Source organism: Rhamphochromis sp. 'chilingali' (genome assembly GCF_963969265.1).
Source record: "Rhamphochromis sp. 'chilingali' genome assembly, chromosome: 2".
Taxonomy (NCBI): Eukaryota; Metazoa; Chordata; class Actinopteri; order Cichliformes; family Cichlidae; genus Rhamphochromis; species Rhamphochromis sp. 'chilingali'.
Genome location: NC_137930.1, coordinates 4694499 through 4811100, shown reverse-complemented (window position 1 = coordinate 4811100; position 116602 = coordinate 4694499). Strand labels below are relative to the sequence as shown.

General features: G+C 40.7%; 3 protein-coding genes across 7 annotated transcripts; 1 reads left to right on the top strand and 2 right to left on the bottom strand.

The window, feature by feature from the left end:
* Nucleotides 1-2737: 2737 nt before the first annotated feature.
* On the bottom strand, nt 2738-7830 carry LOC308392740 (olfactomedin). Its single transcript, XM_080875944.1, has 5 exons — nt 7742-7830; nt 7472-7630; nt 4840-5052; nt 4475-4607; nt 2738-3703 (listed from the first exon to the last, which is right to left on the bottom strand). Exons 1-5 carry the CDS (start codon nt 7775-7777, stop codon nt 2856-2858), a joined length of 1389 nt encoding a protein of 462 aa, XP_080732070.1. The 5' UTR covers nt 7778-7830; the 3' UTR covers nt 2738-2855.
* A 25223-nt stretch (nt 7831-33053) lies between these two features.
* Nucleotides 33054-40494, top strand: LOC308392321 (olfactomedin-4-like). The gene is made up of 7 exons (XM_080875301.1): nt 33054-33407; nt 33500-33622; nt 33715-33933; nt 34570-34723; nt 36634-36861; nt 38650-38818; nt 39076-40494. The coding sequence occupies exons 1-7, from the start codon at nt 33354-33356 to the stop codon at nt 39527-39529; spliced, it is 1401 nt and encodes a 466-aa protein (XP_080731427.1). The 5' UTR covers nt 33054-33353; the 3' UTR covers nt 39530-40494.
* A 1849-nt stretch (nt 40495-42343) lies between these two features.
* On the bottom strand, nt 42344-110499 carry ndrg4 (NDRG family member 4). 5 transcript variants are annotated; one of them, XM_080876701.1, is made up of 18 exons: nt 110371-110499; nt 74875-74965; nt 72385-72543; nt 66956-66994; nt 57404-57509; nt 54692-54812; nt 53990-54052; nt 53515-53575; nt 53337-53423; nt 53175-53231; nt 52507-52610; nt 52320-52376; nt 51895-51946; nt 47949-47996; nt 47228-47263; nt 47029-47080; nt 46806-46844; nt 42344-45478 (listed from the first exon to the last, which is right to left on the bottom strand). In XM_080876701.1, the coding sequence occupies exons 2-18, from the start codon at nt 74950-74952 to the stop codon at nt 45324-45326; spliced, it is 1314 nt and encodes a 437-aa protein (XP_080732827.1). In that variant the 5' UTR covers nt 74953-74965; nt 110371-110499; the 3' UTR covers nt 42344-45323. The 5 variants fall into 5 exon arrangements, with proteins under 5 accessions (XP_080732827.1, XP_080732828.1, XP_080732829.1 ...); XM_080876702.1 differs by lacking the exon at nt 46806-46844; XM_080876703.1 differs by lacking the exon at nt 72385-72543.
* Nucleotides 110500-116602: the final 6103 nt, after the last annotated feature.

Sequence of the window (116602 nt, the reverse complement as noted above, 5' to 3'; positions counted from 1 at the left end):
AAACATCACATCAGAATGCATTCTTGTGCTTTGTTTCAATCAATCAAAAGTCATTAATCACAGAAACAAACATTTCAAATACACAAACCTCGTGAGTTGGCATCCAGGAGGGGGTAACTAGCCTTTTATGGCCTTAATATATTCTTTTCTATCTTTTTTCTCACTTATTTCTTGTCTTTATCTAACTCTGAACATTACTTTATTCATATGTGGAGCTAACCGAGAGCTGCAGCGTCCAGACATTAGCTGTGTCCCAAAAGGTCGGCTGCATCCTTCGGAGGACCCGGCCTTCGCAGTCTACGTGGGCCAGGTCCTTCGAAGACCGAGAAGGCCGGAAGTGCGAGACTGTGAAATGAAACAGACGTCTCCGAAAACGTCGGCACACTTTTGCAAATATGCGATGTCTTGATAAACTAAGCAGATATTTGTAATTTACACAGCTACTTTCTCACCTGAACATATGCTAAAAGTTTATTTTGTGACCCAGAAAGATTAATAAGACTACTTTTAAAACTCAGTAGCGGCCGCCATTGTTGGCAACAGAAATTTGGCTGGGCCGCGCTATGAATTCTGGGATATGGTGGGCCACGAAGGACACACCCAACCCATCCTTCAAATTTGGGGAAATGAAGGACGCATTTGTCGGCCGCATTTGAAGGAGTCGACGAATTGGGACAGCCTTCGACGCCTGGCTGTGACGTAATCGGCCTTCAAATGCGGCCTCCGAAGGATGCAGCCAACGTTTTGGGACACAGCTACTATGTGCGCTAGCAAAAAGGTCACTGGGTGGAGACCCAAACTGCAAAGAACTGTACCCTCCATAGTTCACCACCAGATGGTACAAAAGAGCAAAATCTGGACATAAAGCTCAACAAACCATCATATGCAAAAGACCGTTACAATTTACTCTCTCTTTCCCATGACTACATTCGGAGTTGCTGCAGCACCATAACCCTTTCCTATGTCTAATATAAAAAGGAGAAACAATAAGTGAGGCACAAAAGTAGCAACTATGACCTGTGAATACTAGATGACTACTATATGAATGTTCTGTTGAAGTGTGGCTTGAACTTATGAAATGGACACATGAAGTTTTTTTGGTAAGTACATTTTCTTATCCTCTAAGGTCTGTGTCATCACTAGTGACACTAGCACTCACCCACCCTCACAAAACAAAACAAAAAAACGATTAAGTATTATAAAACTGGGATGACGAGGTCAATAAGACGATGTTAAGAAACAAAAGGATGATGCTAAGGGTGCCAGGGGGTCAAGGAGTCACATGGGAGGGTGTGAGTTTGTTATGTGAGTGTGTTCATGGAATCCCAGCATAATGTCACCATCTACAGGTGGCTTCTTAGGAACAATGACACTTCTGCAAATGTCACCTGACAATCGTGTTTCCACAGCAGAAATAGTATAGCAGTAAGAGCACAGAGGCCTTATGTGCATTTCTTAAAAATGAAAGGAAGACGCTATAAGGGGAAAGGAAAACAGCATCCAGTGCACCAGCGAAGGGTCTGAGAGTCGGTCCTAATGGTATGGCATGAAAATAGTGCCTAGCCTATAGTGGTCTTGAAAACTCTCTATAAATATGCCTACCGGACCATAGTTGACCCACCACCAAACCGGTCATGCTGAACAATGTTACAGGCAGCATAACATTCTCCACGGCTTCTCCAGACCTTTTCACATTTGTTATATGTGCTCAGGGTGAACATGCAGGGCCCCTATGGTGGACCATGGTGCAGGGCAGTGATCACAGGGCCTACCAGAGGATGTCAGCCTGTTCTAAATGTTCTAAAAATTGTGCTTATTTCAGAGGAATGACCAAATTTCTTATTCAAATATTATGATCTTATAAATGAAGGAGCCCTATCATCTTTACCTAAAGCTCCATATTATCATTATCATTATCAAGTCTATCTTTTCACGAGTCTCAGGTCTAAATAAGGTTGCTTTTTTTTGTTTGTTTTATACTGCACCTTGATTCAGATCATTTATGCCAATTTTGTACTGACTGTCTACACAACTTAAGGTTTTGAAGAGCACATACATGAGACATCTGCCCGTTTGCCATCTCCAATCATACATAGTGGTAGTTGAAAAGAAGCAGAAAACAACAGTTGAGGTGTATATAGCAATCCCACAGGACAACAACATGAGAGAGAAAAAGGAGCATGGGAAAAATGAGAATTACGAGAGGCTGAAGGAACAACAGGAACAGATGTGAAAGGTAAAGTCCAAAATGGTCCCATTGGTAGTAGGAACATTATGAGCTGTAACTCTTAAACTAGAAGAATGGCTCTACAGCACTGTAGGTCTCTGTCCAGAGTGCACTCCTAGGAACAACTAAGATAATGTGCAGAACCCTCAAAATCCCAGGAATCTGTTCGAGGACCGAAGCTTGAGGAACACAGACACAGAGAATAATAACAGAGAGTGAACAAAGCATTATGCAGACGAACAAGACTTTGATCTGTTTATCACCCTTTAAGTTGTTGCTGGAACCAAGCTTTTTTTGAAGTTTGTTGTTAATGATCAAAGAAGAAAGCAAAACTCACTATTCAAACGATGCAAGCTGTCAAGTAAAATCAATATATATGTGATTGTGTCACAAATAACAACAAAAACATTTTTTTGTGTGAAATAAGGCCAGCAAAAGATCAATCTAAGTTTATTGTTACCAAAGACTTTATTATGATCTCAGCTGATGTTTCCATTCAGTGTTACTAAAGTACATTATGTTAGAAGAACAATCTTAATAGTCTATATGATATAACTTTAGCATTTGCATCATAAATCATTGCTTTTTTGTTGCTGTATCATATTTCATTAACTGTTTGATCAGAAGATCAGAAGTGGGCCTGGTAGGCCAGCAAGTATCCATCGTTGTACATGTAGATCTGCTTGTTGGTGGGATTGTAGCTCAGACTAGCCACTCCTTTAGCTACCTTCTCCAGTCGTTTTGCTAGTGAGTTGTCTTCTTTGCCTGTGGCTGTGTCGAAGGCGTAGAACACCTCCTCCTGGTACTCATTAACATAACGAGTCGCGTACATAACACCGCACACCATGAAGGCGTTGCTCACTGCCTTCTTGAACAGCCTTGTTTCCCACGTCTGTGTCACGTTGAGAGTCTTGGTCTCACCATCCCAAACTAACCGGCTGATCACAAGGTTTCCATGGTTACCCAGAGTGGCATAGAGAGCCCACAGTCCTGTTTCATCTGCCTCTACATCAATATCACTATTGAGCCGGCAATCGTAGTAACAATAGGGGAACTTGTTGTTGAAACCCACACCGGTGCCTGGAAGAGTCACCCGTTTGACCTCGTTGGTCTCCAGGTCGTACCGGCAAACGTCTGCAGAGCGGTAGCAGTTATAGTACAGAGCCTTACCGTACAGCACAGCACTGGGACCCTCAATGGCGTTGGGATGGCTGTACGATGAGGCAAATGTAAAGTCTTTGTGGTTTGTTGAGGCCATGAAATCTTCATAATTTTGGTAAACACGTAGAGTGTTGCCCCAGATGTGGTTAGTTGCCAGAGGCTGAACCCAGTAGCTGTATTTCTGGTCCTCGTTCTCCATCTGGGCTTGTTTGCCCCATGAACCAGAGATGTAGCTCTTACCAAAAGGACTGAGCTTGGTTGTTACAGGGTCACTGATGCTGGTGATCAAGCCCTTAAGGCAGTTTCTGTCCTGGCCTGGAAACAGAGAAATCAGAAGGAATGCCAAGTGATGACATCAGAAATTTAAAAAAAGAAACATCCTCTATATAGACTGAATTATTTACTGGAAAACCAAATGCTTGGATGTCAATACATTTTTAGTATGTGTAAAACAGATAAAGAGGTGAATCACTCTATTAGGATTTTTTATTTCCACACAGTGTCAGATTGTTATCAAAAGGCTGGGTACATGCTTTGGAAACTTTTTTCTTCTCCCTCTACACAAGCATTGCAATATATTTGCAAAAAACACTGGAAAAACTGTCAGACTGAAAAACATATTTTTAATATCATCAGTTTTAAACCTGCATTCTCTTTAATGACCAGCAGGGGGTGTCTTCTGGTTTCAAAATGACTTGTAGGAACTCTGTGGTTGACAAGCTGGTGATGAGTGTGTGGTTTCATTCAACATTTAAACACAATATACAAAACAGTTAAGTTTGTATTCAATATGATTCAAAATTGGTGACTGAGCCCATAAACAGTAAAGTGTTAATAGAGGTTAAATAAGTTAAATAAAGTAGAACACCTTTTGGAGCCACAGCCTCACGATCTGGTGGCCTTCAGATAGAATCCAGGTTTTTCTGATATTTATATATACTGCTGTATTTGAGCAGTCACAGTGCTTTCTTATTACAAACCTCATTCAGCCATTCACACACATTCAACAAGTGATTTTTTTCTGTCCTTTATTAGAGACGATAGCTAACCACAGTATGCTTACAGTTGGTGTACGCACACACATACCTCTGAAGTCTTTGGGGATTGATTTGCAGGACTCCACATTATTCTTTAGGTAGCGCAGTTTCTCCTTTACAGCCTTCATGTTAACTAAGTCAGCTGTTTCTAACCTGTCCACATGTGTCCGCAGTTTAACCACCTGCCACACGGTCAGAAGGTTAATTCATGGGAACACCCATTACATTTCATTTTTAAACAGACTTACTTATTTTCATTTTATCATGACTAATCGAATGTAATACATTTTTTCTCATTCTTCATATTTTTTCTTGTTCTAGCTTGTGACTGATATATTGTAGCATATTTCTTGTATTACAGATTTGTTTTTGTTTTTTTAATGCATTGTGTTGCCACTTGCAGTTTCACAATACCTCTTTGGAGAGCTTCTTTGTCTGTGCATTGTTCAGCTGGCTGTGGACAACACCAACATCTGTCTCTAGCTGGCTGAGCTGCTGGCCCAGAAGGCGCAGAGACAGAGCAGAGTACAGGCCCTGGTTGTGCAGGTACTTGTAAGGCCCCAGCCTGGCTGTCAAGGAGGTAACCTGAGCCTGGATCTGAGGGAGACGCTGGCTGGATATCTTCAGCTGCAAGGAACAAAGAAGCATAAAAAAAACTTCTGTGTCACATCTTGATAACTGAATGACCAGAAAGACCGTGTGAGAGGCTGAACTCAAGCAATTTTGTGCGATCTCATAACTAGTGAAATAAAAATACAATTTGTTTTCACAACCTGCCTGGAAGCTTTGGTTGACTTGTTTATTGAGATTACAGATGTGTACCTTGAAAAGTGTTTAAGAAGTGCTGTTTGTGTTTTATCTGTTCTGAACATGTGAAAAATATCTTCCTGAATAAATTATATTTAATTAGCTAAATTAGCTAGGGTAAAAAAAAAAATAGCATATTGTACAACTAAAAAAAAACAAAACTGTGAAGCACAACAATGATAAAACCATTTTCACAGTAATAGTTACTTCATGCAGCAAATTTCAGGGTTAAAACTGAGGCCAGTGCTTAAGTGCCTAACTACAGTTCCTCTAATAAGATAAGATAAGATAGAACTTTATTAATCCCTCGGGTGGGTTCCTCTGGGAAATTCGACTTCCAAAAAGCACAGCAACGACCGAAGTTACAGTTACAGAATTGTTATATATATATATACACACACACACACACACACACACACACACACACACACACACACACACACACACACACACACACACACACACACACACACACACATATATAAATACAGAGACAAATATAAATAAAATATACAAAGGGGATAAATAGAATAAATAGGAATAAAAAATAAAAATACAAGTGAATTGCACATTTCAAGTATTGAGTCTATTGCACTGTTGACTATTTACAAAAAGTATTGCACAAGGTATTGTACAGTGAGGTGAAGAGGCACTACAGCTTAGTTGTTCCCCCCTCCTTTGTCCTCCTGTTTCCCCTCCCTCTCCCCTCCAGAGAGGAGTTAAACAGTTTGATGGCGTGTGGGACAAAGGAGTTTTTAAGTCTGTTAGTTCTTGTCTTGGGGAGAAGCAACCTGTCACTGAACAGACTCTTCTGGTTGTTAATGGCCGTGTGCAGAGGATGCCCAGCATTGTTCATAATGTCCAGCAGTTTCTTTAGTGACCACTTGAGGCTGACCATTAGAAAAAGATTGAACTAGCACGACTTGTTTGAAAGGGATGCCAGGAGAAAGCCTCTTCTCTCTAAAAATAACATGGCAGTGTGGCTTAGATTTACAAAGTTAAATCCAAATAATCTACAAGATTTCTGGAACATTTTCCATTTGACAGACCACAGTCCACAGCACCACAGTTAGAGAAAAACAAACACAGCATTGCGGTGTCAACCATGAACTTCTCTGTATAGCAGAGTAGTCTAAAGTCAGATGTGAGGACATTTGTCCAGCAGCTAAAGCTTGGCCCAAACTGGGGCATACAATGATCCTAAGCACAGCAGGAAACTATGCCTGGTTTGCTGCTTCGAGTTGCTGAAAGAGAAAAGAATCAATGTCTTGTAATCCACCAAAGTCCTGTCTTCAGCCTGATTGAAATGTTGTGGTGGGACCTCAAGAGATCTGTGCAGAAATAAATGTCTGAACTGAAGTAACGTTGTAGACAGAGTGGGACAAAATTCCTCCGCAATGAAGCTGATAAAGTCAAGGCATGTGCTTAGTTTTTGCGTTTTGACTTTGTTTTTGTTAAATAAATAATAAAATGATGTAATGTGACATGTTGCAGTTCATTTGATTTTTGTCTTAAAATAATTGGTTGAGGACCAGATTTCTTTTTTATTATGACAGAGGTTGTACTTTTTTTTTGAGACATGAGTCTCAGCAGTACACTCATACATTTTCTTGCTAATACAGCTTACTAGCATAAGCTATTAACATTCACAACTGTCATCCAAACAGAGTCACTTGTGGTTCCAAAAAGTTAACATGCCTGTGGCCAAAACGCTAACACTCAGGCTTCTTCCAAAGCCTGTGGAAGGCATCACGCTACTCACTTCCAACTTTTATGTACATTATTCCCTTAACTCCCCGCAATTCCTTGTCAATCAATCCTCCATGCACCACAGATACCGCAAAATGACACCTCTACACACACATACATGTATATATATACTTAGACATTCTATGCTATCCAGAAATACTCCCCTGCTCCTTCACACTCTCTTTCCACACTTTGATGCATTTACCTCCTCCTCTGTCCTGCCTTCCAGTGTCATATGTTTTTTATTACACTTTATTATTTTAATAAATAATAGAGGAAAGAATAAAGACAAAATATATATTATAAAGAATGCATCACTGATGTATATGGAAACTCTTGACATTGAACAGAATGGGGTCATTTTATTTATATTTTTGTTAGTCAGGGTGGAATAGATTGACATTTTCAGTCTGACATTCAAGAAATGTACCGACAACAATAATCTGAAATGGAAGTAGAAATGATGACACTAAAATAAACGAATTCCTACCTGTTCCGCCAGGCTGTTCATAGATCCTTCACAGGTATGAACCTGCTGTAACACAGTCTCATACTTCACAACAGGGAAAGACCACACGGTGGAGTTTACCTCACACACACATGAGTCGTCCTTCTTCAGGCCGAGCACCCGCTGAGCCTGGCCATCACTCTGCAGTCACACACAGTAACACTGATGTAATATACAATAGATATTCATAAAATAGTATACATTCCAACTTTATGTTCTGTTTTCAAGTGTAGGATGTCAGGTACAACTCACTGTGACCGTGAACAGCAGCAGAATCAGCAGCACCATGTTTACAGTTGGAGGAATGAAGCCAGAACTGATACCAGCAACTTTCTGCTTCTCTTTTTGCTAAAACAGCAGATCTGAATGGACACACCTACCAAGTTTGGTATTCGACACTACTTCAGAGCCTTCAAAACATCTGCACAGATGTGAAACTCTAAAGAGTCCAAACTCTAGAATTTCACAACAGCTATGGTCAACTCAGGAGTTTTCCACTTCCTCACTTCTTTTATGCAATATCTTTTTTTTTATTTTGCAATATCCTCTGCTTATACCTCTGTTTACAAACTCATTTAGGAAACTTCTCACGCAGTTCTCAATAATGCCAGAAAAAACTCGACACCTGGGCAAACAAACCCAAACATGTTTTATACTTTAGATTAGGTTGTTATTTGAACCTTCTGAGGTCTACTTGATGATTGGTGGTGACCGGTCATGCAAATGCAAATAATTTTTGTTGCATGTAGGAAAAAATAAAATAAAAAATTGTCAAAATTTGGGAGAACAATTTTGATAAAGAACAAAATTCAACTTTATTTATTTTTATTTGTTTATTTTTGTTAGTTTGTTGGTGGCAAATTTTGTTTTACTGTGTTTACGAGGCAGCAGCTTATATGAAGTGGGGGAGAAAAGGGGAAATTGTAAGGTAAGAATGCAGGGAGAACCAATTGAATTAATATCCTTCAATGTAAATGGAGTTCTAAATCCGGTCAAAAGTAGTAAGATTTTGTCTAAATTAAAAAGGGAAAAGGCACAGGTGGTTTTCCACCAGGAGACCCACCTGAGTCAATCAGAACATGATAAATTGAGAAGACAAGGTTTTAAAAACGTATTTTTGTCTTCATACAAGGGAGGACATAGGAGAGGAGTTGCTATACTTATTTCAAATACAATTACTTATGAACATATATCAGAACTACAGGATGGGGAGGGAAGGTTTATAAAAATTACGGGTAAAATTGAAGGTCAGGAAATGACGTTTATAAATGTGTATATTCCTCCGGGAAGTAACTGGACAATATATAAACAAATATTTGATTTAATGGTGAATTCAGAAGGTCTGGTAATCTGTGGAGGTGATTTTAATGTCTGTGAAGGTTCTCAGTCATCCAGGTCATTGTAGTCAAAGGAGCTTGCAAAGAAAAGCGTCTGGACTTCTTTAAGTTGCTTGAAGACATTTCACCTCTCATCCGAGAAGCTTCTTCAGTTCTAAGGTCAAATGGTGGGGAGTCCCAGATTTAAACCTAGTGGGAGTGAGGGACAAAAGGACCCCCTGATGATCCTCTAATCGCCTGAGCCAAGGTGTGAAACTCTGTCCAAAATGTGAACAACTTTTCGAGGATGCCAATGTTCACATTTTGGACAGAGAGGACAGATGGTTTGAAAGAGGAGTGAAAGAAGCATCTATGTCCACTGTGAGCGACCATCTTTGAACAGAGGCGGGGGTTTACGACACCAACTCTCTGCCATCTATAATCCAGTTTTGAGATCCCTTCCCAGACGCCTTAACGCCCACTCACATCCTGGGCCATCTGACCTCAGGAATTCGCATGATAAGGTGGGGCCAGGTTTCACAATGAACACACCCGAAACTCTGGCTGATTGGGACCCACGCCCAGTTTCACACCTTGGCTCAGGCGATTAGAGGATCATCAGGGGTCCTTTTGTCCCTCTGTGGGGGGGTCACTCCCACTAGGTTTATATCTGGGACTCTCCACCATTTGACCTTAGAACTGAAGAAGCTTCTCGGATGAGAGGTGAAACGTCTTCAAGCAACTTAAAGAAGTCCAGACGCTTTTCTTTGCAAGCTCCTTTGACAGGTGATTTTAATATTAGATTGAATCCTAAACTAGATGTGTCTGGAGCATCGATTAGCTCAAATGCTCTTACAAAAAAAATTTAATCAATTGATGGAGGAATTATCATGGCTGTCGGGGTGAGCCGTGTGGTGTAGGAGAAAAAGGACCCAAAATGCAGGCAGTGGACTGGTGATGAGAGTGATGTTTTATTTACAGAAGTGGAGCGACCGAACAGGCAGTGAGAAAAGACAAATGACTGAAAAAACCTAGACTGGAAAAACTAAATGACAAACCTAAGCATGAAACGTGGGCTGCAAATGCAGAGAGACGTCGTTACACCGAGAAACACAGACGATCCGACGATGAACAGAAGCCAACACACACTATAAATACACACTAGGTAATGAGGAGATGACATGCAGGGGTGGACACAGCTGACACTAATGGACATGATGAGAAGCAGACCTACAAAGTAAAACCGGAAACACAGACTGTTTTACAACAAAACACAGGGACCTGAACGGAGCACAGAAGGGAGACACAGGTAGGGATAATAAACACGACAACCAACCCAAAGAATTAATACAGAATCAGAAGAAACACCAAACACAAGATGAAACCAAAAAGAAACACAAAACGCTGGGTCAACGACCCAGGATCATGACAGGAATTGGGGATAATTGATGTTTGGAGAGAGTTGCATCCTAAAAGCAGGAACTATACCCACTACTCCTGTCCCCATAGGACTTATTCTAGAATAGACTATTTCTTTATGTTCAGTAATGATTGTACTAGAGTAAAGGGATGTCAAATTAAAACGATAGATCTTTCAGATCATAGCCCTATTTCACTGTCTTTGAGTTTAGAGAAGAAAGCAAGGAAGGTGCTGTGGAAACTGAATTCAACCATACTAAACGATCCCATACTAAAACAAAAGTTAAGAGAAGAAATAAAGGATTTTTCTTGAATTAAATGATACCGGGTAAGTGTCGCAAATCATATTATGGGATACCTTAAAGGCAGTAATGAGAGGAAAAATAATTTCAATGACCTCCCATCTGAAAAAGATAAAGCTTCAAAAATTAGTCAACCTTCAGATCAAATCAAATCAAATCACTTTTTATTGTCACATCACATGTGCAGGTACATTGGTACAGCACATGCGAGTGAAAATACAATAACATAAACAGGCAAAATATACGAATGGCTAAATCTGAAACTAATAAATATATGTACACTATATAATAGTATATGCAAAAAAAAAAAAAAAATTAAAAAATTTCTGGATGTGTATACTAAATGTTTTTCTACGTGTGTGTGTGTGTGTGTGTGTGTGTGTGTATACACATATTTTACAAATTAAATAGAGTCAATACATAAAATATATAAAATATACAGAGTGAGACATGTGCAAAACAGTGGCATTACTGTACAGTATGGAGTGCATAATGTTGAAGTTCCAGTAGTGAAGCTGAGGTGTCTATGAAGTGTTCAGCAGTCTGATGGCCTGATGGAAGAAGCTGTCTCTCAGTCTGCTGGTTCGGGACCGGATGCTGCAGAACCTCGTTCCTGATGGAAGTAGTCTGAACAGTTTATGGCTGGGGTGACTGGAGTCCTTGATGATCCTCCCCGCTTTCCTCAGGCACCGCTTCCTATAGATGTCTTGGAGGGAGGGAAGCTCTCCTCCAATTATCCGTTCAGAGCACCGCACTACTCGCTGGAGAGCTTTGCGGTTGTAGGCGGTGCTGTTGCCATACCAGGTGGTGATGCATCCAGTGAGGATGCTCTCAATGGCACAGTGATAGAAGGTCCTGAGGATGCGGGGGCTCATGCCGAATCTTTTCAGTCTCCTGAGAAAGAAGAGGCGCTGCTGCGCCTTCTTCACTGTTTTGTTTATGTGTACTGACCACGTAAGATCCTCAGCCAGATGGTGATGGGGGTGTGTACTTCTCTGCACCTCCGGAAGTCCACTATCAACTCCTTTGTCTTTGCGACGTTGAGGGTGAGATGGTTGTCTTGACACCAGTGGGTCAGGGCGCTGACCTCCTCCCTGTAAGCCGTCTCATCACCGTTGGTGATAAGACCCACCACTGTAGTGTCGTCCGCAAACTTCACAATGATGTTGGAGTTGTTAGTGGCTGTGCAGTCGTAGGTGTAGAGTGAGTACAGCAGAGGGCTCAGTACACACCCCTGTGGAGCACCAGTGTTCAGTGTGATGGGGGATGAGTTGATGCTGCCCAGTCTGACCACTTGGCGTCTGTCAGACAGGAAGCTAAGGATCCAGCTGCAGAGGGAGCTGCTCAGTCCCTCTGTCCAGTTTCCTGTCCAGCTTCGAGGGAACGATGGTATTGAATGCTGAGCTGTAATCTACAAACAGCATTCTCACATACGTGTCTCTCTTCTCCAGGTGTGACAGGGCAGTGTGTAGTGTCAGGGCTATGGCATCATCAGTGGACCTGTTGTGGCGGTATGCGAACTGTAGAGGGTCCAGTGAGTCGGGTAGTGCAGAGCAGATGAAGTCCCTGACCAGCTTCTCGAAGCATTTGCTCACGATGGGGGTCAGGGCTACAGGTCGCCAGTCGTTCAGGCAAAGTTAAAACAACTACAACGGGAAGATGGATACAAAGGTAATTCTGAGATTAAAAAAAAGAAATAAAAAAAATAAAGGTCGAAATTGATGAAATTTATACACAAGAAACTCAAAAGAAAATTCTTTTTTTAAAGCAGAAATATTATGAGATAGGAAGAAAATCCTCTAAAGTCTTAGCCTATAAACTGCGTAAACAGAGATTGGAAAACACAATTCTTAAAATAAAAAATCCTCAAACAAAGATAATGGAAAATCAATTAGAGAAAATTCAAGAGAGCTTAGAGTTGTTCTATAAAGAACTGTATACCCAACCACAAACAACGGATGAAATAAAACTTGATAATTTTTTGAACAAATTAAAACTACCAACTTTAACGAATCTCCAAAACGAAAGTTTACTCCAACCAATAACAACCAAAGAACTTCACCTGGCAATATCTAAATTAAAAGTAGGCAAGACCCCAGGTTCGGATGGGTACACTGCAGAGTGGTATAAAAACCTTAAAGAGGACTTGCTTCCTATTCTATTGAATACATTCAACTGGATTATGCAAAAGGGTAAATTACCCCCTTCGTGGAAGGAAGCAGTTATTTCCATCATTCCCAAAGAGGGTAAAGATAGGACAGAATGTAGCAGTTATCGACCGATTAGTGTATTAAATTTGGACTATAAACTATTTACAGCAATTCTGGCACGGAGGTTAGAAAAAATCTTACCTGACATAATAGACCTGGATCAGTGTGGTTTCATCCAACAAAGGCAAAGACTGGACAACATAAGGCGTTCCCTACATGTTATTGAACAAATGAACAGAGATGGGGTCCAGGCAATGTTGGTGGGACTGGACGCTGAGAAAGCCTTTGATTCAGTCAGATGGCTTTTTCTTTATAGGGTACTGAAGACTTTTGGTTTTCACAATAAATTTATTTTAATAATACAATCCCTTTACGATAAACCAAGGGCTCGCGTGAAAGTCAATGGAGATTTATCTGAATCATTTACTCTAGAAAGAGGGACCAGGCAGGGTTGTCCAGTCTCACCACTTTTATTTGCACTTTATATTGAGCCTCTTGGTCAGTTTATAAGAAACAATACCAAAATTAAAGGTATTGTAGTTGCTGGGGAAGAACAAAAAGTTGCAATGTTTGCAGATGATGTCTTGGTCTTTTTGAAGGAACCTGAAGAATCATTTGAGGAGTTGATGTCCTCTCTATCCGTTTTTGGGGAACTGTCAGGTTATAAATTAAACCTAAACAAAACACAGGTAATGACACTAAACTATACAGCATCTAACACTTTACGAGATAATTATAATATAAATTGGGAAGCTGAAACACTTAAATACTTGGGAATAATTCTAACTAAGAATATTTCTAATCTATCACAAGTAAATTATGGTCCCTTGTCACAGGCCATAAAATTTGATTTAGATAGGTGGAATCTGGTGCCTTTCTTAAATTTAAACTCAAGGATATTAGCAGTGAAAATTAATGTACTCCCAAGACTCCTCTATTTATTTAGAACTTTGCCTGTTGAAGTAAGTCAAACACAGTTTGGGGAATGGGACAAATGGATCTCACGCTTTATTTGGCATGGGAAAAAACCAAGAATTAAATTTAGATCTTTACTATTATGCATCTCAGGTCATCCCCCTGCTGCAATGGTGTAACCCGAATTTGAAAGCTAAGTGGAAATCCATAGAATTCAATACAACCCCTAAATTCCAACTACAAGCCTCAATTGCGGATAAAAAATTGGCAGACCGTTTAAAAGATAAAGGACCATGGATTAGCCACACTTTAAAAATATGGAATAAAGTGACTAAAATATGTGGTAGTGAACGAATACTAAAAGTATTTAGATGGTGTGCTTATGACACAGATTTTAAATCAAATGAAAGTGATAATAGATTTCAGTCCTGGATAGAGAGTGGACTAACAACATTCCATTCCTTCACACATAAAGGGACACTACAGAGTTTCCAGTCCTTACAAATAAGAAATGGCTTAAGACAAGTAGATTTCTTCATGTTTCTTCAAATGAGGGATTACTTTAATAAACACTGCAATATCCCAAACCCAAATATGGTTGAGTCAGAAATTTTTAAGATGGTTAAATTAGCATATGATAGTTCTCTGAGAAAGGCAATCTCCAAACTATATGATGTGCTCCTTCAAGCAAGGAAGGATACTACTCAAAATGTTAAGATTAAATGGGAATTGGAATCGGGGATGGGTATAACAAACGGGAACTGGGAGAGGATTTGTAATTTTCATTGGTACTCAACAAGTTCTTTATCTTGGAGAGACCACTGTTGGAAGAACATTATTAGATTTTTCAAAACCCCTCATCAAACTAAATATAAAAATGGGACAGCAGAATGCTGGAGAAGATGTGGATCAGAAGAGGCACATCATTATCTTTGGGACTGCCCTAACTTAAAAAATTACTGGCTGGGAATCCATAAAACTTTGTGTGAGGTTTTTAAGATAAAATTTGACATCAATTTTGTAAATTTGTACTTGGGCTTGGTTGCTGGCTCGGTCCGGGGAGGGGACACAAAACTCTTACAAGCGCTATTAGCGGCCAGCAAAAAATCAATAACCAGAAAGTGGTTAAATCCAACTCCACCAACACTTGAGGATTGGTTTAATGTGGTTTTCGAAATATTTAAAATGGAAAAATTGACATTCTTTTTAAAAATTTGGAAAGACAAATTCTACAAAATATGGAATAAATGGATTAGTTTTGTGTCCCCCATCCGCCCTGAATTTAGGTAAGACCAGCCCTGAATTGGTGTATCTTGGTGTATCTCCCATGTATCGTACAATGTCAGGTTGACCCTCAACTTCATAATATGTACCTAATGTAGTTTTTGTAAATAAGTTAAACATGCTGCATTATGTAACACATTGTCAAGCCAATGAGTTAATTTTATTTTTTTGCTATCAGAATGTAAAACAAAAGGACTAAGAAAAAGGGTTTTGTTTTTTGTTTTTTTTATTTTTCTTTTCTCTTTTTTTGACTAAATAATGTCAATGCACTTTATTGTAACAAGTCCCTTTTTTTTTCTTCAATAAAAATATAATTTAAAAAAAGAAAAAGATAAAGAACAAAATTCACGTCTTCTGACTACATAGATTTTGGTCATCAGTAATGATGACGTCAGGGGTGACAGTGTGGCAGGTGAGCTTGTCAAAGCTAGGAGGTAGAATTTCTTGTTTTCTTAGTGTATCGTGTTAAATTAGTGTTGATATGTAGCAAACTGTGATCTATATTACAGCAAGAGCTTTTCGACCAAACTAAAAGCAAATCCAGCATTACTTTAAGACATGAACATCATAAATTAGCTCATCTCATCTGGGACCCAACTGTCGACTCTATCCATCATTAAATTTCCAGTTAGAGATGTGCAAAATACTCCAAATACTGTAAGCATGGGAAACTAACTGTAACACTAAGTGTAAGGGTACCACAGTTAGAGAAGTTAAGCACCTATTTGTATTTAACAATGAACACTTTTGAGTGAAACTGGATGGCTGGACAAAGCAGTTAAGGTCAGTTCAAAGCAAAGACCAGAGCAGAGCAGATGGTGACGGTTGTTTTTCCTTCATGTTTCCCATTCCCTCGTCATCCCTCTGTGTAGATAGCCCTGTGTCTTTTTCTGCTTGTTGCTGGTTCGTCTACGTGTTCTCATGCATTTCTCCCGTGTATCACCTGCTGAGTTCTTCATGTTCCCCAGTCCCGTGTCTCTCATTGTTGGTCTGCACGTTTCCCCATTTCAGGTTTTTATGTTTCATTTCTAGGTTTCTAGTTCGAGGCTTTTTGTAGGTGCTTTCAGTTTAGGTTTTTGTGTTAGTCTAGTCGCTGCCAGCTGCCGTTTGTATTTTGCTTGGCCACTGTAAATAAAGCTCACTCTCAGTAAAGTCAGTGCCTGCACTTTGGGCCTTCTCGCATCTCTCCATACGTCTAACACCGCGGCCGTGACAAGTTTCCTTTGCAAGAGTTACCTGTCTGAGAAATTATAATTTAAAGCACCCATATCATGTCACTGGAGCCCATATGACTGTTTCTCTGACTGTGCAATCAGCAGTCATAGCTGTCTGAAGAAGACTGTGAATGTGGCCTTCATGGTGAAAAATCCATGACTCTGCAATGTTGTGTTTGCCCAAACAGCAGAGGAGTGGAGTACTGCAACAGATCATCAATCATTACAATCAGTGACCTAAACACAGCTGAGATGGTTTGGGATGAGCTAGAGCAGCGGTTCCCAAACTGTTTTTGCTAGGCCCCCCTTTTGTTTTACAAGACAAATCGTCACGGTGTGATTATTTTACATTTAGTTGTTTTTTTTCCTGTGTAATAATATTCAGCATTGCTATCAATACATTTTTCAAAAATACCTCTCTGAGCAAAATGGGTTCAAAATATAAACGACTGTGGGATACTGTTTGTCCGTGATTTGAACCGAGGGAACAAATCGTGACAGGACTCGTGACTCTCGTCAGTAATTAAGGAGATTTAAGCCCAGGGAAAGGTGAGCTCTGGGCCAGAGTGCCATTAGTGTGGTTACAGCTAGTGAGCTGAGTGTTTGCGGTGTTTGCAGCTAGTAAGCTGTGTTTTTGTGGTTTACAACTAGTGAGCTGCGTGTCTGTGTTTGCAGCTGGAGAGCTACACTCTTTTTGACTTACTTTGTACTTTATTGACTAACACTTAAGTTTTGTTTGTTTCTTTAAACGGTGATAGCGGCTTCTCCGTCTCTTTTAGTTAGTATTAATAGAAACTTCAATAAAACTCTTTGATTTAACCCTTTTGCCTCTGTCTCCTTTTCCTGACCCGGACACCTTTTGTTACTCCCCCCCCCTCATCGCCTGGACTCCTTTAGGGGAACGTAACAAGTGGGGGCTCGTCCGGGATTGTTGAAAAGGGAGTTTCAAGTTTGAATTGGTTTTTGATCATCTTGCCTTTTCTCACCTTTAGAGATTCAACTTCCCCAACTACCCAGTTAAGTTAGGTGAGTGTCCAGCTGAGCTTATTAAGTTCTTCCTTCTGGCACTCTTTTGTTGTTTTGCCTTTCTTATTTTCAGAGTAATCCTGGGCGGGGATAAGTTCCCTGTTGGGGGTAGGCAATTCTGGGCTCCGGTCGCTGAAGCTTTGCCTTTCAAGTTGCCTCGAGCCCAGCACGCTCCAGAAGATAGGAAGGTATAGTTTGGTGTGCTTAGGAACTGGGTAAGTTGTATTGATTGATTGATTGATTGAATCTTTATTTTGAACATGTTGAAAAAGTATAAAAAAAAAATAGAATTAAAAGAGACAAATGAACAAAGCAAACAAAAGGAAAACGAGCAACCACAACTCCAAATAACGTCCATGTTCAAAAAGGAGCAGGAAGAAGCATAAGCTTATTTAATCCCACCCCTTTTCCACTATCTAGTATCAATAGACTACAGAAATACCTCCTTGTAATTACATTATATGTTATGTGTAATTTTTTTTTTTTTTTTTTTTTTTTTAATATATACACATATATGTTTCTATCTATCCATACCTACGTATATACACACATACGCACATATACACATTTTCAATAACCCCATTAACACCTGAAGGATACACAACCTACAATTTTATATATATTTAATATACACATATATATATATATATATATATATATATATATATATATATATATATATATATACATATACACACATACATACACACACACACACATATATACATATATATATACACATATATATATATATATATATATATACACACATATACACATACATATACACATACATATACATATACACATACACATACATATACACATACATACATATACATACATACATACATACATATACACATACATATATACCCATACCAACAAACCCGTGCATGCGCACACACATGAAAATATTAGACAAGAACACCCTATCAAATCTCTACCTTTTCCCTGTACCCTGTAAAAACCATATCCTTAAACCGCTTTTTAAACTGCGCCATGCTTGGACATTGCTTCATATCTTTACTTAGTCTGTTCCACAGCTTCACTCCACACACAGAGATGCAAAAACTTTTTAATGTTGTACGGATACGAGGATGTTTTAAATTTAATTCCCCCCTCAAATTGTATCCCCGTTCCCTTTTAGAAAACATTTTTAGAATATTGTCAGGAAGCAGGTTATTTATTGCTTTATATATAATTTGTGCTGTGAGAAAATGAACCAGATCTGTGAATTTTAGAATTTTTGATTTTAAGAATAGTGGATTTGTATGATCTCTGTAACCAGTTTTATGGATTATCCTTATGGCCCTTTTTTGTAATATAAAGATTGATGATAGCGAACATTTGTAAGTATTGCCCCAAACCTCTGCACAGTAATTCAAATACGGTGCAATCAGGGAACAATAGAGAATGTGGAGTGATTTGTGGTCCAGAATGTGTTTTACTTTACTCAAGATTGAGACACTTCTTGAAATTTTGTTATGTATATGATTTATATGAGACTTCCAGTTTAATTTATCATCTATAATCACACCAAGAAACTTATGTTCAAATACTCTTTCAATTTCCACACCATCTACATGAATCTGCACTTGTGCATTTCTAAGGGAATTCCCAAATAAGATAATTTTAGTTTTACTTAGATTTAGCGATAGTTTGTTCCTGTTAAACCATTTTTTAATTTTGCACATTTCTGAAGTAATTGTATCCAGCAGCTCCTTTAGATTCCCCCCAGAACAAAAAATATTTGTGTCATCTGCAAATAATACTAATTTTAATATATCAGATGCCTTACAAATATCATTTATATAAATAATAAATAATTTTGGACCCAGTACAGAGCCTTGTGGAACACCACAAGCAATGTCCAAGCATGATGAGGAATGGACACCCAGCTTCACAAATTGTTTCCGGTCACTTAAATAATTTTTCACCCATTGCAGTACAACCCCCCTAATCCCATACCGTTCCAGTTTATTAATTAATATGTCATGATTGATTGTGTCGAATGCTTTCTTGAGATCCAGAAATACTCCAGCTGCATACTGTTTCTGATCTATAGCATTCGTAATCTCCTCAATTGATTCGATTAATGCCAGAGATGTTGATTTGTTAACGTGTGTGCAGAAAGAGGTAAGTTGGTCAGTTAAAGTAAGTTATGTAGATCTCCATTAATTGGTTACTTGTTCGATAGTTTCTGAGTGAGTTGGCAGAGAGGTGTGGTGGTATCCTAATTAGGGTGTGTTTGCTAAGCCTTCTCCGCCCCCGAAATGGATGATACAGCTATTAGTGCACAGGTGTTTAGAAGCTTGTTTGTAAGTAATAACATCCACCTGGTTCCCGTTTTCTGTGAATCCACTGTTGAGAGCTTCTTCAGGGAAGCTCACGAGACCTCTCGGGATTCAGGTTTTCGGTGGAAAAAACAAAAATTATGTTCTTTACCAAAAGAAAAGTGAGTGAGACTTTGACATTGAAACTGTATGAAAAGGTAATTGGGAAAGTGAGCTCTTTTAAGTACTTAGGTGTTGTGTTTGATTCGAGACTGACATGGAGGGAGCATATTGACCGGATTGAAACCAAATGCAAAAAAGTTATTAATGTTATGAGGTGTGTAGCTGGGAGGGGTTGGGGAGCGAGCTCTTCTGCTTTGAAAAGACTTTACCAGTCATTAATTAGGTCGGTCTTTGATTATGGGTGTGTGGCATATGGTTCAGCAGCTCCTTCTGTGTTGAGACGTTTGGATGTTCTGCAATTGGAAGCCCTTAGAGTGTGCTGTGGAGCTTTTAAAACATCTCCAGTCAGTGCCCTACAGGTGGAGATGGGAGAAATGCCCCTAGATCTTAGGAGGAAGCAGGTGTCGGTGAATTACTGGGTTCATCTTGGTGGTCATGGTGACGCACATTCCATACTCCCAGCATTCCAGAATGCTGGGAGTATGGAAGAAGTCAGAAGGATCATTTTGGAAAGGTGGGGAATCAGTGGGCTAAGGAATGTCAGGTGTATGAACTTAAAATATGTCCTGCAGTGGTGTTCTCTGTGGTTCCCCCATGGTTATTGGAGACCCCTCCTGTGGACTGGTACTTGCTGGATCTGAAGAGAAAATTGAAAGGCAGAGTCGATCTTGTTTCAGCATTTCATTTTCACAGCTTGACTGAATACCCTGAGTGTGTTCATGTGTTCACGGATGGTGCTAAAAGTCCAGTTACTGGAAGTACAGGGTTTGGAATAGCAGTCCCATCAAAAAATATTGGAATAAACGGACGCAGTTCGGATGGACTGGCAGTGTACACGGTTGAAATGGTAGCAATTTTGGTAGCATTGAAATGGGTAGAGTGTTCAAAAATCAGGCAAGTGGTAGTGTGTTCTGACTCGGCAGCTGTTCTTTCAAGTCTACAATCATTTTGTTCGAAGACAAGGCAGGGCATGCTGTCTGCCATTCTGGAGACTATAAGCAGGATAAGGTGTTGTGGTGGCAATATTCACTTTCTTTGGGTGCCAGCTCATGTAGGGATCAGTGGAAATGAAAAGGTTGGCAAAAAGAGCGTTGACTAAAAATAGGACTGAGATGGCAATTACAAGCAGTGGATCTGAAGCAAAAGGTATTGTTTGGAGGCAGGTTGTTCAGGAGTGGGAGAAGCGGTGGGATTCAGGGAGTAAGGGCAGACAATTGTATCATCTTAAGAAGGAGGTGGCAGAGAGTAGGTTGTATAGGGGTAATAGGAGAGATAAGGTGGTCATTACCAGGCTTAGACTGGGACATTGTGCATTAAATAAAACACTACAGATGATAGGAGAACATGAGACGGGGCTTTGTGGAGTGTGCCAGGAGGAGGTGGAGACAGTAGAGCATGTAATACTGCGGTGCAAGGGTTATGATGTGGAGAGGACAGTTCTGCAGAATAGGTTGATGGAGCGGGGAATTGGGGAATTTAATCTGAAGAGTGTGTTGGAGGGTAGTAGGGCACAGGTGAGGGAACTGGTGGGGTTTCTGAAGGATATAGGTGTTTATGAAAGAGTGTAGGTTTTTTTTTTTTTTAATCCAAATTGTAAACTCACTGTCTGACCCATACTCCGGAACAGTAGGAGGCGGTAATGCTCCTTTACGTTGGTTGCCAACCGCCGTTAAACATGAAGAAGAAGAAGAAGAAGAAGAAGAAGAAGAAGAAGAAGAGCTTCTTCAGTGTGTTTGAAAGCATAGCAACTGCATCACAGTGGCCTGAAGACGTGTGGGGGGTGATGTTGCTGTGTAAATTCACAGGTAGGGCTCAGGAAGCTTGTTCTGGTCTGTCTAGGGAGACTGCCTAGTTTATGAAAAGATTAAAAGTGCCGTCCTCCTAGCCTATGAACTTGTACCTGAGGCCTATAGGCAGCATTTTCGAGGTTTGGAGTTGGCACAGGGTCAGTCCTACCTTGACTTCGCTTGGGAGAAGGCAAAGCTTTTTGATAGGTGGTGCTCTGCAAGCCAGGTTAACAATTTGGGGTCGTTACGTGAGCGCATGCTTGTGGAGGATTTTAAAAACTGTGTTCCTGAGTGTATTGCTCTTTATTTAAGTGAACAAAGGGTTTCCACATTACAGCAGGCTGCCACACTGGCAGATGAGTTCACCCCAAGTCATAAAATGAATGCTATTGAATGTGATACCCCTCTATGCCATAGTACATCTTGGAGAGGTAAGAGTGGGCCAGCTAACAAGGGTGAAAAAGTTGGTGGTTTCAAGACCCAAAAGGAAGCTTTGTTTCTTCTGCCACAAACCTGGACACCTTGTTGCTAACTGTTTGAAGCTGAAACTCAAACAGAAAGCACACTCAAAGCAAAAAGTGACTGCTTTGATAAAAGTCAGTCGTGGTTCTCAAACTGACAAGGTTGCCAGGCCTACTAAAAGGCTAAACCTGGAGCACAATTGCTCAGTAGCACCCTGTAATCAGTGTAAGAGGTCAACTAGCCCTGAGGTGCTGCTGGTTGACAGTGTCCCAGTTCCTCAAGATTACCTGAAGGTGGACAGATCATGTATAACACCACCACTCAGACCTGCACCCCTTGCTAACAAACATGTCTGTGTTTCAGTAAAACCTGCTAGCTGCCTGCTGGGTTCTCCACGTGTGATGGTTCGAAGCCCTGGCTATCACATGGGACACTGTTTCGAGGGTCTGGGGCCACTCTCAGTCAATGTTGTGAACCCACTGAGATGGGGTTGGCAGCTTCCGCAGGAAATGCCTAACCGTTGCTATGGGGTTTGGTAGGTGGAAAGCCTACTGTTTTGGTGTTGAAACAGTTATGGATTTGATTAATTGTTTTGTTTATCATAATCATTTGACAAACCACAGGTTTGTATTTATGGGAGGGGGTGCCTTGTTACTTGCAAAGCAATTCATAGAAATATGTAAATGTGACAAATATACAAAAACTATGAACTCATCACTGCAAAATCTCCAGTGTTAAATTAACAATTTCGACACTGTTTTATTAACACTTTTGACAGTGTTATATTTCTACCAGTAACCTAGTCAGTGTTAAAGATTAACAATGACTAACATTAGCAGTGTTGTTTGTCTAACACTGAAATATTACTAGCATTTTTAGTTATTTTCCAGTGATGGAAAATCAGCACTGCTCAGTGACTAGCTTACTGTTGGAAATATAACACTGGCAAAAGTGTTAATTTAACACTCAAAAGAGCGGACACATAGAGACACTTTCTAGTGTCAATTTAACACTGGAGATTTTGCAGTGCATGAAGGGGGAAAATACTCAGAATAGTTCTTCCACTGCATTGCCTAAATCAGGTTTGCCTGTTCATTAATAACGTTTATATAATTGACAATAAAATGACACGAGTTCTGTGTAATTGACATGTATTCTCACGTTATAGGATTATTTGGAAATTTAAGCTACCGAAATTAAATGTTGTCAGCACTCTTAATGGATGTGATATTTCCTGAGTTCAGTGCCAAGTGGTCACTTTCTGTTCCTAACTTTTGTAACATGTTAAATACAGAAGCTGTTTGCATATCTTAGGAAATCTGAAAGGTTCAAATACATGTTAATCACACTTCCCTCACAGGATTTCCCAACAACATGCCACAGAACTGCATGTTGAAGGACCTCTGTCCTTTTGAGTGTATAAGTTGTGTTGCTATTAACCCTCTGAGGTCTGACCTTAACCAACAACAAGTGTTTGTGAACTAAAAATAAGGAATGTGGGATACTGTTTGTCCGTGATTTGAACAGCCCAGTGTGTGCTCCCGACGAAGGGAAAACCAATTCTGCAGAGGAGACCTACCTCGGCACTTGTGCAGGTGAAACCAAAGGGCAGATATGCTTCACCATATTTTCTAGTGTTTGGCTTAGAATGAAGTTGGCTTGGAAACATATTCAGCGATGCTTCATCTCCTGCTTTGCGTTTGTGGAGGCGCCCCATGCTACCAGTGTCCAAGCGTTGGTTTTTTTGTTTTTTTCCCTTTACATACCACGCCCTCCCTGCAATGGCTCTGCACCCCCCCTAGGGGGTGGCCCCCACACTTTGGGAAGGTCTGAGCTAGAGTACAAAGTCAAGGGAAAACAGCTGTCAAGCAAGCTCCAGGTGAAACCATGAAGATATTTAAAGTATGCAATGCTGTTAACATCGGTCCAGTCAACAGTGACCCGTTTAGGCTTATGTTCACATTTACCTCTTTACAGGGAATTGTTAACCATCTCGCACCACTGAAAGGGAAATCTTTTAACAGGACTGCAACCTATTTTAACCACATTTTTGTTTGGCATCCGAATCAGAATACTTTATTAATCCCGAAAGAAATTAGGGTTACAGCTGGCAGCACGCTAATGGCGCATGCGCACTTACAAAGGAACCTTCTGACCAAACTTTACACAAACAACACATTGGGGAGACATGTCAGAAAGGTAGGCTGATAGGAAAAAAAACAACGACAATACATAACATGAGGTAAGAGGAGGAGAAAAAAACTCCACTCAGACTAAGCTCCTAGTGGGAGAACAGTTTGATAACAGAAAAAACACCTCAGCACAAAAAGCACATGACTATCAATACACCATAGAAACACAAGACAAGCAACAGGGGCGGGTAAAGGGTAAGAGAGAGCCGGTGTAGACAGCGCATCCGGTCCTGCAGCGTGTCTGCGCTGGTCCAGTCGACCCGCCATCTTCCCCGGTAGGGCACAAGCATCGAAGGCGTTTGGAAAGGGAGGGGGGATCAGTGTGTGCATATCAGTGTATGTGTGTGTCCAGAGTTCAGCTGAGACAGTGTCCTTCGCCCTGCCAGGCTAAGTAAACAGTCTTCCAGCCAACCCAGGTGGCCTTGCATGGAATGGGGGGAACAGTCTAAACACAGTCGTTATCAGGGTGTTTTGTTCAGCTCCAGCCTTGAGGCCGCAGCTGGCGCCGAAGGGGTCTGCGCATGAAGTGATGATGGTTTTTACTTCAGAGCGAACAACTCATATGAATTTCAAAGCTGTTCTAACAGTCCAACACTGGTCTCTCAATCTCCTGTTGGAGAGCCGTGAGCTTTCTATGATGTTATCCAAACTTGCGTTCCGTGATGTTGTCATTCTTTTTGCTCAAAGAGCAGGTTCTGAGAACTCACGACCGCAGTGCACTTCCCCAAGATGTGATTGAATTAGCGCTCAAAGGTGTTATTGGAGCTAGCCCCTCCAGATATAATCCAGTTTTTCACTCAGAGGTCTTGTTCTTAGTATTCACGGCAGCCGTGTGTTCTCCAAGATCTTCTCCGTGCTGCACTCAATGAGCCCATTTTGAGAAACTCACGCCTCGTCCCATCATTTCAATCCCAGCGGGCAGCCTTGTGGGGGTTTGAACAGTCGGTTCCGTTTCCTTAATTCTTCGATAAGTCAGGGCCAAGCCAGCTCCGATCAGCAAGAACCCTGTTATCATGGTTCCAAATAGGTAGATATCTTCAGCAGTCAGGCTCACCCGAGCCCAGACTTCTCGTTGAGAAGGGGTGTCAATTGCATTCAGAGACCAGTTGATCAAATCCATAATTCCTCTTTTAGGTTTTAGAGAACAGACTGTGAGAGTGTTCCAGGGAAAAGTAAGTAAAAACACAAGACAAGACAAGGACATAAGCAGCTAAGCAGGAAAGATAAGGGCAGGAGAGGAGAAAAGTGCGACCGCCTTCGCTGAGAGCCAAAAGAGAAAAAGAGAAAAAAATGGCATGTGGCTAAAATGCAACCTAACCCTAACCAGTGTTGGGTAAGTTACTTTAAATTAGCAACTTAGTTACATTACTAGTTACTTCTATCAAAAGTAACTCCGTTACTTCAAGTTACTCGTTACTTTCAAAGTAACTAGTAACTAGGGAAAGTAACTTTGGTTTTACTCAGAATTCTCTTGTTAATGTGTTGCTTCCATAACTTTGCCAGTCTTCTAGCTTGCTTACTTGCCACAAGTGCACTGTGCCACCTACCAATAGAAAGGAAAAGATAATGTGCATATTTCCACGAGAGAAATTCCACGCCTGGACCGTTGTTGACCGCCGCCATGATTCTAGCCTACGTCACAGCGTCATGTGCGCCTTTTACATCCAACACAAAAACTGCAGTCGTGGTGCTTTCGATTGTACTCAGAACTCGGAAATTCTGCCTTCTGAATAGGAAGATGTAGGTAACACCAGACAGCAGATGAGCTGCATACAGGGCTGGACTGGGACAAAAAATCGGCCCGGGCATTTTGACTAGAGACTGGCCCACCATTATAGGAAAAATCATAAAGCCTTTGAATGAAAACAAACGCTGTTCTGACAGTGATGTTCACTGTTCTGATGGTATATATGCATCAATCGTTTGTAAGATTCAGATAATTATTTTTTAAAAGCTAGACATTTTAAATGAGAATAAGAAAGAAAAGTATATCTTTGTGTCCCCCTTTCCCTGTTAATGCCCTACCTGCCCCCCTGGCAACACTTTGCTAGATCCGCCCCTGCACAGTTACCAGCTGTCAGCTACACAGAAAAGGATCCTGGTGTTATTTGTCTCTGAGAAACAGTTCATAACTTCCCTTCAACTCATTCATGTCACCTAAAAGGTAAACCTGTTTCTCCATCACCTGTTCAGCTCTGATGATTCAGTAAGGACATCTCAAAAGAGCGGACACATAGAGACACTTTCTAGTGTCAATTTAACACTGGAGATTTTGCAGTGCATGAAGGGGGAAAATACTCAGAATAATTCTTCCACTGCATTGCCTAAATCAGGTTTGCCTGTTCATTAATAACGTTTATATAATTGACAATAAAATGACAGAGTTCTGTGTAATTGACATGTATTCTCAGGTCATCTGGATTATTTGGAAATTTAAGCTACCGAAATTAAATGTTGTCAGCACTCTTAATGGGTGTGATATTTCCTAAGTTCAGTGGTTCAATACAGAAGCTGTTTGCACATCTCAGGAAATCTGAAAGGTTCAAATACATGTTAATCACACTTCCCTCACAGGATTTCCCAACAACATGCCACAGAACTGCATGTTGAAGGACCTCTGTCCTTTTGAGTGTATAAGTTGTGTTGCTATTAACCCTCTGAGGTCTGACCTTAACCAACAACAAGTGTTTGTGAACTAAAAATAAGGAATGTGGGATACTGTTTGTCCGTGATTTGAACAGCCCAGTGTGTGCTCCCGACGAAGGGAAAACCAATTCTGCAGAGGAGACCTACCTCGGCACTTGTGCAGGTGAAACCAAAGGGCAGATATGCTTCACCATATTTTCTAGTGTTTGGCTTAGAATGAAGTTGGCTTGGAAACATATTCAGCGATGCTTCATCTCCTGCTTTGCGTTTGTGGAGGCGCCCCATGCTACCAGTGTCCAAGCGTTGGTTTTTTTGTTTTTTTCCCTTTACATACCGCGCCCTCCCTGCAATGGCTCTGCACCCCCCCTAGGGGGTGGGCCCCACACTTTGGGAAGGTCTGAGCTAGAGTACAAAGTCAAGGGAAAACAGCTGTCAAGCAAGCTCCAGGTGAAACCATGAAGGTATTTAAAGTATGCAATGCTGTTAACATCGGTCCAGTCAACAGTGACCTGTTTAGGGTTAGGTTCACATTTACCTCTTTATTGGGAATTGTTAACCATCTCGCACCACTGAAAGGGAAATCTTTTAACAGGACTGCAACCTATTTTAACCACATTTTTGTTTGGCATCCGAATCAGAATACTTTATTAATCCCGAAGGAAATTAGGGTTACAGCTGGCAGCACGCTAATGGCGCATGCGCACTTACAAAGGAACCTTCTGACCAAACTTTACACAAACAACACATTGGGGAGACATGTCAGAAAGGTAGGCTGATAGGAAAAAAAACAACGACAATACATAACATGAGGTAAGAGGAGGAGAAAAAAACTCCACTCAGACTAAGCTCCTAGTGGGAGAACAGTTTGATAACAGAAAAAACACCTCAGCACAAAAAGCACATGACTATCAATACACCATAGAAACACAAGACAAGCAACAGGGGCGGGTAAAGGGTAAGAGAGAGCCGGTGTAGACAGCGCATCCGGTCCTGCAGCGTGTCTGCGCTGGTCCAGTCGACCCGCCATCTTCCCCGGTAGGGCACAAGCATCGAAGGCGTTTGGAAAGGGAGGGGGGATCAGTGTGTGCATATCAGTGTATGTGTGTGTCCAGAGTTCAGCTGAGACAGTGTCCTTCGCCCTGCCAGGCTAAGTAAACAGTCTTCCAGCCAACCCAGGTGGCCTTGCATGGAATGGGGGGAACAGTCTAAACACAGTCGTTATCAGGGTGTTTTGTTCAGCTCCAGCCTTGAGGCCGCAGCTGGCGCCGAAGGGGTCTGCGCATGAAGTGATGATGGTTTTTACTTCAGAGCGAACAACTCATATGAATTTCAAAGCTGTTCTAACAGTCCAACACTGGTCTCTCAATCTCCCGTTGGAGAGCCGTGAGCTTTCTATGATGTTATCCAAACTTGCGTTCCGTGATGTTGTCATTCTTTTTGCTCAAAGAGCAGGTTCTGAGAACTCACGACCGCAGTGCACTTCCCCAAGATGTGATTGAATTAGCGCTCAAAGGTGTTATTGGAGCTAGCCCCTCCAGATATAATCCAGTTTTTCACTCAGAGGTCTTGTTCTTAGTATTCACGGCAGCCGTGTGTTCTCCAAGATCTTCTCCGTGCTGCACTCAATGAGCCCATTTTGAGAAACTCACGCCTCGTCCCATCATTTCAATCCCAGCGGGCAGCCTTGTGGGGGTTTGAACAGTCGGTTCCGTTTCCTTAATTCTTCGATAAGTCAGGGCCAAGCCAGCTCCGATCAGCAAGAACCCTGTTATCATGGTTCCAAATAGGTAGATATCTTCAGCAGTCAGGCTCACCCGAGCCCAGACTTCTCGTTGAGAAGGGGTGTCAATTGCATTCAGAGACCAGTTGATCAAATCCATAATTCCTCTTTTAGGTTTTAGAGAGCAGACTGTGAGAGTGTTCCAGGGAAAAGTAAGTAAAAACACAAGACAAGACAAGGACATAAGCAGCTAAGCAGGAAAGATAAGGGCAGGAGAGGAGAAAAGTGCGACCGCCTTCGCTGAGAGCCAAAAGAGAAAAAGAGAAAAAAATGGCATGTGGCTAAAATGCAACCTAACCCTAACCAGTGTTGGGTAAGTTACTTTAAATTAGCAACTTAGTTACATTACTAGTTACTTCTATCAAAAGTAACTCCGTTACTTCAAGTTACTCGTTACTTTCAAAGTAACTAGTAACTAGGGAAAGTAACTTTGGTTTTACTCAGAATTCTCTTGTTAATGTGTTGCTTCCATAACTTTGCCAGTCTTCTAGCTTGCTTACTTGCCACAAGTGCACTGTGCCACCTACCAATAGAAAGGAAAAGATAATGTGCATATTTCCACGAGAGAAATTCCACGCCTGGACCGTTGTTGACCGCCGCCATGATTCTAGCCTACGTCACAGCGTCATGTGCGCCTTTTACATCCAACACAAAAACTGCAGTCGTGGTGCTTTCGATTGTACTCAGAACCCGGAAATTCTGCCTTCTGAATAGGAAGATGTAGGTAACACCAGACAGCAGATGAGCTGCATACAGAGCTGGACTGGGACAAAAAATCGGCCCGGGCATTTTGACTAGAGACTGGCCGCCATTATAGGAAAAATCATAAAGCCTTTGAATGAAAACAAACGCTGTTCTGACAGTGATGTTCACTGTTCTGATGGTATATATGCATCAATCTATCAATCGTTTGTTGTAAGATTCAGATAATTATTTTTTAAAAGTGAGATATTTTAAATGAGAATAAGAAAGAAAAGTATTTCTTTGTGTCCCCCTTTTCCTGTTAATGCCCTACCTGGCCCCCTGGCAACACTTTGCTAGACCCGCCCCTGCACAGTTACCAGCTGTCAGCTACACAGAAAAGGTTCCTGGTGTTATTTGTCTCTCAGAAACAGTTCATAACTTCCCTTCTACTCATTCATGTCACCTAAAAGGTAAACCTGTTTCTCCATCACCTGTTCAGCTCTGATGATTCAGTAAGGACATCTCCTGGTTTCATCTTCATGTTTCCCTCTCACCAGATATACAAACCGATATCATGACCAGCAGCTTTTACAGCTGTGGCTCCAGCAAACATCAGCTGATACTAGAGAATAATATTAAATAAATTCTAACAACAGCTGATCAAGATTAAACGTGCCGCTGTTGTTTAGCGCGACATCCGCTGGTTTCCTCTTTCTGGGGCAAAGTGGGTGATAAACAAACAAGAGAGAAAAGCTGATCATTGATCAGTTTCATGATTGAAGTAGAAACAGGAGAGGGAGGGGGAGAATGAGAGAAGAGGAGGCAGCTGTGCAGCAAAGACACAGAATAACTCCAGCTTTGTGTCTTTTTTATTGTAGCTGAAGTTCGGGACAAACTGTTCCTTTTCAGCTCAATAAGAAACGTATAATATTTTCTCTGAATACCAGACGATTCCGTTTTTTTACAGGATGGTTGGCAACTCTACTAACCAACCTTATGAACAAAATAAATTTCAACATCAGTAACATCATAGCACCCACCCAGATGTATAGAAACTCCGTCATGCTAGCTAGTACACAGTACGAAAAAGTCAGCATAACGAAAATAAACTCCACCTAAACTTGGTTTATATCTGACCCAGATAGACTGCAGGGCCCTATTTCAGGAAGCCGGTTTAGTGCAAACTCTGAGTAAGTATACCCTGAGTTAAAGAAAACTCTGGGTTTTCGGTTTCACAAAGCGAGTTTAGATTAATTCTGAGTGAGTTACTATGACGACACACTCCGTGAAGCTAAAATGCCCCCTAGCAGGTTTACTTCAACTAACCCTGACCTTCTCCGCCTCTTTGTCAGAAACCTGACTGTAGGAAGTGTCAGACATGGCGTGCTCCTTCCTTGAAGAGCCAGTAGATGTTGAAGCCCAAATTCGCATGTTATTGGCATATGCTGCCATCAGAATTTCGGCCTCAAGCGCTGTAAAATACATTGACCGCGCCTTCTTTCCCTCCGTCTCCATGGTGACTCGCTTAATCTGTGCTCCACTAATCAGGGCTTTATGTATCCTCGTGTGCGCGCTTAACTTGGGGTTAAAGCAACTCCGCGTTGACTGAACTAATTGTTATCAGCCTTTGTGAAACCGAATATTCCGAGTTGGACAGTTCGGGGTTACTCAACCCTGTGTATCATTTTTCACTCTGAGTTTTCTAAACCGGCTTCCTGAAATAGGGCCCAGGTCATAACTTCTTACCTGAAGTTCAGCTCACCTGACACTCGGACCGGCGGCTGCCTCGGGTCTCTACTCCTCCTCCGTCCCCTTTCCCTCCTCCACCTGCTGGCCTCCACCACTTGCTAATGCTACTAAATCTGTGGAAGCTCCGTGATAGGCACCTCAAAAAGTAACGAATAATGACCCTAAATCCCAGTAACGATTAACGCGTTCCTGATTTTGGCATAACTAGTTACCGTGCTCGTTACCACAATAATAACGTAGTTACTGTAACGCGTTACTTAATAACGCGTTAGTCCCAACACTGACCCTAACCCTAAGTGGTTTGCTTGTGACCAAGTGGCTGTTAGTATGTAACAAGATGGCTATCACAGATTTGCTATAAAAAACATCTTGATGATCCTCGAAGCATTTGGGAAAATATTTTGTGGACTCATGAAACATAAGCTTCACTTTTTGGAAGGCTTTGGAGTCACATCAGAGCTGGTATCAAACTTGCAAAGCAATTCATAGAAATATGTAAATGTGACAAATATCCAAAAACTATAAACTCATCACTGCAAAATCTCCAGTGTTAAATTAACAATTTCGACACTGTTTTATTAACACTTTTGACAGCGTTATATTTCTGCAGTAACCTAGTCAGTGTTAAAGATTAACAATGACTAACATTAGCAGTGTTGTTTGTCTAACACTGAAATATTACTAGCATCTTTAGTTATTTCCCAGTGATAGAAAGTCAGCACTGCTCAGTGACTAGCTTACTGTTAGAAATATAACACTGTCAAAAGTGTTAATTTAACACTCAAAAGAGCGGACACATATAGACACTTTCTAGTGTCAATTTAACACTGGAGATTTTGCAGTGCACGAAGGGGGAAAATACTCAGAATAGTTCTTCCACTGCATTGCCTAAATCAGGTTTGCCTGTTAATTAATAACGTTTATATGATTGACAATAAAATGACACTAGAGTTCTGTGTAATTGACATGTATTCTCAGGTCATCTGGATTATTTGGAAATTTAAGCTACCGAAATTAAATGTTGTCAGCACTCTTAATGGGTGTGATATTTCCTAAGTTCAGTGGTTCAATACAGAAGCTGTTTGCACATCTCAGGAAATCTGAAAGGTTCAAATACATGTTAATCACACTTCCCTCACAGGATTTCCCAACAACATGCCACAGAACTGCATGTTGAAGGACCTCTGTCCTTTTGAGTGTATAAGTTGTGTTGCTATTAACCCCCTGAGGTCTGACCTTAACCCACCCTAACCCTGTATTTTGGAGAAGAGCAAAGCAGACGTTTTTTTTTTTCCTTTTTGGGGGGGTAAAATTTGTTTTCCATGTGTTGCAGTTAGAATGGTTATTTTCTGTGTTGCCCAATTGCAAGTCTTGGAGAAAAATTTAATAAAAACAAAAATGATATATTCTGATTGCAGAGGTTCAGAGTTCAGAGGGTTATGGTTGGGGTCATCACCGACAATGGCTTAGACCTCAGATGGTTTAGTCTGCCTAAAGCTAATGTGTTTAAAAGGCAAAGTACTACATAACTCCAATCCCGTGCTACGTGATATTTTTGGCTTTTGAGAATTTTTCAGGTGTTAAAAAAAAAATCGACATTGTAATTTTTACACATTTTTACACATAAACCATAAACCAGAACAAATATTTTTTTGTTTTTTTCTGTAGTGTGTTTAGCTTGCAATAAAAAGTGCCTTGATGCAACTGTTGTTGTGATCTGGTGCTGTATAAATTAAACTGTATTGAAGTGAAGAGCCCCAGGAGGAAAACGTGTCACAGAGCATGATAATATTTTAGGGATGTCATAAAAGTGTTACTCTGACAAAGTAGCTCTACCAGGATCTCCAACTCAGTATCTGGAGGATGTGCAGGAGGTCCAACCTCTCTATGTGAAATGCATAACTGGAAATGTGTGCAAGGTCCGTAAGACCAAGTACAAAAGATAAGAGTTCATTTTGAAATCAACATCTTCTAGTTTCTGAAAATATGCTTGTTCAGCATGTAGCTCAAATGCAACCCAACCCTAGCAGTACTCCTAAGCCACTGGCTGATTCCTGGTGGATGCTGAAGTTAAAGGATCTGATGCTAACATTTTGGTGTTTTGGGAATATGAGTAATAACTGTTTGGTGGATGACAGACCTTTTCCAAAAAGTCTTTTTTGTGCTTCTCCAAACAAAGTGTTTGTTCTCCTCATCAGTAATGGAGCAGCAGGACCCCCATCTGTCACTCGTTCAATTTTTCCTCATCAGGTAGAAAATTTCATGTGTTGCTGCAATCCCAACCACAAGAGGGGAAGTGAAACTCAACACACGCTCACAGTAGAGCTTAATGGGAGTGTACACAAGTTAGCTGCTGCAGTCACACACATGCCAAAATCACACTAAGACACTTTCATGCAGTTCTGCCGAGCGATCCAACATGAAGCTGTATGTGATTGTTCCACTGTGTGTGCTGTTTACCATCACCCAGCAGGTAAGAAAACACAGAAGACATTGTGATATTTTAATTAAATTAACTGCTTTTTATTAACTGATTTTTGCTTTGTTTAACATTTTAAATTTCAGATATCTTTGTCTGAGAATTGTGTCTGTGAATTTGCACAATCTGAGAAAAGTTTCCCTCATGACAAACTGGAAAGAGTTCAAGGTGCTGCCTTAGACTGCAACAGCAACCTTATGCCACAGAAGGTATGTGTGTGTATATGTGTGTGTGTGTGTGTGTGTGTGTATGTATGTGTGCATTCATGCTAAGTACTTTATAGCCACTGCTCTGCCTGCAGATTATAAAGCTGGAGAGTTTGCTCCTTGGTTTGGATCGCCGTCTGCCTGTACTGGAGAAGGATGTATCGATGCTGGAGAAAGAAGATGATGGAGAGCTCTACGGTGTTCTCAGCCTCTACGTCATAGAGAACGAAATGACTGAGATCAATGAGCTGATTGATAAGCTCAACAGCACCAGTCTGGAACAGGAGCGTGTTACTGCTGCGACAACTCAACAGGTAAATTCACAAACAGATGAGGCATTATATTAAGAACTTGCTTTTCAAGTCTCGATCGCGTTTTAAGGTAAAATGCTTTTTTCACTTGATCTCTGAAGTCTTGGTACTTGGCAGACAAAGCAAATGGTCACTCTGACTTACACACATCTAAAATAATTTACATTCCCATTAGAACATTTTCAAAATGAGTTACTGAAATTGATGTTTTTGAAGCTACTGAATTCTATAAATTCTGCAATGACAGAAATACATCATAACAACACTATAGTCTGCTTAGTCACAGTACTGCTATGACTTGGCCTTCTCACTGTATGTGCCGAGCCTGGCAGTCTTCTCAAAAAGTAGTCTGCTTCTCTAATTCACAGACTGCTCAGTGGTTGCTCTTGTTTTCCTCAAAGACTGCTCCTAATTAAAGGCTCAACACAAAACATTGTTTCTACCTGTAGAATAAATACTTTGTCTAATTTTTATCCATGGCAAGGTCTTCAGTCAGGCATAAACCCAGCCTTACTTAATGCACCATTTTCATGTGTCAGCTTGTATTTTGAGTAAATGCTCATTCAAAACTCTTACCATATTTTACGTGCAATTAAAATGAGTTTTTGATCAGAGATCTGTGATGTCTGCTGATGTCAGCTTCAGGACCTGAGAGAAGAGATGCAGGAGCTAGAGACATTTGACACAATGCAAGTGGTGAAAAGACAAAAAGCCAACCAACGCCTGAAGAGGGACCTGGAACAATGCAAGAACGGGCTTCATCCCACCCACCAACCCACTGAGCGTCCACATGGTAATCCCCAAAAGCTTCCTTTATGCAGCTCAAAGCGATCTGACTATAGCATAGCATTTGCATATCTCCACACCTGCACAGATACCCAACATTAATTTGGCAGATATCAAAAAACGTGCTATTTAAGCTGCTTTAGCATGTCCACATTTCTGCAAGCCACTTTAAATTGAATTCAATTTTCACCTTTCAGTTTTAGTTATATAGCGCCAAATCACAACAACAGTTGCCTCAAGGTGCTTTATATTGTAAGGTAGACCCTACAATAATACATACAAAGAAAAACCCAACAATCAAATGACCCCCTATGAGCAAGCACTTTGGTGACAGTGGGAAGGAAAAACTCCCTTTTAACAGGAAGAAACCTCCAGCAGAACCAGGCTCAGGGAGGGGTGGGGCCATCTGCTGCGACCAGTTGGGGTGAGAGAAGGAAGACAGGATAAAAGACATGCTGTGGAAGAGAGACAGAAATTAATAATAAGTACGATTTAATGCAGAGAGGTCTATTAACACATAACGACTGAGCAAGGTGACTGAAGAAGCAATACTCAATGCATCATGGGAATCCCCCAACAGTCTACACCTATTGCAGCATAACTAAGGGAGGATTCAGGGTCACCTGGTCCAGCCCTAACTATATGCTTTAGCAAAAAGGAAAGTTTTAAGCCTAATCTTGAAAGTAGAGATAGTGTCTGTCTCCTGAATCCAAACTGGAAGCTGGTTCCACAGAAGAGGGGCCTGAAAACTGAAGGCTCTGCCTCCCATTCTACTTCTAAATACTCAAGGAACAACAAGTAGGCCTGCAGTGTGAGAGTGAAGTGCTCTAATAGGGTGATATGGTACTACAAGGTCATTAAGATATGATGGGGCCTGATTATTTAAGACCTTGTATGTGAGGAGCAGGATTTTGAAATCTGGATTTAACAAGGAGCCAATGAAGGGAAGCCAAAACAGGAGAAATCTGCTCTCTCTTTCTAGTCCCTGTCAGGACTCTTGCTGCAGCATTTTGGATTAACTGAAGGTTTTTCAGGGAGGTTTTTGGACATCCTGATAATAATGAATTACAGTAGTCCAGCCTGGAAGTAATAAATGCATGAACTAGTTTTTCAGCATCACTCTGAGACAGGATATGTCTAATTTTAGAGATGTTTCAAAAATGGAAGAAAGCAGTCTTACATATTTGTTTAATATGTGCATTGAAGGACATGTCCTGGTCAAAAATGACTCCAAGGTTCCTCACAGCGTTACTGGAGGCCAAGGTAATGCCATCCAGAGTAAGAATCTGGTTAGATACCATATTTCTAAGATTTTCAGGGCCGAGTACAATAACCTCAGTTTTATCTGAATTAAGAAGCAGAAAGTTAGCGGCCATCCAGGTCTTTATGTCTTTAAGACATTCCTGCAGTTTAACTAATTGGTGTGTGTTATCTGGCTTTATGGGTAGATAGAGTTGGGTGTCATCAGCTTAGCAGTGTAAATGTATGCGGTGTCTTCTAATGATACTGCCTAAAGGCAGCGTGTATAATGTAAACAGAATTGGTCCTAGCACTGAACCCTGTGAAACTCCAAAATTAACCTTAGTGTGAGAAGAGGACTCTCCATTTGTAAGCAACAACTTTGCAACCAACTTCCAGCACAGAGCTTTCTTGCATTCTGTATGTTGATTAATCATTGCAATATCGGTTGACAATGATGCCTGCTGTGTTCTGTACTGGAGTTTTGCTGCTGCTCTCCACTTTCCATGAAAGGCCCGGAGCAGAGCAATGCAACCAAACATTAACTCTTGCAGATATAAATAGTAGTCTTACCTTGACTATAATCCTGCTGAATGAACTACTATAGCCATATATGGGAAGAAATCGGCCATGCAAATTAACACTCTCGCTTTGTTTCCTTTAACATTTTATCCTCAGGTAATTGTCCCTATGGTCAGTTTCTGAATATAAGTGAACCGAGGGTCTACACAGCAGGAGAGTATCCTGGTTCATACAAGTATGGTGCCTGGGGTCGGGATCCCAAACCAGAAGCCGGGAAGGAGAGTTGGTATTGGCGGGTAATATTGACTTCCAGCAACAGATATGCCCACTACGTCCGTTTCTATTCCACCTTGAGCTCCCTCATCATTGGGGTGAGCGTCCCTGGTAAGAACCTGTCCTTTTGTAATATTTTTTGTGGCATACTGGGGAACATTTAAGTGTAAACTATTTACAGTACGGAAGGCAAGGTGTAGACTGACTTTCCTCCAATAAAAAAATGTAAGCTAGAACTAAACACTTCTGCTAGTCACACTACAGAGTCAGTTCCCAAAATTGTGGAAATGTAAGTTGTTTCACAAAAGGCACAAAAGCAGAACTGGCTCTATAACAGCATCACGTTTAGGGATGAGTATCAAAAACCAGTTCTTGTTGAGAACAGCTGAGGTTGTTGAGGTTCCCACTGTTTCAAAATTCCTTGGAATTGTCGATATCGATTCCAGTCGCCCCGAATTACGTCACCACGTTGCGGAGCGTCATTTACCTGGCAGGAAACATGGTGGCTCAAACACTCAAAAGTGTGGTTATACTTTACAAGAACTGATGACAACACGGCAACTTGCAAAGTAGATATTTCATTTAAGGAAGGACACACTACAAATATGCAAAAACATTTGCTCACAAAACACGCGATGACCGTAAATGAATGTCGTGTTTTTAATTCTGCTCCGGACTCGTGAATCTCAACCAGCAGCAGCGGTAACGTTTGCACGTCCTCTCCCGTTAATGCGGCAGATAAATAATCAACTACCAGTGCATATTATGTTAGCGCGATCTGCCTTATTACAAAACCTGCCATTACTGTGCATTTAGGTGACCGTGATGAGAGAGACAGAGTCTGGCTCAGATGCTGGCAGTTCTCACTGCAGTCTACCGGTAGCGTCTCCTTTCAGGCCAGGATAGACGAATGTCACCGAGCAGTGACTGAGTTTGTGGTAAAAGGCTTGAATCCATTTGCCACAGCAGATGCCCCCGATTTTCGCTAAGTGAATGTGTTTAATTGTAGGCAGGGACATTACTGGATATTCTTGTGTAATTGCTACAGAATAATTTATGTTATACTTTGTTATTGCTACAGAAGAATATTTATTTTATTATTTTACATTTACAATTTTTTTTCCTGGGGACCCTGTGACGCCCCATTGAAGAGCCATAGGTTGGATCTCTTAAGATCTCACTGTTGGGTTTGTAAGGCCATGTTACTTCTAAATTTCTATCTTGTTCAAAGAGAAGATATAAAGCAAAGTTCTAAGCTAATCGACCTTAGTGTTCTCCTTTTAAAAAAAGAATCGATAAGAGAATCAATAAAGAATCGAATCGTTAAACAGAATCGAAAATGGAATCGGAATCATGAAAATCTTATCAATACCCATCCCTAATCACCTTGCTCTGTCTATACTGCCAGTCTAAAAGTAAGTTGTAGATAGTGACTCCAGTAAACTCCTCCAGTCTCTCAGTAGTTTTTTTTTTTTTTTTTTTTTTTAAAAACACAGCATGAATCATGCGAAATCTTCTGATACTTTCAAAATCCGGCTCTCTTCCTGACAATCTCAGCACCAAAGGTTCACCCTGAAGGTGTAACTAATTTTAAAGAAAATTCAGTCAATCCTTAAACTTTTTAAAAAGCTAGGCACTGCTGGTTTTAGCAACATTGGGTCAGACGGGAATACACTTCAAATTTGTTGAAGGCTAATTTCAGCAGAGGATTGACACACAAGAGAATGTTTGTGATCCTGAAAATAATTTAAACAATAATCAAAGACCAATGAAAAGATGTACCCACCAAAAAAGCACAATTATTTTTTTGTGGATAATATAAAAACAGTATTATAAAATGTAATAGGTTTTGTTTTTTAATCAGGCTTGTCAGTTATTATCTTTTTCTTCCTTTTTCAGGCAACGTCCAGATCAGTCCCTCAAATCCAACTACCAACACCATCCAAGGTCCAAATAATGTTCTGTATGGAGGCGCTTTGTACTACAACTGTTACAACAAGGATGCCGTTTGTCGTTTCAACCTCACTTCCAAAATTGTTACCACCTTACATCTACCCAAAGGAACCAGGTTGATTCACTTAACTCTGTTTTTAAAAATGGTTATTTTGTAATAAAGATAATAAATACAGTTTTTATTTTTATAACAAGAATAGCAAATACTCTTTTTACTCATATTTTACTCAGTATAAATATTAGTTTTGCAAACACTCTCATGGGAAATATATTCTTTTAAAAAGGAGAAACCATAAAGTACAGGTCTTTAAGAGATAAGCAAACATGACATTTTTTGGTGTAAAACATTCATTTCTGTCCTCTGTTAATCAGGTACAATGCAAAGGGTAACTTCTGCAACCTTGAAGAATGCTACCAATGCACTGACCTGGACCTGGCAACAGATGAGTCTGGCATCTGGGTGGTCTACACCACCACCCAGGACTTTGGCAACTTGGTTCTGTCCAAGGTGGAAGAGGGTGAACCACCAAAGCTCGGACAAACCTGGCACACTTCAGTCTACAAGCAGGCAGTGACCAACACCTTCATGGCCTGCGGCGTCCTCTACGCCACACGTTACGTCAACGAAGAGGTCGAGGAGATCTTTTACTCCTTCAACCCCGTGACGGGACAGGAGAGGTTCAACGTTGGCATCTTCATGAAGAAGTTGGCTCCTAACATTCAAGCCCTGAACTACAGCCCTGTGGACCAGATGCTTCATGCCTACTGTGACTCCTACATGGTCTCTTACAAGGTGCAGTTTGAGTTACTGGATAATCAGTCCTGAAGCTAAATACTCACTCCAGTAATAGTTACTAAAGAATAAAAACAAGCATTGAATTTCTGAAAAATGACAAATACTATACACAATATGCATTATCAATTTACATACTAAACCAATTTACTGTTGTCTCTTTCTTTTTACTGTTTTCCTTCAATCAATTAAAAGCATACACTTCTGGTGTGGTTTTATTCAGTGTTATATTCAGGCTATGTTTCAAAAGTCAACATGGAGCTACTGGTATAAATTTAGATCAAGTAATTGTATAGGAAGTGTAGAATTTAACTGACATCAGCTTTACAAAAAGGGTAAAGAGCAACTCAGACGTAAAGAGAGATGTGGACAGCTTTGGAAAGCTTGAGCAAATCCACGTCATTGGTATATTATACGACTCCATCAGGAAGTCAGTTCAACTGGCAAACACATCTCACTTCTGAAAATTAGAAATATTTAAAGACCACAAGGTATGGTATTTCCACAATATTATAAAAAGATGCAATATCCTTCAGCAGACAAGGCCTCAGTGCTGGGTATTGCCTTCTGTACCAGAAATGACTTCTGATATTTTGCCTAATAGTTCCCTCATCTCCAACATCAGTTGGCTGAAACATGTTGACCCTTCTTCTCTCCACCTTCAAAATGTTTGATTTACAAGTTTACAAACTACAAGTTTCTGTTAGATTTGTATTCTTGATTGTCATTTATGCTTAGAAATATCTACTCATATATGCTTAGAGTGTTATAATCAATGTCATGTTGGTAGAGGTTTGATCCTTAATAGTCTGCAAAGGCTTTGTGTACATTCCAGAGTGTTCTGGCATTCACACCTACATCCTGGGAGAGGTCAAACCTTCTCTTATTGTTTTATGGTAGGATAAACGTAGCTATATCAGTTTTAGGCTAAGTGCCTTTTGTTTAGATGGACCGCTAGACTCCTGGCACCAGCTTTGGGGAGTCTTCACAGGGTCACATCTTGACCCCCCCCCCCCCCCCCCCCCCACACACACACACACACACACACACACGCATGCTTACACAACGCACAGGCAAGGTACTCTTTGTGTGTATGTAGACGTCATATGTTAATGAACCTATGTATATTCATGTGAGCTCAATAAAAGGAGTGCTATGGGGAACCTGGCTGAGAGTCTGACGGAGGTCAAGTGGGTGGAACGACACTTGGCTCCAGGCAGGTCTCCCTCATGCATGAGTAACACAAAGAACTTTGCCTACTTGGTGTTCAATGCCTTTGCTGTGTAGTTAAATTGTCTCGTTCCAGCGGTGGGCCTGTGCTAGACAGAGCCAACAGTTTCCAAATGTATGTTCACATTATTTTCAAGCGTTTTAATGAGATGATCTACTTTGAATATTTTATTACTTGCCTACATTGTATGTATCTGGTATATGTTCCCATTACTCAGGTGTACAGTACATAGACTGCTAGCCAAAGCTAGCTTGCGTACAGAGAGCAAGCTTGTATAAGAACAGGCCTCAAACCACACTTTACCCTGTGGCCTCTGGCATCATAAACGCAATATTGCGCACTGGTTATGAAGAGAACCTTGAACCTTGAGCTGCTCTATATTAACCACATTTTTGGTGTCTAAGGGCGTCTCTCTATTAGGCTTCCCATGCACCCAAAACGTGACAGAAAACACCTGAGTCGTCAAATTCTGACGTAAAGTCTTTATTTCTCACTTGTTACTTGATCAGTACATTGACAGAGACAGTTTACTTTGTATATGTATTTATATAATATATTTAAACTTTACAGTACACATCTGGATGACAACGAAGTCGGTAAGAGTCCTACTGTTGTGAATAGAAACAAGCTCAGAGGGAAGATTCCCACAATATGAAACGATCCAAATGAGAAAAAAGAACTTATTGCTTAATACAAATTGGTCATAATGGCAGTAAGAAGAGAAATAGTGTTAGCACATGGACCAATAAAATACCATGAAGAGGTTACACCCTATTATTGTCTTTAAAAAAAATCTCCAAGAGAAGAGGAAAAGAAATACATTTTCTCACAATACGGTAATGTTAGAGTGCTCGGTTAGGGTAACCCGCTCTATAAATAAGAAGTACCTACAAGTGCAAGGAGGACCAAGGTCTATACAAACTGATCCAGCGCTAGCTTACAGGACCTGTGGACTTTCACAATTCAACTTCACTATTTAAAGACCTCGAAGAGGAAGGAGCAGATAGGAGATGGGTTTTCATGTACATGGTTAAATGTCAAAGATAAAAGAAATGGAAAACATAGTGAGGATGAGGTGTGGGTTGACAATACTGTACAGCACTTCAAAAAGGGACAAGATACATTCAGGAGCCCCCCCAGGCAGTTTGAGTCATGTAGGAGGATGGCAGAAAATAGCTTAGTGAACAGAAGAAACAGTGAAAATGATCACAAAATCTGCTACATGCAACCTTGAGTTTTTGTGAAGTTGGCCGATGAGGTTCTATAAGAACGTCTTTGATCTGATCCCTGTTTTCTGCGTTTTGAGACCATTACTGAATATTTCAAGCAATTCAACAATCTCTCCAGCTTAAACGAATTCACATTCTTTTCCTTTAACATTCATTCAGCCATGTTTCAGGTCAGAATCTCTCTCTGTGTTTTGGTAATGATCTTTTCCCTTCCTCTTTACACAAATATAGCATTTTCTCATTTTCATTCCCAGCCTGTTGCTTTTTAGGGCCCCCTGGTGCTCACAACTATGACTAAAACACTACCGACATCTTAAAAAGTGACTTCAGCTGATAGCCCTTTAGGGTGCAGCTGGGTTTGCCTGTGAGAGCCGGGGCACCTTGTGATTTTTTTTTTGTTTTATTTTATTTTTATTTTTTTAGAGGGAGGGGTTTTGTTTTTTGTTTTTTTAAGTGGCTGGGGGTTACCCTACATTCCGAGCTTGGAGCCCAAATGGCGCCAAAAAAGCCCCGCCCCTTACAGGCTGCCTCAGGGAAGTGCACACCTCAGCAATTGGTAGCTACGCCCCTTCTGACAGGGGACCAAAGGGTTTTCCTGTAAAACTGAAAGCAGACGAAGGTGACTATGGTACATGAATACTGTACATTAATGAGCTAAAATCCAAGGGAGCCCATCCCTGATCACTATTAAGGTGATCCAGGATTACAGCAGATTGCAGCACACAGTTGCACTAGTCTAAAACTACACATATATACTCACTATGTTGCACTACACCAGTGAGATCGTGGCTTCACGGCACATCAAAACACCCACTAACCACATAGCAATGGATTCCATCTTGCATGTGAATTTTGTGTATTCCTTTTTTTCCATTACAAAATCCAGCCCACGCAGCTTTCACTTCAGTAGATGTGCGAAAATGTGTGTGTGTGTGTTTGTGTGGGTGGGTAGCTTTGGTATATCCACAAAGAGGGGCTGGATGCTGTAACGGAAGGCAAGTTTCTGTGACGTCGACCCAGAAGCGAGAGGTTGTCGGGCTGGCCTGGTCCTGCCTCAGCTCCCCTCCCTGGTCAAGTTTGGTTTGAGTCAGGCTGTGATTGTCATCTTAAGAGACCACAAAGAGCTGCCTATGGCGAGAACCACATCCATGCACTACAGCTGCAGGCTAATGAAGGTGTTTGCATCCATGGCTCTATTTAACTAGCCACAAGTAAGGTGCTAATGAAGAATGCCCTAATACTAGAAACTAATTACATACTAGAATGCCCTAAGATTACTTTCACATTGACATGCATATACATGTTAATAAATACTTCTTCTATTCTAGTATTATGCAGTGGATTGTCTGAGAAATGTGAGATGACACGCGGCTTAAAGCTGCACTCTGGTGTATTACGCTAATTTAGCTCCAAGCGAAATTTTGGAGCTGATGCATTGTAACATCATGTTCCTGTGCCGGCCCTGCTCATGATGGGAATGTAAAGGGGCTTTCTGTGAATAAACGATTTTTTAAATGCAATTGAAATTGAAATTCTAGCTTTCTGACAAGTTCCTCGTTAACACAAACAGGTTAATCTGCACTTCAAGCTCATATAGCTACATTAATATTCCTCACTTTGCAAACTATATATAAGTATTTTGCTCGTATGGGTGCATTTTCCACCGTCTTTATTAAGCATTTACATGTTTTGCAGTGTAAGATATTAATAGTTTCAGGCTCACTTGATTTCACAGAAGGTGTTTTTCAAGTGCTTCATAACAACTTTGCTGCTACATTGGCTACGTTGGATTTGATGTTTTTAAATAATTTTTGGCTCATTTGATACCAAACAGCTCCAGATTGTCTTCTCACGCAAAATCAAGATGACTCAAAGACGTTAATGTAAATATTATTGTGGCAAAAAGAAGAAGGTAAAGCAGATAAACTGATAAAGCTCCCTGGTGGTGTAGTGGCTTGGTTTTGGTGCGCTTGTGACTGGCGGCCCGCGTGTAATTTCCTGTTTTGAGGTAATGAGCCTCAGAATATGTCTCAGATACTACACATGCAGAAGCACAGACAGCCTGAAAAATAGCTTATTATTTCAAAGTTTGAGCTGTTATAAACCTGGACTATTAATATTTTAATGTAAATGCATCAGTGGAGATAAGTTGAAGCATATACTGACAATATCACACTGTTTCAATCTAGTTATAGTTCACCCATTTGAAATAAGGTCTTACCAAGTGCAGCTTTATAGCAACGTTGTGAGCTCTAACTATGCTTACAAATCCTCTCTAGCGCTACAGGTGCACTCGGCTACGACATGCTGTGTTCTGCCGTCTGCCTAATTCTGGACACCCCCCCCCCCCCCCACCCGCATGATTCTCAAACTTCACAGAGAGAGATGCTCACAATCTGTCACATAAAAACAGAAAACACCCCATAAAAGTACTGCTCTCACAACACGTTCTCATCCCAAACAGTAACATTTTACGCTAGGTGACAAATCGTCAACATATTACGTTTTCGGGCACCCAACACGTTCCTACATGACGACATCGGAAAACTGAGGACCTATGACAACCGTTTGGACTCAATCTACACATGTTTACTCTTCTCCTTCAAATCGCTTGGGAAAACACTATTTAACGTCATTAAAGTGGTGGTTAAGCTTAGGAACAAGGTTATGGTTAGGGTTAGGGAGAAGGTTAGGTTTAGGGCTGGAATACAGGGCTGGAACGTCTATTACCGCGGGACCGTCATTCCACTGGATTTCTGCCATAACCCGGCGCGTACCATAAGAACGCGGAAGGTCACCTTTCGCGTTCCTCAGGAACGCCGCGGGACGTGACAAAACGTCGGGATGTTACGCCTCGGGAGTGAGAACGGTCTGGCTCTCATTGCTATGTCCTGCACTTTTACCAGCTCGTATCAGATTTCATCACTAGCTCTTTACAGCATATTTCTGTATGGACTGTTGACAGAATTACTGTTTTGTGTGTTTGGGGGGTGGGAGGTTAGAAAGGGTGCACGCAAAGAATGAGGCCACACTCAGCAAACACAAGAATGACACTTCAAGAGTAAATGCTAAATCATTGAGTGGTGGGAGAAAGGAAATTGAGGTGGATATTTAAATGTGTTTAGGGTGTTAAAGTAGCGTTACATATGGAATTTTACAGTGGAGGAGGGAAGAAAATGGCAGACACAGGGATAAGGAGGACGTAGATGAAGACAAAGAGAGCTGTCTTCAAATATTACTATCCCTGTCCATCAAGCCTGACTACCTCTCTCACACCTTCAATTCCACCTCTTGTTTGCACAGCCCGCCTCACTGTTTCTCTCTCCATCCCTCTACTTCCTCCCTCCCTCTTTCTTCCTGTGGTTTCTCAGCAGGACACCTCCATGGTATGGGTGACTGCGCCGACTCCCTCAGTGCTGTCCGAGTGGGTGCAGGCTCGTGAGCGGGATCCCTCCACGGAGCCGCCGCTGGTCAGGGAAGCCGTCCTGGAGCGAGCTAGGCGGGTCATACTGGCTGAGGGCACTGGGAGAAATTTCAACATGTCAAATTTCTTACATTTTTGAAAAAATAAATAAAAAAGTGCAATCAGTAGATGTTGGGGGGATGTAGGGAGCACATGCTAATGTGGATAACTGAAGAATATGTTTCTTCATAGCAGGTGAGAAACGGCAGCTGACTGGCTCATACAACAGTCATGAATTGTTAGGCTTGTTAATTAAAGCTGTTAATGTGTCTACCTGGAGACACATTAACAGCACCATGTACTCAGTCTGTGATATAATAAGCTCAGTTGTTCTCATGGGAACAGACTATGATTAGTGTGGAACTGGGTTTGTTTGGTCATTATTAAATGACTGCACTGAAGAAAGATAACAAGTTGAGCAAAGACATTTTTGGATTTCCTTAGAGTAATCAGGATTAAGTTAACCTGTATTCACACTTCACTGACTTATTATGGCTTCTTCAGGAAGGTGAAACAACCCAGAAAAGCATCCCTGACAGTTTTAACACCACACACGTTAGCCTACAGTTTTTCACTTACACAGTCAGTAGACAAAGACCAACATCAGGAGCCTGTTTTCAGCCAATTTGCACATTAAAGTTTAATATTTCTTCTTTGACCTCCATTATTACCTGGGTATTTTGTTTTGCTTCCCACTGAAAATAAAACTAAAATTTGCTGATAGGAAAAATGAGCAAAAATCCATAATTTGTAATAAATTGGAATGCAAAGGTAACCCTGGGATATTTGAATATGAAAGCTGAGTTTTAAATAAGGTCAGAAAATCATGGCTATTTGCAGAAAAACACTCAAAGCTCTGGACTTAAAATTCTCCTATCAGGTAAGCTATGCTTTTTAAAATCTTCTAAACAAAGTTCAGTTCATTTCATTCCATCTTTCTGTGATACAAGGGAAAAATAAATTTTTAACCAGTGTAACTAAAAACAACTTGGTTTTGTCAACAGTTTATTTACGTTTTTTAAAGACATGGTGAATTATTGTTAACTTGGTCTGAAAGTCTTTGCTCAAAGCTAGCTGAACGCCATGCAAAGAGCAGGACTGGAGATGCAATGGTAAAGGAATGGGGGGAGTGGAAGTAAGGGCAGTATATTTTTCCATTGGAGGAAAAATTATATTTGATAAAACAAAGATGGGGGGTTAATGTCCTTAGGATAAAAGAAACTCCAAAAATGAGAGCAAAAGTAAAAAAAAAAAATAACCATAATAATAATAATTAGCCCAAAATATTATATTCACAACCAAATGAAATTCAAAAGAAATTCTAAAATACCACAGTCATTGAATAGGGCAATAACAGGTCAGAGGTGAACGGGGAGGAGGAAGTACCTGGCCCTCCACTCAACCTCCGATCCTTCACATTAGCGACTGAAAGAACGGGGCAAGGAAGACAGAGGGCAAGATTAATATTGGTCATAACCCTCTGCATAAAATACATCATAGCACACTCACTCGACACTACAAAAATACACCTGAAAGTAAATTTTAAAAATAAAACAAAAAACACTGAATCCCACTCTGTCTCACTAACTATGGCGGTTTGGAGACTTACTGTAGCCCATCCCCTGCAGGAAATACTTGAAGGCTTCTGTCAGTTTGGCGGGCTGGAAAAAAAACACATCAGAGTTTTTATTCCACTCAATTCTGAGGAAACAGTGTCTTAAATGTGGATGGTGAGTTTGTGCTCTGTGGTGTTTTTATTTGTTTGTGTAGCAGCATCTTCATGATGCAAAGTGGTTTGTTTGTGTTACCTGTGTGAGCTGGGGCAGTCCACCAGAGTCAGCCATCTGCCACGGGAGGAGACAGCAGCCATCAGCCAACTAGCATATGATCAATCAACCATCTCTGTCTGTGTGACAGATCTATCTATCTATCTATCTATCTATCTATCTATCTATCTATCTATCTATCTATCTATCTATCTATCTATCTATCTATCTATCTATCTATCTATCTATCTATCTATCTATCTATCTATCTATCTATCTATCTATCTATCTATCTATCTATCTATCTATCTATCTATCTGTTTGGTGTCTTTGGTGGTCTATCATCAAGGTAAACAATGTCTATGTTATTATTTTTCTTGTATTTTCTTCTTTATGAAACATTCTGTCAGAATATATCGACCCAAGTATTTCTAAAGCTTGGGTTCAGTATTTCTTGTTTGTGAATATGTTCATAAATGTGTTCAGATTTATTATTCAACTTCTACACACTGAATTACTTCCAATGTAGAGTAATTAAGAAATAGCTATTTAGGATGTTTACCAAAATTAAACATATTTCTTTGAACAACACAACACTAAAGTAAAAAGGGTCAAAATAGCTTTTTAGAAAATTACTGAAAACTGAAACAAGTTGTTTTATTGCTGATGATCACACGTCTACTTTTCCTTTGTGTGTCTGACTTTAAAATGTTGCTTCAGTGAATCTACAGCAGTAGTAGGTGAAACGAGAGCAAACGTTTACCTTCAGGAAGGTGGTGTTGGTCGGGTCCAGTTTGGAGTTACACTCGACCTTAAAGACAAAACAGCAGGTTGAGCTGACTAAGCCAGATAACAAGAACAATCACATCTTTTTGCATGCTTTCTGATGACTTCATCAGGCAACATAACATAAATGTCCACACATTTACAGATAACATTCAAGTACAATCACGTTTATTTAGATACAGGGAAATTCAGAGTGTTTTACTAAAAACGTAATAACACACAAAAATATATTGTTGAAAGGCGTTCCTTTACTCTCAGGCAAAATAAGTGAGCTACTGTTTTTATAGTAGTGGTTTGCATGGCCTCACTGGTTACGTCAAAAATTGTTGCAGAATACAGAGCCGGGGGCCAAAAGTCACACTAGCAAGATTGGTGACACCATGATCAGTATGTTTCCCAAACTATGTAATTTTCTGCACACATACCAAATACAGTAACACTTAAAAGAGATTAACAAGATAACACAAGACAACACAAGATAACACTGGCTTCTTAGAGTTAACTCTTTCCCCCATAAAGTTGACATTGGATGACCTCCACTGTACCTTTATGATGAGTTTTGAAACCTCAGTATAAATCAATAAAAACATGGTTTGATGACCATTAGAACAGATTCTGGATTTTTCCTGTACAGGTAAGCTGTATAGGCAGAGCTCACCCTCTTCTGACTGAGCAAATGTGACGGATTGTCATGGTCCTGGGTCGGTGACTTTTTGTACTTTTACTTTTGATAGTTTTATGTATTATGACTGTTGTGTTTTAGTTTCCCAGGGTTTAGTTTGTGCTCCCTCTGTTTGGTGTCATCCCTGCCTGTGTATTACCTCTAGTGTAGTCAGGTCTCTGTGTTTAGCCCAAGTCTCTGAGTCTGTGTCTTTGCATGTGTGTGTGTGTTTTTCCTGTTTTACTTTGAAGGTCCGTGTGTGATCTCAGTATGTTCAGTTTACGTTTCCCCTGTCCCGTCATGTCTGATTACTCCCAGCTGTGCCCGCCTTCTGTGTCTCATTCCCTCGTTATCCTTCTCTGTATTTAAACCTGTCTGCCTCTGTTAGTTGCTGGTTTGTCTGCGTGTCTTCCTCTGTTGTCGCTGGTTGTCTCTCCATGTCTCCTGCATCTCCATGTGTCTCTAGGTTTCAGGTTTGTTTTCTATGCTTAGTTTTCCCAGTTTAGGTTTTACTCAGTTCTGTTTTTGCCACCCTCGCCTTTGTTTGAGCACGCTCCTTTAATAAAGCTTCCTCACCTCAGTTGTGCTGCATCTTGGGTCCTTTAATAATTCCATACGGCTCGCCTCGTGAACCGTGACACAGATATTATCAAACTTACCCCTAATCCAAAGGGAAAAGAGTTAAACTTCTCATCTCTTACAAGGGTACATGTCATGTACCATTTAACCAGTTATGCCTAATATACTGCATATGCTGCGGAGACTTCCATACGGGTTTTACTGTGTCACTTTTAGCTTGGATTATATTTTTTAATTCCTCAGATCTGTTTGGCTATATTGCTTGGTTTTCTTTTTGGGGCTCTGCTGTTGTTCATGTCCATGTGATTGGCCATATTATGCCAAACCTTACATATGAACACACTCAAAGGTTGATTGGGGAAATGTGAGCTGACAGTGAGTTCATAACTAACATCCACCGTTGGCCTATCTTAATGAAGATATTCTAATTCTATTGATTTTAGACTTCAGTGCAAGAATCAAGTCTAAGATCTAAAAATGCAAATTGCAGTGAGCAAGCAACAGCTATAAAGCCAAATGAAACTGCTTGCTATAATTAAAAAAGACACGACACACCTTAAACTACTAACCCATATAGAGTGCTGGCGTGCTTTCAACACACACTGAAACACTTGCTATAGATGGAAAACTTTCAACTCCAAGATAAACAGTGTCAGGACTTTATCAGAGATGGTGAATGTATAGTCCATATATGGAGACGACCCAGATACTGCAGTATGCTGCAGAGATGACTCACTCCAGCAGGATAAGATTCATCCGCAGTGTGTGCACACACAGATGTGCACAGAAACACAAACGATGCCTAACTGCTCACATGTGGACATGCAAAAGCACATTCAGGGCATCACACAGAAACCAACGAGAACATGCTTTTGCTCTCTGCTGCATTTAATCTTTAATCCTTTACACAGATTCCAAAAATACATTTTTGGTAATCTTGACAAAATAAACACGTATAACTGTGAGATGAATGCACATCTGCACTTTTTTGAATAAAATAAGAATTTTTCTTAAAAAATTTTTTAGACAAGCTTCATCTGCTGATACAAAACTGCATATCAATTACAAATTATTTGCACAGCTACAACAAAACAGTTGCAAATTAGTTGCAGGAAATGCAAATGTGACTCTTATAAATATGCATCTCTCCATATTCCACTCACTCTGCATTAACAGAATAGAATGGAATAGAAATAGCCTTTATTGCCTTTATTGCAAAATTGCCAGGCAGATGGAGCATGCAAATTAGTAAGTAAAGGGAAATATGTATAAGAATATGTACAAAATGTGCCGTATATTTATGCTTAAAAAAAGGAAGAAAGAAAAGCGTAAAGTAAGTGGAGCATACTCAGCAGCCTCAGCTGGTCATATCAGCAGATATGAAATATTAATATGACCTCCATCTGTCACATCCAATAAATTAACCTCTGTTCACATCTCTCACTTCCTCGCTTCCCTTCCCTCCATCCCTGCTTCCATCTCTCCATCCTTCTATCTTTTCAAGAGGTTTTATAACAACAACATCACTCTCCCTGCATCTCGTTCTCCATCTCACAGAGGATGGAGTGATTTGATATCAATTTGAACAGGCGGCAGATTAACTGGTGCAGAAGCACACATATCTGGGCCACTTCAGACAGCCCCAGAGCGAGAACGAGGCCATCTGGCCTCTGGAGAACACGTACACAAATAGACACACACACCTATAGTACACCTATAGTAATGCAGACAGGCAGGGGAGAAGGAGGCTTGTAGAGACGTCTCTGCTGGCTGACCTGTTTCTTTATTCACGAATGAGCACAGAGTGAGAACAAAATACTGAACAGAGTGAGAACAGGTGGAGGAAGAAGGAGGGGAGGGTCTGCTGGTAAGCTAATTTTTATTTACTCTGACAAACTGAGTCAGCTCTGTGGGGAATTTATAGAAGCAACATAAAGACGAAAAGAAACTGATGAAGCACGGCTACTACATGATGAGACAAAAAGGTCACAGACTAATTCCAAGTCCCCTCAAAATAGTCATACAAGCCTAAGTGATCCCACTCTGCACATTTTCTCAAAGATAAGTTCATTAAGTGAGAAATGTTTAAAACCTGCAGAGACTTATCCACTGAATCTTCAGCTTTAATGAGCGTTTAGGGGTTTCAGCTACTTATTCAGCTGTTATTAAAGTGCTTTAATGGTAACAGAGTAGAGGTTCTGGTACTAGTGGTTTAAGGCCATTTGGGGTGTGACCAATATAAAACCTGTGCGGGATCATGTTTGGTACCTAAACAGGGAGAGAGTTTTTGTTAAATACCCTGATGAATGCATTGGTCAAGCATTACAGTTGTTTTTATGGAGCTTTAGTGCATTCATGGTGGCCTTATTGGTGGCATCAGACAGACACAGTTAGTGATTAACACGTGAGCATTTAGCAACTAAAGAACCAGATCTTTCTCTAAGGAGCTGGTGGAGACCAAAAGCGAAGCTAAAAGAGCGTAAACTAGACTAATGTTTGTCACATTGCCAGAAACATTGGTCGGAATAAATGTAAAGTTTTGATGTTTTGCAAGTAGGAAAGAGAAGATTTTGATCAGTGTAGCTATCCAAGTAATGAATATAAAATATGAATCCAACTGAAAGATTTTTTGTTTGTCTTAACTGGCTTTAGACAAACAGAAAGAAAAAGAACAATGACTCACCACTCCTTCCTCTGCAGGCGCATTGTCTCCAACAACCAACATCACAGGACACCTAGAGGCCATCAGTATTCTTTGTGAACATCTTAAAAATTTTAAGCATTGACATGATTTTGCTAATTATCACTTACAGCACACGTAACTCTCTCAGATTAAATATATGTCTGTTGTTCTGCTGTCGGGTCCAGACTACATGTTTGAAGATGCCTTTTACAAGAGAATCTTTTACATTATATTATCTAATCTTTTATAGCTGTTTATAATATCATGTGACTGTATTTACTCAACACAAGAAACTCATTATTCTAACAGCTGGTCAGCTGATTCCAGTGGTGTGTCAGTCTGTCCAAAATTAACAAAAATAAAAGCTTTAACCTCCACTAAACCTTAGATAACACTGTGCTGTGATGGCACATCTGAAGACTTACTTCAGGGTCTTGGCGTTAAGCACTGTCCCACTGCGGTTCATCTCCAAGTCCCTCCGACTGAAAGGGGCAAGACAAGATAGACGAGTTTAAAAAAAAAAACGCTGCGTGTTTATGTTTGTTGTTACGTTTATTATTCATATTACATATATTTATATGACTTAAAAATACACTGAGTTTGAGCTTCCACCTGTTGTACATGTTCCAGAAAAGCTGCAGGTTGAAGTGATTGATGTTGTTGTTGATCTGCTGCCTGTAGCTCTGCACCAGCTCTGTGTTGCTCACCAGCTCCTCCTGCACAGAAATACAGCTGTGGTCACTAGTACTCGCAGTTATACAAGAATAAATAATCAGTCGAATTGGATGATGACAAAATTACTTTATTAAAATTGTTTTTTTGGGTTTTTTTGTGCTGCTCTGTGAGGTTTAGCCCCCACTGAACTGGTGCTGAATGCAAACCCTAACCGTACCTGTACCTTTGGTAATCCGAATACTTGATGTTTGTTTTCAGTGTTATGATGAAATTGTTCCCCAAAGTTTTGTCAATCAAGGAACAAAGAAAACCATAATTGCTTCTTAGAATGAGGAACCTGTTATTAAACTTCAAAGAGTTACAGTAAACATATTTTCTTCCTGTTTTCCCGTCATGCTTGAACAATAACTGTAACTGTAATTTTTTTGGACAATTACAATGTTTTTTCCCTGGCATAAACAGTTTTTGAAGAGAGCAAAAATCTCATATTCTAATGGGGTTTGGATTAGGGTTAGGTTTCTATGGTTTTCACCTGCAATGACTTTGACCTCAGAAACTTAAGCACACTGGAAATTAAACAACATTATGTTTAAAGGTGAGTTTACCTGGCTGAAAAGATGTGGCAGCACCGTATCCGGCAGAGCGCTGGTCAGACCTGACAGCTAAGGGAAACAGAGTTATTGCAATGAGAAATATAAAAGGCATACGTAGGCTGATAAATGTGAAAATGGATGGATTAATGGATGGACACAGTATAGGAGAGGTACCTTGGTAGCAGCCCAGTCAATCCATCCCTTGCCATTGGGGTCGATGTTGAGCAGAACCAAACCCTCTACCAGCTCAGGGAAGATCAGCTGAGCGTAAAAGACAATAGAATCTTTTTGCACACCTAAATGGAAATGCTATTGTTGTTTCATAAATAACAATGAATAACTTTTGACTTACAGCAAATTTGGCCAGAATATAAGCTCCAGCTCCAACACCGATTCCAACGATGCTCTTGAATCTAAACAAGATCAATGAGACAAATAAGGATGCAATGGTTTAAATAATTCATATGTGTGGATACCACAAGTATTGCTGCAGTGCCTACATGACAGAAAACTACTGTAGGACACACAGATGGGAAATTTATACGTGCAAAGAACAAGTGTTCTATATCTCAGACATGAAAGGTACTGTAGGCTCAGACTAAAATTATATCCAGCTGGCAACATCTGATATTTTCTAGTCCTATAAATTAATTTTCTACAGTTGTCATTAAATGAACTGAAAATGCATGACACTCGTTTTCATGTGAGGTGATTTTGTGTAGAACACAAATGGGAGCAGAAACATTTTTCTCTGATTTTGAACAATTTAACATGAAAATACAAGAAAAATACAGAATTTTTGTAAATTCAAAGCACAGAGCACCCACCCAAAGTGCTCCACAACAGTGGGCAGCATGCCAGCCAGCTGGTCCATGGTGGGGTACTGGTACCTATGGAGAGAAAGTAATGACTCATTTCACTCGAAACAATTTAAAAATCTATCAGATTCAGAACTCAGATGAGTTATTCCCAACATTTTTCTTTCAAATGTCAACCACCCGTTATGCTGTGTAAATGGGCGCTGTTTAAAGTGAAAGTAATTATATAGAGTTCTATGTGCAGGATCTGGACGGTTCAGTGACGTCTCTGTTCCCCTCAGTTAATGGTTCTAGATAATGGCACTATCTGCACTCATGTTTAAACAGATTATGCACTATCATTGATGACCATTGATGAATGAAATTACCCTTTTTGTCTTTCTGTTTGTTGTGATTCCTATTAAGGAAACTGCTTAATAGGAATCACAAGTTTGAATAATAATAATTTTTGGACTGACCAGCTCATAATAAGACTTTTCAAATGTAAAACCATTACACCCCCATAAATAAATACAATAAAACTAGATAATAAAATTATTCTATAGTATAATCAATAAAGGGAATATCACAATTTAAGAAATTAATTCAATTAATGATTTAAGGCATAAAAACCTATACAACTTCTCAGTTTGTAAATGACTCCACTAAACACGAGATAATTAATCAGGGAAGAATAAATAATTCTCCATTCATTAGATGTGTTTTTTGTACCCTTGTGGGAACTGTGATGCTCCAGTCTGCTGTCCCGGGGCATCGACGTGGCACACCACAAAATGCTTGGTGATCTCCTGCATGTCTTCATTACTGAAGAAAGTGTTGAAGCACAGCTTGTCTGTAGGAGAGTGAGGAAATAAGCAGAGGTAGCACGGGGTGAGAGGACGGAGGGCTGGGAGCAGAGGAACGTGATCACATTGAATGTGCACCACACTCTGAGAGGATCTTGAAGGTGGCCATCTGTGCAGCTCATCCTCTGCCAGCAAGGAAAGGCAAAGTCTCCTTCTAGCAAATCTGACACACAGCTTTTATTCACCTTTGTTTCTAACTGAACTGATGAATTTCTTTATTTTAATGTGGTTTTTACACTTTACAAAATGGTCTGAAAATGATCTTCAAATGTCACTGATGCTTGGTGATGAGAAAACAGTGAGAATAGCCAAGGGCTGCGTGGAGATGCTGCATATGCAGTAGTGGGACATTCATTGCACAAAAAAGAGAGGATCCATATTCTTTTCTTGGAAGGAATGTCTGATTTATTTCCAGGGTCACGGAGGATTTCCCTCACTGTAGAGCTCTATTTCCTGAACCACCACAGAGAACATTAAATTCTGAAATAGCTTCATGTATAAAAGATGTCAGTTCTCTTATGCCCTCCTCCCACCGGCTCTGCAGTTGGCCTATTTTCTGCTCATGTGTGTCAGACTCAGTGAAGCCATGCAGCAACATTGTTTCCTCCTTGGGCTCTGCCTGAGCAATGCTAATTAAACTGACCAATTAACAAGACAACTAGGCTAGAGATGAAAATCAGGGGAGGGGAGCTGGACGCTCTGACTTTGCCGCAGTGCCGGCTTGCGGGCAATAATATGAATGCTACGTGACCACTGACGTGAGAAGTTTCTCATCACCAACACGCTGAATCACCGCTCAGCTCTTTCACATTATACTCCTACTGACTCCGTGACCTACTTTCTCCCTCTGTACTTTCTTTATCTGCCTCTCGTTCTTCCTCTCCTTTTATTTCCCATGCCCTGCATCCTGTACAATTAGATGCACACTTTGTTTTCTTTCCTAACAATTTCTACTCCGTGACCTGATTTCTACTTCTTAAATGAGCCCTTCTCTCCCTCGGCCTCTCTCTCTTTTTGCTGCACTCCTAATCTCTTTATCTTTATTTCACTTTCTATTTTTTCCCAGCCCCCTCCTGTTCTCTTGTTCTCTCTTGATCTGTGTTTTTAATAGAGGGAACTGGCAGATTGCTGTGCCATCTGCTGATTGGGAGTCATTTTAATGGAACAATAAGCCCCCCACCAATTTTTCTTTATGCTTTCTATTTTTTACTGTGACTCCTTTCATCCCTCGCTCTTGCTCCATCCTATGTGATTGTGTGCTGCAGTCAACTGATTTAGTGACTAGCTGTGAATACTAATAGCCCTGTGGTTCTGCTGCAGCAGCAGAACATTTTCTATATGCATAATATTTGTGTGTACTTTTTTCTGGAGTGAGTGGATTTACGTGGGTTTTTTTCACCACCTGAGACAGACTGATGCAGAAAAATGTAGTCAGATATTTGCAGTCATACATATATCACCTCCGCTTCCTCTCATACCATCCTAATTCACCCCACCCTCCTTATCCCACCTCCACCCATCAAAGCAGCACCGCAGTGCCGCTGGCGCCGCCTCGCCTCCCTCTGCAGGATGTCCATGTTTTTCTGACCTACATTTCATCGATGCCTCTCAGCATCTCAATTTAAGACAAATGCTTTGGTTTTTTTCATTGTTTTTATTTTTACCCCACCTATGTATATGCCTCATTAAATTAAATTAAGTGCAGCAGTGCCTTTGCTCAATGATGGGAGTGTCATGACAGCATCCAGCTCTTGGTGCATGGAATGAAAATCAAGTCGCGATGATATGTTATCTAATGATGACAACATATTTTCTTGTCAAAGATAATTAATCTTGTCAAGCACCAAATGCACACAGCTTTTTAAGTAATTTAATGGTTTTTATTTGTTTCTGTGAGAAGATGAAGTCTTTGCTGTGCTAGTTTTAGAGGAAACCTTTATATTGGTGATTGGAAATGACTGAAGGAGCTTTGAATGAGTCCCTCTTCAAATTAATCCTTAATTATGTTGTACTGGACTCTGGTGCAGTGACTCAGTACATCGTCTGTCAGAAACACAGAGACACTTTCATGTTCATGCCAAGTTTCTTCTGATTGGCTGGTTCTTGTAAACAGCAGGTTTGAACATTAGTTGTGGGCTTCTCCTGTGTTCATGGCGAGAGCTGACATCATGGAGAGCCAAGACTATAAAAAACTGTCAGCATGATTCACAAATATTTGACCATGGTTACGATGACCGTCCACCACTGAAATAGTATACATGCCCCAAACTGCTGACTCTAAGTCATTGATTACAACGTAAAATGTTCATTTCATGTAATCTGGTCAAAAGACATTTTCTTGAATGGGACACATTCAGTTTATATCAAGCTGATTTCTTTAATAATTTTTTTAAAGAAATTAATTAATAAAAATCTAATCCAATACACGTGCTTCTTTTAAATGTGACTCAGGCTGAAAAAGTGTGTGTTTGTGTGTGTATGTGTGTGTGAGCGTGCAAAGTAAAGGTAGAAAGCCAATTATCACCTTTGATAAGTGCAGAAACAGGAGCATCTGTTAAGACACCAACACAATACTCACGGTTCAGTCCCACATCGTGGTAGGTGAGGATAGCGGGCTTGTTTCCCTTGGGCGCCCCTCGGATCACCACATGCAGCATCCCATAAGGGGTCTCAACATCATGTTCCTGTGAAATACACAAAAGCAGACATTTACCTGGTGGTTCGCACATAGTCGCCAAACAACTCCTTCGAGGGTGCAGATGTCCTCATTAATCCGTTATCGCAAGAGTTTCCCTTTGTGCGCCAGCACACATTAAACACTCATAATTTCACCTTCTTTTTGTTGAACTTGCTCTTTTCTCATTAACAGCCAGTTCACACTACGCTCCTCATTAATCTTCCATGACAGAAGCAAGTGCAGCGATAATTAGTGGATAATCCTACAGATGATCTATTGGACGTTAATTTACTTAGAAGGTCGTGTTTTAAATAATTCAACAGTCAGTGGCTTTCAAGGTCTAGAGTCCAGACTCTGATGGACTATTTTAAAAAGCAGGAATATGAAATATGAAAACAATTTCAGTATCAGTGGCTAACTACTGTTTAGAAATTGCAAAAACAACTAAAATAATTCAGCTGCAAATTGTGTGGAGACTTTCAGTAAAAGTCATGACACCCTTTGGACTGACTGACAAACTGTCATCCAGTCTTACACCAGTGGGAGACACCATGTGTGGTTCTTGTGAGTTTGAGGCTCCAACTCTGAAAACAGCTCAACGGTCTCTAAACTGGAAACTGTCACTTCTGATGAGGGTTAAGCTAATCTTCATAACCTTTGTACACCTTTGGTAACACTTTAAAATAAAACCACTGCTAATACAGAAACAGAAACTGATGCTTAAAAAGAGTAAATGCTGATATTTTTTTCTATATGTTTATTTTATTTTGGCAGAAAACAATGTTTAAAAATAAACTGTCAAACTCTCTGTTTCACATTCAGAATAAGAAACATGACAGATGAATATTAGCGATCCATATCTGTGATTTGGGCTGATCTATGTTAGCTTTATTGTTTGCATTTATATTTTTGTTGGAATGTTGATATGTTTACCTCGAGGGAAAAATAATATGTCATATAAATAAACACCTTGAGCCGATGCTGATGTATATCTGCGCATCCCGACTTACATCGAAATAATGCAGAATCTACTAGAGATGCTCTTTTATTATTGTTGTTATTAATAATAAACAATAATCGTTATTTGTATGCAAAAAGACTCGCACGAATGCTTAGTATAAAATCCTTGGCAATTTAAAAGCTCCAAATATGCAAATATGGAAAAAAAAATCATATTTCAGAGAATATGAGTCCTGTGTTTTTTACCGATGTGACATCATCAAATAACTTATGTGTGCAAATGTGTCGAGTTATGACCCACATTTTGTCAGCATCTGCTGACCACAAAAAGCCAAACTCAAAATGGAGGCAGGAAAAATGAGAAACCATCAACTGCGCAACTAATACACACACACACACACACTCTTCACACAGCAGAGTGATGCTTTGGGATTATTATGCCAGGTTCAGGCGGTAAACTGCACTGAAGCCTTTATTGATGCTGCTCCCACTCTGGTCTATATTTTCCACTCTGAAGCAAACACACGCTGACAGGCTGCCATTACTGTCCTCCCCTCAGCATCCGTTCACACCTTAAACTGTTCAGATGCAGAGAAACAACTGCCTTAAATTCTCTGTCAGCCTGCTGCTGTCAATCTGCAGCATCTCCGACGCCCTGCCTGCTTCTTCTAAAATAACACACAATCATTGTGGAGTTATTTAAATAACTCCCAAATGACTCACAGTGCAGAAATACAGCAGTGCCACGGATGCAGCCAAGTGACAAAATTCCACATAATCCTCTCTTCTAGCAGCAAATAGTCATGCAGCCAACAGCTAGGAGTTAATCCGGCCGGATTATCTCTCTATTATTTCAGCGTTAACATCAGTGTTATCTGCAATCAGCATTCTAATTTGAGGCAGTTACTGCATCAGAGGCTTTGTTTGCAGTCTGTTGTAGTGACATTACACAGACACATGAGCTCCTCAGATAATTGCGATATCTTTAAGAGAGAATCCAAGCTTCCAACAATAACCGTCTGTGCAGCAACATGACAAAAGCGAATTATGTTATTTCGTTTGTATTACAAAACTAGGTGAACAGAAAGAGAAGGCTGCCTAGCCTGACCTGTCTCCCCAATGTGATGTTTGTGTATTGTATGTACGGTCGGCAAGGTCTGTCATCTCGGTTGTGGGCAAAAGACCTGCAACTGACAAATAAAGGCTATCTCATCTCATCATCTCATCCCAAGTATGCACCAACCTTACTCGTCTGCTTCAAGGTTGCATAAATGACACTGCAGAAGGATTAACACTTGCCCCACACGCCCTCGTCTGCAGAGGTATGCGCATCAGAGCATTGCACAGAATCTGTGTTAGTGCGCTTAAGTGTGTCAGTGGGCCAGAGTCAGAGCAGCCCATCAACTGACACTGACGCTGCAGTTTCAGCTGAATACAAAACAGCAGCACACAGCAGTACACAGAAAACACGCTGCTTTTATCTCCTGCAGCAACACCTGCGTTCTATATGATTCAGAATAAACAGAAGCATCACAAAATGAACTGGCAAAGAGCAGGAAAAGCAGTGTTTGTGGTGTTGATGACACTCAGGATTGGTCCTGATCAGTCACTCACCCCGTCCCAACACTCAGGCATGGCTCCCTCTCAAGTCTACGCTCAGCTGATGAAGAAGAAGAGGAGGGTGCAGACAGGCAAGCGAGCAGCCAGACCTCTCCTGTGTTACGGGACTAGGTCCTGGTGAGGGTGGTCTGCAGGACGAAGGGTTGGCTAGTGGATGCTGCAGAGTCTTTGTCTGCTTTGCTGCGCTCCCAGCCACGCTCTTAAACAAGGAGCTGGAGCCGCCCTCCCCACTCCCACTCTCTCTCTCTGACATTCTGCAGGCACCCGAGGCAGGCCGGAGACAATTGGCTCACCGTGCTGCCTCCCCTCCCCTGGATTGGTCCGCTGGCCTGTGAGTCTTCTGTGGCTCTCGCATCAGCACCACTGCTCTACTTTTGATCTTGTTTTGCTTTGCTGTTTTTCTCAGCAACCAGTTACCTTTGAGCCTTTTCCTCTTCATGAATTATAGAAAACGTTTTGTTAAAAGCCTTTACTGTGTGCCAGACTGGACATGGCATTTAATGTGGTGATGAGATTGATTATTATGCAGTTAAAGGATATCATAAAAAGCCAAAAGGAGAAAACTGAGCTTTTGACTCACAGAGATTACTTGTACCTGATTGAGCTGAGTATAGCTGAGTATGTGAGACTTTGTTCATGTTTAATCTGAGCTTCAGACACCAACCTTTGGGGCAAGCAACAAGCAAAACTCAGTGTATGTTTGCATTCCTGGAAGTTAAGTACCAGCGAGGAGCATTTAACTAGACAGAGGTTTACAGCAAAGGAGTCACATGGGCCAAAGAATGAGTGGTGAGTGAGCCACATGAAGCCAAAGAGGTCAGACATTTAGGTACTGACAGGTATTGAACTGGTAAAGACAATGTACACAGAGTACAGCGAGCAATCAGTGGCAACACCTCAGCGTGTGTTGCAGATGATATACATCAGCAGGATAAAGTAGCATAGCACAAAAAAGCAACATGATGGGAATAGATAAGAAAATTAAAGTATCCCAAGAGAGGGCGCCACATACAAAGCTTGCTTAACATCTAAAAGACTGTAAGACGTCCTCACTCAAAGCTGGCAGCAAAAAGTAAGGTGAGCACCTGTGTTTTCCCTCCACCTTCATTTCTCTGGTCAACAACAACATTTTTCTGTGGGGGTCAAGCAAGACTCGCCATCACTATCAGACACCGTGCAGCTACAGTAGGAGAAATATTTATTTAATGCCCTGCTGAATTTGTAAGCTTGCTCACCACTAAGAAATAAAGAGACTCTGATTTTCATGGTCATTGCATTTTGCTATAGAAAATCTGTGGAGGCAGCTGAAGCTTCAAGTTAGCAAGCGGCAGCCAAGGAACGAGACGTGTGCGGACCTGGTGGCTGCTGTGCTCGCCAACAAGGGTTTCTTCACCAAGTACTAAGTCATGTTTTCCTTGGGGATCAAATACTCATTTAATTGTAAACAAATCAGTTTATAGCTTTTATTTGATGTGCTTTTCTGGAGTTTTTGTTGATATTCTATCTCTGTCAATTAAATTGAAACTACAATAAAAAATTATTTGTAAGTGAGCAAATTTACAAATTCAGCAGAGAACAAAATAATTGTTTCCCTCACTTTATGATGGGGCATACAGCTGGGACAGGGTGATGATCTGAGGGCAGAGACATAGGCCTGGGTTGTTTTTAAGCACAATAAATTAAGGTACACTGAGTTTAAACTCAATGCACAACAGTATTGATACTGTAATCGTGTGCTTGTGTATCATAAAACTCAGCTACAATAATACAGCCATCTGCCCAGCATGGTGTGGCAGATTTGGGTCATGGACAAAGACTCTCTGAGGGTGTCCTGTGCTGTCTGGCCCTGGGACACTGTCAGCAGAATATTTGGATCCTGCGAGCTGCAGTTTTAGGTCTCTGTGGATGAAGTGTGGTGTCCTGCTGTGAGAGCTTGCCGGAGCTCAGAGTAGCTTTTGTTATAGATGGAATCGTGCATGCTCAGCAACATTGCTGAAGTACGTGTGGTACGTGTCGAAGTCACATCCACATGAATGTTAGTACCTGATGTTTCCCTGCAGGGTATTGCTCTGTAACAGGATCGTTGGTGTTATCAGTCTTTATCTTTAATGAATAATACTGTGTACAGTTGCTGTATTTCTCTATTTTGAGGGAAGCATGCTAAGGTGGAGAGAGCGAGGGATACGTGCATGTTCTCATGGCTGGGATGGTGTCTGAGTGACTATCGAGCTGGCTGCAGACCCTCCCCCTCTTCTCTCTGCGCTCTCATTTAGCAGCCCTGCATTTAGTCCTGTCTCTCAGTTCTCCCTCTTTCCTCTCCCTTTCTGCCTTCTTTTCTTTCCCACTCTATCCCCCTTTCCTGTTGAGAGAGAGCGCTCGACATGCTGACTTAGTAACTGTAAACACCACTCTTTGCTTTCCCATCCTTTCTCTTTTACTTTGTCCCCCCTTTCCCTTCCTGCTGGAGATTAACTCTCTCCCTGCTGAGTCTGCATCATGCTGTCTGCGTTAAACATACAGTCTCTGCCATCAAGCTTTCGAGGAGCAGCAATGGGAAAATCAACGCAGAAACGGATTCAAACGCAGGAATGAAATACAATATGTTGCTCATTAAATGTCAAACATTTTTATCTCAGCAGCAATTCGTAGGCCCACGCAAGCACAACTATTCTGATTCCTCACGTCTTTTTTCAGATCATAATTTAAATTTGGTGCTGATCTATAATCATCTGAATGTCTATGAGCATTTCTACCAAAAATTTCACAATAAACTGATGTTTTCACATCATGTGATGAATGTAAATTTTAACCCAGTCAGTTCTTATACGCCTATATTAGGTCTACAGTCAATCAGTCTGCCAGCTTTAGAGGAAAAGAAAAAAAATTTTTTTAATACAAAACATATAAATCATGATGTTTTTGTACACTTACTTTTAGTACCTCGACCTAACCAAAGAGTGAGTGAACATGAAAAAAGCCTCAAAGGGAACAGAAAGAAAATGTTACCAACTGGGATTAAACCTCAGTCCTCTGGAAGAAAATGTTCCTTTTACCAACAGCTAGAAGAATTTTTATGATGCAATCTTTTATTTGTAAAGAGAACAACAGCTTATTCACACCGTAGCCCGATAGACCAAAATAACGTTTTGAAATTTCCGTCCCTTTAATACGAGCAGCTTTACTGTGTGACTACAGACGCAGTGTCCACTGTTAGTTTGTGTGCAAAAATAAAAATGGCACATTGTGATTTCACAGCAGCCTACGCACTGTAATTGTTTCTTGGACAAAAAGGAGTAGATGCCCGCTGATATTTTGTTTACTATTAAAACCATAATCTGCATTTGTACATAAATGACAGTAATTTAAATCCCAGTGACTCTTCCCTACAATTCTAAAGTCTGCTTTTGGCACATTTCAGGAATCTCTCATCCGGCAAAGCTTTGTTCGATACTCTGATCAAACCAACTGCACATTTTCACAAATTCAGCAGAGATTTTTTTAGCTCATCGTCCATCTCCAAACACCTTACGATCGTAAAATTAGAACTGTTGATGAAGAGATGGTGTTTATTTATGGCTGTAGATTCCTGGGTTACTGCTGATCACTGGTTATATTAAAATACAGTAGCTCAAACAGCTGCAAAACCTATTTCCCCAGCACGGAGATGCTGAATTCTATAAGGCAAAACCACAAATATGTGTCTCTGAGTCTTCTATCAAAAGTTACAGCTAACTCTAAGGATTCAGTAATACTAGCTGTACCTCTTAACATGTTCACTCTGAAACTGGAGAAAAGGAGTTCAAATGTTTGCTGCGTATAAACAGATTGAAGCAACATTATTTTATTTCACTTGGATATTAGATGCTTTAAACTGTTTTGGGCATTTGCAGTGGAGGGATAGTGGATATATTGGACAGTGAATACAGAGCTGCCAGGCAGGAGGAAAAGAGGAAGATGACAGATAAGATTGATAAATGTAGTGAGAAGCAGAGGGTTGGTGAGACAGTCCTGTCCCCTAAAGGGAGCAGCACAAAGAACAAGAAGAGGCGCAAGAAGTTCTGAACATCTGTATATTTTGTCTTTTGTGAAACCGTGCACAGTTATCGCTTGAGAAAAAAAAGATCTCACTGCGACAGCCTGTTTAAATAAAGCTTTTAAGCTCCTTTTACTCAGGGAATAATTAACTAAGCTTATTTAAAACAACATGTGTATTAGCAGTGTTTCTGCAGTCAGAGCTGTGAATGTGAAAGACTTGGGGTTTTGTAATTAGAGTCAGCCCATCAGCTGCCACTATGTGCCTCCATTACATTAATGAGCGCTGTAATTAAACAATATAATGCAGATCGTTTGCATTATGCAAACAAATCGCAAAGGGATGCAAAACTACTACAAAAAAACACAAAAAGAAACCCAACAACAGCACAAAAGCAGCCATAAAATGACTTTAAACAGTTAAAACGTGAACCGACAAGGATCCAAACAGACCACAAAAACACTAAACCACAAAACGAGATGCCAAAGAACTGCAACAAGTTTTTCTGCCCCACATCTACTGCGTGTAGTGGGTCGAGGCCTTTCCTGGCTTGCTCTACTTCGGGGCTTTCCTTTTGATCTTAGATGCTGAATTCTGTCACTCATATTTTTGTTGAAGTCAAACTGTTTTATAACAAACTGTAAAGTCCTTTAAAAATCATTTTCATCTTTAGATCACACACATGTTCATACAGTCCAGTATCAATGCTGATGTTTTAAAAATAATGACGTACTTTGTGTCACCACTAGAAAGCTGTGTGAGAGCTCCTTTATCAGTTGAGCAATCACGATGGATCATGGAGGAAGTAGTAAAAACTTTCCCTACCCTACCCATCGTACACAGACTTTCACAGAAATCGCACATCACGTGGAAAAGAATGACTTTTATAAGTGAGGCAGAAACCTTTAAAATGCAGCGTTATCATCTGAAGCATCAGGTGGAAGTGTAAAGCAGACGTGTTCTGTGAAACGTCTGACGCTCAGCACACGTTTGATTAAAATAAACCAGCAGAGGTGAAGTGTGAAGCTCCACTCAAGGCTTATTCACCAGATTATGTAACAGTTCATGAAGGTTTATTCAGGTGTTATTAGCTAATTAGCTGGGTCCAGTTAAAAATCATGGCCCAGCAACTCATAGTCAAGTTGATGACAAAGTCGTTTTTGCTGTGAAAAGCCCTCGTTGTGAGTTTGTTTTATTGATTTATTGTTGGCTCTGTTGTAATTCTAGCTTTTGCTTCCCTCCTGTGTTTTAATGTGTATTCTCTGAGTCTCAATGGGACTACATGTATAAATAAAAGTTTAATTAAACGTTCCGGGAATGATAATACTTCAAATGTGATGCAGGTCATAAAATGTGCAAATTTAGATAACAGCAGTTATTCTATATGTTGCAAATAAAAGACATTTGTTTACTTGATGTTTGTGACACTGTGATGCCTCTTTATGGTCAGCTCTGTGTTCTATGTACCAAGTAGCCAAAATGTAACTTATATATTCAAGGCCACATTTTAAGAGCTAAACTACTCAGCTAAACCAAGTCAGCACCAATGACACAAATATTTAAGAGCAAAGGTTGCACAAGGAAGCAGGCTGAGTTGAAGGAGGATAAGATATTCTTTGCTGATCCCCATATGGAAACTCATTTACTGAATTAGGAGCAATTAGCAGCTATCATAAGGTGTCAGGGGACCAACTCCAACCTGCAAGCCTTGGTCCAGGGAGAATTAATCAGTGCCAGTATATAGAGAACACACACAGAAGGGTCCCACTCTGGCCTGCATTCAAACCTAGTGCTAACTACTGAGCTATTGCACTGGCCATAAGGACAGAGAGGGTGTTGAGACTAGTAGTTAAACATATGCCATTTTATGACCAGTAGTCAATGTAGTAAATTAGGTTAACAGATGTAGGCCATATATTATCCTTTAGTTCTGATGGTGTGCTATGTATGTAGTTTAGTCTCTATTATACTCTTGAATAAAAGAAACATAATCATTTTGTAGTTCATTAGATAAAGTGTGCATTACTCTGTATCCTTGATCAGCTGTGAATGTCTTACACTGTTTTCTTGAAATGTTTTATTGCTGAATCATGTGAAGTAGACTAGGTGTCTGGGCAGAAGAGATAAAACCACATTCCTTAACCCCCTTCCTACTTCACACAGAAAGACAGGGAGGCAAGGTCAGGAGCCAGGCTCGCTAAGAATTAGAAAACATGTGAAGATGCAGCTTTTATGACAAGGAGGGGGGCTGTTACTAGCTATAAAAGTCTGTGAAAGTTGCTACCATTTTGAGACATGCTGTTGACCCTCTGCAAGCATCTCTCCCGTCCGGACGCTGTAATGCTCTGATTGTTGAATTGTATGGAAATAAATGATTGTTGATTGAGCATTTATACACCGAGTATTGTCCTTCCTTCAGCCCAAAGATTAAAAGAATTGGGAGATTTCAACAAGGGTTAGCTTGAAAAGTTTTACAAGCAGCAGTGTGTTTGAGTGTGGATTTACAGTACTTAGCAGGATTAGGAGAAAAAGATCAGTCCAAGCAAGAAGCACACTACATCGCCAGATGTAGCTTCTAAGTAGTTCCAATACTGCTCAATATACATTTGATTTTTTTCAATATTTAGCAATATATTGGTGCCAGTGTCCAGAAGGCACTTCCATACTTCATTGTCATCTCCCTCTTGAAGGGATCATTTGATTCAGGAAGACATCACTGTTTACCCAAGTAAGCTGACACAAAGTAATAACAAAGAAAGATGAAAAGGCCACAAAACACATGATAAAAAAGGTAACGGAGAGAGAAAGTCGAGCTTCCTCTCTCACACATCTACTCATACCTTCCAGTCACCTGGTGGCATCAGCTGTTCACAGCTATCCTGCAGAGAGAGACAAGCAGACATAACAGACAGAGAGAGAGAGAAAGAATTAAAACTGGAAGAAGAAGTAGTCTGAAGTCACACAAAGAAATATTCCTCACACATGCACTGTTGGAACTGAAGAGCAGCACAGACTGTGCACTGTAGGTCCAAACCACAGACACACAACAACACAGTTTCCCAGAGGCGCGTCAGCAGTACAGCACACAAAATGCACTGTACTGTCTGTGACTTTTACAGTCATTATGGTAATTTCTGTGACTCTAAATATACATGTGTTTTTACACAACAGTCCGAATGGATTCAACAGAGGGCAAGACAACCTGAAGCTGCAAATCAGCACAGTGTTTAACTCCTCTCTGCAGTCACCTGTTTCTGCATTCATCTGGTTATTGCTTAATAACTTCTTGATAGATAGAATTATTATATCATTAAAACTGTATGCGGAAATAACTGAATTAATCTTCAAGAACTGTGTAAAATTACAGAACCGGATAAAACCACAGCTTTGATTTCGTGGTTATCGTGCTTCTTCTTTATGAATGTACCATTTTGGATGCCCAATTTGATATTTTACATACAACGTAAATGTTGCTTATTGAGAAAGAAAGAGGGAAACAATAAACTGAAGACGCCTGCGTCCACACACACAGGACAGTGCTGCAGAGAGCAGTAAAAATCAGCAGAATCTGAAATGCAGGCTTTCTTTCCAGCACTGACTATTTTTCATTTTGATTCCTGAGCCACAGTATACTTGATGCAATGCAATACTAGATAAACACTGATAAAAAAGTGTTCTTACTTTACATCTAGTTAATAGTTTGCAGTCTATCAAACGTCTGCGTGTGCGGTTAGTGCTGTAATGTGCATTCCCATTCAACAAAGATGATTTATTAAAGCGCATGTGGGAAACTGGGAACAAATCCGCAGTAAGAAAAGAAAAAGTGATGGAGAATGGTGATTTTTTTAAAAAAAAGAAGTAAACAGCCAGATCCCCTTGACAGGAGCCACTTCAGCAGCGTGTGCAGCTGTAACGCTGAGGTAAATGATCGAGGCATAAAAATAACACTTTTGTCGTCTGGCCTCAGCGGTGAAATGAGTCACGTCCTCTGGGCCAGTCTGACACCTTCACTGCCAAAAATAAAAAAAATCAAATCAAATTCAGAGACTGATTGATGACAAGCTGGTTTGAGTCAACGTGACAGCTGTGACAGTCAAAGCGTTCCAGCTCTGCCAGACAAATTATTAATCAGACAGTCGATATTTTTTAATCTTGCACGAGGGGCTCACTTTTTAGGGAACCTGGTCTCGACTGACAGTTGAAAGGATGGGCTCACCTTTTCTAAAGTCTTAAAACAACGCTCACACGTGCACTGAGACACGGTTTGAGATTTCAATCAAGTGACTCTCATCCAGAGTAAAATTTAATTTAAAAAGTACTTGCTGCTGAAGTTATGGTAACACATGTACAGGTTTAAGTCGACAATACAAAATATTAAGCAGAATATAATATTAATATCCATTAAAAAAATCATCCCAGGATATGATGCTACTTTAAAAAAAAAAAAACACTTTTGATATTAAAGTGATATTTTTTATATTCCTGATGGTAACAAGTTAAAATGACATTTCAAGCTCAAAAAACGGCGAGTATCATAAAACATACTGTTAATGGTATGTTAATTAACATTATGTTAATGGTAGAAAACTAAAATGCTATTATGATGGTATACGAACTAATAAAAGTAAGTAAATATGTCCAAACAGACAATATTTTTTGATATTACAGTGAAACCACTGTTTTAATGGACAACCCAACAACTACTGATCCGGCTCCATAAAAGTAACATAAGAAAATCAATCTTTTTGGTGTTTATTGGGGTCTGGGCCATAGAGGCAGCGACCTAGGCAGAGATTGTGCCACCCTCAGCCCTCAGCATGTGTTAGGTCTGCCCCGGGATCTCCTCCCATTCCCTAAACACCTCACCAAGGAAGCATCCAGGTGGGGTTCTAGTCATGTCTGACCTACCTCCACTGGCAGCGTCCAATCTAGAGACATACATATTAACTGGAAAGCACGCTATATCAGAAAGGGAATAGCTATTTAAATGTACATTTTTAGCCATTTATTAAGGAATTTTTACTTTTTTAAATTTCATAATGATGTCATTAGTATCACACACGTGCACAGTTTTAAATACAGGCAGACACTTGATTTATGTCCCACAGTATCCCACAGTTCATCACGTTTCAGTGCTCAGCTAAACTGATGTTTGTTTTAAGACACAAATAAACACAGTGAGCCCATCGTTTGAGAGCAGATGTATTTATAAAAAGCTTTTTTCTTTTCTGTCATAAATAAATGCATCCTAATGTGTAATAAAATAACACATGATTAGGAGTAACATTTAAAAGGATTTTGTTGCCATTTGTCATGACAACGGTGACTTCACCCATCCTAACCTGTGTTATTTTGGAATGTATCACTTATTCTTGCTCTGCTGCTTTTGGAAAGCTTAAAGCAGAGCAGGAACATCTGGAAATCCGGTAAAAAAAAAAAAAAGTGAGTGCATGCACATGAGGTTAGACACCAATCAGAACATCACACAGATGGTCTTCACACTGCTTTGTTATTAAACATGCACAGTTTGAGTCTTAGGTTGTGAGTTTATATGAGGGATTCTGGAAACATTTCTGAAAGAAAATATGACAACATTAAAAATGGAATCTGCACATATGCATAGTCAAAAGAAAAAGTGCTGGAATAAGGGATGATAGAAGTTTAAGTAATTAGTAATGAATACTGAAAAAAAGGAAAGGAGTGGCACTCAGAGTCAGATCAGGGACACACCTAAAAAGAAAGAAAGATGTCACTAAAAACAGCGGGACCTGAAGTTGCCCAGCAGAACAGAATGAGCTAACTGTGTGGTTGTTAGAGAAGGTGAAGGTGTGAGGGTGACACAGAAACGTAAAGGGCAACTTCGGTCCCCGCAGATTTCATGCATTGTTCTCAGATGGAAAATGTTAGTGATGATAGTACGGTGGTCGGACCAGCAGGTGGCACTCTTCTCTTTCTTATTACTCCCATCCCCAGCAGAGTAGGGGATGTGCTGCATCTCAGTTCAGGGAAAAGGAAGATCACAAACACACTGCTCATGGAAACCAATAGGGATGAACTCTTAGAGATGGTGTAAGGCTTCCTTTACTGCAGGTGATCCCCACAGACTGTGTACTCTGTAAGGCTGCATAGTGACGCTGTTGTGGAGATGTTGTGGTTCTTTGCCGGCATCTCTGACTCGCTGTCAGTAGCTGGTTTAGTGAATGTTTGCCTTCATTTTTAGGGGTTTTCTTTTCTTCCCCGCCAGATATTTTTGTTGAAATGCAGGACTACGTATAATTAATCAGGTAGAGAAAGATCTGAGGAATGATGTGATAAAGTCTGATCTTAGAACGGAGAGGGGAAACAATGTTGTCATTGAGGCAACAAGTATAAAGCAGCATAAATAATACTCTACAAGATAGTAGGCCTAGTCACAGGTTTGTGTGTTGCAAGTGGTTTTATAGATTATATATAAGAGTAAGATATGGGGATTTTATTGTGAAAGTATTTGACGTATAAAGGAAAATATGCACTGCAAACCAAACATGTTTCTTCTGCAGCTGTTAACACATTTAAAATATTTAACATTTAAGAATAAAACATTGAAAAATAAAATTGGAAGTCTAAAAAATTACATTTGATCAGAGTTAAAGGCTAATTTGCAAAGCTGTGGTAGTTTCCAGGTCGGTTGTTTTTTTGACACATTTTTTACTTTTTTCTTGTAATATGATTATATTGATATATGATATAATATTTTTATGTGATATAACAAACTACGTATGGTAACAACGCTTCAGTTTTATTGTTTATTCATTTGGTGAAAGAGAAAAAACTGATGCACGGTCATTGGACTTAGTTTTTGTTTGTTTATAGAGTTTGACTCTGAATCTGACAAGAAGTTTACAATGTGTCACTACAACTGTCATGCTAGCTACTGTCATGCTAATACTGATACTAAATGCTACATTCTTCTATAGTGACAATGACAATTTGCTGATGACACCCAGTTATATCTCTCTTGCAAACCTGATTCCTCCCTCCCACCTTCTTCCCTTACAGAATGTCTATCCGAGTTAAAATCCTGGTTTAGCTCTAATTTTCTAAAGCTCAATGAGGATAAAACTGAGATCCTCCTTATTGGCACCAAATCCAACCTTTTGAAGGCAAACCATTTCTCACTCACCATCGATAACTCCACAGTTTTCCCTTCTCCTCAGGTTAAGAGCCTTGGTGTCATCCTAGACAGTTCACTTTCCTATAAATCTCACATCAATAATCTCACCCGTTCTGCCTACTTCCATCTACGTAACATTAATAGATTGCTTCCTTCTCTTTCCACCCAGTCTACATCCATTCTTGTCCATAGTCTTGTTACCTCCCGTATTGACCACTGCAATTCTCTTTTGCATGGTCTCCCCCAAAAATCCCTCCATAAGCTTCAACTGGTTCAGAACTCTGCTGCTCGCATTATCACCAGAACCCCCTCCTACCAGCACATCACCTGTTCTTCAGGAACTTCACTGGCTCCCTGTGAAATTCCGGATAATTTTCAAACTTCTTCTGCTCACCTTCAAGGCCATTCATAACCTCGCTCCTCCTTACCTTTCTGACCTGTTAACCACCACCTGTTCTGCCCGTTCACTTTTTTCTTCTTCTTCTATCCAGCTTGCTGTACCTTCCTTCCGCCTCACCACCATGGGAAGCAGAGCTTTCAGCTGCTCTGCTCCCAGGCTGTGGAACTCTCTGCCCCCAGAAATAAGAAACATTGGTTCTCTCCCCCAGTTTAAATCCCAACTCAAAACTCATCTGTTCAAATCTGCATATTCACTGTGAATCCACTGTTTGTTCATTTTATCTTGTGCTTTTATTTTATTGTTCTTATTCTGCCATTGTTTTACTAAGTGTTTTATCCTATTGTAAAGTGTCCTTGGGTGACTTGAAAGGCGCTCATAAATAAAATTTATTATTTTTATTATTATTATTATAATTTAACACAATTTATGTTTAAAAAAATATCATAACCATAATTACCGGTGCCAAAAATGGCAAATATCTTTACATAAACCTTTACTTGTGTTGAGATTTTTGAATTTAAAACTAAATATTGTGAACAATTTACTGATCTTATTACTTAAGTGAGATTTTCTACACAGGAACTGTTTTTTACCATAATTGCTCCCGACTTTGTCATCCACCTTAGAATATTAAACATCTACTTTAGTGTCTAGTCTAGTGTGTGTTTGAATCAGTGTACTAGTGATCAGATGTTTCTACTTGTTATGGTAGTTACCGGGAGGACCCCGCTGGTCCGACGGCGGGTCTGGCGGAGCCAGTGCCGTGCGAAGACATGCCAGCGGTGAGTGGAGCGACTGGGGGGAGGGGGGTTGTTAAGAGGCGCGGGGGCGGTGGGGCCCTGGAGCCCCCCTGATGCCTCCTCTCCTTTATCCTGCTGTGTTGTGAAACAAGCATAACAAGGTGGTTACTGGGAAACATCTGGGGAAGACATAGCAGCAACATACAGTCAACATGAAAACATGCTAATCATTCATGGTTTATTTCTAATACGCTTAGAAATGAGCTCCAGGGGTGTCAAACATCAAACATAAGGTTCACAGGCCTGATCTAAATTCATATACGCTGCATGTTTTTGTCCCTCGATGGGTAAAAACTGTAAACCTTAAAGTGAATGTGCGGGAAAAATCCCACAACTCTGACTATCTATGTGTTTTGGACATTTTCAGAAGGATCTTTTACTTCTCTACTAAGACCGAGTTTATTAATATTAATTACTTTAAATCAAATTAGAATGAACCGGCATTTATATTGTGACTTACCAACAAAGCACCACTGGGCTGTAAATCAGGCCAGTGAAAAATAATGAGTTTGACACGCCTGCTCGAAGCCTTTAAATGTCCAAGGAAGGAGATTTCTTGCGTAACTTAATTGCTTTGTTTCTGTTCCAGTGTCATCCCAAAAGGTCAGGCTGAAGATCTGTGGCCTTCCTTTTATTGAGGAACAAGTTGTGGGCAGAGACCTGCTGGAGTAGACTGTCCACATGCAACTCAAAACCAGGACCATGCTGGATTCATATCACAAGGGAAGCTTCAGAGCGGAAAAGTGTGTCTCAGCTTTTAGACATACTAGATGTCATGTTAGAATGAATTATTATTACAGGTTATATGATATAATAAGACATAAGTAACATTTTGTGCGATGTCCTTTTAGCCTTAGTACCCCTAAAATCTAAACTAATTCAAATTTCAAGCACTAGTAAGTTAGTGTACAAAAATCTTTTATTTGTTATGAGGCTTTTAGTGTGAAACAACAGCTGTTGTTGTTTTTTCCTTGGCTTGTGGTTATTCATGTCGCAGCAATATTATATTATGCTGAGAAAAAGAAAGCATAATGCTGCCACCACCGCGCTTCACTATAGGGACGTATTAGTTAGAGAACCTTCTAAGTTTTTTCTACCATTTAAATGCACCACTGTTAGTTTATTTCTAGTTTTAAAAGCTTAGACACATGAAAATCTTACAGTTTCTGTTTCGCTGGATTTTAGGACGTCTCCGCTGTCCCCATATGAACTGAATGCAGCATTAGTCCGACATGCCTTACGACGAGTTTACCAGTGTTTGGTTCCAGAAGGTAATCACTCAGTAACCGCTCTTAAAGGTCACTAACATGCTACTGCAAACACCGGAGCAACAGACTTTGAAAGAGCTGGGGGGGATAAAAGTGTGAGTGTGTCTGGGGTGAAGTGCTCTTCGACTGAACGATAACTTGAGTCGTGCAGACACGTAGCTTGATCGATGGCTCCGTTATTTACAAGCAGAGAGTCGTAATGAGCAGGGCTAACAACCTTTAGCTGATCAATGGCAGAATTAGTCGTTCATATTGATGCGTGGCATGTTGTGCTCCTTCAAATAAGCTACTGAGACAAAAAAGACCTACTCTATATACTAGATGTCTTATTTCTGACGCACTGGTAAAGTGAGTCACGCCTAATGTGGTTTTATTTGCCGCCTCTCTGATTCCTCCAGCACAAATAAGAGGCCTGTCTGAAGCACAGGACTTGTCCACATGTATTTATGCTTGTTTTCGTGTTCTTCTGGGTTTGATTGATGTTGTTGCCAATTTGTTTCTATGATGATCACAACAGCTTTGTCACAATTGCCCAATCAGGGTGCGCAATCAATTTTCTTTCTCTGAACTTGCCCTGCTGTATTGGCTCAAGCATCCTTCTTCTCTTTTCTTTCTTCTCCATTAACACAAAGTCACTTCACCAGGAAATTGCTCATATCTGGCCTCTTCAAGTAACTTTTTCATTTGGTATTGTCTATACCATTTTTATCATTACTGCAATGAGAGGCATTCAAGCGCCCCTGACTCAGCCACAACTTGTACCTGTTGCTTATTTAATGGATAAGTGGACTGGAATAAGTGGCTCTTATGTAACCACCTACTGCCTATTCGCTGTTTTTCACTCTATGTCCTGCACCGCTCCCTCTCTCTCTCTTACCCTCCTCTTAAATGAGCTTTCATCTTCTCACAGTGCTGCTATCAAAGAGTCATGGTTGGATGGAGTTCATTAATTTCCTCCTCCACTGGTAAACAAGCTCATTGTCTAATTATAAGTCATCACAGCTAATGAGCACAAACATCTCCGTTATAATATGCCAAGAGTTTCTGAGGATGTCGTCCTGCACACGCTAATCAGCTACAAGACAGGAAGGTTAATGGCAACAAAGAGAACGCACGGTAAATAAACAGGTCGACTAACCATGTCTGAGTCCACTCCTCTCTGCTCCGGCAGCAGGGGCTTCTCCTCCGTGAACTGCTGCTCCTTCATCCCCGCCATCCTGGACAGCAACCTGCAATCACCATGGCAACACGCAGAAAAAGACACATCTAAGGTTACGCTCGCATTTCATCACACAGAGCACGCTGTGGAGCTGACCTTAAAACAACAGTTAAAATAAAACAATCATTCGCATCTCTGTGAGAAGACGGCAGCGGTGACGTCCTTCACCGGATGATTTCAGAAATCTGGGAGGAATCGGATCGCTGATTAAATGTTTCTGCTGACCTGGAATAAACAGAGCTGCTCACAGATGAGGAGCTGATTGGAAACAGAGACGGAATCATGATGCAAAACAGCTTTGCTACAAACCTGCTGCCATCCTTTGAAAAATTTTACAGCAATGAAAAATGTATTTCTATCACTTTTTGGAAACATAGAGACAAAATTTACATATACAGTGGGGGAGATAATCTAGAGCACAGTAATGACCAGAATTTTAAAAAGCCTGGGAGAAATGTCTAAGAGCAAATCCCCCACAGTGAGTCAGTCGATCCACTGGAGGCATTTATGACATTTGTAGATGCATATTTTTGCCTTCTCTTTTTGTGCTATTGGTTGTAACAAAAGGGTAAAACATGGCAGTTTTATCCAAAAATAATTCAAGAGCACAATTAAACAAAAAATGACTCCAAGAATGCATTTCATGTTAAACCTGAGCCCTAAATTTAAAGTGATGCTTTTTCTTAAACATCAATGTACACTTCTGTAAATGCTTGTTGGTAGCTTTTGAAGCATGTTTCATAGACTAGCTTCTGGCTTCGAAAGCACAATATACTAGCAACCAAAATGCTAATGTTAAAGCTTCTTGTTCAAAATCCGTGAGTGATGTTGCTATGATTACGCCCACTTTTTATATAAAAAAAAAACATGCTGTATTTAAACGCTACTGTAAACATGTAAATACTAGAAAATGTTGCAGCAGCCAAACACATGCCAACTGGTCTCTAACAAGTTAGTTAGCAGGTATGATAGCGCTCCATGCTCTTGTTCATTTATGGCTAATGCTTGCTCCAAAAACATGGCTGTAGCCAAAATACTAACACTGAGGCTTAAAATGCACACACTATAAAATATGGGCTAAAGCACAGACACTATGTCCATCTTTTACATAGTGTGTGGTTCTGCACAATTCTAGACTCTGTATGTCAGTCCCCGAGGAGTAAACCAAAGTGGAGAGGAATAAAGAGGAAAAGTATGATCATCACTGTAATGATCATACTTTGCAAAGTAACAAAAACGCATTCACAATTGGAGTGGACATAGATGCTTACTGACCGCGATTCCTCTTTTAAAAGTGGAGCTTGGGAGTACACACGCTGCAAGAAAAACAGGGCTACGTGAAGGTCTGATCAAGCAGGCTTATTGTGCTTTACAACACGGCCACAGCACGTAGTTACACACAAGGAAGCCAACAGACACTGACACATGAACACACCCTGCGAGTGGGCTCAGCCAGCATCAGAAGATTAACAGTGCTAGATGTTGACATCAGTCCACCAACAGTGAAACACAGAGGAGCATGCCCACGCTCAAAGGGCTCAGGGCTAATTTAGCTGATACTGCAGGCCTCAGCACTGGAAGGCTTTGTTGCATTTATTTTACATTAAATAGCACTATCAAGACAAACTGAGGAGATGCAATGCCCTTCACTGGTAACCATCAGCCCAAATCAGCTGCATGCACGGCTGACAGAATTGTGTTACAGTTTGATTTCAAAAAGTACTTCACTCTATACACTTTAAGGACTTTCTCTGCCTCACATTTATGGCCAGTTTCATCACCAATTAGGCTAACATGCACATCTTTGGACTGCAGTAGAAAGCCAGAGCACCCGGAGGAAGCCCACGCAGGCAAAGAGCAAAAAAGGAAAGGCCCCAGCCAGGATTTGATCACTGTAATTACATTGCCACTGTGTTGCTGTCTGTAAATGCTAACCACTTTCAGGCTTTGGTGAAGCATGTATGGATTCTGTAGGTGACCCTACAAAGCTGCAGGTATGGTCACCAGCTAACTGCCTTGTCAAACCAACTCCTAATATTTTCAGTAATAGATGTGCAGCAGGTGTTATTTGACATTTTCCTTTTCAAATTTTCTCAAATTTCAGTTACATGAATCGATTAAATATCAAAGCAATAGATACTGAAAATATAACATAAAACCAAAACTATATGAAATATCCAAAATGTTTAATGAGATTTGGATAAATCCCCTTCAGCACCACCCTGACCGTGACATCATCATCTCTGCGTCTGATCCCTTCTGTCTCATTTTTCGTTCTCTCCAGCCTCTTTTGTCCTCTACTGCAGCCTCTCTCCTCTCTCTGGCAGTCATGCAGCATAATCTCTGCGTTTTATCCAACACCCTTAAAGAGACAAAGCCCAGATGCCACTTACACTTGCTCCTGGACGCTGATGAAGTGTGTGTTTGTGTGGGTGTGTGTGACCTTACAATGTCAGAACTACTACTTAACATGGAAAGAATCTTCCACCCTAGGAAACAAAACACATCATCGCAGCAGCGTTTTTTAAGCAAAGCTTCACCAGTCAAAACAAATATATGACTTGCTCTGTCTGTGCTAGTGGCAGTGACAGAAGGTGACTTTCTGAGCACAGAGTAGACTGCAGCCTTTGTGTCTGGTGCTCAACTAAATTCTCCAGAGCTGAATGCCTACGTCAGTTTACTGAGTCTGTCACTTAGTGCTGGGCATGTGTTTCATGGCACAGAATATATAGAAAGTCACTGGGACCTAAAAACTTCATTTATAGAATCACAAGTTAATTTATTTTTAATGTTTTAAAAACAAGAATTAAGAATGTATGTTGTGGTTTTGGATGTCTAACACAGTATTTTGTGTGCTGAACTTCTAAGTCCTGCTGATTGCTGGTTTATATTTTTGGTATTCCTTCTTTCAGTTTACCCTTCCTCCCTTCTGTCACCCTTCCATTGTAAAAGTCTCAATCAGTGATTTCCCCAGTTTACTTATTTCCTGTTTTATTTTGGTAAGCCCTTTCTTGTATGTTTGGTATTTAGTTTTACCTTCCCTGTCTAGTTTTCCTGATTAGTTACAGCTGTGTTCCCTGGTGTTTCTGTGTGGAGAGAGCGCTGCTACGCACCTAGCGCTAGCATTGGAAGGAGATGCACTGCAGGTACTCCTTGACCTAGCCCCGGCAGAGCAGCATGAGCTCCAGGCCCTCACCATGGCATCAAGAGGCGATTTGGGCAGCGGCACTCCACTGATCAGAGCAGGGAGCATCTGACCATCCGGCCGGGGGAGAGCCTGGGCACCTTTGCAGTGGATGTTTTGCTGTATGCTTGTCGTGGCTACCCGGATTTCCCAGCAGCAGCCCGTGAGGAGCTTAGCCTGCATGCTTTTCTGCGAGGACTCTTTCCAGAGTGACTGCGCCAACACGGACGCCTGGCCATGCCTCGAACTTGGGCGTCCCATCGACAGACCGACCGTTGCTACCGGTGTGATGAGCCTGGCCATGTGGCACGCGACTGCCTGGCGCCCGCCCCGAAGACCAGAACTATGCGGCCTCAGGGAAACAAGAGGGGGAGCGGTGTAGCGAGGGGACCACCGCTCCAGCTTCCTGCCCCCCTCCAAGAACAATGCACGGTGGTGGGCCGAGTCGGGCATATCAAGGGACTCTACCTGAGCTGCTGTGTTGAGGACCAGCCCTGCCGGGCTCCGGTGGATACGGGGTCTACTATTTCCCTAATACGACCTGGGGTGCTCCCTGGGACGTCCGGGCCACTTGTGATGGGTTGGTCACCCACCGACACCCAGCTGATGACGGTGACAGGGGATAGGACTGACATGCGGGGGAAGAAACCATTGCGGATCCGAGTGAAGGATCTGGAGCTGGTGCATGACTTCTGGCTTGCTGACATCCAAGACCAGTGCATCATCAGCCTTGATCTACTGACCCGCTGGGGGGCCTGTGTTGACACCGTAAAGCTGGCTATCACTCTTGGTACAGAGACTCTGGCCCTCCAGTGCGGCCAAAAGCAGGGAACGGAGGGGACCACAGACAGACAAGCCGGGCTTCAGGCAGCTGCCACTCAACAGACTTCGGATGCCGGTGGCTCTGGACCATCTCTACTCGCCTCAGCCCCAGCCTCTAGGCCAGACAAACCTCCCTCGACCGAGACAACCCAAGCTGTTGATGACCTGTGGCAGCGCAGCAGCGTAGGTCTCACCGTTGACTAGTGCCAGCGGTTGAGGTGCCTCCTGGACGAGAATGTGGACATCATCGCCGCTAGTGACAAAGACTGCAGGCAGACGCGGCTGGTTCAGCACACCATCGACACCGGCTCTGCTCAACCCATCCGTCTGCGCCCACACCGGCTGCCCCTCTCGAAACGACAGGAGAACCGGGCCCAGGAGGCACTGGGCATGGCTACTGCTCAGGCCACAGCCAGCCGAGGGGGATGGCTCCCGTTGACCACGCAGCAGCTGAAGCGGGAGCAGGAGGCTGACGCAACGTTGGTTCAGGTGAGGGCCTGGCTGGAGGCGGCACAATGCCCAGGTTGGACGGGGGTGTCGGGACAGGGGCTCGAAGTGAAGGTCTACCACTGCCAGTACAACAATGTGGAGACCCACGACGGCCTCCTAGAAAAGAGCCTGCGACACCAGGTGCCAAGGGGGAGTTTTCATGCCTGGCGACAAGGTTTGGGTGTGCTGCCCGGTTCGCAAGAGAGGAGTGCCCCCCAGGCTGTGCAGTCACTGGCAAGGACCGGCAGAGGTCGTGGAGCGGCTAACAGAACTGGTTTACCGTATCTGCATACCAGGCCCGGGGCGCATGGTAATGTTGCACCAGGACAGACACCGTACCGACCGCCCGCTCCAGCAGCCGCCGGGGCAGGGGATGTTGGTGGCACCCCATGTTCTGATGGGGTCCCCTGCTATTTGAGATCGCCTTTGTGTTGGGTAATGGGGTTGTCGGGGACGACTGACCCCTTAGGTGTGGGCTATGTAGTGGGTCAGGGGTGTTTGGCGTTTGACAGCTACGTTCTGTTGTTCCAGGCGGCAGCATTATGTTGCTATGGTTACAGGTGACGCTCTCTCTCTGCGACTGTGTGTTTCTGGGTGGAGAGAGCGCCTTTTTGTTGTTGTTGTGTTTTCTGTTGAATGCTAAATAACGGCTGTGCTCCCTGGCTAACTTGCGGGAAGCAAGACCAAATGACACCTCTGTCTCCTCCTTGTCTGAGCTCGCCGCAATATGTTGATTCATGGTTTTCTTCTGTTTTTGTTGTACCGCCTGCTATAAAAAGACAGGCCAGGAAAATCTCCTCCATGTTTTTCGGTGTTTTTTGGTCCATTACTTTAACACTGTGATGCTTACGCCTTTGATAAAGTCTCACAATTGTCACCTTTCTTTTTCTAGATATAAAAATATGGATATGTACTGATAAATGATGAGAATTATAATATTTCTGACTGTCTGAGGCAAAATTTCCCTGATTCAAATCAAATCGATCGAATCGAGGTCTTGTGAATTGTAATCGAACTGATTCTAGAAATCAGTGAGGACACCCAGCCCTAGTCTGTTGCGTTGGGCTCTTTTAATAAAACTCCTCATTTAGGCGATAACGTGGAATCCCACCATCTTTATTCCAGCTCACTCTATGTTCATGACATAGCATCACTTCCTGTCTAGAAGGGTAAGTACTGCCCCCTAGTGGCGCATGATATTCACCAATATAGATTACACCACATCCCCTTTACTGAAGTCAGACTGGTACATTCTTTTGTTCTTCAAACAAAACATAACTGCATATAGTTTTTTCAATACAGGCATACCCCAACATTTCAGGAAACATAAAGTCAGTATTGTCATAAACACTTTTTCTTTTCCTCCTGTAACAGAATAAACACTTTCTCTTTTCTTTTCAACCTGTAACAGAATAAACACTTTTTTTCTTTTCAACATGCTACTCTTAAAACCACAACTTAGCATTTGAAACACACTTTTCCGTTTTCAAACAATCAGCTTCACAGATCAAGTCTTTTCGGTTTAATCACCTCCCTACCAGACCGGGTTCTAACCACACCTGGTGTATGGGGTGCGCTTGGCTCAGAAACTGTCTCTGTAGGAGTAGCTTGGATCTGTGTGGCTTCGGTTTGAGCCTCTGTTTGCGGGATCGGCACAAGATGACTGCGGTTCCTTCTAATTGTCCCTTGGGGCCCACTGATGACGTACGATCGTGGAGTCGGGTGGACTGCTGTCACTGTGCCCTGTGCTCTTGCATCCGTGATCCAGACTGGTTGTCCTGGCACCAATTTATCCAGTTCTCTTTTTCTATGTCTCTTGTTAAAACTTTCGGTTTGTCTCAGCCGTTTCTCTCTCTCCGAACAACTAACCTGCTGAAAATCAGGCAGACGGGGCTGTAAGGTTTCAGGAAGCATTGGCAAGGTAGTACGAAGCCTGCGCCCCATGAGAAGTTGAGCCGGGCTGTAGCCATTTGCCAGTGCTGTTGTTCTGTATGCCAGCAACGCCTTGTATGGATCGCTAGCCTTTTTGAGGAGATTCTTGACGGTCTGGACGCCTCTCTCCGCTTTGCCGTTGCTCTGCGGGTACCTGGGACTACTGGTAACATGCTCAAAACAGTAGTCCTTTGCAAAGTCTCTCATTTCTTGACATGCAAATTGTGGCCCATTATCGGTGATCAATACTTCAGGGATTCCATGGCGTGCAAATATTGACTGTAAATGCACAATCACATTGGCTGAACGAGTTGGACTGAGTTGAGCAATCTCGACATATCTCGAGAAGTAATCCACTACTAACAGATAGTTTTTGTCTTTTAGTGTGAACAGATCAGCTCCTAAGTTCTGCCATGGCCTCTCAGGTAAACGTGTGGGCATAAGAGGTTCCCTCACATTAACTCTCTCCTGAATGCACAGCCTGCACTTAAGGACAAGTTCACCGATCTGGTTACTCAGGCCTGGCCACCACACTGCTTGTCGCGCACGTTCTCTACACTTGACTACTCCTTGGTGTCCCTCGTGTATTTTGTCCAGAACTGCGTTTCGCATGTTTGCAGGTATGACCAACCTTGTACCTCTCAGTACTAGTCCATTGTGTACACTCAAAACTGCTCTTTCAGACCAGTAGTGCTTTACCACTCCCTGCAGCTGGTTCCTGTCCGGCCAGCCCTCTGCACAGTACTTCATGACTTGCGAACAGACGCTGTCAGACTGCAGCTGCTCACGGAGATCTGAAAGGTATTTGCTGCTAGTAGGAAGGCCCTCCAGCACTGTGTCAACGTAGATATCAGTGTCCTCCATAAGGTCATTGTCTCTGGGAATCACGTTGCCTGCCAACGGCAACCGTGACAGCGTGTCGGCCGTGGTGAGGCTTTTGCCTGGAATGTGCCTTATAGTGTAAGAATACCTCATCAGGCGCATGCGGAATCTCTGTATCCGCGGTGGAAGCAAATCCAGGGCTTGTCCTCTGAGTAGGCTCACTAGTGGCTTATGGTCGGTCTCAAGCTCAAAGTGTAGCCCTAGAATAAAGTCACTGAATCTTTCACAGGCCCAGGTGAGCGCTAGCGCTTCTTTTTCCAGCTGAGCGTAGCGCTGCTCTGTGGCTGTCAATGTCAATCATTGTCTTTCTGTAGTAAGACTGCCCCCAACCCATATGAAGAAGCATCTGCTGAGATCTTCTGGGGTTTGTTTGGGTTGTAGAGCTGTAGCACTGGTGCAGATGACAGTTCTTGTTTTAAACTGTTAAAGGCGTTTTGTTGCTCATGCCCCCAGTACCACATGTTTTTAGTTGAAAGCAAGTCTCTCAGTGGTTTGTCTTTTTCAGAAAGGTTTGGGATGAATTTCCCCAGCTGGTTCACCATTCCTAAGAAGCTCCTAAGCTCACTCACAGTGCTTGGCTCTTTCATCTTCTGCACCGCACTAGTTTTGTCAGGGTCGGGGCTCATGCCTTCAGATGACACAATGAATCCTAAGAATTTCACTGCTCTTTTGCCAAACTCACATTTTGACATGTTCAGGGTGACGCCTGCCTTCTCTGCATGGTCGAGGACAGCGTGGAGTCTCATGTCGTGCTCCTCTCTTGTAGATCCCCAGACCAGGATGTCGTCCATGTGGCATACGACTCCCGCGAGGCCGGCTGTCACTTCCGTCACCATCATGTTTTGGAAATGCTCTGGTGCACTGGAAATACCAAATGGCAGACGGTTGAAATGGTACCTCCCAAATGGCGTAATAAATGTGGTGAGGAGAGCAGATTCTTTGGACAGCGGTATTTGCCAAAAGCCCATGTTAGCATCAAGCTTGGAGAAATACTGTGCCCCTGTGAGCATGCCTAGTGTTTGGTCGACAGAGGGAAGAATATATCTTTCACGACACACCGACCCATTTAAAGGTGTCATGTCCACGCAGATGCGGACTGTCTCTTTGTCCTTTTTAGGGGCTACGACCATGCCGCAACACCAGTCTGTGGGCTCCTCCACACGACTGATCACCCCCAACTGTTCCATCCTCTGTAGCTCTGCTTTGACTTTGCCCAGTAGTGGGAGCGGAACACGCCTGGGCACTTTCAGTGAATAAGGTTTAGCGTCGGGCTTCAGCTTAATCGTGTACGGTTTTTGAACAAGCCCGAGCCCATCCCATAGCTTCGGGTACGCTTTCTTCACTGTCTCAAGGTCAACATTGTCCATTCGGGCAATTAGTTTCAGTCTCACAGAAGCTGTCCTGCTTAAGAGAGCTACACGCAGATTTCTGACTACATAGATTGTCTCTGCAGTGCTCCTGTCACTGTAGGAAATGTCCTCCTTTGTGGACCCAAGCACGGTCAGTGCTGCACCTCCTGGTCCATACAGTGGCTTCTCAGCTTTTTGCAGATGCTCATTTGGGTGCTTAATGTCTTTGAATGTCTCTTCTGAGATAGCTGTGACATCTGCCCCCGAGTCTAATTTGAAGGTCATGCTTTTGCCTCTCACGCAGATGTTAGCAAGCCACGGGTCTTCTCCTGAATCCAGTTCACCTAGGAAGAGTCCATCTGCACAGTCTGCCACCTCATGCACAGCTGTAGACCTACAAACTCTCCTGTAGTGTCCACGTTTCCCGCAGTTGTGGCATTCCGCATTTTTAGCTGGGCACTGTGCTGCTGGGTGCATCTGTGTTTTTCCACATTTAAAACACGTTTTATTTTCTTGTTTTGTTATTTGTGGTTTTCGTGGCTTGAACTGCTTTTGCTCTCTGCTTCTGAATTTATTGGGCTGTGACTTTCTGACATGCACGGCGTCCATGGCTGTTTTGCCTGTGCTGCTTTCGCCTCTGAGGTCAGTTTGCTGTCTTTTTATTTCCTCAGATTGTCTCGCCATTGTGATAGCTTTGGTTAGCGTCAAATCTTTGTTGAGCTGCATTCTCTCCGACAGTGATGAATCTTTAAGACCCACAACGAGCCTATCCCTCAAAAGTTCATCGTGGAGTTCACCATATTCACAGTTTTCAGCGAGAGCATATAGAGCTGTTATGAAGGAGTCAACTGTTTCCGCTGGCTGTTGTACTCGCTTATTAAACTTTGCTCTTTCATAAATCACATTCTTTCTGGGGACAAAATGTCTGTCAAATGCGTTTCTGACCGCATCGTACTGCTGGCGCTGCCCGTCTGTTAGGTCTAGTCCCCTTAGCACGTCGTCAGCCTCGTCTCCCATACAGTATACTAATGTGTTCACTTGGTTAGCATCAGTTGAACCATTCAGATTACTTGCCATTCTGAAACGCTCGAAACGTCTGATCCACTTCTCCCATTCTTGGGGCTTTGTGAAGTCGAACGGTTCCGGTGGCTTGATGGTGAAAGTAGCCGCTGGTGGAGCTGCCGTAACCGGGCCAGGAGTCGCCGGTAATGCTGCTGCTTGCTCCGTCATTTTCGTCACTAGCCGTTCGCCAAGCTGACGGTTATTTTTTTTTCACTGTCTCTCTTCGCCGCCTAGAGCGAGTGCACTTCTGACACCATGTTGCGTTGGGCTCTTTTAATAAAACTCCTCATTTAGGCGATAACGTGGAATCCCACCATCTTAATTCCAGCTCACTCTATGTTCATGACATAGCATCACTTCCTGTCTAGAAGGGTAAGTACTGCCCCCTAGTGGCGCATGATATTCACCAATATAGATTACACCACAAGTCTACTGGACCTCTGTAAACACTTTGCTATCGAGTTTATGGTGTCATTCAGTCATTTCAGGTCATATTGAATAAAAAGTTTAAGTCAATTTAACAACTCTTGGTCATATGTGTGAGTGTGTGATGTGATCATTGGCTAATGACTGGTGATTAACACTTAAATGATTAAAGTTGTTACCAAATGAGCGTGCAGTTTTACAGCCAGAACAACAAAATAGCAACGCCCACGAATACTAAACTCAATTTTTGCCCTCAATTTATCTTAAATATATTTAAGATATCTGTTAATTTTAAACAGTAAGCTTTTTATATTAACTATAAAAAACAAATGTATTTAATTTTACAGTACTGTATGGAATTTCTTATGTATAAAAGTTGCTACACTTAGGATTTTTACAACATTCAGCACTAACATCACTGTTAGAGTCTGTTACAATTAAATCAGGTTAAACAGATTTAATGGGACACTGAGTCAAATATTAATTTTAACTGGTTGTTTCAAAAGAGCTTTCCAAACAGAGTGTGTGAAATCCAACATGTGGTGACGTTTTCTAGTTTTTGTGTGCTCACAAACTATGAAACGTTCACGTTACTTAATTTTAACTCTGAGAAAATTAACATGAATTTTGTTTGGTTTACCAAATTCAAATATTTGAACTTAATGAACTATTAATAAATTGACACTACACAAGTGAATGAAATTTAACTGACAAATTTATGACCTGTTCATGAAACTTAATCAAAATACGTTAAGCAAACCTTTCATTTTTAGATGGAGATATGGTGGCATGATGAAATTACCTTCATTCTACAGATTAATTTTACTGCGATTTCTATGGACTTGGTTTGACCTTCAATAAATGATTGTTTCATTTGATATCTTCCTGAATAAGAGTCTTTCTTTGGGGTCCTGTCTTCACCAAATATGATATAGCATAGTAACGTGCAGCCACAAGACACAGACATGTTTGGAAGGTTTTGCACCATATTTTCTAGTCTTTGGCATGGAAGGAAGTTGGTTTGGAAACATATTTGGCGATGCTTCATCTCCTGCCTTGCGTTTGTGTGGGAGCCCCATCAAAAACCTGTCATACCGTGCCCCCCCTGCCATGGCTCTGAAGAGAGAGGAATACGCTGCTGCACATCAGCCTTTTAAAGTAAGAATTCTTGTTTCAGTCTTTTGCAAAAACATCTAATATTACTAGAAAACAAAAATGTGCTAGCCACCTCAGTCACTTTGTTCTCACCATAGCAAAGATGCTATCAGGTCAAAACTTGATAGAGAAACAAATATCACTGTATAGAGACGAGCCATGTGCATTTTATTATAGTTTAATTAATTTTGAACTATGTAGTTTTATTGTTTTGGACTCTTTTTTCCTAATGTAGGTGTACTCAGACCACCAGCATTCAAAGGGGTTTAAAAAGAAAGCTCAAATATAAGTTAATTAGTAAAAGGCTGAAATTTTTAAAAAATCACAATGGAAAAAGATTTAACAAACTGAAAGCAGGTGTAGATAATAAACTCATGATCCACGACTGCACTAACAGTGGACACCTTAACAATGTGATAGTCCCGCATTGAAACTACAATATCACTAAGGCAGACTACAAAATGTGCAGCATAGTTCACCCCAATGTTTTCTTTAGTTTAGATCAATAAAAACAAAACCAGCAGTAAAAAAATATCACTTCATTATAAAGTTTGATATTGAGAATAAAACATATAGCCTATAGTTTTTTTCAAGAAATGAGTGACAAAGACAGTGATTGTATCTGCTAAAACCAGTAAGATGCTAAGGTGCTGTATTCTGAGCTAGCTAGACGTGACAGAGTGTCTCTTTAGGCTGTAGGACACGGCATCCAATTTCAGCTTTTAGAAGGGTCAGGGCACAGGACAGTTTTTCACTTGCCCTCAGTCCAACTAATATGAGTTAAAGAGGAAGACAAGGACAAATCAGAATGAGGTTATTTTCCACTGTGCCACAGGACTCTCAGTTGAAGTTAAACTTTTGGATCATAGCTACACTCGTTGCGTACTGGAGGAAAGTCTTTTGTAACCTAGCATTAGCAAGTGCTTGAGAGGAACACTTTGAAAATGAGGTCATTAGTGCTTCAAGGCAAAAGAATAAAACGCCCCTTAGTGGACACAGACCCAGACTCTTCTTTGTTTCGTTAGCTTGGGCTTTAATAGCAATATCAAAGAGTTTATGCTCATTAAAGTTACATGTTGCTTGGTGTTATTAGCGCTGAGGAAAGAAAACAGAAGAAGAATCTCTGACTACTTGTCTTCACATTAAAAACTGAGTTCTTTTAAAACAACATTCACACAACCGTCAGTCAAGCCTTCTTCCAGACCACATGTCTGTTTACCTCTTTCCTCCTTGTTTCCTTCCCCTCCTGTCTAGTTTATTAAATGGCTGAATGTGACCTTTCTGGAGCCACTGGAACAGAGCCATGAGGGGCATTAATATGAGAACAGAGACCAGACAACAACACCTCCCTTCGTCCTGCTTCCTCACTGAATAGCTGCCTGTCTTCCTTTTTCCTCTGTAATCACTTTGCCTCATTATCACCATTTCATCTTCATCATCCTTCATCTTTATAGAAAAGCAACACTTAGTTTTCCAGTTTGTTAAACTGAGAAGAAATATGTCAAAATGGGTTTGAGTTATATGCAGTTAATACAATAATGGTGGCATATTTGTCACTATGAATACCAGAATTAGACAAAAACTGTAATCGTAGCGATAGTTATTTTTCATCAATGCTGCACTTCAGAGGTACTTAAGCTGTCTTGCTGATAAAATGTCAGAGCTCATAGTATAACAAACACTGACCATGACCGAGGTGTTTTTGTTTATATAAATTGTGAAGTGAAGTTAAAAAACCATGAAAATTTTTTGCTGTACAGGGTGTGATTAAAGCGAGGCCCATAGAAACAGAAACTGTTTAAATTTAGCTAATCCCCCCTTTAACGCTTTCTTTTTAGATCGCTCACTGGAAACCCCTGTATGACCACTCAATAACATCAAACTATTCTGGATGTTTTGAAAGCTGTTAAAACTATTCATCTGTTTCTACATTTCAGGGTCTCTTTTTTCAAAGGAATCCAGTATTTTTTACGCCTTTTTTGTCCGTTTCATATGAAGGCTTTTGTTTGCCTGTTGAAAAGCGTAATCTCAGTAGTTATATGATACCCAATTAATTGTCGTGTAGTGGGCTTTGCATTTGAACATAAACACTAACATAAAGATCACATGTTTGTCCTCATAGGACCGGGATTTGTGCCACCATGGACTGTAGTCTTGGACTAATGTAACAATGTGACCCCAGGGAACATGCTTTTTTCGCCGTGCTAGAATAAATACTAGAATAAAGTGCAATTGCACATCCACTACAGTAGGTGGCAGGGTTTTTTGCACCGAGCATGTGCACACACACAGCACACAGCAGGATGTGTGTTTTCAAAATGTTTTCTTCTTCCTAATGGGGACGTAAGAGAAAATAATTGAGAAGCACTGCTGTAGTTTATTTATATTTTTAATTGGTAATTATGCAACAGTTTAGCCATGTTATGGAGTAACATGGAAATAATGTATCATTAAGTAAATAACCAGTAATATGTAATAGATTACTTTATGTTACCTTCATATTAAAGTAACAAAGGAAGTGACTGGTTAAGCTGAGAGATTGCACTTAGTCACAGAAGATAGCAGAGCTGCTTGGATGTGACACAGATACTGCAGCTCAACGTAATCTAAGAATAAAACTATAAATTCTTATGTCAACTGGGAATGCACTTTTGTGGGTCTTCAGACTCCAACACAGTCTGGTGGAGATCAACTCGTATCGCACAGAATGTGTGAGCTGTCTAATGTCTGAACAGACAAACCCTAGTACAGAGACACGAACGTCACTGACCAATAATCCAGTGAAAATGACAACTTTACCCACACTATGCACATGTTTAGAGTATCTGTGAGCTCTGAACCTTAAAGATGTAACGGATAAAAATAAATCTTCAAGGATTAGCACTTTATCCTGATTTCACCTCAATAAATCCTTGGAATGAATTTCTCATTTGTCTGCATAGAAGGTGTTGCAGTCCTGCCTCCAGGGTCATCATAATATATCTGAGATATAAGGATAGCTTATAGTTCATTATCCAAAATATTTCTGTTTGCTGGGCTCTGATTGAAAAATCTATATTATTTTCTCAAGTAGCTAAAGTCACTCTTTATTTTGAGATTACTGGTGCCCCCTTTTTAAAATAATATCATCATTAAGTTGATATTAGGCATTCAAAGTAGGTGTGAGCAAGTGTCACTCACCATCTTCACTCTTTCATCTAAATATGGTTACTATTGATTTGAAAATGTCAAGATGGTAAAAACTTAGCTTAAAAATGTATCATTATGGAGATTCAAATTCAAGTTTGACTGGACCCAGAATACAGAGAAGAAGAAAAACCTAAAGCCAGTCATATAAGGCTCATTAAGGTTAGTTCTTAGCTTTGGTTAAAGCTAATTTTATATTTTTGGCCCACTGATAATTGAAAAATAAAATCTTACAGGGGGAAAATAACTGCAACAAATAGTGTAGCTTCTTAGCAGAGTATCGTCTGCTCTTTCAGACGTTTCCAGAAATGTAGAGTTTGTTGATTTTAGTTGCATTTAAATTAATGTAACGTATGTATTTGAAATAACTTGTTAAACAATCTCTTTCATTCAAGTTGACTAAAAACATAAAGAGGAATCCCTTTTTCAGACGTATTAGCTCAACTTAAAAAGAGTTAAACATTGTGGACTTTTAAACTTTGAATATTTAGTTTTAGTTAACAGTTTGTTGTGGGTCTGAGTATAAATGCGATGTTCCCAGCACTGGCTGCAGCTGTCTGTGTGGTGTTCTTTACTGGTACTTACTTTGTCTCTGCATATTTTTGTTTCTCTGAATTTAGGATTTGTCACAGCTGTTTGACAGTTTTCTGTCTCTTAGTTTTTCGTCCATTCTTCTAAACAGACTTGACACATTAGTTCTCTTCTTGCCCCTCTTGCATATGTCTGTGGTTGAACGCCTACCCCATCTCTTTAACCTTTTTTCTTTCTTTCACGCCGTTGTCTCATCCCCTCGTCTCTGCCTTTTTCCAGGCTCTTTCTCACCAGCTCTATTATTCACTTTGTCGTGCTTATGTAAGACAGCTGGTTGTGAAATCAATTACCGTTGCATTACATCGGCTATATTTGTCCTTGTGACGCCATTGCTACTAGTGGAAAGATACCATTATCGTCTCCTATGAAGTCTGTGTGGTGTGTAACTGTGGATCATCTGTAGATGATTTTTAAATTTCTATTGAGAAGGTGTTTTCCATTAGATGTGTGTAGGATTTGGTGTCGACATTGCCCCAAGAAATGTTTTCTAAGATAGTTTAGGACACAGTTGGACGTAACCCATAAGCAAGTTATTAGGTCAGCATATTTCCTCTGCAACGTGGAAGCTTTAGGATCTTCTAGAATGAATTATTAGGTTATTAAAAATGTACCTGAGCTTTTGTAAAACACTGTTAGGTCCTTATATTAACAACAATTTCTCAAATGTCATGCGAAAGAGCCAGGGTTATTAATCTTTCTCATCATATATTCTTTGAGCTCATTTTGTGGTTGAATGTCTTTGTGCTACTTTAGTATATCTTTCTTCTTTTTTTTTTTGCTTGCTTTGCGTCTCCGTAGATATTTTGTGTATGTGTCGTTGCTTTGGCCCTCTTTGTGAATGTCGTGCATCTCTTTGCGGTTGTTTTGGCGTTGATCAGAGTCTGTTCTTGTTTTAATCTCTGTTCTTGTAAGTTCGAGTCTCTTTGTGTTTTTGTGTCTTGGTGTTGTAGTTGCGCCTCTTTTGTCTTTTGTATTATTTCTTATTGCTGCTGTTTTGTGTCTTCACAGAGAACCTCTACCCGATTAATAATTATCACTGTAGTTGGTACAGGTTTTCTACTACGCAATAAATTCCTGTTTCCCCACCCCTCGTGTATCTGCTGAGTTCTCCTTCAGCAGTGTGAAGGATCTGGTAAACAGCACTGTCGGCAAAGCTACTGAGATGACCAGTGAGGCATGTGGATATCACAGTCAACTTGCCACAGAGGAGGGCCTAACTTCAAAGCCTCTCTTCATCCTCTTAACTAACTGTGGTCAGGCAGCCAAAGTGTCAGTGGGTGAGAAGTTATTTACAGACCTGTTTTCAGTGTCCCTTTCACTGAGGAATGCTGCCCAGAAAACAGCAACAAAAAAAGAGCTTTTTTTCCTTCAGTGAGCTTTTCGAGTTTGGGGAGAAACAGTCAGTCTCTACAGCAGTTTCTTGAGAACAAAATGGACCTGTCCTCTTTTCTTTTCTCTGCCTCTGATGCTTCTGTTTCTCTCTTTAGCTCTGCCTAGGAATGGTTGCCATGACAACCAAGCTCAGTCCCACCAGGCATGGCTCACCTTTTTCGCTTTTAAACATTTATTTTCTTATTTTAATGAATCTAAACTAGCAAATTTGCACATTTTCTACGTTTTAAATGTTTACTGCTTTGATGAAAGCTTCGTCTTTGTTCTTTTGACTTCTCTTTTTTTTTTCTTTATATTTGTTTGTTTACTTCACCTCACTGCTTTATTAATCAATCGCAGAGCTGAATTAGAACTCGAATTTGAAGTAGTGTAGTCATCAATCTAGAAAGAGGAAACAGGAACAAAATATACTAAAGTTCAAAGGTGAAAGTGAAACTTTTTTTGTACAAAATCTGGTCTGTGCAAAAATATTCGGTGGGATTATGGTCGGGTGTTTTCTATAGAAAATATGTGCTGGAAGGGAAAACCTGCTTTACATGATGATAATACATGTGACCCACAAAACAACACGAAACAGTGAGTGAAAAGCTGGAAGACTTCAGTTAAAAACTGGTATCATTTTACATTATACAGGTGTGACAGGAAACTGTCACTTTCTTTGCAATCTGCACATGACTTCACGAGTAAAGTTACACATATTTGTCTCTATTATTTCAGGGTTTCACCTTATAATCAAAAGCACTGTTGTTGTGATTTGGTATGATATAAATAAAACTGACTTGAATTAAACATTACTGACAGAACGATTCCCAGGAAGGCACATAGTGGCACGAATTCCATTATTGTATTAACTCTATTATCACTCTCACTCCTAGCCCTGTTTTAAAATTACACATAATGCCCTCTTTTGTTCTTCATTCACGAGGACCTCTTGCCAAATTACACATCTCAGTGTCGCACCATGGTAACCCTTTCTCACACTGCTTCCTTGTCCCTGCTCATTTGTGTAGGGTTATGAAACCATTTGTATCACTTTGGATTGTTACTGTGTATCTGTTCAGGTGAACTCAGGGCAGGTTAGAGAACTAGTGGAGGGATTTTAATAAGTCTTTATAAAAAAAGATGTTCTATGAATTATAGGAAATATTGGTGCACATCAGAAGTAAGCACACAGTACACATGCAATGCTGTGTGCTGCTGAACCTTTATGCTCTGATGGGGGTTTTTTGCTTCTTTTTACCTCTACCCCATTTCCTCGAGGCGAAGGCCTCCGTTGTAATTAAAATGTGTTGTTAATCCATAATCCAAATACAGGCTACAATGATTTATTGCAACACCTTTTGGTACAAATTTGTATTACACAAAGTACAGCATTTCCCTGATATATTGTATATGAATTAACTTTGTTAATTTTCAAAGATTCTGAATTATTTTTGCTCTCTTGATAACTTTTATTTCTTTTGCCTGTCATATCATTTCCTAAGTCTGGGTTAGACGTCAGTGGTAATAGTGGTTTTTCAACTTGGAGAAAACTGTCTGCATTGATACACTAATATAATGTAGGTAAAAGACAGAAAATAGGTGCGATAAAAACTACATGAACAGAAAACCAGGAGTCAATCTTGGCTGTTGATATTTATAGAAAGTGATCAGAGAACATAACAATAAAACCCTTGTGAATCTCATCTGAATGAGGCCTGAGGCAGCTAAAAACTCAGTTAGTTCAAGTTTGTCAGGTACTGGACATTTTGCTGCTACAGTTGGAACAAACCGTCATGAGAGTAAAGCTACACACGGATTTCCTGTATCTGTGTTAGTTATGCAACTCTGAGGGGAAGGTTGGAAACTGTGTCGCAGGTCTAGTCATTCAGTGACAGTGAAGCACTTTAATAACTCACGTCATCCTTTAAAATACTCACACTTATCACCCTAGGGACCGTTTTCTGCCACGCCCGAAAAAGTGCTATAAAAAATTTATATATTAATATTTTTTTCCACTTTAAATTAGCCAATCTTTTAGACCTACTTCTCCTTGAAATATTCATGTCAAGTTTTAATTACATTTCGCGGATTTTAACCCTTTATATCCCGGTTTCGTCACATGAGCGCACTGCTTTTTTTGCCCCAAAAAACAAAAAACTTGAATATTTTCCAAAAAAAAACATTTGAGGTAATATTCAATTGTTATTATAATTAGGCCTTTAGATGGACTAAAGATTGGCACCAAGAGTCATTTCGATCGCCTTTTATTTTTTTTCCAGGAGCGCATTTCATAAAATGCACACTATCGACCACGCCCAAAAAGTGCTATAAAAAATTTATATATTAATATTTTATTCCACTTTAAATTAGCCAATCTTTTAGACCTACTTCTCCTTGAAATATTCATGTCAAGTTTTAATTACATTTCGCGGATTTTAACCCTTTATATCCCGGTTTCGTCACATGAGCGCACTGCTTTTTTTGCCCCAAAAACATAAAACATAAAACATAAAATATTTTCCAAAAAAAACATTTGAAGTAATATTTTATTGTTATTATAATTAGGCCTTTAGATGGACAAAAGATTGGCACGAACATTAATTTCGATCTGGTTTTAATTTTTTTTCCAGAAGCCAAAAATGTCCCCAGGCGGCGCTGCTGCTCCTGCTCCCCCGGGGAGGAGTGCCTCTGCCGCGGGTGTGTTTCGCGCAGCGCCGGAGCATATGGTTCGGTTCCCGTGTCTGCAGCACACACTTCCGCTACCACGTGAAAACAAATACGTCATTTCCTGTTGATTAAAAAAAAAAAAAAATCAAACGAACCTAAGGGCAGAAAATGGTCCGGAACGAGCAGCGGGCCAAGCTGCTGCTGTACGCGGGAAATTAGTCTGCCTTTTCCGGGTATCTGTCTCGAGCAGGCCGCTGGAGAACATGTGTATGTTCCAGCAGGCGTCACATGTGGAGCAAGGGCGCCACCCGGTGGACAAATAAAAAAATTACAACGCTAAGGCCAGTACTGCAAGCGGAAGCGGAAACATAACCGATCACGATCGATTTGACCGTAATTTTTTTGCCGTGAAAAATAGCGTTTATAATGGGTTTCAATGGGGCACAAAACGGTCCCTAGGGTGTTGAGTGTGAGTATTTTTGCTGCTAAGCCGTGTTAGGCTGTTGTAAGAAAATCAGACTGAAAATTTGAAGATTTTACAAAAACGAAACCGGCTGGCAAGTTTGGCTATGCTACACCCAACACAGCGGAAATGGCGTTCATACGAATGAAAAAAGTGGCACAAAAAGAGCCCAGTATGACGTGAGGGTTAAGTGGATGCAGTTACAGTATAGAGGCTAAGAGTGACGCTTCCTGTCAGGAAATCAATTGCACTGCCATGTGGAGGGGAACCATCTGATCTGACGGACACTCGCTCAATCGATGCTTGGAAAGTGGGACAGCACAGGACAGCAGAGGGACAAATATGACGACATAGTGTCACAAAAACCATGTTTAAATGTTTACAAGGCCAACATAAACCAGCAGAAGCCCCTTTAATAAAAAGCAGTGAGGCAGAAACACTGGTGTGATGTGCAAGTGTCACATTATATGTACTCCCCGCCTTGTAGTGCTATAGTTTGCTCAACGTGCCCTAAAGGCTTTTCGGTCACTGATTCCAACACTTTGAGCAAAAGTGCTGAGGCTCAGCTTCCTCTCCTGCACGGAGGATACAAGGTTACCGACTCTGCTCGAGTGTATTAATTAGACATATGGCTGCCACACTGCCCACCAAAGGATATGGATGTGGGTCTCTAACCCTTCTCCTTTTTCACTGTGATCACACACATCTATCTATAGATAGACAGATAGATATAGGAGGAAAAAATGTAAATAGTTTGAAGAAAAAATGTTTGCTAATAAATGAGGACGCTCAGTCACAAAGGTGGAAGTCAGGGATGAAATATGTCCAAAAGGAGCTCTGCTGTGATTCTGTAACTGCCAACAAGAATCCTCACAGAACTGATGTTCCGCTTCCTGTCTAGCCTCAATATGAGCACACTGAGCTTCACATAACTAGCTGCTGCATTTTGACTCTGCCAAATATCCCATTCTTGCGAAAGAAATATCTCTAGGACTTCCGAAGGACTTCGATTGGCACAAAGTTTCACTTAGACTCAAGGATGAATTTATTCACTTTTAGATCTGTAAAACTTCAAATCTGTCCAATATTTATGAATTTATTTACATTTGACAAGTATCTCTGGAATTAATGATGAACTGAATAGACTTAAGCTTCCTTGCTCTCAAACGCTAAGCTTCAGTTTAACTTTGACTGCCTTAAATTTAAACCATGTCAGCCAAGGTTTAAATTAGGGTTTTGTGGCATATTTAGACTTTTTGAGGATATAAGTCACAGGGTGTTACTGAACATTGCTGGTTAGCCATTTATGCTTGAATTTAATTAAATTCTCTGGATTTTCATCTGTTTTATATTCTATACTGAACATTTTAAAAGCAATGAGGACTGAAAAGCACAGGAGATTTTGCTAGCAGTGCTAAAAACGAGGCTTTGTGGTCGATTTTTGCAGAAAAAAGTTAGGAGAAAATAATTTTTTATATGTCAGTAGATTAATTTGCAGTTCAGTTTGTTAAAATGTTAAAATTAAAACATTAAAAAGCATTTTTAAAGCCTGATATAAAACAGGCTTGTGTACACTTTTGCATGGCACTGTACCAGAACTAGCTATCAGGAGCCTGTGGGAGCATTGCTAATGGCAGCCTGCTTAAGAAGAAAAAGATGGTATAGCTGTGTTTCAGTCCTGATACAAAACAAGTTGTTTTAAGCTTAGAATCAATAAAAGTCTCGTTCCTGGTGTTCTGCTTTAAGTCACCTTCACTGAGCTTTGCTCCACCGGATCTTGCATCCCTTGTTCTTCAGTGAATGTGAGCATTAGTACACTGTCGACTGCTTCACTACCTGATTCCAAAAACCTCTCTGGGGCAGATTAACTGGTATGTCATTTATCAAAATGCTTAAACATGTCTCAGATTTTGAAATGAAGCCACTTAAAATGTTAAACAGCAGCACAGCCCTGTCCCCGAACAGCCATCTATCTCGTCCTGTATCTGCTGCCTTGTTTCATCCCTTGTTCACTTGATCTTGTCTTTTTTATGATATTGAGCTAAGTAGATGCAATTCCTAAAGGAGCTTCCAGCAGATGTTAATCCTTGCTGACACAACCCAGCATTCACTCCTACAACTCACAACATCTCTTTCATCTCCATTACCTATGCTGTTGGCTTGTGGGTGGAGAAACACACCTTCACATGCATCTTCTTCCTTTTTAATGCAAAGAAAAAAAAATCTCAACATTTCTTAAAACAGTTTTTAACTCACAATTAGTAACAGAGCTATTTCCACTATTTGAAATGAGACTTTTAAATATTTATAGCTGCTGAATGTCTGGAGATGGCTGAGAAGCTACCTCAGAGCCAAGCTATCAATGTAGGAGTGGAAGATTAAATATTAAATATCAGCTATCGGCTCCAGACAAACACACAGCGGCACTTTCTGTTCTGGCAGAAAAAGTTTCCTCGTCAGAGAAATCAGATGAAAGCTTTGCGTCTGCAAAAAATGCTTCACTCTGGAGTCAGAAAAGCAGCTTAGAGACAATAAGTAAAGTGCATTCATACTCAGGATATTCAGAACGTAATGTGACCTGAATCAGACAGGGTGAATTTAAAATGGAAAACCAGCATAGAGGATGTAAGGAGGGTCCGGCCGCACAGTGGTGAGCTCACACGTTTGACAGCACATTCGCTCAGAGCTCTATTTTCACCTCATCTCTCAGCGGGAACGTCAGAGTCAGGGTGTGACAGGGTCATGCTCCCGAGAGCTGGACTTACCGCAGCAGTGAAATGATAATGCTTACATTAGTTTAGATTTGCAAAGAGGACGAAACACTCCGGTTATTGGCAGCTTTCAGAAGACAAATTTAAGCGTCTCTAAAGTATCTTCAGCTCGCACCAGAATTCAGTTCGAGACCAATTTAACTTCGTGTTGTATTTTTCCCCCTGGTGAATGTCTCAGTACATTTGCATGGGCAACTCGAGCTGCACTGTGTCATGCTTCACTCTTTTCAGGTCATGCACTGAACTCAGCCTCCTACTTTGGTGACCACGTCCCTGTGACATGTCTGCACTGTTGCTGCCCTGCTGTTTCAACTCCTCCAGCAATCACCATTCAGGATGTTTACCCATTAATTCTCAGTTTCTATTTGCAGGAAGTGATGAGATTCACAGCCTGGGAAGGAGAATGAGCTTTATCTCTGATTCATCTCAATCTAAGAGCTGACATTATTATTCATCAGTTGAGGGATGCAAGACTTTGACTTTGTCTGCATGCCATCATTTTTACGCATAACTTAAGTAAATGCCACACTGATGTACATTCTGATATGTGATCCCAGCTTTGAAGGAGTTTCTTGGGTGGATGAGGAGCTGGCACTGCCTGAAGTGTGATCAGTGATTAAAGTGAAACCCACTTGAGTCCCACAGCACATACAGTTATTCACCTCATTAATTCCCCCGTAATGGAACCGACGACATGTTCAGAGGCACTGTACCGGGTCCTCCTTAGCTTTTCCTTCCAGCAGTTTTGGCTGAGTAAACATTTTGTTTTTGATCATCACCTTGTTTCACACACACAGGGGTGTGTTCACAGCTGCAACTTTACTCAGCAAGTTTGCAGAAAGTTGAATAAGATAACTTGAACTGATGTCGAACAGCTGCAATAAAAAAAAAAGCTGAGGCAACACATACGGCTGCCTGTAGCTGTTATTCTCCACCACTGTGTAAAATCATGACCTAAATAATAACATTATACTGCTACAAGTTTTAAACAAAGACTCCCAAAGGGACAACAGCCCAAGGGCGAGCAGCTCTTCACACTGAACCAAAGCTCGTAGGTGTTGAATACTAAAGTCTTACAGCTCGCTTCTCAGTGTTTGCTGATTTTGCTGTTTTCATGTCTTTGCAAAGTCAGAGGCTGAGGAGAACATGCATGAAGGACTGTTTTTTTTATATAAATAAAATTGAATTGAAGTGAATTGAAAAGGAAAAACATAAAACATCAGTAGAACATCTGTGAACTTCCTAGTTTTAATGATTTGTCCTGTGGTTTATAATTTCCTTCTCTGTTCACCTGGATGTGGCATTTTCAGTGGGAGGAACATTTGGTCTGAGACTGAAGAAGTCACTTTGTATTTCTCCCAATAAAAATGCTACAGTGTGATGAAGGAAGCTTTCTGGGATTTTCATACCGGGATGACTCAGCATGCATCGAGACAAGAGTTTTCTGTGTAACTGCTGAGCCACATTGCAGCGCGAGACCCGCTGCAGGCTATGGAAACATTTCCCCAGACAGTGATGCGTTGCTTTCTTTACCTGCAAACTTTGATGGACACTGATGATGGGACACTGCCTCAGGAGTTTTACGTGAATGCACAGCGGCAGGTGTTCACGGTGAATGAGGAATAAAGGCCCCGGGCTGTTTTTCATTGTGTTCTTTTGGTGTTGGATAAAAAAAATCCTCTCCTTTTCCAGCGTGACAATTCCCCCAAACAGAAAGGTTCTAGGACTTGTAAAATGCTGCCAGAGTTGTTTGTGTAACTTATATGAAGAGACTGACGTGATTCAAGGTTTTCACTGAGTGTGGCTCTGTATCGTTTGCTCTTCTGGGGCTTCTTCTAAAAAATATTTCCTTCACATTGCAAGCGTCTCATCCTCCTCGCAGTTATGTCATGATGCTGCAGAACTGAACTTTTAGAACCTGCTAACAGCCCAGCACTATCATCATCCACTGTATTTTAGTCACCGACATTCACACGTCATGACTTGAATTTATTTGGCTCATGCTGAATGGCACAGTTGGATCGTCCGGCAGCGGCGCTGAAAAATGCAACCAAATGTCCCTTCTAGTGATTGTGTTTCTATGGTCCGCCCACGGCGCTGTAGGACGAGCGCCAGCAGGACAGACGGGCAGACAGCGTGTGGTCACCAGCAGTACACTGATGGGGGAGGGGAGCGGTCGGTGGATTCTTTCCTGAACCGAACGGAGAACCAGATGTCAAGAAGCGAAGCCCAATGACCCACGGTGAAGGGATGAATGGTTTCCTGAGCAAGCTGCAGTCACTTCCTCCACAGACGCATGGGTTTAATGCCACTACCACTGCAAGACAGGCCATAACCCACAACCCCAACAGCAGTGATTGGCCCTGCATTTTATACCTCACTGAGACTGGAGGTGTTACACCAAACAGGCATTGAGATGGAAATTTTGAGCTAAATTGTCAATATTTGTCACATTTAAATCTATTTAATGTTCAGATGTTTAGATCATTTTAGAGTTACATAAACATAAAAGTCTTAGAAGTGTTGTACATGCCTATTATTTAAAGACTTGGGTAACACTAACCAGAGGTGTGGACTCGAGTCACATGACTTGGACTCGAGTCAGACTCGAGTCATTAATTTTATGACTTTAGACTTGACTTGAAAAAATGTTCTAAGACTTGTGACTTGACTTGGACTTTTACACCAATGACTTGGGACTTGAATTGGACTTGAACCGGTTTACTTGAAAAGACTTGATATTTTACCCCAAATATAAAATTTAACATGCATATTATATAGAGATTGAAAATGTGACGTCATTCACGGGTAGAACCGCAAAGGATTCTGGGAACTCGTGGCAAGAAGTACTAGCGCACGCAGGCTTTCAATTAAAATCAGTTACACAGAGATAAAAAGAAACACAAAAATGTCAAGAAGCTGTTGTATTATTAACTGCAATAGCCGGTCGCATGACAGCCACGGGAAGCCGACGGGTAAAGAGATCGGTTGTTATCGGATTACGACGTTTAAGAGAAATTGTTCAGCCATGTTTCCGAAGTGACAAACAGGCGACGGATGGACTGGATAGCAGCCATTCAAAGATCAAATATAACGTCCCAGAACACTCCAGCTCACAGGTTAGTCTGCTCCAAGCATTTCCACAAAGGTCAGTGTTTTTTAGTAGTTAATACGTCATTTTCATAACATAATTAGTGATATAGGTTACAAGCAAGTCTGGCGCTGAACAGAAATTGTCGCGCTATGCTCCTTTGTTTATTGTGCATAAATAGTGAATTGTCCTGACACAATATTGCGTTTCGCCTCTGTTATTATGGTACATTAACAAAAACACATACTTTTATTCACAGGATAAAACAGGTTTTTTGTATCACTAATTGCCCAGTACGATTACAGCATACAATATTATTGTCACTGCTACATTTCTGTGATGCGTACCAGAAATTATTTCCACTACTAATTAATTACCGTTGAGCTCAAAGGTCCTATTAATAAACGGTTAAGGAATGTGTATTTATGAAGACGATTTGTGAGACTGGTAAACTTATGATACGTACGATGGTCTTTCGTTCTACACGGTGCATTTCAAGGTCCTGCACCCATCCGTCGGTAAACTGTACCTGGGCTTGTTGCAGTGACCTGAAGTTACTAAACTTCATGAGTGTATGCACTCACTCCAAGAACCGTATGATTATAAATATGCATATAAATATGCTAAGATGAGATAGCTGACTTCATCTAACTAGCAAATGTTTTCCAGGCTACGTTGGTGATGCAGTTTTTTTTTAATGTGTATGATATTTTTGTCATGCGATTTTAAAGCTGGTCCTACAACCGCATCCAAGAATAACATGCAGCTTATCTCAGAACTGTCGGTGAAAATTATTCTTGGAGCTAGGTTTAATTGAGCTGCATTCTAAAGAGGTGCAATTTCACAATTTGTGTATATTTTCTAAGTTCACTATTTTGTCATGTGTTGAGAAAAACACAGATTTAAAAATTACATGGTCTAATATTTACATTTAGCATATAACTGCAACATGCCTTTTCGTTTTTTTTTTTTTTTTAAAGACTCGAAAGGACTTGAAATTCAAAGTTTCAGACTTGTGACTTGACTCGGACTTTTACACCAGTGACTTGAGACTCGACTCTGACTTGCCTGACATTACTTGAGACTTGACTTGAGACTTGAGGATAAAGACTTGAGACTTACTTGAGACTTGCAAAACAATGACTTGGTCCCACCTCTGACACTAACAATTTAATGGGCTGCATTTATATAGCGCTTTTCGAGACCCACAAAGTGCTTTACAATTCCACTATTCACTCTCGCATACTGGTGGAGGTGAGCTACAGCTGCCCTGGGGCAGACTGACATGGCAGGCTGCCATATTGCGCCATCAGCCCCTCTGGCCATCACCAGTAGGCGAAGTGCCTTGCCCAAGAACGCAATGACCGAGACTGTCCGAGCCAGGGCTCGAACCAACAACCTTCCGGTTACAAGACAAACTGCCAACTCTTTAAGCCACAATCGCCCTAATACACGTGTTGTTGTGTGGACTTAATGTGCTCTGATGTGTCGTCATTTGTCTGTGTTGTGTCGATTTGTTGCTCATTAAGCTGACCGGTCCTGCTTTAGACTGAGTGTAGAACCATACGCCCACTGATACTGGAATAAATACACTGCTCAAAAAAATTAAAGGAATATCTTTTAGTCAGGCTATAGCATCAAGTCAGTGAAGCCTCTGAGGTATTGATCCTATCAGTTACATAACAGAGAGGGTTGTTAATCATGTTCAGCTGTTTTGATCTTAAATTAAATAAAAACAGGTGAACTAGAGGGGCAGCAATGAGACAACCAGCAAAAACATGAAATTTACAGGTGGAGGCCACTAACATGTTTACCTCCTCATCTTGTCTGACTGTTGTTTCACTGGTCTTGTATTTAGTTAGGGCAGGGGTGTCCAATTAGTTCATTACCAGGCCTCTGGAGAACTTCAAGACATGTTGAGCCATTTAAATCAGCTGTGTTGGATCAAGGACACATCTAAAACTTGCAGAACACCGGCCCTCGAGGCCTGGTAATGAACTAATCATTTGATTCAGGTCTGTTGACCCAGGGTGAGATCTAAAACCTGCAGGATACCAGCCCTTTAGGCCTGGACTTGGACACCTCTGGGTTAGGGTATACAAACTACCTGTGCAACAGGTAGTCCACTCTTCCAGGATGCCACATCAAAACTTTCCACTGCCAGAAGGTTTGCTCTGTCACCCAGCAGAGTTTCGAGAGCACAGAGGAGATTCCTGTAGACAGTCCACAGAGGGACTCACAGGCCCCTAGAGGCCAGGTAGATATCAAGATGAAATCACTGGACCCAGTGTCAGACCCTACGCTGGCACAGAGGGTGCTGAGTTACTCTGGGTGCATGACAATCCCAGCCTCATGTTGCCAGAGTATGAGGCAGCTCCTGGAGGATGAAGGAATTGATACCTCTGACCTCCCCCCACGCTCGCCTGACCTAAAGCCAATCGAACACCAGTGGGACATTATTGTTCAATCCATCTTTTGATCCAATCATTCCAGGTTGCACCTGAAGGTGTTCAGGAGCTCAGTGATGCTCTGGTCCAGATTCACTTTTTTGAGCAGTGTGCATGGAGATATGTAGAGAGATAGAGACCGTCCAAATAAAAAAGAATGCACAGAAATGTAGAAATATATTTAAACAATGCATTTCTCATATTTTTAATGACAAAAAGGTTGCATATTCAATAATATATTTCTACATTCACATTTTCGTTCTGTAACATTGTAGCGTTAATAACTGAAGACTGAATTGTCCTCTTGTTGCTGCTTGACAGCCATTTGAGGGAAATATGAGGAGGTGCAAGAGAAACACGCCACATGTTTTATTTTTAGCTTGATGGATTATTTTCCTGATATGTCAGGATGCTATTTTCATTCTAGACAAATAACCCAACACTTAACGCTTAATCAGTAATCAAGAAATGATCACATCGCTATTTCCGTACTTCTCCTGCTGCTTTTCTGATGAGAGGTGTGTCCAGTTTTCTACTGATTTACATCTGAACCTGAGGGCAAAGTCATGTTTCTGCATATTATATGAAGCTGTTGCTTGTGCTGTGCCAGCCTCCATTTTTAATATATGCCCTCCATTAGTGACCACAGAGTAGCACAGAGCTGGCATTCAATAGCCAGTATGTAAGCAGCAGCATTCTCTTATCGATCGGATCATTTTTACTCTAATACACCATGAACATTCTGTGTTTTATACTGCAGCGTAAAACCCACAAATTTTGCTCTTTACAAAAGATGACTTACAGTCAGGAGGAAAAGTGAGTAAACCCCAGAGTGATGTTGCTTTGGTATCAAATGTTTCAAACTTGTCACAGTAACTGCTTGCCTCCAAGAAGAAATCCTTCTAGAAGCAAATCTCAGCTCCTAGGCTCTATTTTGAAGGATCTCTTTGAGTATTTGGGCAGTGATTACAAATAAAATAAATGACAATTATTTTAATTCATTTCAAAGGAACATAAAGACTACATGCATAGAATCACCAGACAAATCTGTTTGCTGACTTTGTCTCAAAATGGCATTAAAAAGGCACATTTTTCCTTTGGAACAACATGTTTGCTGTTACAGAGTTCTGCCATAGATTTTAATTCATGGTGCATTGAGAGGCATGTCTGTCTAATTTAATGTCTCTGGTGTTTGTTCTTGTGTGACATTAAAGGTCACACAGTAGGAATTCTTCCTTTCTTCGGTAAAACATGCTCAGCCAGCTCACAGTCGTCACTTTTGCTTCTTTAGAAAACTCTTTTTTCTTGGGTTTGCTCTCATGCTGGAATATTCCTCTGCTGCCAAGCTTCTGGACACTGGGATTCATCTTCTCAGCCAGTTTTTCAATATAGCCACAGGCACTTTTGATACGTCTATAAATGGTTAGCACCATTTCCAGCAATGCAGCCTCATATTATCGCTCTTACACTCCATGAAAGGCACTCGTCAGTGCCTCCTCCTGCACTTCTCGGAATCAGCTGATTTTTTTTTTTTTGTATAATACTTCTTGCATATTTAATAAATTCAACTGAAAATTGTACCGTTCTATAAATATTTTCCAATATTTTCCAGAAATACATGGGAAATTAGATACTTTACGAACATGCTTGAGCCCTCTTAACATCTTAAGTACAGGACATGCATCAAATTTTCAGGGCTTAAAAGGTGTGGTCGTTGCTGAAAACTTATTCTATACATCAGCTGTTTTTCCATTCATTTTTAGTCCACCAGTGTTCATCCGTATGTATTTTTGAGCTAATAAAATCTATTAATGGGAAGTATAGTTTGATGAGATACATTAGCTAATTTAATGATTGTAGCTCTTGAATAAAAAATATCAGCAAAATAGATTAAAAAAAAGATAAATCGCAACATTTACTCATTTTATTCTGATTGTTATGTTGAAAAAGTGCTATTATTGTTCCTACAAGTGTACTTCATTCAAGTCCACAGGTTTCTAGCTGTATGTAGATGTACTTACTTTCACTGTATGAAGCTTCTCCTTGTACTATATTCTCAATAAAAAGGTTTTTCAGTTGTTCACAAGACAGAATACTCAACTAATCCTGCAGTTACCGTGAGGTGATACAGCTTTGAATCATTTGACATTAAAGGGATATTCCTTAGAAGCATACTCGGTTTTGTTTGCAAACTATATTTTGAGCACACGGTGAAGCTCTGCAACAAAGAGGCATTAATATGCATGCAGAGATGTGTGGAACATGGAGTTCCATCAACAATGAGTCAGTCACACAGGATAGTCAGCACCAGGGCTGGCATTTCAAAATTAATGGGTGACAGCAAAACATAACACACACACCGAGGGGAAAAAACAAAACAATGTGTGCGATGACGGGGCATGCTGATATGCTTTAGTGACATTAGCAGTTTGGAGAAAGATTCATCTCCAGTCAGGCCTCATAGACTCCAACATGGAACTGAAACTTTACAGAAATATGAATGTGCAAAGGATTGTTGTGTGAACCAACAAAACTGACGGGAGTATTTAATCACATTAAACTGAATCAGTTAGGCCCAAACACAAGACAAAAGTGACCAGGCTAGGATCAGCTGTACAAGCAAATTTCAGCTGATGTTATGAAAGGTGAAATCCAGCATCTTGTGTGTTTGTTTGTTTGTTTTTTCACCACATTTTTGGGATTGTGTATTTATTTAGAGCCAAGATTCCTTATCAAGCATCAAAATAAATAACTGTTAATACGTACAACCCAAGTTTTCTAAAAGCTGCTAATCTGTTAAACTACAATCCTTAAACAACAGCAGCCTTTAAGAAGAAGTTCATAGCTATTAGTGCATTCCTGCGTACATCTCTGTACTGATTTATGATTCTTTATTTAGAATTTATGATATAATCCAAATATCAAGCCTACATATAAGAACTAGGATACAATAATATGGGATGTAAAACAGTATGGGAATTCAGTGGTAAGATAACAAATAATGGTATATAGGAAATCATTCACTGTCATTTAAAACAGTAGTATTAGCATCCTGTAAGCACGAGCTTAGCAAAAGCCCAGCTACAGGTTGAATTTAAACTGTTCAGGTGTTTTCTATACAGTCAGAATTAAATAGAGTGATGCATTTAAAAATATGCATATTAAAGCGATGAAGAGTCTGAAGGATGAGCAAACTGCACACGCTGGAAGAGGCTCATACCACGCGGTGTGTCACCTGGATGAGGTTTTTGCCAACGGTTGTAGAGAGAATTTTCAATTCAAGAGTCTGGCGTTATTCCCGGCCTAATTCCTAGTATCTGTTCCAGTATCTGTTGTGTGATTTTTTTTTCTTATTAAAAAAAAAAGTTTAAAAAAATAAAATAAAATTTAAAAAAAATTTATATATATATATATATATATATATATATATATATATGGCAGATGGACTGCTCCTGTCAAATGCATGTTTGTTTAACAACAGAATTATGATTTTTGATTGGATTTATGGGCATTTGCTGGCTGCTGCAGAATGAATGCTTGAAACACTGGTCTGACTGATTGACAGAATGGGGCGAATGGACAGAGAATGCCATAGATGTATATCCACTCGGGTTGGATAAAGGAGAGACCTATGTGGTACAGTATGGTAGGTTATGTAGGTAGGTAGGTACAGTGGCTTTACGATCCTACGTACATGGTCTGCAGGAGGCTTTGTGGAACCGTGCAGCCAGCCTTGGGAGGGAAGTTCCAAAACAATCCAGGCCCCATCTAGCAGCAGGTATAAAAATACAAGAGACAAGAACTACTGTACTAGCGTTGGTGCATTGCAGGTGCAAAGGCAATAATAAAATTCACAGGTTATAAGAGGAAAGGTCATGCAGCAAAGCTACAGAGAACAGACAGAAGGAATAATAAGACAGGCGACAGAGGTCAGTAAGAAAATGGTCATAAAAAATTAGGGAGAAAAATGTAAAGGTTAAATGATAGAAAAGGACTTTTCTGTTATTAGGTGAGTGATATTTAATTAGTCAGATTTTCAAATCAATAAAAAAGCCATGGGGTTTCTAATAATACATCAACTGACTTTTACTGGCCTCTAATAGTGGCCAGAAAGACATGCAACAACCTTTTATAATTTATATAGATATAGTTTCCAGGAGACACAAGGATGCTACTGGGTTAGAGCAAAGATCCAACACAAATGGGGACGCAAAGGGGAAATGTATCAGCATGCAAAACACGGTAATAACAGTTTTGCTTTTGCAGTGGCTCGCTCTCAGTGCCAGCCTCATTGTCTAGCTATTGAAAATGCCACTGGGGGGAGGGAGATGGGGGCTATGGAGTGGTGCAAAGAACCCAAAGAGCAAGAAGAGTTGTTTCCAAACAGAAGGAACAAGAAAGCGAGCAATGAAAGCTTCACATACCCGACATCTCTTCTAAGGCATAGTTTTGTTACCCCCATCTGAAATGTAGGTTAATCTTGCTGTTTTGTACAAGGAAATGTCTTAACAGAATAAAAGTGTGTAGCCAACTTGAGAGCTGATGTGACTGCTAAGCACCTCACAGTCAGCTTAAGTTCTGCTCAGAGGTTAAAGTTGGGGAATTAGCCATTTAGCATTCCTTACTAAATAGTTAAATGTTCTAGAAGCATAATTTCAACAGTACAGTATGTGATTTCATGTGTTTGTCTTGTATTTTAGAGAGGAGATCACCACGTAACCACACTGTCAAATCTCCCAACATGTAGCCTCTGACTTCAGCACTCTATTTCTAAGCTGTAGTGCCTCTTCACCTCACTGTGCAATACCTTTTGTGCAATACTTTTGTTAATAGTCAACGGTGCAATAGACTCCATACTTGAAATGTGCAATTCACTTGTATTTTTATTTTTATTCCTATTTATTCTATTTATCCCCTTCGTATATTTTATTTATATATGTCTCTGTATTTATATATGTGTGTGTGTGTGTATATATATATATATATATATATAATATTCTGTAACTGTAACTTCTGTCAGTGCTGTGCTTTTGGAAACCGAATTTCCCAGAGGAACCCACCCGAGGGATTATTAAAGTTTTATCTTATCTTATCTTATCTTATCTTATTTCTTATCTGTTAATTCAAAGTAATAAAGTAATCCCCATCCAAAAGTCAAACTTTTCTCTTTGCTTTGTTTCAAGCAATTTACTTGTGACCAAAGTAAAGTGATTTGAACTAGTCAGAGCTTTATGAAGATCAAATTGTGGCTAAAAGGTTTTTAAGGTGTGAAAACTCTTGAAGTTTATGCTGACAATAGCAAAAATATCACCAGTGCTATCCATCAGCCTCCCAGTAGATGCACGTTTGAAATAAATTGGAAAATTCTACGTGAGATCTTTTCCTATTTAGGGTTTTCATAAGATTGTTAGAAAACTTCACCTCCTACCTTGATCGTGAATTCAAGGTGAACAAATTGAAAAGATTAAAAGAGTCATGTGACTGCAATGTCCATTTTTTATCTGACTTCTATCTATTTATCATCTTGTAGTTTATAAAGGATTTTCCCCATTTAGCATGTAATTAAACAATAACATCAACAACACTAAGTCTAACCCTGGATGGGCTGGTCAGTGTTAAGTCCTTAATGATTCATATCTGTGCTTTATGCATGTGCAATTGTATGTTTGCTATGCAGATGTCGTGAACTGTCAGAACTGTGCTAATTACATTTAGCTTCCTAAGCAGTGGCTGCTTGCTAGCTTTTAAAGCTCCTCTGACTTGGGGCTTGGTATTGGGACTTTCCTACTACTTCATATGCTTTGTTGATCTGACAGGTTGTCTTAAATTTTTCATCTGCACAGATGCGTGGCTGTGAAATTTCCCAATACCTTTGATTTTCATGAAGTCCACAAGATGTAAAGTCAGAGCTTGAACTTGTGGTTAGAACCAGCAGGTGAAACATGGAAGCAGGATCGCTCGTATCTTATTGCCATTTTGGACACGTAGTAACCCTTATTGTGCTTTTTATAGGGGATAGTGACCTTTTTACTTTGAGTTGTAGTGCAATACATAGTAAGTTGGATGTAGGGAGCAGTAAAATTGCGGATAATTATGAGCTGTTAATCGGAGCATAGTAGCAGGAGGTGACATGATTTATAAGAAAAACCCAAAACTGCATCTCTTCCACTGGAAATTAAGCAAGATTTTAACTCATGTTGTTCATACTTGTAAAAAATTCTGGAATAATGTGATAAATCTATATCCCCAAAAATCCCCTCTGGCCAAATATGGACTAACTGGATTGGCGATAAGGTGTGAGCTAGCATTGCTGTGTGGCTCGTGATGAACAAGAGCAGGAGCGTATTGCTCTTTGTAAATCTATTTATAAACTGCGAGCTGAGAAACAGACCCGCTCCCGAAGGGGAGGCCAGCTCGGATTCAGCGGCTGTTTCATGTTCTCAAGAAGCAGCAGGAAGAATACGAGTCAATAAGTTTTGTAGTAGCTTGAAATCTGAACATAGCAAAAGATGCACTGCAAGAAAATGATAAGGGAAGTGCATTTGCTGATCTGATAGAGAAATTATGTAAGAGGTGCAAATAAAAATGAGACATCAACACTGTTGCTTTTTCAAGGATATGAAAAATGCTCTTTAATCTGTTCATCTGTTCATTCTGCTGCTGGTGTGACGCTGCAAACCTCACCGAGTTCTGATAAAATCTGCATATACATTAATGTTGTCTTATATGGTTCTTAGTTTTTAAATGCGATCACCCAGCCACTTTATTTTGACCACGATGCCCCGATGCTTGATGGTTCTAATCTGTCTGGTCCTGCCAAGACCACTGAGACAAATGCAGGCACTTTCAGGGCACCACTAACACAAGCCTGCACCAGATTCAATCAACTTTTATGACTTCCACCTACTGTCGATTCATCATCCAGCTGACTCAATCTCCTTCAAATCCAGCATTGTTTTCTTTAGCACGCATCGCTCCCTCCCCTGCCATTGCCAAAGTCAGACACATCAGAATGAGACGATTATTAAAAGCATCAAGACTTTTTTAAACTACAACTTTATAATCCAACTGTAAACCAGGGAAATACAATATAAATGCAAAGGCTTTGGGTTTAATACATAATAATAATCCCGTCTGGTTTTCTAAATGTCGCACTTTTGTTCCTGTGGGGTCAATAAATTCAACCTCTTGACATCCTGTTCTCACCAATGCAGAGGCTGGAAACAGGGGTGTGTATATGTGTGTGTGTGTGTGTCTGTGAGAGAGAGAGAGAGGAAAAGTAAAAAGCACAAAGCTCCAGCAGCAGCATTCACATACACCGTGCCAAAATTCCTGTCCTCATTTTAACATCCTCCTCCTCTAGTCCTCAAACACAAAGCAGGCTCACTGCATCCGAGCTCAAAGCTGAGGGTAGAGTCAAAACACGAAGCTTCTCAAAGAGTTCACCTGCAAATGACTGTTTGCCACTTAGGTAGAAACTGTTGAATCAATATCACAATCCAGGCAGACAAAGCTTTACGGTACCTGTGGTGTTGTTCAGAGCTTCTGTGGCCGCAAAGTCTGGTGTAGCTGTGTTTTCTGTGTCCGTCCCTCAGGCTGCTACAGACTGGCTGAGTGTACGTCTCAGAGTGTTTGTGCGTGAATGTGTGTGTCTTCCTGTGGTCGCACTAGAAATGAGAGAGAAAGAGCTCTCTCTCTCTCCCTCCCTCTATCTCCCTCCCCTTCCTGATGATAAACACAGAGCACGTGGCTTCACCAATGATGCAGCACGCTGACAATCACAGCACCGAGAAGCGAGGAGAGAAGTGAAGGATGAAGGAGAAAGACGCTGGTAAAAGTATAACAAAGTGAGTCTGGTTAGAAGGAAAGCGTGGGAACGATCTTGTTCATCATACCAAAAATCCAGAAGTCTTTTTTTTTCCTCGCCAGTTTCAACAACTAGTCATCTGATCTGCTTCAAACTCACCAGGTGTGCAGGACACACGAGTAGGTGCACTGCAGAGTCGGAGGTCATAAGGATGACTATAGTGCCTGCTCTACTGTGTCTGTGTGCAGGGGGAGGGGCATATATAAACACAAGCGTGTTTGAATGACATTCATTGACATTAAGTTTAAATAAGTGCCAAACATTATTCTAACTGTAAATCTCAGCCTCGTGAAGATAAAGCTGTAAAGTCTTTACTCAACACGATCTGTTTCCTGGCTTTAATGTTCTGTGATTAATGATTTAATTCACTCATGTTGTTTCGATTAGTGGTTCTCGAGAGAACTACTAAGAGTCTGTAAATGTGTAATTGTTTCGTTTTTGTTTGCCTACATGTGACACACGTGTAAGTTGTACCTATAGAACCAGCCAGGCTCTGCACCGGTGCCGTTCTGCAGCCCTGAGCTGGCAAGCTTTGAATTTACTCGTGATTTTGAAACCAAGCAATGAAAATACATCCATCCAAATCTGGAAGAACGTATCCTTTTCTGAACGCCCAATTCTGACACGGCTCTCAGACGTCTTCACGCCCACAGACACACACAAACGCACACACACTCAACCCAACAGCCCACAGGCAAACAGAAGAGCTATTTTGTCTGGGTAAAGCAAGCGTCAGAGGAGCTTACCATGTTTGGGCAACTGGGGCATGAAGTGATAGGGGCACTGATAGCGGCATCATCCATGTGTCTCTGGCAGAGCACTGACCTCAGCTCTGCTTTGAATACAGTAAGACTTGTTTATAAGAAAAGATTAATTTTAGGCCTGCAATTTAAACTTGTCCACCTTCCATCTGTAACCCCGTGTTCCAGAGATGGGAGTGTGTTGTTTACAGGATTGGAGAGCATATGGGACGGTCACATAATCCCCTTTTTTGGGCACCTTACATCGCTGCCGGCCCGAGAATAAACAGAGCCTGATATTGTTTAAACATTTAAAGATTTGGGTAGCTCCGACCTGTTTCCTGACATCTGAATCACGACTCACATTTGTGATGTTACCAGATATTGATGTGCCTAAACATTAGAGACAATCACAGATGAAGCAAGCACCAGTGTGAGTGATGGGGCAATGAAAAGAAACTCATCATAGCTCTCCAATTACTTTTTGTTAAAACTAGTGACATTAAGCATTCGTTTCCCACTTCATTTTTACTGTTTCTTTACTTTTAGATACCATTCGCTGTTCCTTTTGGTTCCATGTTTTTGGCATTGTCATCTTGGTGTTTTGGAATCCAAGCGTGGCCTGAGGTACTCGACCGTAATAGGCTAAATGAAAAGCACGTTTCATTCAATGAGATGACAAACGCCGGGTCACGGAGCAAGTTAGAGCCAACGAGTAATTTTCTTTTACACCCAAACACCATCTGTTGGCCATTAGCAAGAAAGTAGATTTAAGGCACAGTGCTCGTACGTCTGTCGTGTGCATTAAGAGCCCTAATGAGATTACGAAGAAGCACCTGCACGAGGATCCACAACACTTGAAGAAAACTGAGGAGGAGAATGATGCCAGCGTTCCAGCAATGGCTAAACTTTTAGCTTGGCAGAAGCTGTCCCTCTGTGGGAGAATTAACATGCCTGCTGCTGGTTACATGATAAAGGAAACGCTGCAAATATCAACTTGATATGCACTAAATCGTTACACTTAAAGGTAGAGTAAGTTACTCTTCTCATACTTTATTAGGATTAATCTGTTAAAGTTACAGTGCATAAAATCTCACCACTAGATGTCAGCGCATTACAGATTTCAGTCAAGGGAATCCTGTTTTCTTACAGGACGGTTGTATGGCTAATTTGCTGACAATAAGTAATTGCGACAAGATCAGGAATAATTAATAAATAATGTTTTTGATAAAGCCCTGACTTCAGTTGAGGAGATGAGGTGAGGAGGAAGAGGATCACGTGGTATTCAGGTGCTGGTGGCGTCGTCTCTTTCCTCGCGTTTTATCTCAGATGATAAAATATAGGTATGGTCCTGCATAACTTGAATCTGAAGGTGCAGACACAAAATAAAATATGCCTCCACGGCACACACATGCCTACGAGTTCCCTTCTTCTCCAGCTTCAGTGTTCTGCATTTGTGTCTGGCCACGTGCATACGACTGTATTCGACCACTGAATTCAACAAACCAGCCTTATCTTGTGTAGTTTTTAATTAATAGAATTATGCATTTATTATTTTTGTTCATTTTTAGTATTTATGAGAATGTATCAATTTGTTGAAAGACATAATAAGACACATAATGAATGTATATTTATAAATACTGACAGTACGATAAAACGTAACATTAAACACTGCTGGTAATATCATCATACTCCATGTACACATATATTAGATGATAAAATGAGTGGTCTGTTCTTGTTACCAAAACCGTGTGGCTGCTTAACATGATATCATTCTTAATAGAAAATATTAGATAATAACAGAAAATACAAACATATCACATTTTGCTTGAAACACTTGACATTTATGATCTAATCACAAGCATCTGTGTCTACAGGCAGCTCCCATAACCTCGCTGTCAGAGCGCTTTCATCAAATGTTTGTTGTTACTAGGCTGTAGGATTGTCGTCTTCATTGTTGGATTGTAAATAACTGGTTAGAAAATTTAAAAAAGGAAGCAACTAAAGGATAAGGATCATCTGATGTATCGGGGCAAGATGAGGATCGTATTATTGTCACAGACAGTCTAACCTATGTAGCAAACCCTGAGCTGACCCATTACACAGCACGTCCAAACTGATGGCGATCTTGCCAACGCACTCTCACAACTCATCTTGATCGAGCAGCATTTAAGAATTCCTCTGAGTCCAATTTAAATTTAATGTATTCGGTTTAAAGGGATGCATGACTCAGACCGTCATTATGTAAAGCTATGCTGTGTCATTCAATAAAGCACTAAATGTGATACAGATAGAGCTTTTAAAGACATATGTGAGTCCAATTTACGTCATCACATGCAAATTTAGAGCATTTGGCAGATTTGGCATCCATATGGTGCTTGTGATGAGATTCTCCTTTCTTTCAGACTCAGACAGCGATAGAAGCCACTTTTTTCTCATACCTGCTTCCTTTAGTGCTGCTGCAGTGGAGAGCATTTACAACAATGCCACTAATAAGTTGAGACATTTTAATTGCAGTGATTTTATTTGCCGAAAGACAGCTCAGTTTTATTTTAATAGCCCAGAATCACAAATCAAAGAGATGCCGCAAGAGATGGAACAATTCAGCATCATATAAGTGGTAATTAGTGAGCAAAGTTGTAAGGTAAATAAAGCCTTTCTGCAGTATTTCATACATTGCATGATTCATCAACAATACACTTCAACAAATTACCTCCACCAAGTTATCTTCATTCATTTTAGTGCCACCTGAGGATGAATTAAAATTTCACACAGATGAGTCATATTTGAGGAGGGGGAGGGAGCGAGGAGGGGGGTGGGGGGTGGGGGTGAGGGAGTGGAGTGTAGGTGGGCAACTCAGGCCTGTTTTTCAAAAAATATCTATTTGGCAGGATAAAGAAGGTTTTGCAAATGAGAGTAATTACTGTAATAATAATCAGCCTGCCCTCTCATACAGAGTTCACAGTAATAACAAAATGCAGAACAGTTTGTTATGTGATCACTTTATCCCACTGCATTACAGATCAGATATATTTTGTTATTAGATAGTTGATATGTCTGCAAATGTGTTTGGGCATTAGACTCTGATATTAATCACAATTATCATCAGATGTACTTTGCCCACAAACTGTGTTCCTTTATTAACACAAATCTTTAGTAATTATGATTTCTTTGGTTGTTTTTCTGGCACCAGCTGTACAGTGAAAACACTTTGGATTATAGACGACGTTTAAAAGGTGTACCCAGTTCACATGACATCATTGGTTTTGAGTAAACCACTAAAAAAAATCACCCAGCATAATGTTGTTTTTAAGGGAGAAACTGTTCATATAGGCCAGTTTTGTACCAGCTGTGAACATAATTTCATTGTGGTTCACAAGTTTTTGAAAATTTCCGCTCTGCCGTCATCTTTTAGCTTTGGCGGTTGTCGCGTGTGGTGTATAAATACACTAACGTAGGCTTATTAACCAGTAACTGTCCTTTTTTTCCAGTCACCAGGTCTATCACGAGAACAGTGCTGCTTTCAGTGTAGCCCTTGAAGTATTTACATTAAGAAACTGTTTATTATAAAAACCATAGCTTATCAGCAGCTGACAAATAAGTGTATTTGCAGTCTTACTTACTGCTGAAGAACAACGAAACATTTTAGTCAGTGATGTAATGGAAAATGGTGATAAATATTTGAATACTTTAGTAATTTTTCTATATATATTTACATAATTTGTATTCACTGACTGAATGCTGCCTAACGAGTTTGTGGTATAACCCAAAAGGCTAATCTCATTATGACTCAACACCAGTCAGCTCCCTACAGCGAGGCTGGAGACCTTAACTGTTCTCTAACTAGACCGCCACAGGCTCAATCTCTGCAATCTCCCAATGTGTCCATCAACAGTCATGTATCCAGCAAAAACATCCTAGAGCAAAAAAACTTAGACCCCATCAGCTTACTCCAAATCCCTCTGCGCTGAGATGCCAGCCGAGTGCACGAACTTTAAAATTAAAGATTCAAGGTTTTTTTAGTAAAAAAGAGTTGAGCACCGCTATGTGACAACTTTCCTCAGGAGGAAAAAAGGAAATGTAAAGAACAGATGAGATTTCTTCATCAACCCTGTGACAGCCAGCAGCAGCTTTTCCTGACACATTTGTGTCATGTGGAGTTACTTGATATCTGTTGACACGTGTCAGAAGCTTTTAGACTGCAACCTGAAAATTGTTTCGTTCACTGCCGAGCAAACTCAGACTTCCCTTCAAAGGTTGTTTTAACCGCACGTTGAACTGCAGCCGACTTTGCCACTGCAGTCAGAGTCAGTCCGGGATTAAATGTGACAGTTGCATAACATCAATATAAAGATCATTAACACACCGCTGAATACATAACACTGCAATTTACTGAGGTATGTAACATGTTCAGTCTAAGTGTGATTGTAACTGCTAGAAAATTCAATTTTTTTGAGTGTTTACCCTCTGTCATTTTTTTTAAGGAAATTAAATAGAAATTTGCATATATGAATTTTTATTTGTACTCTTTTTGTTTACATCTGGCATTTTTTGTACAGTGCAATTTGGCATCACAGGGTTAAAACTATGCATGGATTGTGTGGAGAGCGCGCCAAAGAAATAGCGCTGTCTTAATAGTTCAAGGTTTTTTAATTGAATTTCATCTGTTCAGTTGGTCTGTGCAGCATTTTATTTTTTATCATGTTTGTGTTCACTGCTACGTTACAGTTTCAGAATCATGAAGATAAACAGCTGGTGAACTTTTTTTTATAGGGGCTTCATTAAACTATGAAGAAAAAAATCAAAATGACATTGAAAGAGCCGTTAAAGGCATGATATGAATGACATATTTTTATAACAGGTCACAATATTCACTAATTTTATGTTCTTATGGCTAATTAATTAAGTGCTTAAGTGTTTTTTTGGGATGTTCATTGCTGTTCTTTTAAATTTAGATTTTTCAATTTAACTCTATTTTCCATTTTATTAAGAGGTTTGGGGCTAACGTGGCTCAAGAGTTGGCAGTTTGTCTTGTAATCGGAAGGTTGCCGGTTCAAGCCCCGGCTCCGACAGTCTCGGCCGTTGTGTCCTTGGGCGAGACACAGTGGCGCCAGTGTCCGGCAGCCTCGCCTCTGTCAGTGCACCCCAG

Coding starts and splice junctions, on each gene's coding strand:
- LOC308392740 (XM_080875944.1), bottom strand. CDS start 7,777: ATGGTGCTGCTGATTCTGCTGCTGTTCACGGTCACA. Junction 5,053..7,471: donor TGAACAGCCTGGCGGAACAG/GTAGGAATTCGT, acceptor TGTTCCTTGCAG/CTGAAGATATCCAGCCAGCG. Junction 4,608..4,839: donor CAAAGAAGCTCTCCAAAGAG/GTATTGTGAAAC, acceptor ACCGTGTGGCAG/GTGGTTAAACTGCGGACACA.
- LOC308392321 (XM_080875301.1), top strand. CDS start 33,354: ATGAAGCTGTATGTGATTGTTCCACTGTGTGTGCTGTTTACCATCACC. Junction 33,623..33,714: donor GCAACCTTATGCCACAGAAG/GTATGTGTGTGT, acceptor CTCTGCCTGCAG/ATTATAAAGCTGGAGAGTTT. Junction 38,819..39,075: donor CATCTACCCAAAGGAACCAG/GTTGATTCACTT, acceptor TCTGTTAATCAG/GTACAATGCAAAGGGTAACT.
- ndrg4 (XM_080876701.1), bottom strand. CDS start 74,952: ATGGCGGGGATGAAGGAGCAGCAGTTCACGGAGGAGAAGCCCCTGCTG. Junction 72,544..74,874: donor GAGGAGTGGACTCAGACATG/GTTAGTCGACCT, acceptor TTCACAACACAG/CAGGATAAAGGAGAGGAGGC. Junction 53,232..53,336: donor TTGACTGGGCTGCTACCAAG/GTACCTCTCCTA, acceptor TGTTTCCCTTAG/CTGTCAGGTCTGACCAGCGC.